This window comes from Cajanus cajan, chromosome 3 (genome assembly GCF_000230855.2).
Source record: "Cajanus cajan strain Asha chromosome 3, NIPB_CcT2T_4, whole genome shotgun sequence".
Taxonomy (NCBI): Eukaryota; Viridiplantae; Streptophyta; class Magnoliopsida; order Fabales; family Fabaceae; genus Cajanus; species Cajanus cajan.
This window is the reverse complement of record NC_138519.1, coordinates 14,161,124-14,283,019: the sequence shown is the minus strand read 5'-3', so window position 1 is coordinate 14,283,019 and position 121,896 is coordinate 14,161,124. Positions and strand designations below refer to the sequence as shown.

Here is a 121,896-nt window from a genome sequence, read left to right as displayed (position 1 = left end):
ACCAATAGTTAAGAAAATACATTTGTATTCTTCCTATTAGAAAGAGAGAGGATGTTATAATTCTTTTTTTCCTCAAGATATCACATCTCTTCTATCAATAAAATTTAAATATAAAAATTTATTTAAAAATAGTTATCATAAGTTAAAAATATATATTATAAATATGGATCAAAATAAATAAGAAATTTTAAAAAATTCATATACTCTAATTAAAAAAATGCCTAAAAATCCAATTATAAAAAAAACCTCTAAATATTTTTTCACATAAATAACTATTGGTATTAATTATGTAGGAGTACATATAAATATTTTTTTTTATTATAAATTAATGTCTTGCTCTTACAAAAAAAGAAAATGGGATTTGATACTCAACAACAATATTATTATCACTGTCAAGCAATTTATATATTTTTTTAAGTTTTATTTAGCCACCGAATAGAATTCCGTCACTAATTTTGACTAATATTTAGCGACCGAATAAAATTCTGTCGCTAACTTTAACTAATATTTAGCTACCGAATTCAATTCTGTCGCTAATTTTAACTAATATTGAGTGACTGAATTCAAATTCTGTCACTAATTTTAACTAATATTTAGCAACCGAGTTCAATTTCATCGCTAATTTTGACTGATATTTAGTGAGCGAATTCAATTACGTCGCTAATTTTAACTAATATTTAGCGACCGAGTTCAATCCTGTTGCTAATTTTAACTAATATTTAGCGACAAAATTCAATTTTTTTGTTAACTTTAACTAATATTTAGCGACCGAATTCAATTCCATCGCTAAAAAAAATCGAAATTTCTTATTTAGCGACCGAATTTAATTCGGTCGCAACGTTTTTTACAATTTAGTAGCTAGATGGTCGCTGGTTCTGTCGCAACCTTTGTGTTCATGAAACACAATCAAGCAACAACCGAAAATAGTGACCGATTTTTTAGCGACGACTTATTTTGGTCGCTAAATCAGTCGCCAAATAGTGACTGATAAATTTTGGTCGCTAATTTCGGTCGCTATTTTGATATTTTGTTGTAGTGTTTTTTTGGTAGAGAAACTTGTTAAAAGGATACAAAAAATTTGTATTATAATTATAAATTTATTTTGAAGTATATTGATATATTAATATTAAATTTTACCCCTATAATGCATGGATTACCATATAGTTTAATGTGAGACTCTTTGTTAGGCATATGATTCTAGCTAGGGTACAAGAAAAAATGATTTTTATGATGACAATATTTGTCACTATAACCTTAAAAAATCGTCACTACATATATCTTGTGACGAAATTTTGATTTGTCACCAGTCATCACTAATATGCGAGTCACTATTTCATTAGTGACTATTTTCTAGATGTCACAAATAAAATATTTATTGTGATAAAAATATCGTCACTAGTACTCATACACAATAATGACAAACTCATGTTGTCACAAGTATATGAGACTATATAGAGATAATTCAATCGTCACTACTAAAAATTAATAATGATAATAATAATAATAATAACAAATTATTATTATTGCTATTAAATGTCAATTTTTTGTGACTAATTATTAATTTTAATCGATAGAATTTTATGACTATTTTTTTATAATAATTTATATTGTCTGATTATCACTACTTATTTAATTTAAAAATAATGCACTCGTCACTTTTTTAAATGTTAAATTGAAAATGAATTAAAGTAAATACATGATTAAATAATTCAAATATAACATTAATATATATATATATATATATATATATATATATATATATATATATATATAATGCAGTACATGTACAATAATGAACTAAAACACAAAATTATTTATTAGAATAAATGCATCAGTATTGGACACAAGTTAAAACACTAAATCACTAAATATAAATGAACCATTACATGTTTAATAACAAAAATTGAAACATAATAACAGCAACATTTTAAATCCAAAATATTGTATATTAAACTATTACAACTACTAACATTTCATAAATTTTAAATTAAATAGACTATTCTCCAAGTAAAAAGACAACATCTTCATGAATTTCCAGTCCTGCAAATAAATATAAGAAAACATAATAAATATGTAGAAAAATAAAATAATTGGTGTTTTTTTAAAATTTAATCATATATGTTATTATAAAATATTAATTAATAAAAGATTTAAAAAAAAAAAACTTACATTTTTAACTTAAGCACTTGAGTCAGTAGAGTCTATAGCATCACATTTCTCCCAACAAGTTAGCTATTTGACGCTTCACTTCATTCTCAACATTTTGCTTCATTTGCTCTTGTTGAGCATCAATCAATTCTCTTTGAGATTGCAATTCAATTTGTAGTTGAATATTGGTCTCCTATTGCTTTTTAGTAATATCAGTCAGTTTTTGCACTTCTAAATCTAAATTATTTGCTCGATTTTGAGCATTCTCAAGTTGATTTTGAAGAAATTGTTTTTGTGAAAATTTCTTAGTTATTCCTGAACTGCCAACACCTATAGAGTGATTTGGTTTTCTTCCTAAAACAATGGCAAAGTGTTCCACCAATGGTCAGGGGCCTTTGAAATATTTTCATGATATGTATCACTTACATTCTTCAAATCTTCCTATAAAAAATATAAAAAAAATTATGATGTCATTAAAGTTTCACTATACTAGTTCACAAATAGATATTAAAAAATTGCATAAAAGCATTATTACTAACTATCAACACATAAAGAAAATTGCAACTATATATAATATGTCACATACAACATATATAATTAATGTTTTATATTTAATAACAACATAAATTCTATAAAATATCTTTTTACTTACCATAATTTGTTCTCCATTTGGAATGCACCAAGTCCCATTAGATCTCATACGTGTTGCTTTCCAAACTTCCATAGCGTTTGGCCATTCATCAGCTTTGGATTCTTGTTTCTATTAAAATAAAATAATAAAATAATACAAGTAAATTAATGATTAAATTATCAAAAATAAAATTTAGTGTTGAATGACTTTATAAATTTGCAAACCTTACATTTATTGATATCTTATTCTATATGAAAATAAAAAGGGCAATTGTTTTATATAATGTACAAAGAATTTTACATGAAATATTACCATTTCAAATGCCTTTTGCACAATTGATTTTGTACCGGTAATTGATTTCATCTCTTGCTTGCTTCGATTAACTTTATTTTTTAAGCTCCTTTCCTGCATATGAATAAAAATTATTTATAATCTTATAAATATAAAATTATAACAAATAAATTTAAACTCAAAATATTTAAGCAATTTTACCTGAAATTTTAAATCACTCCACTTATTATTGATTAACCAATTCCAATCATTAGGAGATACATTTTTTGGCCTTCCCTTCTTTTTGAGATATAGTTGATGTAAATGATAAAGCTTATTTTTGTATTGAGATTGGATTTGCTTCATTGCATATTCCTTAACCTCATCAGATAAACTTAATGCATCCTATGTCACATGAATATTATAAGAGAAACAAAAACAAAACATTATCAAATGAAGTTTAAAAATATAAATTATGTTGAATGAAAGTAATAACCATACTAACCTTCATATGTTTCCACATTTCATCTACATCATCTTTAGTTATTTCACTCCAACTATTAACTTGCAAAGGAGCTTTCTGGCGTATACAAACTTGTGCCTCTGACTTAAAATATTTTGCATGTTTTCCACATATCTTATAAAATGGTGGAGGGAATTGAATGTCAATATTTTTTCCTTTTGCCACAAGCCTTTCTTTTTTATTTTTAAATTTTGCATTAATTGTATGTCCACGTCCTTTCCTTATGGTATGATCACCTAAAATAAATAAGATAAATTAATAGTATTTTATAATAATATTATTTTATTTTCTCCTAAAAAAGTGTCATAAAAGTACCTAAATTAGATTCAACTTGTTCTACATTCATAGTTTCTAAGGCATGAGCTGTCCTATTGAGTTGAGACTCATTCACTTGTTTTTCAACGTGTGTAAATGGACCATTAGAGACTCTTTTAGAATTCAATCTCAATGGTCTTATCACCTATCAATTAGAATAATTAATTATAAAAATTAACGGTAAATACAAATTACATTATTAAATAAGTAAAAAAGAATGCCATAATCAAATTGATGAATTGTCTATGCATTTCAAGTATCAATCCAAAATGATAAGATTTGTCTAAAATTGGTGTTCTCTAAGAACTACAAAGTGACTATCCATACAAAGGTTTTTAAAAAATTTTGTATGAGCATATAAGATTATGAGACACCATACTTGGTTGAAAGACTATCATCAATAAACTTGTAAACTATAAATTTTAGGGATTAGTAATATTTGATAGGAAAAGTTTTTCCTAAATGCATATGTTATTGACTTAAATGATTCACAAACTAAATTACTCTAATACAATCTACCATAATTCAATAACAAAATAATTCACATTAGAATTACAATGAAAAAAAATTTCAATGTAACACCCCAATTTCTTTAAAAGGATATTTTATTAGTAATGACATTTCTGTAATTACTGAGGACATTTTCATAATTTTATAAAGGTATTAGGGGTATTTGAGTAACTCGGAACGGGCTGTTTCGAAACTGGAACGGGCCGTTCTGAGCATTAAAAATAAGCTAAAATTTTAGGTTGGGAACGGGCCCAGAACGGGCCGTTCCAACAAGGAGAACGGGCCGTTCCGGAGGGAGAACGGGTCGTTCTGCTGAGATTGAGAACGGACCATTCTAGTTTTAGAACGGGCCGTTCTGCTTTTTGGGAACGGGCCGTTCCGACTTTAGAACGGGCCGTTCCAGTTCAAAAATTTGCACAGATTCAAAGGATCCGGAACGGGCCGTTCCGAATTCAATACGGGCTGTTCCGGGTACTCCAGGTTGCCTATAAATAGGGCCAAGGGGGGTGAAAATTTTATATTCAGTAAGAAGTGAAAATTTTAGAGAGAGAAAGAGAAGAGAGAGAGAGAGAAAGAAAGAAAGAAAGAAAGAGAGAGAGAAAGAAAGAAAGAAAGAGAGGGAAAGAAAGAGGGAATCCAGAAGAGGAGGCTCTGTCCAAGTTTCAACTCCGCTTATCCAGGTAAGGGGGGAGTGAGAAACCTCGCTCAAGGGTGTGGGGATAATTGTTGGATAGTTTGTTTGTCGGATTGGCCCCCAATCTCTTGCCGTTGTGCTGTCTTATTTTCTGTTTGCTCTACTTTATTTCTTGTTAGAAATAATAAATGATTATGTAATCTCAATCCCTTGCTGTTGTTCTATCGGATTTTCTATTTACTCTACTTTGCTCTTTGTTGAAGGTGCCGTTATTCTGTCTGATTTTCTATTTACTCTACTTTGCTCTTTGTTGAAGGTGCCGTTGTTCTGTTTGATTTTCTATTTACTCTACTTTGCTCTTTGTTGAAGGTGTCGTTGTTCTGTTTGATTTTCTATTTACTCTACTTTGTTCTTTGTTGAAAGTAATAAATGAATATGAAATTAATGTTAATAATAAATGAGTTTTAATATGAATAAGAATGTTCTCTGAATCTCTGTGAATACCTATGCGGACCTTATGAGGAATATTTATGACATGACCATGGAAATATGGACAAATGACATGAGACCTAAGAATGGACTATGAGACCTAAGAATGGACTATTGAGACAAACTATGATTATGAGACTATGACAAATGAGGACATGATGTACTAAATGAAATTCTGTAATAAGTTAAATGTTGAGTTAATGAAATAATGAATGTGTGACATGCATCATATGCATATATTACTCCAGGTGTGCCGCTGAGGCCGCATACCAGTGATGTAACTTGCTAACGAGGTGTACCTTAGGGTCACCAGTGATGTAACTTGCTAACAAGGTGTACCTTAGGGTCACCAGTGATGTAACTTGCTAACAAGGTGTACCTTAGGGTCACCAGTGATGTAACCAGGTGTACCTTTGGGTCACCAGTAGGGGTGGGTAGATGGACCCGGGTCCGCGGACCGATCCGTAAGCCCGCGGATTTCGCGGATAACGGACCCATTTTTTTCAAATCCATATGATTATGTCTAATTTTTGAGCCCGACCCGTTAAGTCCGCGGACTTGGCGGATTTAATCCGCGGGCTCGCAGACTTCACATTTAATATTTTTAAATATTATGATTTTAATATTAAGTTGTGTATTTAATTTTTTAAAATTATTATGACATTAAAATTATGTTTAGTTGGTATATATTTGTCATTTGAATGATTTTTATGACATTTTGATGCTTTTATTATTGAAAGTTTGTTACTATTATTTAAGTATTTGTAATTATTTTTATTTTAATATTTTAATATTTAGTATTTTAAACCATTTTAACTATTGATAAATTTTAGTATGATAAAATTTAGCTTATAAATAAAAAATATTTTTTTCTTCTAATTTTATGTATTTTTATTTTTAAAAAATTTATTTTTTTGAACCATTATTTAGGCCCGCGGACCGGTCCGTTATCCGCGGATTTTAGCGGGCCGGATACGGACTTAAAAAATAAGTCCATTTATTTTACGGACCGGACTTATCCGGCCCGTATAAAACGCGAGTTTTACGGACCGGGCCTTAAACGGGCCGGACCGGTCCGTATACCCACCCCTAGTCACCAGTGATGTAACCAGGTGTGCCTTAGGGTCACCAGTGATGATATGTGAAACTTCCTTATAGCGCCACATGCATGCATTTATAAGTCAAGATCATGACATCATTGCATGATAAATGAATATATATGTGATATTGATGATGCATGTGTATTGTTTATAAGTGACTTATATTTGTTGTGTGTGGGTGCTATCTAACCTTTATTTCTGCACCTGAAACTGAGTGAGATGTTTCTCACTCCCTTGTTGTTTTTGTATATGTTTAAATTATGTTGCAGGTGATCAACATCATGAGAATGTTGGTGATGAGGCTTAAGGCTTCAGTTGGGCATGCTCTGATAGGATGTGACATCGGGCATAGCTAGGCTTATTTTAGATGCTATTGTTTTAAAAAGCTGTAATCTTCTCTTCTTTTGTAATTTTAAACGTTCTTGAGAAAAGACCAAAATGTACATCTTTGTCATATTTCTTTTATTACATGATTTGAAAATTATAAATTAGTTCCTAACTAGGAGGCACTGCCACCTTTGCTGGAATTAATATATATTCTCCTTTATATGATTTCTTGAGTTTAATACTTATATTTGACTTTTTATGATTGATGAATTACGAATGTGAATCTTCTACCTTATGAGATTTGAAACAATTGTTTTATGCATGAAAGATGTTATTAAACTACGAAAGATTTTATTTACTCAAAAAGAAAAAGAAATTTTTTTTATTATTACATTTATTGTGTATTAATAATGGGGTAGAGGGTGTCACATTCAACACTTGCCTTTCTTTTTCGTGACCCAAAAGCATTTTCAACAGTAAAATCATTATCGTTGTTATCCTCACTAGAAAAATTTGATCCAAGTTCTTCTTCACCTTCAAGTATGTAGTCTTCATCATCCTTTTCAACTTTCTCTTTATCTCTCTTCTTAGAATTTTGAATCAGACCCTTAAAAATGGAGGAGATTTGGGGCAACCCAAGAGCCTCTAATCTTGCTCTATTTTCTGCAATTTTTTTCATCCTCTGCTCCTCATACTTGAAAGTTTCAAGCTTTGACATTGTTTTTCTCTTCTTCACTACAAACAATAAACCTTTCAATATTAGATATATTAAGTTTATATTAGCATTTAAGAATCCAATTGGAACAGTAAAAAAAAATCAATCTTTGAAATTATTGATTCTTCTTTTTCCAATTGTACATTATTTTTAATCATATATCACAATCTTTGTTTATCATTTTGTGATAGGGTTTAGTTTAGTTTACTGTCCAGAGAAACTTATTACAACAATCAATAGAAGGGAAATTGATGATGACCTAATTACAATAATCAAGAGAATTGAATTGTGAAAGAGAGAATGATGATATAAAGAAAATAAAAATATCATACAATGTTTCTGATTGCAAAAGGCGAACCAAACTTTCTTGACAAGAGGAAAAAGAGAATAAAGTTGGGATGTTACCTTAGATTTTTCCACGCTCTTCGTTTTCTGCAACGTTCTTGATGGGAGAGAAAATAAAAAGAAAAGTGAGAGGTTACCTAAAATCTTTTTCCTTCCCGCTTGTTTATCAGTGTGCAGTGTGCCTCGTGAATTTGTTTTAGGTTAAGTAAAAAGTTAAACAATAAATAAATAAAATAATAAAAAATTTATAAAAAAAGTTAAATTTTAATTCCTTAAAATAAGGATATTAATTATTATTTTTTTATTAAATAATTCAAGATTATGTCATATAAATTAAATTTTCATAAAAAAAAATAAGCTACGCATTTTTTCAAAGACCTAAGATTACAAATTTCAATAATTAATTTTATGTCATTAATATTTTTTGTATTTATTATAAAAGTTGATAGAAAGATTAATAGTAGTTGAAATAAAAAAAAATTATTAGTGTGTCTCAAAAGGTATAAATTTTAAAGTTTTTATAAAATATTTGCAAGTTTGTCATATTGTAAAAGTTAATAATTAATTTTTTAATTCTCAAAGCAATATAATTCAAAGACTAATAATATTATTGTATTACACATATTAAATAACATATTATCTACTAATAATATGAAGAGAATAAATTGTGCAGTAAGTACTTCCCTCCAATATATTTATATATACAAATTTTATAAAATAAAATTAAAATTATATTTTTTATAAAAATTATATAATAGAATAACTTATTAATACTATACTGGTATCATAATACATTAATCATATTAATTTTAAATTATTGTAATTAAGTAATTAAAAATTTATATAAAAATAATTATAATTATATGCTAAAATATAATGAATATTAACGGTAAAAATATCACATTAACATAGTGAACAACTCTTGCAACAATTTTCTCTCCCTAAAATATCATAAATAGTAGTTATAAAAACTATTATTTACTTTTTTAATATAAGAAATGTAATTAAATATAAATTTATATAAAAGTATTAATTATTCCAGTTTTAAATTATTTATATATATATATATATAATATAACATTAGTAAATATACAAGAAATAACTTCTTCTGCAATTATTTTTCTCAAAAATTCATTAGTTACATCAATTTTGAATTATTATAGTTTTTAAAGTAAAAAAAAATTATAAAATTTACATAAAAAATAATTATTAAAAACAATTACGGTTATATGCTAAAACTAATGAATATTAACGAACAAAATAACACACATTCATAAAGTGAACAACTTCGGGAATAACTTTTTCTTTAAAATATCAAAAAAAATAATTATAAAAATTATTATGTATTATGTTAATATAAGGAATATAATCTATTAATTTAACAATATAAAGGAAAGATGTTCTACAACAACTTCCTCAAAAACTCTCAAAAAAAACTTTTTTATATAAATGTTAATTATAAAAATAAAACAAAATAATACAAAAAGTATCATAAAACATTAATTACATTATTTTTAAATTATCGTCATTTTAGTAATTATAAAATTTACATAAGAATAATAATAATTATTATTATTATATGCTAAAAAATAATAAATATATGCAAGAAACAACTTCTGCAACAATTCTTTTTCTTTAAAATATCAAAAGAATAATTATAAAAATTTATATTACTAATATATTACTATTAGGAAAAATATGTTTTAGAAAGAAAAGTCATATCAAGTAGTCAAATTGATGTCAAGATATGTATATACCTAGGTTATCATTATCTCCTTCATATGCTAACATTTCATTCAAATATAGGCTATAATTTCTATAAAAAAAAATGTTCAATAATTTATAACAAGTTAATTTATATTTATTTTTTAATATTAGTTTTTACTTATTCTTAATATAATTATACTTTGCATATATTTTTGTTGTCGATTTTTATTTACAAAATTAATTATATATCATTTTATCTAATTTACTAAAATAAATTGTCCATAGCATGAGGATTAATATAATATATTAAAAAAATTAGAAGGTGCAAAATGATAAGGGCCAAGATTTTCCTTAACTTTCAAGTAGGTCCTTCCTTATACACAACAATAATAAAGTAACACCATGAGGGCAACACATTCAAATGCTCAACCTTAACAAAAAAATCTAGTTGCATATTAAAAGAAAGAATGCATGATTTATAAAAGAAAATAAAACACAAAAAAGGTATGTTTTGTAACAAAAAAGAAAGAGAATGAAAAGTGTGTTTTGTAATAAAATAAAACATGAAAGGTTTGTTTGGTAACTAAAAATATACGGAAGGTATGCAAATTTCTAAAATTTTAATTTAAGAAAATCATTTTAAAATGTAAAATAATTTTAAAAATATTTATTCTAAAATATCCTAAAAATATTCTCATCACTTCCATTCAAGATAATTATTTTAGTTATACAGAGAAAATAAGTTAGTTTAATTTTATTTAATATTTTTTAGAGTTAGGTAATAAACTTTAAAATATTTATTTATTATAATATTTTAATTCATAATATAAATATTATGTGTAATGGACAAACTTAAATGTTATAAAGTAAATAAATGAAAAAGACTATCTAATTAACAACTAAATTAATCTTATTTAAATTATTTAATTTAATTATCATTTAGATAATATTTGTTATATTTTAACATTTTTTATTAATAGAGATAATGTTATTATCTTAATTTGGATAATGTTATCGTCATAGATAATTTGTTAATAACAGTTTTTTTTTCAGGTTTGAATTTTCTATATATAGTCATGTTAAGTACATGAGAATGCACAATATTTTCCTTTACTATAATTTCAAGTCTGAGTCATTGATATGCAGTTGGATTGAGTACTTGAAGAAAGATATATCTATCACAAGAGGAAGATTGTTTTAATTGTGGATTCTACAAAAAAAATATATACAAAGGTTAGTAAATTTTTTATTAAATTTGACATTTTAAATTGATAATATATGTGTTATTTGATCTAGTTTTTTTGCTATATGGTGTGATGCATATTGACATGTTTCTCTTTGTTCATTGTCTTAGATGATTTGGTAATTTAAAAATAAAACAAAAAATCAATTTTCTAAAAGAAGTCTTGTGTCTTGATTTAATTTTGAATTTTATTTTTGAAAATAGGTGATAATAAATAATAAAAATAATTTAAATATATTTCTTTTGGATTTAAATAAATTATTCTAAGAGAATAAAAGTAAAATAACATTATTTTATTTTATTTTAAATTAATTTTGTAAGGATTGGTTAACAAATCTTTTTTTTCATAGAATTTTGAAACAAACTTACAAAATAAAAAATTTGAAAAGATAAAAAAGCTTTTAATCTTCGTAAGAAGAAAATGTTTTGATTCACATCAAACTCTTTACCTTAATAGTTTTAAATTTTGTTGTATAAGATAATAAAATAAAATATTTATAAAAAAAATGTTAGTTTAATTTTTTAGGATCAAGTTAACTAGTACAACATAATGAATGGAAAAGAGTGTTATAGATACCAAAGATTCTAATTGGCTAGTTGTTGTGAAAACAAAGCCTCGAGATTTGTATGACATGCTCGAGGAAGCCATAGATGAGGCTTGTCAAGAAAATGAAGATATGGGCTTGATCCCCTTTACATATAATGCTCTAGATAATGAACAAGGGTTGTCTTTGAGTAGGAATGACTTAGCTCAATCCACATCTAATGGAAAACCAATAGTACCTAGAGAAGTTGTTGACAATATTGATGAAGAAAGTGACGACGAGAATATTCATTTAATAAAAGATGAAAAAAGTACTGATATTGAGGAAGATGATACTGATGATGATTATTATGTTTAGTATTTTTTTAATTACAAATTGTGTTTATTGTATTGCAAATTTTTGCATATATACGAGTCTAGCATTATAACTCAATTATTTTGTTTTGGGTATAGATTAGATTTAAATTTTTATATATAATATTATAAATCTTCTAGAAGTATTTATTTTGAAAAACTTTTAATAAAATTAAAAAATTAAACTATTTAATTTATATTTATAACAATGAATTGATAGAGATGATAAATAAAAAATTTAATTTGATATATAAATATTAAGAGATAAATAGCTGGATATAATTAATATGCTAAATTTATATTTATAACAATGAATTGATAGACATAATAAATCAAATATTTAATTTGATATATAAATATTAGGAGATAAATACCTTGAATATAAATAATATACTAATATATCAAGATAACTATAATTTTAACTATGAATGCAATCATAAAATAGTACTTATAGTATAATGATATTATATAATAACAAAAAATATATTAAGTAAAAAACAATGTTTTAAAATTTAAATAAATATTCTAAGAAATAATATATAATTTAAATTTTACTAATAATTAATATAGAGGAAAATTGATTAGGACTAGAATAAATTATTTGATAAGAATTTAGTTGATAAATTAAGTATTTTAAATTATCTAACTATAATCTTATCAAAAATTTACATATGATCTTAATATTTTTGTATAGTTAATAAGTGATTTTAAATTTGATATGAAAATATTATGATATAATTAGTTAAGATTTTAAATTATTATTTTATGAATATTTGATAATTAGAAAATAAAATAAGGAAAATACAATTTTTTTAAATTTTATACTAATTTTTTTTATAATTTAAAACTTTCACTTAAAAATATAAAATTAACTTTAGTTTAGTGGTTATTTTCTTCTTTTAACTTTATAATAAATTCTATAAATAAATAATATATTTAAATATATAAATTATGTTTAAAATTAATATAAATAAATAATTTTAAATATATCAATTATATTTTAAATTAAGATAAATAAATATATTAAGCTAATTATTAATAATTTATTTAAAATATTAAAATTTAATTTATAAATAAATATGACTAATATTTTATCACGGCTGGGTACACAAGGCAGGGTTCAAACTCCTGACCTTACTTAAGCGTGGATCAACCCCTACCGCTGAACCACACGCTTGGGATTCGATTTTAAGTATTTATATATAAATAAGATTTAATATGTAATAAACAAGCATTTATAATTTTATAAATTATATTATCATTAAAAATTATAAAATAAATATTTTAAAATATATAAATTATTATTTAAAGTTTTAAATTTATTAAAAATAATTTAAATTATGTCATAATATTAATTTTAAATAGAAATCAATAGATTATTAATTATAAAAGTAAGTATATAGACAAATAAATATTCAAAACATAAATCAATGATAATAGTAAGTGAAAAAGGTCATGTTCAAACTATGATTTATAGACGATATATTTTTTTAATATTTATCTATTTGGTCAATTCAATTTGTGTTTCTCTATTTTTATATTAGTTGAGTTAATTTTTGAGGGCTAGAAGGTTAATTGGCCACTAAATGAGTATATTATAGAATTAACTACTTTAATTTGATTTTTATAACTTGCTAATACAATAACAATAAATATTCATAGAAACACTTCATATTTTTTATGATGAATAATTTGTCACTTGTAATTAAAAATAAGTCATAATTTTTATAATAATCACTCATGAATTAAAATATTTGTGACAAAGTTGACTTTTTGTGACAAAAACATTTATATATATAATAAAATTTGTATTAGTGACGATTTTAAGTTAAGAAAACAAAATTTATAGATATTAGTGTCAAATTTTTGTGACAGATATTTTAGTCACTATTAATAATATTATAGTGACAACTTATTTTTTTGTCACTATTGTAAATAACACTAGTGACAAAATAAAATTTAGTCACTAATAATATATTATTAGTGACAAGTTTTACTTTCATCACTATTGTTTGTAACACCCCAGCAACCCGCATGTGGATATTGTCCGCTTTGACCACAGCCCTCACGGTTTTGCTTCTGGCAATGACACTCATGCCACCCCAAAACGCGTCCACACAAGGAAGGTATCCACACCCATATATATGACATGATTCGTTCTCCTTCCTAACCGATGTGGGACTTCACAATCCACCCCCCTCATGGGAGTCCAGCGCCCTCGCTGGCACACCGACTCGGGTCCAGGCTCTGATACCAAATGTAACACCCCAGCAACCCGCATGTGGATATTGTCCGCTTTGGCCGGAGCCCTCACGGTTTTGCTTCTGGCAATGACACGCATGCCACCCCAAAACGCGTCCACACAAGGAAGGAGAACGAAGCATGCCATATATATGGGTGTGGATACCTTCCTTATGTGGATGCATTTTGGGGTGGCATGCGTGCCATTGCCAGAAGCAAAACCGTGAGGGCTGCGGCCAAAGCGGACAATATCCACATGCGGGTTGCTGGGGTGTTACATTTGGTATCAAAGCCGGGACCCGGGCCGGTGTGCCAGCGAGGGCGCTGGACTCCCTTGAGGGGGGTGGATTGTGAAGTCCTATTGGGAAAAACCCAAGTCCCGCCAATCCTAGATCATTAAAAAGGGCCACCTACCATTTATCCACGTACCAAGCCCAATAGTGCTGGACGTGAGGGGGTCTATTGGGAAAAACCCAAGTCCCACATCGACTAGAGATTAGGCAATTGAATAGTATATAAGTGGAAAACAACCCTCACCTTACAAGCCGGTTTTGTAGGGTTGAGTTAGGTTTAATCCACTATTCTAACATGGTATCAGAGCCATTTAGATCCACTTTAAAGATGGGCCACCCACCATTGATGCATGCCTCACAGGCATGAGGGGGTGTATTGGGAAAAACCCAAGTCCCGCCAATCCTAGATCATTAAAAAGGGTCACCTACCATTTATCCACGTACCAAGCCCAATAGTGTTGGACGTGAGGGGGTGTATTGGGAAAAACCCAAGTCCCACATCGACTAGAGATTAGGCAATTGAATAGTATATAAGTGGAAAGCAACCCTCACCTTACAAGCCGGTTTTGTAGGGTTGAGTTAGGCTTAATCCACTATTCTAACAAGTCCCACATCGGTTAGGAAGGAGAACGACCCATGCCATATATATGGGTGTGGATACCTTCCTTGTGTGGACGCGTTTTGGGGTGGCATGCGTGCCATTGCCAGAAGCAAAACCGTGAGGGTTGCGATCAAAGCGGACAATATCCACATGCGGGTTGCTGGGGTGTTACATTGTTAGTCACAAAAAATCACATTTTTTGTAGGTTCACACACACATATCTCCATATTGATATGATATTATCTATTTTGAGCATAAATTCATATAATTTTTCTTTTGATTATCCTCTAAAATTAAGGCCTCAAACCAATGAAGTAGTATGTATTTAAGAAACTTTTATTTCTCTTTTTATTTTAATGATATGAGATTTTGTTTGTATCCCAGCAATCTTGCCTTCAAACAAAAGACCTAATTTTTTATTCAGCGGAATCTATTTTGCATTGCAATATCATTGTAAAAAACATAAATTTAATTTTTTTAATGTATTTTTATTAGTTAGGCTAATTTGATCCAATGGTCTAACATGGGTTAGATTGGATCATAAAATGTCCGTTAAAAAAATATATAGATCAAGTCAACTTAATCTAAAATAATACTTGACCCATATAAATTAGACTAAATTGAGTGAATGTGATTTGTTTGGGACCTTTACTTAGTATGTAGTCTTTTTCAATTAAATTGACACAAGATATATAGCTAGCTAGCTCCATTTTATTATTTTACCATCCAGCTAAAACAAACCCTTAAACCAGAAATGTGTATGTAGTTTTATTTAGTTGACATCCTTAAATCAGAAATGTGTATGTAGTTTTATAAGATTATTTTAATAAAAAAATGTCTTGTAAATTTTAAAAGATTTTATAAAAAATATAATAATTTTTAAGATTTTTTAAAAAATGTAAAAATAATTTTTTTTAAAAACTTTATAATCAAAATTTTTTAATATAGATTTTAATGAACTTATATCATAAGAATTTATAAAATTTGAACAGGTTTTATAAAATACACAAGATAGATGAACAAAAAAGGAAGAGAAGATGAAATAGAGAGAGGAGAGAAAATGAGATAGGAAGAGAAAAGAGAGAAGGAAAAATAAAGTCATCTAAAATCTAAAAAAATTTAGTGAAATTGTTGTATAGTCAATTATATATAAATTTTACTAAAAAGACACAAAATTCGTCCTTCGGAATAATTCATTAAAATTTATATGTTCTTGAAAATTAACAAACCTTTTTTAAATTAAAAAATCTTAATTGAATATCATTATATTTTGACGTATTCTTAAAAAAAATTAATTGTCTTGATTGAATATTATATCACTTTTTTTATAATAAAAACATCTTTTAATAAGTGTTTCCCTAAAACAACAATTGTATTTAATATAATTTTATTAATAATTGAATATACTGAATTTTGATTCAACTATGATAGTCCTAATTCCTAAACAACTATAAAGATATGTCTCCAATAAAAAATCCTTGTATTCTAATTCTATGTAAAAGAAAATTACGATAATACCACTTCCTTCCATTCATCCAAGATAATCCTGATTTAGAAAAGAAGGAAAAGAATACCTTGATATTTAGTATTTCTTCTCTATAGTTGGTAATGATATAGTATGATTTAAATTTGTAAATATTCCCCATTCTCCTCATAAAGTAGGAATTGTATTTCCTGCTGAGACCATTCTCGAGAAGAACATGGAGATTCATATCAAGAGAAATGAAAAAGAAATCAAATGTTAGAGACAGTACAAACAATCATTTGCCACTACATTGCTCATTTATTATACAGAATCTTTAAACATTGATAATTCAAAAAATATGATAGAGAAATGAGCATAACATTGATAACCTTGTTTCTGCTAACATATATATTTGTTGAGTTACAATGGTACATTAGCTATCCACCTTGTGAACATGGCAAAACCTTCCTCAGGCGTGTACTCAGAAACTGTATGTCCTGAACCCTACAATTAATTACAATAATATAAATTTAGACAAGCTTACAAGATACAAATATTTCACTACATTATGTACTTTTCTTAAGAAAGGATAAATAGCACCAATTATTAAAAATTGAATGTTCGTACCTTCACTGTTGCAAAAGTCATTTGATTAGAGTAAGTCCTTGTGTATCTGCATGAAATGAAAATTATTCACAAAGATTTGAACACATGTTTGTTGTCTTAGGGTTTATTGGGAGAAAAAACAAAATATAAAAATGAAACAAAGGTAAAATAGGATTGAAAGAATAGTGTGCATCTCCTTTTTCTATCTTTAAAATTTTGCCGTATGTTATATTTCAATCTGGAATCTGCCATTATTTCTAGAGATAATAAAATAAAATCAAATTTTTTTATTTCAAATATTTTCAATAATATATATATATATATATATATATATATATATATATACATGGATAAACGATAAATATCTAAAAAAATGATAAGATATTAATTAAAATTATTTGAATAATTGGATCACAATATTTAAACTAATTACCCAAAACATGCCTCAGCAAGACGGTGGAAGAGACAACACCAATCTTGGACATTAAACATTTATGTCGTGTAGCACCAAGGGGTTTGATGAATAGGTATGCAAGTAATTGATAGCTAGACAGAATATGAGACACTATGAGTTCCTTCTTGGTAATTAAGTTACATTCAATAAAAATATGCTTTATACAAGAATGGAACATCGAGTTGGCACAAAGAAATGTTACTTTAATATTGTCAGAATAGATGAGTGACTCACCAACAATAGGAAGTTGAAGTTCCTAGAACAACTCCTTAATCTAGAGAATTTGAACTGTAATTGATCCAATGGTACAATATTGTCTCTACCTTTGTGGATGATTTAACAATTGTTTTGTGCTTTTTACAAGACCAATAGGTAACATTAGGACCAAGGTAGATGATGGAGGTTGTAGTTGATTTCATGTTAGATAAGTTGTCTCCATCCTAGAAAGTGACCTAACCACTATTGTAAATGAATAATGACTTGTCAGACTTTGAATTTTTGAAGTCAACACTCAACAAAAATTGTTTTAGTGCACGAAACCAAGCCTGTGGGGCTTGCTTGAGGCCATAGAGCATTTGCAAGGCTTGTAGACATGATCAGGGAATTGAGGGTAGACGAAACCAGGAGGTTGACACATTTATATGTTCTCCTTAATGGTAACTTGGGGAAAACGTTGTTGACATCCATTTGGCTCAAGTGCCAGTGTTTTGCGAAAGCCACACAAAAGACCAACTTTATTGTTTGCAGCTTGATGATTGAGCTAAATGTGTCATCCATGTTACGCTTGATACAATATACCCATTTGTTGCCAATGTTGTTGAAGTGATGTTGTTTTGGTTTAAAGATTCCATTTTTAGAGCATGTGACAACGAGGTGGGTGGATTGTGGTTATGGTTCTTCAACAAGGAAATGAGTGTTGGAAGAGGAAATGTTCAAGTTGCAATCTTGAGACTCTTTGAAAATATGTGGCAATTGGAGTGAAGAATTTGAATTGGATGTTTAGTTTGTATAGTTGGGGATGATGGTATTTGATTTGAATTCAAAGGATTGGTTTGAGGATTAGTTGATGGTGGGATTTGATTATTTAATGGTGGAGGGATTATTGGAATATGTGGGATTTGATGATTTAAAGGTGGAGGGATTATTGGGATAGGTGGGATTTGATTATTTATTGGTGGAGAGCTTACTAGGATAGGTGGGATTTGATTATTTATTAGCAGAGGGATTATTGCGATAAGTGTGATTTAATTATGTGATGGTGGAAGGGTTATATAGATAGGTGAGATTTGATGGTTCAATGGAAGATTAGGTGACGATGATTGGTGTAGATTTCGGGTATCAAGAGTAATAGAATTTGAATTTGATATAGGAAAATTTGAGTTGACAGGGACATTTTCAGTGCAGTAAAGAAGCATGTTTTCTACAAATTGAACATGACGGGATGTATAGGTCTTTTGTAAGGGTGGATAAAAACAAAGATAGACACTTTGTGTATTGATATATCCAATAAAGATACAAGGTTGATATTTTGATTGAAGTTTATTATTAGTACAAGGGACAAGCCATGGAAAACAAAGACAACTAAAAACACATAATTTTATATAATTTGGAATACGGTTAAAATAAAATTTCAAAGGGAGATTGCATTTTGAGGATAGCTGTGGGCATTCGGTTTATTAAGTAAGTGGCAGTGTGTAAAACATAGGATCAAAAAGTTAACGGTAATAATGCATGGTGAAGGAGTGTACAAGTAGTTTCAACAAGGTGACAATATTTGCGTTTGGATAAGCCGTTATGTTGGGGAGTGTATGGTGGGATGGTAAAGTAATAAATGTCATGTTTTTGAAGGAAAGGTTTTAGTTTAATGAATTCTCCTCATTATATAGTGTTTTGATTTTTCTTTCAAATTGTTTTTTAACAAGGGATTTAAAGGTAGAAAAAATTAATGAAATATTATATTTTAACTTTATTGGATATAGCCATACATATTCAGAGAAATGATCAATAAAGAGAACGTAATAAAAAGATAAAGAGAACGTAATAAAAAGCTCCATTTATTGATTCAATTGAGAAAAGACCCCATACATCAAGGAAAATAATTTCAAGAGGTTTATTATTGGATAAGGTGGACTTGAAAAAAGGAAGTTAATGACTTTTATTGGATAAACAGTCTAGACATTTGAGAGACATTGAGGCACAGTTGGAAGGAAGAATATGCTTGAGGACTTAAAGGTGAGGATGACCAAGATGGTAGTGCCACATCTTTATTGAGGGACATGGACATTGTAAAGTGTAGGAAATGATTGCAACTTGTATGCTTGATCTTTAGTTTTTCCTTGGAGAAGAATCACTCCCATTTTCAGGATTTTTACCTCAAAATGTCAAGGGAAAAATTCAACAGATACAAAGTTAGTTTTGCATAATTGAGAAACTAAAATTAGATTTTTGGTGACAAAAGGAACATGTAAGGTATTAGAAAGATGAAGGGGAATGGCAGGGGTGGGGTAGATCATTTGAGTTGTGATGTGTAATGGAAATACCTTAACCATTGGCAATATGAAGTTGATCTAGTTAGTGCAATCATTGGAGATGGAGAGATGACTTATGTCATTGGTCACATGGTGAGATGCTCCATAGTCCAGAAGCTAAGAGGTGTTAGAATGGGCCTCATATTGACTAAGATTGGCCTGATAGCGACGATGATCAATCACTAGTGGAAAAAAGGCTTTTAAAATCGGTTATTTTGGACTTTTAAAATCGGTTATGGAACCGATCTTAAAAGAGCCGATTTTGAAAAGGTAGACTTTTAAGATCGGTTATCAACCGATTTTAAAAGTAGACTTTTAAGATCGGTTGATTTATAACCGATCTTAAAAGTCTTGACTTTTAAAATCGGTTGTTATATAACCGATTTTAAAAGTCTTGACTTTTAAGATCGGTTATGATTTTAACCGATCTTAAAAGTCAAGACTTTTAAAATCGGTTATGTAACAACCGATTTTAAAAGTCAATTGAAATAAAAAAAAAAAATTTAATATTATCTATCACAAATTAAATTTGTATGCAAGCAACTGAGTTCATAAATCTATCACAAATTAAATTTGTATGCAAGCAACTGAGTTTAAACACTGATATATTATTATCATATACACTCTAAATCAATAGTTCATCATTAACATGAATATCTTATCTGAAATCCTTCTAGATTTTAAACCCAAAAAAGAGTGAAATTAAGAAACCTTAAGTCAAATCTCAAAATACTCAAAGCAAGCACAATAAAAACCAAAAGTTTCACAAATCATAGAAGAAACAATCAATGTGACAGCAATACTATCGGAAATTCAATGGCATAAATTAGAATTCTAAAATACATAATCAGAGCTGACAGTTAGGTAAAATGAAATTCATCTTGCATTAATCACTTGCAATAGAATTATAAGTGTTGGCAAAATACAGGATATGTAATATATAACAATCATAATAAAAAAAACCAAGATTACATCAATCAACGCAACTCCCAGCCTAAACTTGTGTAAGCCTTTTCTGCCAATTCCCAGGACCCTTTTGCACAATATAAAATTCAAGAAATGCATAGGTTCAAGCAAACACAAGTATAACCTGATGCACAATCAACGCCAAATACAACAACTATTTTCCCTGTGTGAGCCTCTTGAATGTCCTGCAGATTGCGAGAGAAAACCCAATTAGAAGTATGTTATAAAATGAAAGAGAATAACTGAATATATTAAAATTCTTCAGAATGTATTTAGCCATAGAACAAAACCTTACCAGTTTTCTATTCAACAAAAATAATAACACAACCTACCCAAGTACCTTATTATACCTCTTACTCCCTTCAAAAAATAAAAAATAAAATTAAAATAACACTAATTGGAAATTTTTTATATAGAAAAGGGAAGTTTCACCAGATACAGCTCAATACTTTTATTCAAAATTTGGTGTTTATTTCTTGATCCCAACATATACACTATCTTTCAATTAATAAAAGAAAAACACAATTTTTCCCATCCCTTAGACCCTTACCCACAAATAGGTAAGATACAATTTTCATTTGCATTAAGAACAATTATGAAGTCAGTAATAGGGGATTACGTGAATGGGGGATGTAAACCATCAATTTTGCACATAATAGAAGTATTTAAACCAGCCGAACAAGATCATGTATAAACAAAATAAGATATTAAAATAATGGTAATGTTAATCACCTGTTTAGTGGCACCGTCACGAATTTAATTCTGCATGGCATAATATTGAGGAGCCAGCTCGGTTAACCATAGGCAATCAACTCTGGTTAAATTTCGGACATACTTGTTATTAGTTTGGACCAATTCATTATATATCACGCACTCTGGTTTTTGCCGGAATAATACAGAAGAAGGGTGGATCTACACCACCTGACCACTTGCCAAAGCCCTGTCATGTAACTAAGAAATAAGAGTCTCTTTTTATAGCAAAGCATTATATGATAAAATTATATATGCAGGTAAGGATTCCAATTAGTGAGTCAAAATACCAATAAAGAAATTCAAAACTAATAGTGGAATTTGAGCTTATAACAGAGGGAAAAGAAAGCAAGCTATAGAGACGGATCAACACAAGAATTTCTAGGTTGAATTAGATACTTGTATGTCCCCTCTGGTTGCTTTACAACTGCATTAAGGAAAAAGGAAGCAACAAGGCATCTGCGAAATTGAAGCATATCATCTCCACAAGATGAAAGATTCAGATCCATTTGTTGAACATGTCCCTGAATCTGCCTGCAAATAGTATTTTAGAAATGAGAAAGCATAAATGTCTGGACTAGAGTACATTATAAATAATATTTTAATATTTAACTTAAAAATAATAAAATTACCTGTGAATGAATATTTAGCCCAGTAGTAGTAAAATGAAACAAAAATGAAAACCAGAAATTTAATGATGCATGATCAACTTAAAAATTTTAACAATTAATGAATGAATATTTAACAAAAAGATCAAAATTATGAATCTTATAAAATTAAGAAATTAAAATTGCAGAATTAAAATTTGGAAAACCAAAATTGCAAATTGAATATCATGCGAAACTAAAGCATAATTTAATATAATTTTATAATATAAGTAGTATTAAATCACAATTGAATCCTATCAAATTTTAACATCCTTTATAAAAAAAACCTTGACCGTGCTGATGAAATACCACAAAATAAAACTTATTTATATTATTTAAAGGTTTTTCTTAAATACTACTTGACTTTATTATGAATATAGTTATCTTTTAAAATCTTAATAATACACCCTAAAACAGTACAACTCATTTTGGATAGAAACTCACATATTTTTTTATATCTTATCCTGCAATGAAGTCATGCGCAATCCTAACAAAGTTAACCCTTATTAATTATTACCTTAATCCTTACTAATGAAGATACATCATAGATGCATGTTTTCAATTGTTGCAAGTCAGAAGCCAACGAATAGGACAAAGAATTGTCATTGTCCACTACATATATTTTTAAAGAGAAAACAGTAAAACACTCTTAACCCCCGAATTCAGCCAGAAAATCAAAGGCATCCAGCTTCCTAAAACCACACAAGAACCAAACAGTAAAACACTAACAATTCTAACCAAGAGCTTACCTATCAATTTGTGTCATGTATGTGGTCTAACAAACTACTGAGAACGAACGCAAGTGGGTATGTCAAAAGAATTTGTTGTGAACATTTCAATAATAAAAATGAATGGGCCCCATGAATCACAATTTGTCGCCCTCCTTGTTTAGAACCTGCATCAAACAGTTAGTGGGCAAAACCAATCATACTGAAAAAATAAAATGTCATGATAAACACCAGTATCTCGTGGGCAGTTAGCAAAATAAACAGAAAACGACTGAAGAAATGCATATTTAATATACGTATTACTTAGGTTAAACTCCAATTCAGATGGGAGAACAACATCAACAACATCTTTGATACTTCATGCAAGTTTTATCCTTTCTAAAACCTCATGAAAGCCACCTAAAGAACTGCATCTAAATTCCATCCTAATTAAATTCCCACAGATTTAAAACCAGAATCGAACCTGCAGCAAGAAAAAGACGCCCATTGTCGCCATGTGCTCCCCGGACTGCACATGCTGGAACCCCACAAACCTAATCTGCATAGCCAACAACATCCCCAACACATACATGCAGTTATATGCCACATAGAGCCTCAACGAGTACCTCCCCGTGACCAGCAGCTCCAACACATAAAGCGGCACCATGTAGAAATAAGCGATGAGTGCGGCGGCGACGAGGCTGGCGCAGGAGTCCCAAACCTCCTTGGCGAAGAAGTAAGCGACGAGGGTGGTGTTGGAGGCGAAGAAGGGGGCGGTGAGGACGCAGACCTTGCGAATGTGGACGGCGAGGCGGAGGAGGCGGAGGGGGGAGTGAATGGCGGCGGCAGTGAGCATGAGGCCGGGGTAGAGGGTGCCGCCGACGATGCGGCCGAGGGGTTCCAGGACTCGGAGTCGAACCAGTTCCAGAACTCGGAGAAGCCATGGCGCGTGAAAAAAGAAGCGTGGTGCAGTAGTTGATGTAGGGGTCGAACTCGTGGATCATGGACTCGTAGCGGAGGACGCTGAAGAGGCGCGTGACGAAGGCAAGGAGGTAGATGAGGGAGAGCGTGGCGACGCGGATTAGGAGCTCTTGCTGCTTGGTTTTGAGCTTCAGGGTTTTGGGGAGGGAGAAGGAGTTGAGGAGATCTTGCGCCATTGGAGAGACTACCATTGTTGAGATTGATTGCTTTAGGGTTTCACAATTTGCAAGGTTTTAGTGAAAGCCATCGTGAATGGGTAGAAACCCTAAGCACGAATGAAGGAAAGGGAACATAGGATATTTAAGATCGGTTATCCTGTAACCGATTTTGTATGTTGGATACAAAATCGGTTCCTTTATAACCGATCTTAAAAGTAGTAAAAAAGACATGATTTAAAATCAGTTAAAATGTAACTGATTTTAAAAATATTTTTTAAAATCGGTTATATTTGAACCGATTTTAAATGTATACCTTTTAAGATCGGTCATAAAATAACCGATCTTAAAAGTACTTTTAAGATCGGTTAAATTTGAACCGATCTTAAAAGTGTTCATATTATTTACAAAATTGCCACCGCGTCACTTTTAAGATCGGTTACCTTGTAACCGATCTTAAAACTCCGATTTTAAATCCAATTTTTGCACTAGTGAATTAATTGGAAAACCATGTAATCGATATCATGTTTTCGTCGTATAGCCTTTGTGATCACAATATTAATAGATAGAAATTTGGCATTTAGAGCCTTGACTATTATCTCTAGAAGAGGAGTGATGAGTCATTATTTTTCCATATTTTCTTACCTTTCTATACTTATTTTAATTTCTGATTTGTGCTTAATTGTTGATATTCTGCACTGTTTTCTATTTGGGCTTTAATTGGACCGGTAATTCATATTTTAACTAATTTGAATTTTCTGAATCTAATTATTCCAAATTTTATTTTCAGGGCAGTTTAATAATTAGTTGGGCTTGGAATTAATTTTTGGACTTCAAGAGGAGCTGCCACGTCATCTTCCATGTCACCGCTGCACCATTTTCCACCTCAGCATTTATTTTCAGTTTTTAATCTATTTTATTGTAGTTTGGGTCAGACTTGTATTGTTGGGGGCCCATTAGTCATTCTAGGTCAGACTTAACCTAGGGATTGCTGCCATGCAAGGGGGCAGCCTCCATTTTAATTTCGTTTTGTGTTTCAGCCAGTTTTTCCTTGGTTTTTCTTCTTCTTCCTTGTGAGACAGAATCAGACTAAGTAAACCCTATTCATTTATACAGTTTCGTTTCATCTTCATTGCTCTATTTTAATTTATGTTCTTGTTGTTGTTGTGCATGTTTGTTTTTCTGTTATGAGTTGATTACCATTCGTATTCATTTTCTGTTCTCCATTTTTTGTTTTGATGTTTAGCATTATGTCTCTGTTGCTGCGTTTTGATTTTATGGAAGGCTAGAACCCCAGGGTTGGGCCCTTGGGCAGATTGCAACCCTCTAATGGAGGTTCTCTATGTGTTGCATTTATGCTCCGCTTGATATTCTTCCTTGTGAGGTCTCTGTTCTGAGGCGTTCAACATCTGAGTCATGCTGCTTAATGATTTTGGGTTGTTTGCGTTCAGTATCTCAGGTTGCTTAATCTTGAGGAAGGAGGTCTGACAAGGTTCACGTTTGCTTAATTCGTGTAGTGAGGTCTCAGGTTAATCTTCGCTTAGTTGGTTAATCTGGACTGAACAGGATTAAGTTTGGACAAATTATCTGTTGTGAACCGAGGATATCAGAGGTGCATTATGCTCAAGGGTCTGACCTATTTTAATTACTGCAATTAATTCACATCTGCTCTGTGTTTTATTTAATTTTGATAATCTGCTCAAACCCCCCCCACTGCGTGTTTGATCCTTTGACAGAAAGAAGTGGTCCTTGGGAGACGACTTAGGAGTCACTTCCTAGTACTGCATTTTAATTATTTTATTTGACTGGATACGGCTTCGATCAAGGAGCTAATACAATTTGATGAAAAATATTGTTTGCTACAATTTGACCGTTGAGAGATATTTGTGTAATTGGCATTGATAGGAAAAGATTGTAGTTGACGTTCATCCTGTTGCATGAAAATTTTAAAATCTACTAATTTGTCAAAAAGTTCATCAAACAATAAAGGAATGTGTCTAGTGCAAATTAAGGCTATGAATTCGCAAAAAGATGGTCCAAGACCGTTGAGAGCGGTAATGACAAGATCAAGGTCATCAACAGGATGACCAATAAAAGCAAATTCATCCTCTATCAATAGTATTGAACGCAAATAATTATTGACACGGGAGGTGCCTTTGGTGACAAATGAAAAGCATTCTTTTAGAGACATTACACGAGTACAAGACCTATTCACATAGTGTTTGTTTAACCTCACCCATGCAGCGATAGAAGAAGTGATCAAGGTCATGAAAAGTTGTGCATCAAGGCCATAGGAGTGAGAAACACATAGTGAACTTGATGTTTCCAATGGTGTAGGCAGGGTTGACAATGACCGCATCTCCTCACCAATAGTTGGATTGGGACAGGGTCTGTTGCTAATGATGTACTATAAAGATCATGGGCTTGTAAAAAATGAGTTATTTGAGTATGTCAAGTGCGATGATCGTTAGAACTGAGTTTAATGATGTATGTAGTGGTGAATTCTACAAGCACAGTAGTAATTAGGGAAACCATGGGTGAATCGAGAAGTGACCGTAAAGATATAGGCTAATCTAATATCATATAGAGAATAAAATAAAATAAAATCAGATTTTCTTATTTCAAATATTTTCGGTACAATAGATATATACATAAATAAAGTATAAATATTCACAAAATACAAATAAATGTCTAAAAGATATGATAAGATATTAATTACAATTATTTAAATAATTGGATCACAATATCTTAATTAATTAACCCAACAATTTCGTCTTCTATTATATGGGTTGGGCTGACAATTAGGAATAATATAGAAATTTTATATAATTAGGTAAAATGGGATTGACGAAGGTGCATCTCCTTTTCTAGCATTAATGATGTCCCGTACACTATATACCAATATAAGATCATTCGGTATTTTCTCAATGCAGATAAATTTTGGGTCAAACTCATGGTCCCATATGCTTCAGGGGACCCACGATTTTCCCACTTGGACCAACACATGCAAGTGTACGAGTAAAGGTCTGATTCTGATGCATGATCTTCTATAAGCCATGGCCTCCAATCTTCCACAATGGAGTAGTTTAGAGCCCTAATCCACGCTTGGGTCGATATGAAAGGAACAACTGCATCATGATCTCCGCTGTCAACAACAAAATACCGTTTGCCTTGTGAAATCAGCTGGCTCCTGATAGCCACGAGATAGCTAAAAGAAAAAAAACAACAGTTTTCAGAAAACTAAAATTTAACTTAAGATGTGAAAATCGTCACCTGTATATTAATGAACGGTATCCTTTTGCACTAAGATTTACATGAATGTCGAAGCTACTAGAGATCTGAAACTTAAAATCAGTTTTGTAACAGCGTTCCCATTTGCCTATAGTTCCCTGCAATATATATTAAGGTATGTACATTAATATGTGTATGATACCCATTAACTCTTAAGGCTACTTTGATCAATGTCTGACTCAAATTTCAACCCATTTAGAACTGAACATAGAATTAAGTATTTGTTGCTAATTGTGGTGTTGCATTACCAATCCGCTAAGCATAATGAAGTATATATTATACCAAACCTCTCGAGTATGCAGCGACTTGCGAACACTCTCATCATTGGCCCATTGAGCGGAAATGAAGTCACTAAAAATCTACAATAACGTAAAATGGAGAAAATCAAATTTGGAACATTGTGGACAAAATATGTGTGAAAGATTCTATACAAGATATGCAAAAGTTACATTGCAGCATAAGTTTGGCTCTCTCGTATAATAAGAATTAAGAGAGGCCTCAAACTTTTGATACAGATATCTCCTCCACGGAGCTTCATGTTTCTTAGGCAAATCAACTTTGCAGCAGTGTCCCAAAATGTACCACATATCAATTTCTGAAAGGCACTGAAGATAAGAAATAACAGTTTACTAATATGCTCAATAAACCGAACTGATCTGAATAGAAAGGGTAGAAAGGATTATCATAAGAAAAAAGGGATGTTCATTACTTGCCTCTTCAAAGTAGTTCATATCTCTTAAACACAATTCGTTTCTGGAATCAATATCGATATACTCTCCTTTACAATTTCTCTGCAGTGACTGTCCAAAGACAGTAGATGACTAAGAATCATTGGCATTTCATTTTAACATTCTTTTAGTGAACAAGGATACTCAAATATTTTCATGCAAAATTTAAATGCAAACATATAAGCAGTCTTTACCAACTTTAGTAGAAAATACAAAATAAATAGCTTTATTAAACTGGAAAAAAGTACTACTTTTACCGCATAGAGTTCATCAGAAATAAGTCCCATTCCATGAGCAAATGAGATTTGATGATTATTTTCTTTTCCTGTTGTTTTTGGGTTCCCTAACAGATATCCCTGGAAATAACGTTAGATCAATGTAGGCTTCATTGTTCATAAGAGGAATTGATTACATTACAACCTTGAAAAGGTAAATTTTGAAAAGCTTGGTTGAATGTTTTGGCGTTTTAAAAATTGGATTCCAGTATCAAACCTACTATCCAAAATTATATTTTGTGTGTAGTAAAAGCATAGACAGGTAAATTAATTGCAAACCTGGAGATTTATCTGTGGTTGCAGACCTATTTCATTTCCTGTTAATCAAGGAAATTCAAGAATAACGGTTAGGTTTATCTGGTGCATGTTAAGCAAAATATAGCTATGCATGCGCACAGGGACGGATCCATTTGTACGAGAGTTTTTACTTTTTTCTATTTTTTTATATATTATTATTATTATTATTATTATTATAATATATATATATATATATAAATTATATTTTAATTTATTAAAAAAAAATTAAGTAATAACACACATCTTATAGAGATATAATACTTGCCACTAAAAACTATCTTTACAAATATTATAGATATAATATATGTTGATATATTGTTAAAAAAATGTAAATCTATACTAATGACATTTTTTGTATGTAACTATATGTAATATTTCTTATAATCATTTTTTTTTTTATATTTTATATGTTAAAATATATTAATATTTCATTTATATTTTATTCTATTGTGTAATTTCTTTCACTTTATGATAAAATTATCATAATTTTTTTTATTATAATATAATTTATTTTTTGTCTGAAAGATTTACTACTTCTTTATTCATTAAAGATGTCATAATTTAGTTTACAAATATAGTTTTTTTTCAATTTTTATTTTATTTTTTAACCATTAATTTTGGTATTGTATATGTACATTGTGTGTTGGTAGGAGATGATCCAAATTAAGAGGAATAAGAGTAATTGTCACACAAAGTTTTATTTTTTTTTTACTTAAACATATTTAATAAAAAATAATTTTACTCTTATAAAAAAATATGTTCTCATAAAATATTTTTGTTTTAAATGAATATAGAAATTTAGATCAGAGATACAAAAGAAAATAAATAGTAATTATATTATCTTTATCTTAATAATTTATACTATTTTGTCGTCTAATATTAAATAAATCACTAAAAATTAAAAAGTGTGATAAATATAATATCAGACACAAAAAATAAATTATTCCTCTATTTATGAGAAAATTTTAATTTATAAAAAAATAGGTGTATTAAATTTTTTATCACAAAAATATATTTATCTAAAACATTATTATATTTTTAATCAAAAAGTATTATTATAGACACTCAATTTCGTCTAGGAACATACAAACAAGGAAATGAACTTCTATTATCAAAGAAAAGGAACTCCCAAGTATAGAAACAACAGGACATGACATCAGAAGGGCTAAAGCCCAAACAAACTGGTTTTAGTAGCTCAGAATGGGCTGTTCCAAAACCGGAACAACCCGTTCCCAATATGGAACGGGCCGTTCCTAAATTAGAATGGGTCATTCCAAGTTCCTAAAAAGGCTTAAAACCCTAGTTTGGAACGGATCGTTCCAACACAGTTTGTCACGAGTGAAATTCCAATCTAGAATGGGTCGTTTCGAATTCGGAACGGGCTGTTCTGGCCATTTTTTATGTTTATAAATAGTAGACTCAGACATTGTATTCATGGCTTAAAAATTTCGTATAAGACTCCTTTGAGCTCAAAATTTCTCTCTCTTTCTCTCTCTTTTTTTGTATTTCTTAAGATCTGCGAGGCATTTGTGTAGTGTGAAAGGTTGTCACAAAGCACGTAAAACTTCCATATTTGATGATCTAACAAAGCTTGCTACGAGGTATTTCAATCAATCTTCTTCTCTCTCTTTTATTTCTCATCTTTAATAGACATTGTTATAATAAAAGCAATCATGTAGACATTTTAGGGTCAATTGTATAATTTAAATTTCAAGCATGTAAATAACCATTAATAAAGGGGATCAAATATTTAACTCATTAATTCTTCTTATGTTAACTTCATCATAGGGTACCGATTAAGGGCATTGTAGGGGTGTTTAATACTTTCCCTACACGTAACAGACCCCCGAACCCAATTCTGGTTATCAAGGTCATTATTGGACTTTTCAAAATCATTAATTAAAGATTAGTCTCATCTCCGAGCATTCCTTAATTAATGAGATTTTTCAAAAGGATGTCTAGACTATAGGTTGCAAGATCAGAAATTTTCAGGTTGCGACAATTATAAAATATTATATTACCCCTACTTAAGAAATTTTCTAGATCCTTTGGTGCATGTGTATGTTTTTCTCATGTACAACAAGTAATCAGTGTAATTTTACCTATATTGTACTCATGAATTATTTTTTAAAAGATTCAAATTTTGCAATGCTAGGTGGTATGAACTAGAGTGTAAAATATTTTTTATTTATTTCATTTTTCTTTATAGCGAGTTTCAAAAGTGACAGAACAAGTCAGAAACGAATATAAGGGACTAATTAAATAATTCATTTGAGTATAGTGAGTAAAAAAATTAAATTAACACGTCCTCTCTTGACTTGGAATTTCTGTTTTGCTAACTTCCACACACCGAACAAGCTTCCACATACCGAACAAGAATCCAAATAATTAGTGTATTCGTGTGAGAATATTAGTTAAAAAATGATTATGAAACATTTTCTGGTACATTGTTATAATGAGTTGTAAAGACATAAGCTATTAATTGAATAACCGATTCATATTATCAATTAAGCCTTTTAAAATATCTTACCATTTGAAATTTCTTGAACAATACCAGGGACAGGTATGCCAGAATATGAATCACCTCCCATGTAAAATTCATTTAAAAGAAATTCCGGGTGATCAATCAGCCACTACAGAGATTATCATATAAAAATTAAAGCTTACTAATAAAATGATCAAAATTATATAGCTTGTTTTCAGAATGGTTAGAAGATTGATTCTCCTAAAGTAAGCTATAAACAAAGGAGAAAAAGAACGACTATGCACGAAATATGAGGACAATGACTGTACCCTCCTAAGAAATTGATGGGTATGGTGAACTAATTTCCAGTCACTCCGTTGAGCAGTGAGATTTTTTGCATACGAGAAGCCACTTCCAAAAGGCAAATCTACAAAAATAATGCTACATACCTTACAAAACAAAACGTTTACATTAGTGGCACCACATCATCCTCCAGAAACAAAATATTAAACAAAATCATGTAACAATTACAAGTATTACTCTGTATACAGTTGTCTCAACACATTACAATCCCGTGCTTAATAATTATTTATATAAATTTTTGTGTTCACTTTAACAAACAAAATCAATGTCAACTTCATGAGGATGCATTCTGTAACCTATACCTTAGTCCAGGACTGTGGCCTCAAGATCAAATTTGGCAAGCTCCCATCATATGACTCAGTGTCGAGTGCAAGTGGACCTATTTACACTCAATTGATGACAAAAGTCATTCAGTCTGGGAAAGTTATTAACTGAATCACTTTTTGTAGGATCAACTCAATTGTAGTGAAAAAGTAAACCCAACATGGAAAAATAGTGAAAACACAACAGTGGTGTCAATATTTTGCAGCAGAATGATTTCTGTCTGATGAAAATCTATATGCCAAACTGGCTATATTATGGTATTTCAATTAGATAAAAAAATAATAATAAATTGACTTAAAATACAGATACTGCCACATCTATAATTAAAAATAATAAATTTGTAGCCTGAATTCACATATGCCAAAGTTATCAGCAGCGAAAAATGTGACTCCTATGTACCAACTCGATACATAATAGTATGGTAGATAGAGCTGAACCAATTGAATGGCTCTAGAGTTAAACAATTCTTTGAGTATCAAAATTGTTGAGTGGCCACAGGCCACTGACCAGGATGTTCCTATCACTTGTACACAACTGATTAACCACATTTTAGAAAATAGATGGAGCTAAGGTTCTCAATTCTCATGGGAAATACTTGTGCTGACAAAGCCATCATGTTAGGTGTTGTGTGTATCATAAGAAGCTCTCAGACTGTTTATTTATTAATCTTATGTTATATGTCGGCGAGTTTGTGTTAAAAGATTTTGGTGTAGGACAAATGTTATAACGTATTGGAAATCATCAGAAACAGAATTGTTGGGGCAATATCTCAATACTAGAGAAAATATGTTGACAAGTTGCTCGAGAATTTTAGAATAAATCAGTTTAAACCAGTTTGTACTCCTTTATCTGAACAATTTAATTTTTAAACTTGTTGTTGGGTCCATCACTGATTATGACTTGGTATATGACAAGGGTCGGAGTAGGAGCATATTTGGTTCAGCTTCTTTTGAACAATACAACCACTGTACCTTTTTATTTATTTATTTCTGTAAAAAAAATTGTTCAAAAGTTCAAATGATTACTATATTTAGTTATGCCTTTATCTCTATCCAATTTTTAAATATTTTCCATTTCATAAGACAGAGAAATGATAACGGAGGTCATACTAGGAAATTAAATTATTTAACATAAACAAAGATATTGTTTTCAACATAAACAAAGATATTAATTACTTTTCTCAATTAATGTGTTTTTTTTCTTTGTCTAAAGGAATTACAAAACTTCAAATTTCAGAATCTGTGTAAAGTACTCTAACTCTGAACACTAAACCAATTGTTTATTAATGTGCTGTCTTTAGAAGCGAAACAGTTAGTCAAATGGAAGGATAATAAAAAAAAAATTCATGAAATATTTCAAAGTTGAAAACCAAAATGGCAATAAAAACCAAATGTATTGCTTGTTATTACAGGAATTAAACAAAGTTTAAATCTCAAGTTACCTATTTGAAAGAGAAGACCCGTTAATGAAGAGCAACCAGGACCCCCTGACAACCAAAGCATAAGAGGGTCTTTCTGAGGATCGCTCTCTGACTTAATAAAGTAATAAAAGACTTGCATGTCATCATCTTTTCCTCCCAATCCCACATAACTGTCAAAAAATGCACACAACACAACCAGAGTGTCCAAAGTGTGAAGAGTAACAGCCCTTTAAGTTGACTAAATTAAAATTCAAAATCTTGAAACTAAAACAGGGGAGTGGTGTTGCTTACCCAGTTTCCAGTTCGAAAGGAAGAGGTCCTTCAAAGCCGGGAAGCACTTCCACCTTGGAGCGAGAAGTTCCGACCCGAACGAAAATTGCAAGACCAAGTAGAAGAATAATGAGAAAATGGCAACACAGGTTAGAAATCATGCTGAAGTTTCTTCTCGTGCAGTTTTAGAAGTGGCAAATGCGACCTTGTACAAAATCATGTGTGATTGGTTTTGAGAGAGAAATATGGATCCCTTTAACTATTGACAAAGCAATAATGGAGGGAAACAAGGACGGGGCCACACTATAAATTTCAACCTCCGAGTATAATATTATCCATTAAAAGAAAGAACAAAGACTTCAAACAAAAATCGATTGCTATCATGGGTCGTTGCATCGCATGGTTTATTGGATATCGAGTAGAAATAAGGTTTTTAAAGACTATATAACCAAAGAACAATTATTATCTTACAAAATTGAGTCAAATCTATTATCCTGAATGCGACTTTGTACAAAAAAATGTGTGTGATTGGTTTTGAGAAAGAAATATGAATCAATTCAGCTACTGGCAAAGCAATAATGGAGGGAAACAAGGACGGGATCACACTATAAATTTCAATCACCTAGTACGTAGACAAAAGATATTAGATAAAATAACAATCAAATTCTGATGTCCCATATTATCATTGATTCAAATATTTAAATTATTGTTGTTATTATCATTCTATTTTTATTCAGTTATACCAAACCCTTTTATATATAGGATTGCTTCTCATTCAATAAAACACATCAACATTATTTATTCCAAACCCTTATATGGTAAGAGAGTTATTTTAGATTATTAAAAAAAAAAAACTATTTATCTTAAATCATTAAAAAAGGGGTTATCCATCATTTATTCATGTACCAAATCTAATAGTGCTGGGGTGAGGGAGTGTATTGAGAAAAATTCAAGTCTCATATCAACTAGAGATAAGGACATTAAAGAATATATAAGTGGAGGTAATCCTAACCTTACAAGTTAGTTTTGTAGAGTTGAATTGAGCTCAAATTTACTATTCTAAGATGAAAAATTGATCAACTATGTCTTCATCCAACAACACCATTCCAATATTAGATTCCCAATCTGTTGTAGTTCTCAATAACCATGCAACTGCCAAGCTTAATGGCAAATAACCATGAAACTGCCAAGCTTAATGGCATGAACTATCCTGCATGGAAAGTACAACTCATTGCCCTTCTTGTAGGGTATGATCTTATTGGCTTCGTTGATGGCCAACTTACGTGTCCAACATCCAATCATCGTGATTTCACATACTAGAGGCATTAGGATCAATTGATTCTTCATGCAATCATCTCCTTAGTTGATCAGAATGTGATCACATTGCTTAGAACCGTGAAGACATCCAAACAGGCATGGGATATCCTTAACAAGAGATATGCCAACAAGAAACATGCTCGAATCATGCACTTGAAGGAACGTTTAACTCAGTACACAAAGGGCTCTTGGTCCATGATAGTATCTTCATGGAATTAAATCCTTGGATGATGAATTAGCCATCATCAACTATCCTTTGGATGATGTTGATCTTGTTAGCCATACCATCAATGGTTTGGGTGATGAATATAAAGAGGTTTCTATTGCCATTCGCACAAGGGAAAATCCTATTAGATTTGAGGAACTGCATGATCTTCTCTTTGATGTTGAAAGTTATCACAAAAGGGATGACAATACTAATGATTTATACAACTGATGGCCACTGCACATGCTACACAAAAGGGCAAGCATATCTATAACAAAAAGTTGTCTCCTCGGAAACATGGCTCATCTTTCAACAACTATCAATCCACTTCACCTGACTCTTCTTGCAAGATTTTTTGTCAATATATACTATGAAAAACCTGGTCACACAGCTAAGGTATGTTATAAGTTATATGGCTATCCAAAACACAATAATATGAACCTGTTGCACATCATGCTCGCACCGTGCTGCAAAACGTACCAAATAATTGTATCCTAGATTCTGGTGTGATGCATCACATCACTAACGACCTAGAAAACCATACATCTCACCAATTCTTACCTTGGAAAAGATCAAGTCATTGTTGGTGACGGTAATTCTCTTCCTATAACCCACACTGGCACCACTATTTTACACACCACCTCACACCCACTTCAATTACAAACAATTTTACATGTTCTCTTCATTGCACAAAAATTGTTATCTGTTTCATCCCTGTGCAAAACTAATCATGTCTTGGTTGATTTTTTTTTTTGACCATGTTTTGGTGAAGGATCAAAAGATAAGGGTGCCTCTCCTCAAAGGACTTCATAATTATGGACTCTATCACATACCATCATCCACCATCAAACCAACAACCCTCTTCTCTACCTCTTCATCTCATTCTCCATGGCACACATCCTTGGTCATCCATCTGAACACATTTTCTATCATTTGATCCCTCTGCATAAAATAAAAGCACGACCTACTATCTCGTGTGTCTCATGTAGCATATCCAAAAGCTACAAGATTTTGTTCTTGAGTTCGAGTTTGCACAGTGTAGGCACCTAATTTCGTCCGGGGCAAACAAACAAGGAAATGACTTTCATTATTAAAGAAAAGGAGATCCCAAGCATGGAAACAACAGGACATGACATCAGAAGGCCTAAAGCCCAACAAAAGACTAATTTAGTAGCCCAGAACGGGCTATTCCTAATCTGGAACGGCCCGTTCCCAAACTGGCACGGGTTGTTCACAAGATGGAACGACCCGTTCCCAAAGTGAAACAGGTCGTTCTTAAACTGGAACGGGCCATTCCAAACTCCCAAAAAGGCTTAAAACTCTAGTTTGGAACAGACCATTCCAAAATGGAAGTTATGAGTTAAAGCTCAACTCTAGAACGGGTCATTCTGGTTTAAGAACGGATCATTCTAGATGCCAAATTGACGCATAACGAAGGGGTCCAAAACGGGTCATTCTGGCCATTTTTTATGTCTATAAATAGCAGACTCAAACAGTGTTCTCGAGGCTAGGAAAAATTCATTGAGAACTCCATATAGCTCAAAAATTCACTTTTTATCCTCCCTCTTGTATTTCTTGAGATTTTTGTGAGGCATATTTTAGTGTGAAAGATTGCCAAAAAGATCCTAATAGATCCCCATATTTGAAGATTCAGTAAAGATCGTTTAAGAGGTATTTCAGTCAATTTTCTTCTATTTTCTCTATTCCCTCATTTTAAATATCTTTATAATAAAAGCAACCATGTAGATATTTTAGGATCAATCGTGTAATTTAAATTTCAAGCATGTAAATAACCATTAATAAAGGAGATTAAATATTTAACTTATTAATTCTTATTATGCTAACTTCACCATAAGGGTACTGATTAAGGGCGTTGTAGGGGTGCTTAATACCTTCCTTACACGTAACCAACCCCTGAACCAAGTTCTGGTTATCAAGGCCATTATTGGACTTTGAAAAACCTTTTCTTTTTCCAATGTTTTGAGTAAAACATTGGTGGAGACTCCATAAACCTACTTTCAAAATCATTAATTAGGGATTAGTCTGGTCTCCAGACATTTCTTAGTTGATGAGATTTTCAAACGGATGTCTAATTCATAGGTCGCAAAATCAGAAATTTTCGGGTTGCGACACATAACAAGAAACCATTGGATCTTGTCTACACTGATGTTTGGGGTCTAGCTCCTATTAGGTCTTTAGATGGTTTTTATACTATCTTATTTTTGTTAATCATTTTTATAAATATATTTGGTTATTTCCCTTAAAAAATAAGTCAGATGTTTCAATAATATTTCCTCAATTCAAAATTTGGTTGAAAAATATTTCAATACATCGCTTGTATCTACTTATTCTGATAAGAGAGGTGAATTTCTCAAACTTAAACATTACTTAAGTCAACATGGCATCTCACGTTTCACCACCCCACCTCACACCCTAGAACTTAATGCAACAGCTGAACAACGTCACCTACATATTGTTGAAACAGGATGTGCTTTATTACACCATGCAAAATTGCCACCATAATACTGGTCATATGCCTTCACCACTACCACCTACCTCATAAATAGACTACCAACCCCAATTCTCCAAATGAAATCCCCACATCAAACATTGCACCAAACAAAGACCAATCCACTACATTTCCACTCTTTTAGTTGTTTATGCTTTCCTTGGCTACGTCCGTATACAACAAACAAACTCCAACCTCAATCTAAGTTGTGCCTATTTGTTGGCTATTCACCCTCTTAATATTCTTACTATACTGTCTTGACCCAACCACCAATCGTCTATATGTATCTTGTCATGCTTCCTTTCATGACAATCATTTTCCATACTCTACCCTCACTAGCACTCTTCAACCCAATGACACCCAATAAACAATCACACCTATACCAGTCCTTAAAATTCAGCATACACCTGAACATAGACCAACCTATGGCCCTGCAACCACTACACATTCTAATCAACCGTGTCAAGAGACACTAATGGCTTCTGCTCCTCCACTAGGTAATCCTTCTCTACCCTCTCTTCCTTCAAATATTTATTCACCTCCTATTGACAATCAATCTAAGTATTCTACTTCTTAAAATTAATATCATATGGTCACTCGCTCAAAGAACAACATTCACAAACCAAAAAAAGCCTTCAGTGTCTCAAAACACCCACTCCATGAGAATCTTGAACAATCTAATGTAAGAGAGGCTATGAAATATGATCATTGGAGGCAAGCCATTTCCGCTGAATTTGATGCACTCATACGCAATGGCACATGGTCGTTAGTACCACCACCAAAAAATCATAATATAGTAGGCTGCAAATGGATTTTTCGTATAAAACAAAATTCTGATGGCCCCATAGACAAATATAAGGCACGTCTTGTTGTAAAGGGGTTCACTCAATGTGCCAGTGTGGACTTCCATGAGACTTTTGCACCAATGGTGCGTCCATAAACAATCAAAGTGATCCTCACATTAGCTTTGACCAACAAATGGTAGATGCATCAATTGGATGTTGGCAATGCCTTTCTACACGACAATCTCTTTGAAGAGGCTTTTATGACTTAACCACCAGATCTTAAAGATAGTCAACATCCGAACTATGTTTGCAAACTTCATAAGGCCATTTATGGGCTTCGCCGAGTGCCACATGCATGGCACGATGCCTTGAAGTCGTTCATTACTTCACATGGGTTTATCATAAGCAAGAGTGACCCTTCCCTATTTATCTTTGCAACTGGCAGCATAAAAGCTTACTTTCTTGTGTATGTGGATGATTTTTTGCTAATTGGAAATAATAATGATTTTCTCCATGGTTTTATTAGTGTTCTCTCTTACAGGTGTGCACTATAATATCTAGAAGCTCCACATTATTTTCATAGGGTCAAATTCGTACCCACCAAATCTGGTATGTTCCTCTCTCAACACAAGTACATTCGTGACCTCTTGGAGAAATTTGACATGGAAGGGGCAAAACCAGCACCAACTTCTTTTTCCCCTTCAACTACCTTGCAACTACATGATGGAACTGCCACTATTAAAGCCATATAATTTCGCAAAATAATTGGTGCAGTTTAATATCTTACTCTAACTCGTCCAGATTTGTCATTTCCATCAACAAACTCTCACAGTTCATGCATAAGCCTACCACTCTTCATCTCCAACATCTCAAGTGCTTACTTAGATATATCAAACACACTATCAACTATGGAATTTCCCTTCAACCATCTTCCTCCTTCCACTTGTTGGCATACACCGATGCAGATTGGGGTGGGACCTTTGATAGAACCTCTACATCTGCTTAGATCATCTTCTTTGGTGGCAACCCTATCTCATGATTGTCAAAGAAATAACAAACAGTTGCAAGATATTCTACAGAAGAAAAGTACTGAGCAGTAGGTACTGCCACAACTAAGCTCATGTGGTTAACAAATCTACTCACATAATTGAATGTCTCAATACAACGTCCACCTCTCCTACTTTGTGACAATGTTGGTGCCACGTACCTATGGTCAAACCCAGTACTACACTCAAGAATAAAACATATTTCACTTGACTATCATTTTGCTCATGAACAAGTTCAAGTTGGAAAGATGTTTGTCTCTCATGTGTCAACTAAGAATCAACTGGGAGATCTGTTAACCAAACTATTAGCAACTACACGTTTTCAACAATTAACAGCCAAGATAAAAGTCACAAATGGTGATTTTATCTTGAGGGGGCATATTAGATAAAATAACAAACAAATTTTGTTGCCCCATTTTATCATTGATTCAAATGTTTAAATTATTGTTATTATTATCTTTCTATTTTCATTCAATTGTACCAAACCCTTTTATATATAGGGTTGCTTCTCATTCAATAAAACACATCAGAATTATTTATTCCAAACCCTTATAAAAGAGACGTGTGTTGTGGTCTTTCAACATATATTTAACGAATTATTTTACCATATATGGAAAAGATAGATTATTTATAACGGTAAAGAACTATACATATTTGATGACCAACACCTCAAAGAAAGATCCAATCATTAAGTTTGAATGAAGACGAACACTTGAAGCCCTACGAAGGATTCAATGGAAACGAGTAGATATATTATATGAGTATTTTATGTAATTTTGTTTAAAACTTTTGTTATTATGTAAGACCGAATATAATCTATTAAAAGGAATACAACAATTCTTCACTTAAGTAATTTTTTTAAAATAAAATATATATTTGATGTATAGTTCATAAAATTAAAAATATATAATATATGGTTGATAAAAATGAGAGATATAATTGATAAAAGTAAGAGAATAATTTATGAAAGTGAAAGACATAATTTGATCTATAAGACATGCGCTAGCAACACATCTAACGTACTCTTTTAAATATATATTTTTTTTGTATAGGTTCCGGTCCTAAGCCCGGAGAAAAGGTGAAGGTTGTGTTAGGCTATTCGACAAGCCAGCGTAAAAAACCCCAGTCGAATCTCTATGATATGGATCAACGATGTTATTTGGATAATGCTAGGTCGTTGCCCGGAAGCAACGCGCTGTATGGCTCGAGTACAGTGTCAAATGTGCAAGGGCCGTTGCATCGCCGCCCGGATGCAGTGTTAAATAGGCAAGGGTTCCCGCATTCTAGTGAACGGGTGCGGGTAAAGAAGCTAGTTCACGAGACCAAGATTCGAATAGGAACATGGAACGTAGGCACGCTTACCGGTAAGGCTATGGAAATAGTAGACACGATGATTAGGAGAAGGATCAACTTTATGTGCCTACAAGAAACCAAATGGATAGGGGAAAAGGCAAAGGAATTGGATTCTTCGGGTTTTAAGCTCTGGTACACCGGGAAGGTAAGAGCGAGGAATGGGGTTGGCATCATAGTGGACAGGGAGTGGAGGAAGGACGTGGTGGAGGTGAAGAGAGTCGGAGATAGGATCTTAACCCTTAAACTAGTCGCACGGAAGGATACCATCAATGTCATTAGTGCGTACGCGCCTCAAATTGGGTCGGAGGAGCACCACAAGGTGCAATTTTGGGAGGATCTAGAAGGGGTTATCCAAGGAATACCTATGGGAGAAAAGATTTTCTTAGGGGGGGATCTTAACGGACATGTCGGGGGCGATTCTAGGGGATACGAAGGTTTCCATGGAGGACATGGCTTAGGAGTAGCAAATAGAGAAGGCAAAACCATACTAGATTTCTCCTTGGCTTTCGATCTTACAATAGTCAATACGTGCTTTAAAAAGCGGGAGGAACACCTTATCACGTACAAGAGCGGGATGGTATGCTCTCAGATCGATTTCTTTCTTGTAAGAAAATCAGACAGAAAATTTTGCATGGATTGCAAAATCATTCCTGGCGAGAGCCTGACTACCCAGCATCGAGTGTTGGTTATGGATGTTAGAGTTAAGAGAAGGTTGGAAAGAAAAGGCCAGGACAAGGTGCCGAGAATCAGGTGGTGGAAATTAAAGGGGGATGATCAAGGACGCTTCCTACGAAAGGCCTTAGAGGAAGGAAGCTGGGATAAGCAGGGTAATGCAAATGAAATGTGGGAGTGTGTGGCCAAAGTGATCAGGAGGATTGCAAAGGAGACCCTGGGGGAATCGAGAGGGTTTGGACCCAGGGGCAAGGAATCATGGTGGTGGGAGGCAAATGTTCAAGAGAAAGTTAAGGTGAAAAGGACTTGCTACAAAATTTGGTCCACAGGTAAGAACGCAGAGAGTTGGGAAAATTATAAGGCGGCTAAGCGTGAGGCTAAGAAAGCGGTAAGCGAGGCAAGGGCTAGAGCATATGATGGATTATACACTTCGTTAGGCACAAAAGAAGGGGAACAGAGCATCTATAGGCTTGCTAAAAGTAGGGATAGGAAGACAAGAGACCTAGAACAGGTGAAGTGCGTTAAGGATGGAGAGGGAAGAGTACTGGTGTTGGATATGGATATCAAGGAAAGATGGAGGAGTTACTTTCACTCGCTTTTTAATGAGGGTCAGGACCGTTTGCAATCTTATAGGGTAGATCGCCGGGAAGAAAGCTTAAACTATACCTACTGTCGTCGAATTAGAGAGGTTGAGGTAAGGGAGGCGTTGAAAAGGTTGGAAAATGGTAAGGCTGTGGGACCGGATAATATCCCGATCGAGGTTTGGAAAACCTTAGGAGCGAAGGGCATAAGTTGGCTCACCAAGTTGTTTAATGAGATCATGAGATCAAACAAGATGCCGGAAGAATGGCGTAGGAGTACCTTAATACCTATTTATAAGAACAAGGGGGATATTCAAGAGTGTGCAAACTATAGAGGGATTAAGCTTATGAGCCATACTATGAAACTTTGGGAGAGGGTGATTGAGCGAAGGTTAAGACAAGAGACACAAGTTACGGAGAACCAATTTGGTTTTATGCCAGGGAGATCGACTATGGAGGCAATATATTTACTACGACGATTGATGGAGCAATATCGGACACAACAAAAGGATTTACACATGGTGTTCATAGACCTGGAGAAGGCCTATGATAGAGTACCTCGACAAGTATTGTGGGAGGCACTAGAGAAGAAAGGGGTGCGTATTGCTTATATCAGGGCAATTAAAGACATGTATGAAGGGGCCAAAACTAGCATAAGAACACAGAGTGGGGTGTCGGAGGATTTTCCTATTACCATAGGACCTCATCAAGGGTCTACTTTAAGTCCTTACCTTTTTACACTGGTTATGGATGCGCTTACTGAGCATGTCCAAGAGCCAGTTCCCCGATGCATGCTTTTTGCCGATGATATTGTTCTTACGGGAGACTCTAGGGAAGAGATAAATGAGAAGATCGAAAGATGGAGACAAGCCCTGGAAGAACATGGCTTGCGGATAAGCCGAAGTAAGACAGAATATATGGAGTGTAAGTTTAGCATGCGAAACACAAGGGCAACTCAGGAGGTGAAGATTGGAGAGCAAGCAATAACAAAAGTCCCAAGGTTTAAGTACTTGGGATCTATTGTTCAGCAAGATGCAGAGTTGGAAGGCGATGTACATCATAGGATCCAAGCGGGTTGGATGAAATGGCGGAGGGCGTCCGGGGTGCTATGTGATAAAAAGGTGCCTCTTAAGCTTAAAGGAAAGTTCTATCGTACTGCTGTTAGGCCGGCTATATTATATGGGACCGAGTGTTGGGCCGCTAAGGGGCAACAAGAGAATAAACTTCATGTAGCCGAGATGAGGATGTTACGGTGGATGTGCGGACACACGATAAAAGATCGGATTAGAAATGAATGCATCCGAGAAAGTGTGGGGGTTGCACTTATTGTGGAGAAGTTGGTTGAGTCCCGTCTTAGATGGTTTGGGCATGTGTGGAGGAGACCGGCTGACGCACCGGTGAGGAGGGTCGATGAGATGGAGGCTACTGTTGGAGCTAGAAGGAGAGGAAGGCCTCGAAAAACTATAGGGGAAACAGTGCTAAAGGACATGGAGATCAATGCCTTATCAAGAGAGATGATTTATGATAGATCCTTATGGCGTCGTTTGATCCATATAGCCGACCCCACCTAGTGGGATAAAGGCTTGGTTGTTGTTGTTGTTGTTGTGGTTGATTTTTGGCGGGATGATCCACACTTTATTTAATGACTCTCTTTTTTAATTTTATAGTTTTAATAAATTATAATCAATAAAAATGTGTATGTTAAAAGGAGTATGTTGTAGCATTCTTCTTTAATATATTTAAGGAACAATTCTATCTTTTGGATACTTTAATTTGTGTGAAATTAATTTTACTTTTAAATATGTCTCTCTCTATATATAATGGTCCTTCTACGAACAAAAAGTGAATAAATAATAATAATAAGTGAATTTAGAGAGAGAATTATTGAGAAGGGATTTATTCACCTAAGCTAATTTAAAAAGGATTTAGAGTCAAACACCGAGCTTCATTTTTGTTTATTCTCTACTTTCTAGGATAACTTTTGCTTTGACTTTCTTGTTTGAGGAGATCTAAGAATGATTCCCCTTGGTGGTTTTGGGTGTTAATGGTCACTTAGGTTCACATTAAATGTTTTATTGTGATGCCCAGGGGTAAGAAGTTAAACGAGAACAAGAACCAAATAAGTGAATCACACTCTAGACATTATGATTTCTATTTGTGGTGAGAGCACTACTAGAAAAGGACTCATCAACTTTGTCAATTCTATATTGATTGTACTAAAAATGATGTAGAAACAAAATATAGTGACATTTTTCTAATTATTTGAAAAATATAAAACATGTTTATATCGATTTAAAGGACAAATGACATAAATATTAAGTATTCTACCTCGAATTATTAAGAACCAATGTAGTATTAAAAATACAGTGACAATTTTGTAAATAAAAGTAAATTCGTAAATATATCTACATCAATTTTATGACGTCGTCGTATTGAATAACTTTGGCCTACCCACGTGTGCCATCTCCAAAGAAAGCCTCCATCCTCTCCGAAGAAAGCCCTCTCCAAAAGAAAACATCCCACCATTCTCCAAAGAAAGCCCAAGTACGTACTTTTGATTTTACGAGAACCTTAATCGTAAGCACCCAAACTCTTCTCGGACCGTGAAAATCATCATCATCAAAAACCCTAATTATAAACACCCAAACTCTTCTATTCCGCTTTCAAACTTTTGATTCTCTGAGAGCTTTTGAAACATTGTTATTTACTTTTGGATTCTTACTCTATGTTTTGAACTTTTGAAAATCTTGTACATCGGTCATGAGCGAACGAATTGGAGTCCAAGCACGAAGAGATTGACACCTCAAATTTGTTTGCATTTTTTGCTTCTTGAATCTTCGATTTACTGAGGAATCCATTGAGGTTCGTTTCACTTCACCATCATCACAACATTCCAGTGAAGCCAAGGAATTAACTTTTGGTTAGGGTTTAATTGGGTAAAAATCTGTATGAAATTTTTTTTTGTACCCATGCTATCTGATTTAGGAAATATAGTCAATGCGGCCATTAATTCTTACTTTTCTAATGAAACTTTCAATATGTTCAGGAGAAAGAGGTATTGATCCAAATACTAGAAAATCACTACACTATAAGGGTTCTTTCTTCCATCAAATTGTAAAAGGTTCCATTGTGTGGGTATGTTGTTCTATTTCTACTTATATTTTGATTGGTATATGGTAGTTCCAGTTGTGTGTATGTGTTGTAACACCCCAATTTTCATAATTTATATTAGAGTGATTTAGTAGCCTAGAACAGGTCGTTCCCAAATTGGAATAGACCGTTACAAACTACTAAAGTAAGGGTGATTTAGTAGCCCAAAGCGAGCCGTTCCCAAATTGGAACGGGCCATTCTAAGCTACTAAAAAGGCCTATAACCCTATTCTGGTTTAAGAACGGGTCACTCCAAACATGGCCGTTATGAGTTAAACTCAACTCCAAAATAGGCCGTTCTATTTTAAGAATGGGTTGTTCTAGATGTGAATTTAACACATGATGAAAGGATCCAGAACGAGTTGTTACGGATTCGAAACGGGTCGTTCTGACCACTTCTAACATCTATAAATAGCAGACTCTAGCACTGCTTCTAGACACACTCTCTGAAAATAAGGAGAATCAAGAGAAGGCGATCAATCAAATTCTGCTCTAACTTCATCTTCTACTTATCCAGGTAGGGGGAGTGAGAAACCTCGCTCGGGGGTGTGAGAATAATTGTTGGATAGTATGATTGGCCCCCAATCCCTTGCCTAATGCATGCTTCTAGAAACAGCCAAAATATGAATGTTTTCTGTTTTGCATTCTGATTGTTCTATTATGTTCATTGTTGGATGTGATGTATGAATATGTGATTAGTTTAGAAAGTAAACAAGTTTTGATATGAATTAGAGTGTTCTATGGGTTTCTAAGAGAACCCTATGAAAAATAGGCAAAATATGAATGTTTTCCATTTTTCTTCTTGAGTTCTGTTGCGTTCCTTGTGTGATGTAGAGTGTAAATATGTATTCGATTTCAAAATTAAATAAATTTTGATATGAATTAGAGTATTCTATGGGTTTCTATGCGAAACCCTATAAGGAACAATTATGAATATGACTATACGAAATATGAACAAATGACATGAGATATGATGTGAATGAGAATGTGCTAATGTGAACACTCACTACTAGAAAAATTAAAATTAGAGAGGGAACAAATCCGTCACTAATTTTGATAAAATCCGTCACAAATCAATTAGTGACGGAATTTGTGACGGAAATGATTCCGTCACAAAATTTGGCGTCACAAAATATTTAGTGACAGATTATTTTCTCCGTCACAATTAGTGACGGAATTAAGGCATCACAAACAGTATAATTTCCGTCACTAAATTCTAATAATAAATGTTTAGAAATTAATAAAAATCCGTCGCAATTTGTGAGGGATTAAATCCCTCGCAATTTGTAAGGGATTAAATCTGTCACAAACTGTGATGACTTTAATTAAGTAGAATCCGTCATAATTTGCGACGCTAGAATTCCGTCACAATTTGCGACGGATTTTATCCGTCACTAACTGGGATGAATCCCTCACTAACTGTTGATGTCTAAATTTGAGGAAACCATTGTTTTTAAGAGTCTGATAATCGATTACCTATACATGTAATCGATTACTAGACAATGAAAATCATATGTTCGAAATTTACTTATTAAAAGGTTCTCTGGTAATCGATTACCCATTTCTTGTAATCGATTACCAGAAGATGAAAATTTCAAATTTGAATTTAAACTTTACAACTTGAAACTAAACCGTTGTAATCGATTACCAAGTCTTGTAATCGATTACCAGAGCCTATTATTCTGGACTAAACAATAACATTTGTCTTCTGAAATTTAATAACAAGTAACTAAGTGTGCTATATAATCCTATCAGATGCAAACAATCATTGAAAAATGCGTTTATAGTATGTTAATGGAACAATTATTGATTCAAGATCTTGCGTATTTAATTTGTACAATTAATCAACTGTATATAATAACTCATTACTATTGTCCAACATATTATATTCATATGTTCTCATATAGTAAAAAACTCTAACAGTAATAATTATAAAAATTGAATGATAAAAAGGTTATAAATACCTTCAGTAAATCAGAAACCTTCTCAGTAATATATCTTTGTTCAATATTGACTCCCTCCTATGTTACTTATGAACATGAATGCACAGTATAACTTCATCAACACATTACACCTAAAAGTAAAACTTAATAAATTCTAGGAATAATATATATAAATTATTGCAACCAAAATTACATGCCTGGGTGGGTTCAAAACTATATACGGAATAAATAATACAAAAACACAATAACAAAACTCCAGCAACTTAGGTACTCACCAATTCCAGTTTCTGAATTATCAAGATTCCCCTACTTTTGATCTAGAGACAAGCCAGATCCTACTTTTTCCTGAAACAGTTTTTAATAGGCAAACTGAAGTCAAGTCAAGGCAATACAACCAATAACTTAAAAAACCAAATCAAATAGCACACCACTAACTGCAGACAATAACTTAAATAATAAATTGTGTTGCACAATTAAAGTGTTACCAAACATACAAACCAGGTGTCATCTAAAATAAAACATTCAGATGAACTTGGGGTTCCCGACAATAAAACATTGCACCCAATTGAAAATCTCACAAAAGAGTTTGATGATTAAAGCAGCTCCTTACCTCCTCAACGTGTTGGGCATCACCAAGCATGCTCCCGACAAGAACATTAAAAATCATTTCATATTCTAAATATAAAAGACCAAAAAGCACAGAATCATAAAATAAATTTCAAATTAAGTTTCCACATTCATACTTAACACCATTGAAAGTCAAAATTCTTGAGCACAAATTAAGTTTTCAAGTATAATTATCAAATGATCTTTTGTGCAACAAACCTTTCTCTAACAGCTTCACCAGATAATACACCTCCATAGGCCCGGTTTACTGTCCTGCGATTCCTAGGCAATCTGGACCTCTTGTATTCAGCAGGTCTCAAGTGTGGGATCTGCAGATTATGTAAGGATTATAAAATCATGATAGGAGAAAATGAAACAGTATGTTATACTATTGGTATTATCACTGTATGTTATACTATTGAATCAGTAGCTAGATTACAAAATGAAACACAAGGCTGTGTCAAATTTAGAAAGAAAATTTGATAAAATTACTAGTCTAATGAAACGTACTAATTGGAAAACACATCTACTAGCAGGATAACAAGTATAATTTTCATACTAAACCAGTTCAACAGGAGTAGCACTAAGCTTGTAGAATTGAGAATGCAAGACTCATACAAGAGTTAACGCACCTAAATGATAGATATTTTGGTTCATTAGGTAACATCAACTGATGATTATCATTATTCAAAAGCCAAGACAGGGGTTGGGATTCTTGCAGATTTGCCATCATAAGGGTAATGTCATCCCTTCCTGCAACTGTGAAGCAACATTATCCAAAATAAGATTTATTCCAAAGAAAAGAACAAAAGATAATGACAGAGAGAGGGAGAGAGAGCAACATTTGCTACCTGGTTAGCACATTCAAGTGACATCAGTTGGTGCTTTCCTAAATTTTCCTGCCAATGAAATCACCAAGTAATTTAGGAAAACATGTAGACATGTTAAAATACAAATCTGATATTTTAGTAGTTATTTAATGGACTGATATATTAGGCATTTGAAGATGACAGAAGGATATGGCTAGTCTACATGAAACAAAAACCTTACCTTCTAGAGGCACACTCGATTGGTTGATTCCCGTAGTGAGTCTTCCATTTGCCTAAGATGTTCCAAGTGATTGATCTTCTCTAGATTATTCCAATAGCTAAAAAAAATGCAAATGTAAAACAATATTAATCTATGATGGGTACTTAAACTTTCATGACCATGCATGTCAACATTGATTGTATATTTGTGCTATGAATTTATGATCATGTTAATGCTGTCAGAGGAAAAAGCTGGTTGAAGTTTGATGAAATTTAATCCATATGAACTATTCAAATTTATAAAACAGGCCCAGATCCAACTGCTAGTAATGATATCAAGGATGATAAGGACTTTGATTTGTGAAATTATGCATCAGGAACACCTAACTGAACCTATAGTAAAAAAAGTACACTTAACCCTCAAATTTAAGGGTAACACAAACTCAGTACACCAACCTCAAGATTAACTGCATAGTATTAGACTATTAGTACTTGCAATCAACAAAACATATTTGGATTAGTATGGTCCATATCTATGCTATATAGTCCAAAACAATTTAGCAATTATACGCTAAAATTCAAATTGAAAGTCATAGAAGCCTTAAGTTAATTCTATGTTCTCTCTGATCTCCAGCCAAAATAAAAAAACTAAAAAAAAACATTGAAAGACCTTCTGATCCTTACCTTTCCATCTCCATCACTATCGAAGTAGCAAATCATATCAACCAACTCCTTGTCTGTCCATAAAAAATCATGAGCTGTAGTAGCGCTTTGTAAATCCCTCACATTTACAGTACCTTTACCTGCTTCTGCATGCCACAACTTCCCCTGTCAATCACAACAATCTTTGCACGCATTAGAAGCAGCAAAGGAAAAGGGAAAAATATTCTTTGTTCACCTATATATTAAACCAAACCTTAATCTAGATAAAATACCTATATGTTGATAGAATTATTGAATCTGCAGGCTTCTCATTTTTAGTTTGAGCTTAAGCAGCATCTTCTCTCATGTATTTTTGTTTTGGTTTAGAGAGGGAGGGCAAAAGAGATTATTTGGTGTAAGGGCAAGAACATGGCTTCTCAGACCATAATGCTTTTTATGTACATAGAAATATGTTATAGAAACTTATTTTCTGAATGTTCTAAGAAGTTGAAAGTGACCATAGGTCATTGTTTCCCATTTAAAATTATAGAATCAAAACGGTAGGCTTACATATAACTCTAATAACCACCTACAACTACAAGTGCAATATTTATATGGGTATTCCTTGTCCTTCACAAACAAAAAGTAGCATACATATAATTATAATTATATATAACATATTATATATTGTACAACGCAGTCTATACATGCACAACACATCAGAATACTCAACACAGCAGCCCTCCCACAAATCACAGCAGCATAGACCAAAAGGAGGGACAAGGGTACATAATAAGGTTATGTTTCTTTTAACATGAAGGCAGATCAAAAGGTTTGACACATTCACAAAACAGATGATAAGGGTGATATGATACAAAACCAATAAATACAGAACATACCTTAGCAGCCACTTCCAATGATTTGTGGTAAAGTTCATTTGAAGGGTCCTACATAAAACAAACTACTCCATTACACATTATTTCTACGAGCAAAATTCCACCTACAACACATTCCCGAGACCATCATTGACACTAAACCACAAAATGTACCTCATCAACGGCTTGCTGAAAGTATTTCCCAGGCACCAAAGAGTGTCATGCTTCTTGGGATTCACAGTAAGTGCCTCCTCCAGCTTTGAAATGGCCTCTGCAAATCAACAAAACACAGACGAAAATTCAAAATCATAAGCTCGGGAATACTCATCGCATCATTACATTCTCCATTCAAAAACCATTAAAACGATAAATAATACCCCCTAATTTAATAATTTCAAGTTCAAACAAACAATTTAGGGCCCATTTGTTACATATGAAAAGAGAAAAGTGATTCTGATGTAAGATAATCCAGTGATTATTTTTTTACAGATTTAGAAAGGAAAAAAAAAGTGAATTATGTTTGTTTACAATTATAAAAATCACTTTTATTTAAAAAAGGAAGAAGGAAGAAGCTGATTTTATAAGAAACTGATCAAAATAGCTTTTGATTTTAATCAAATTATAGATTTCTCCTAACTTCTGATAAGTTGAAAAGCTTAATTAAACGCATGAAAGACTTTTAAGTGATTTCTTTAAAGAAAAAAAAACTGTAACAAGCTAGCCCTTAAATATCCAAAACAAAAATAAAATTTCTAGGGCATAGAGAATTAGCATCACCTTGGGTCATTTTCTTCGACTCGGGAAAACTCTGAAACTGAGACAACTCCAATAGAGCTCCTCCCCATCTTGTTAAGTTCTGCAGAGATTAGAAAACAAAAGGAATAATTTTTCCAAAAAATATTTCAAAAAAAAAAATTCCACTTCCCAATCCAATAACCAACAGGCAACCGCCATTTCATAAGAAAATTAAAAATAAATAATAAAAAAAACGAAAATAACATTAATATCAACGAAAAACTAAATAAGCAATCATGAACCGATCCTTCGAGAGAAACATTTCGGAGTTCGAAGGAAACGACGAATCTGGGAAAAAAATAAAAAAAAAAAATGGGGGGAACTAATACGAACGTCGGCGTCGAGAGGGTTCTTGGTGTAATCGGCTTCTACGATCTTACGAGCGTGCTCGAAGAACAAGAGGCGATCGAACTCGTTCGGCTGCAAATCCATGGTGGTTTCAGAGCGAGAGATATTTTGGGGGTTTCTTTCGCTTTTTAGGGTTTTGGGTTTTTGATTTCGATGCAATAGTTCCTCTTATGAGACACTGTGACCAGTACTAACCTACGTGTAAGAACGTGGTCGAAAAAAGAATACTAGAAACTGCCCCCTCTTTTTTTTTTAATAGATAAGAATTGAAATTTGAAACGCATTGCCTTATGGGATTTGAATTTTCATGAAAATGGGGAAAATTGAACAGCGGGATAGTTTCCCGCTTAAGATATTTCTATTTATCAAATTCATTTTTTTATATAAAATAACATAAATATAAATTGTTATTTCAATAATTTCTAAATTCATTTTTAAAAATTTAAATATATAATCATATTTTATTATAAATTTAATTTTAAAATTAGCCTAATTTTGAATTTTGAAATTTATATAATTTTTATGGGTTTTTTAATTACAAAAATTTAAATAACTAAATTTATGTTATTTTTAATATTTTATTTGGAAATTCAATTTCATTTGAGTTTTTTCCAAAAAAAAATTATAAAAAAAAATCTACAATAAATTATTATGTTTAGTCTTTTTTTTAATCTAAATCATGTTTACTCATTTGAAAAAAAAAATCAATTTAAATTTATTTATAACTTAACTAAAGATAAAAGAAATACAAAGGTTTTGATCTCCACTTTATTAAAAAATAACCTCCATGTAGTAGTTTTGTTGGTTATCCAATTTTAGAGTTTTGTTGGTTTTTATAATAAAAATAAGACATAATTTAAAATAGATAAATTATTGACGGTTGAAAGAGGATGGAGCAAAACAATTCTTGCATTTCAAAATTAAAGTGTTTAGGGTTTATTGAATATGCATTCCAATTCATCACAGTAGTAGTACTTTCCATTTTCATTCGATATAAGGTTCCCAACCTCTCCATGTTCTTGTTAATCGAATTCATAATGACCATGTGTTACTGTCAAAGCCATGGTTGAGCCAAGTACTATGGTATTGATAAAACTTGATTCACTAGAGTGTGGGATTGTTTCTCATAATTTGTTAGATATGACTCAATGAAGGGTTTCAAGATTTCTTGTTTTCTTACTTCTTTTCCTTCATTTAGAAACAATTAAAGTTAAAAAAATAATTAAAAACTTGTAAATTATCCTTGTCACTTTTAAATCTAAATTACATTAATTTATAAGTTTGTTTTTAAACATAAAAATAAAGAAATTAAAAGATATTATTTTATTAACATAAAATAAGAAACTTTTAATTTTTTAACTAAAAATTTACACTTTAAAATTATAAAATTATGAAATTAGAAAGATATTTTTCAATAAACAACTAAACTAAAAAAATAAGAAATCAATAACTTAGAAAAATAAATTGACACTTCTAATTTCTTTACTTTAATTTATAATATTATTCATAAATTAATATCAATAATATTATTAGTATATTTATACATAAACTAATAATTTGATAAATATAACTTATTATATATTAATATACTTTTACAAAAATATAAATATACATATCTTATCTACTATATTTATATTTTTGTAAAAGTATATTAATATATACTAAGTTATATTTATCAAATTATCAATTTATCTATAAATATACTAAAAATATTGTTGATATTAATTTATTAGCAATATTAAATTATTAATAATATATAAATTTTGTTTATTTAGTAATAATAAATATATATCATTTGTTACATTAATAAAAATTATAGTATATGTTAACTTAAATAAGCAAATAATTGTATAATTTTAAATTATTATATATATATATATATATATATTAAAATTTTAAAATTATTAAATTTTTAATGGAAGAGATTCAAATTGCACAATTATGATTTTTGAGGGACTATAATTGTTCAATTAAAAATTAAACGACTAAAATTGCACAATTACAATCCTTTAGGGACTAAAATTATCCAATTAAAATCTTAGGGATCAAAATTGCACAATTACAATACTTGAGGGATCAAAAATGTAATTAAGCCAAAATTAAATTAATATTCTTTTTTTTTTAATTTCACAAGTTTTTTTTAAAATATTTTTAATGAATGTCTTAGTTTCTTATGTTCAAAATTGACAATTTTTTATTTAATTAAATGAATTTCATAATTTTTTCAGTCCTTTAATGAAATAAATTTTTTTTTAATTTTATTATTTTTTTTAAAAAAATTTAACATATTTTCTTTAATTATGCATAATTCTTAAATATAAAAGTTTCATAAATAAAATTTAATATTTTGAGAGGGAACAATTTGTCACAAAATATTTTAACCTATTTGTGATGGAATTTTGAGAGGGAACAATCCGTCACTAAATTTTTTCATTTTAGTGACGAAATTTGTGACGGATTTTTTTAAAGACGAAGTTCATTCTGTCACAAAATCCGTCACAAACATTTTTTTTTATTTAGCGATGAAATTTGTGACGGATTTTTAGAGACGAAAATTTTTCCGTCACAAATTTTTTTTTTGATTCAGTGACGAAATTTGTGACGGATTTTTAGAGACGGAATATATTCCGTCACAAAATCCGTCACAAAAGTCAATAAATTCTAGTCTGTCACAAAACTTAAAATTCCCTCACAAAATGCGTCACTATTAGCGATGCTATTTTTTCCGTCACAAAATTCGTCACAAATATTAATTTTTCTAGTAGTGACTATGACTATGAGAATATGAAACATGATGAAATGAGATAAGCCATGACTATGAGAATGTGAAATGTGATAAGCTATGACTATGAGAATGTGAAATGTGATGAAATGAGATAAGACATGAAATTCCATGACAAGTGAAATGTTGAGTCAATGAAATATATAGTGAATGTGTGACATGCATCATGTGCATATATGATCTATTCCAGGTGTGCTGCTTAGGCCGCATACCAATGATGTAACAAAGTGTATCTTAGGCTCACTAATGATGTAACAAGCTAACAAGGTGTACCTTAGGGTCACCAATGATGTAACAAGCTATTCTAGTTGTACCTTTGGTCACCAGTGATGTATTTATGAATGAACGTGCCCCCAAGTATGTTGTTGTAGTAGCATACCAGTGATGAGAAATGTGAAACTTCAGTATGGCACCACATGCGTGCATTTATGAGTCGACTCCATAACATCATTGTATGATAAATGAGTGTACATGTGATACTGATTATGTATATGTATTGTTTATGTGATTGGTGCTTGTGACTTGTAATATGTTTGTTGTGTGTGTTATCTAACCTTTATTTCTGCACCTGAACCTGAGTGAGACGTTTCTCACTCCCTTGTTATTCTTTGTATTTAAATTGTGTTGCAGGTGATCATCAACATAAGAATGTTGGTGATGAGGCTTAGGCTTCAGTTGGACATGTTTTGATAGGATATGTGACATTGGGGCATAGTTAGGCTTTTGATGCTATTTCCATTAAACTATTTGAAAATTCAATTTTATTTCTTTGTAATTTCACTGACATGTTATTTGGATTAAATTTATGAATGTGAACTCTTTACCCTTATGTGGTTGGAGATTTGGTTTTTAATGATGAAGAATTTTATTTTTATAATTATTGTATATGTATGTTGGGGTAGAGGGTGTCACGTGTTGTTGTGGTTGAACATGCCTTAGTTCAAACTCTATTTATACTTGTCGTTAAGATGGTTGATTCTTCAACAATATTAATGACATGAGCCAAATAAGAAAAGAAAACATAAGCATGGTACACGCAAGACTCGACATGTTTAATATTTGTTTGATGGCAACATTTACTCAATTTTAAAGACCATAAAGTGATTGTTAGTATGAAATGTTTGATTGTTTGACAATATACAGTGCTATATTTGTATAAACAGGATTTGAGTTCGATGCCAGCTAAGGTTATCTAGTTAATTAATTAATTGCTAAAACATTTGATTGGAGTGATGTGTAGATTTGTTATTACTTGTTAGAATGATCTTTTCATTAATTTAATAGGTTTTTGGATTGAAGGGCACATTATAGATGTCCCTTAACTCTGTTCAAAAGCTTTGCCAAAGGTTTTGTTTCCCCGTCAAAAACAAATGCAAAAAAAGTGTATGATTCATGACGTCGCTGTAGAAAAATTGTATAAACTCCATTGTTGCTTATTTGTATGTAGCTCAAATAAATCAGCACCGTTGTGGTGGTCCTTTTTTACAATTCTGTTACCAGCTTTTTGTTTTTTGATCTGTCAACTTCTATCCTTATTTCAAGTAAGATTTTGAAATATTGTATGCTAGAGACTTAAGAATATAACAAATTAAATGATCACTATATGACAATTCACAATAGTTGGTAGATAGATTGGCTAACCAAAGAAAGGTATATTTTTTATGCACCTAGAAATTGGTTGCATCCGAATCCATATTAATAATTGCAGCAGCTTCAGCATATTCTGCTGAAACAGAATCAGCCATAGCAGTAGAATGCAAGTCAGTATCCATGTGTTTTAAACCAACATCATTTGCATCCAAAACTGTACTAGATTTATCTATATCATTAGCAGCAGGCTATTATTGTGATGTTACTAAAATTGGCACAAGATTATGAATGTTTTTAGACACAGAATCATGAGGATGTATTAAGCATCCAAAATCTAATCATGCACCTGCTTGGCTGATGAAAACCAGGCTCAGCAGCTGTTTCCATTCGCGTACCAGAACCAACTGTAATAGGAGCTGCACGAAATGCCAAATTTTCTTGCACATCCACACAAACAGAACTAAACATTAGAATTAGATCCAAAATTGGTGGAACACCGGTAATTGGGCTGGCAGCACCATCGGCTTTATTTCCCAAGTCCGGTGTATCCCCCACATTAGGACCAACATCACCAAGAGAGGCATCCAGACCCTGACTTGCAACATGATCAACAACTAGATGAAAACCCAGATCAGATTCACCAGCAACAACCTGAGTTACCTAGAATTAGTATACACATAGTACATGGTTTATGAGTGCTTATACTTGAGTAAGTAGGGACTATGAGTGCTTGGTTCATGTACATGAGTGCCTTCATCAAGTGCACATGATACGAGTAATTAGTCAATAGAGGATAATAATAGAATAATTAATTAACCATCCATGTGCAGTTGAAACAATAATTATTTCTTTGAAGTAAAACCCTCATTGCGTATATGCATATATATAGCATATTATCATGCAGTTATTGGTTTATTAGAGACTCATCCTCATTGTTGTTGGCACTATCTCTACTGCTCCACCAGGGTCAGATGTTGCAGTAATGGCTGCTGCTGTCCATGGCTTCAATGTTTGTCCTGGTGCTGCTGGTATGAATACAGTCCATCTGCCAATTGTTCCAAATTTCGGTCCAAGTTCAAATGATCCACAATGTGGTGCTGCAATTGTATTTGGTGTTGTTGATACCATTATCCAAAATGTGCTAAATATGCTAAAGAAAAATTTAGATTAGCATTTTAAAGCTTAAGCTTATTAAGCCTGCTGTTAAAGGAAATAAGCTCACAAGTCAAAATAGAATGTTGGGCTTCACCCAAATTTATGTTTTCACAATCATTAATACTTTACTATTTTAGTTGTAGATTCAAATTTTGATTGTAATCATCAAATAATGCTGAGATGTGTGGGATATTTGCTTTTAAAATTGGAAACAGGGAAAGTTCTAAATTAATTAATGAGTGTGTATGAGCGCTGGCTTATTGAGCAATGTTTTCTAGGATATAAGTATTTGTATTAGGGAATGTTTTGAGGTATAGAGAGTGATGAAATTGTGATTAATGTAGCAGGGCAGGGAGGGTCTGCTACTTTTTCCTGCAGAAGTTGTAATATATAGCAAAATAAAAGGGTCTACAACTTCATTTTTTTCACGAGTGTGAAAGAGGGTATGCAGCTTTTCTTTTAAAAAATCGTGTTGCCCCTCTCAAATAAAGAGCTTAGATTATTCACACTACAGAATACCAAAACCTGAACCCTAAAGAGGATTGAGAGTCAAACATCTTCATTTTTTATCATTCTCTACTTTCTAGGATAACTTTTGCTTTGACTTTCTTGTTTTGTGGAGATCTAAGAGTGATTTCTATTAAATAGTGGTTTCCTAGTACTTTTTTTTATTGATATGAGGCAATGAATATATACACAATTCTGTTTATAATCTCTCCATGATTATAGGAGATAAGATCAAAACAGAATCAAAAGATACAAATAAAAGGATAAGAAAAGATTTGGATCAGTTATAATTTGAATTAAATTACAACTAATCTCTAAAAAAGAACTAATCAATTCCAACATCCCCTCTCAAGTTGGTGCATGGATATCACACATACCCAACTTGTCAAGAGAACTAATAAGAACATTGGATGCTACTGCCTTGGTAAGCATATCAGCAAGTTGTTGTTCTGATTTTACAAAAGGAAAGGCAATAATACCTCCTTCAATCTTCTCTTTGATGAAATGCCTATCAATTTCCACATATTTTGTACGATCATGTTGGACTGGATTGTTAGCAATTTGTATGGCTGATTTATTATCACAGTACAGCTTCATTTCATCTTTTTGTTCATATCCAATATCCTTCAAAAGATTTTTAATCCATAATAATTCACATATTCCTACTGCCATCCCTCTGAATTCTGCTTCTGCACTTGATCTAGCAACTACTTCTTGTTTCTTACTTCTCCAAGTTACAAGATTTCCTCCCACAAAAGTGAGGTAGCTTGTAGTAGACCTTCTATCATTTATTGAACCAGCCCAATCAGCATCAGTGTAGCCTTCAACTTTGAGGTGCCCATGGTTTGAGAACAACAAACCTTTTCTAGGTGCATATTTTAAGTACCTCAATATTCGTTCAACTGCATCCATATGAGGTTTTCTTGGGTCATGCATAAATTGACTCACCACATTGACCGCATATGCTATGTCTGGCATTGTATGAGATAAGTAGATCAACTTCCCAACCAGCCTTTGATATCTTTCTTTATCTGTACTAGCTGTACCAACACAATGAAAATTCTTGTGATTTTTCTCTATAAGAGTATCAATAGGTTTACATCCAAGCATTCCTGTTTCAGTTAACAAGTCTAAAACATATTTTCTTTGGCAAATAAAGATACCATGTTTTGACCTTGCTACTTCGATCCCTAAAAAATATTTGAGATCTCCAAGTTGTTTCATGTCAAATTCAGAAGCTAAAGATTTCTGAAGACTTGAAATTTCATCAGGATCATTTCCAGTCACAATCATATCATCAACATATATTATTAATGCAGTGATTTTACCTTGATTATTCTTGAGAAACAAGGTGTGATCATAATTACTTTGTGTGTAGCCAAAAGACTTCATAGATTTTGTAAATCTTCCAAACCAAGCTCTTGGTGATTGTTTCAATCCATATAAGGCTTTTTTAAGCTTGCGCACCATAGGAATACTTGAGTACTTTGGTATACCCGGAGGGAGATCCATATATACTTCTTCCATTAAATCCCCATGTAAAAAGGCATTTTTTACATCAAATTGGAGAAGTGGCCAATCTTGATTTGCTGCTAATAGAGATAATAATACTCTTACTGTATTGAGTTTTGCAACTGGTGCAAAGGTTTCTTGATAATCAACTCCATAGGATTGAGTGTAGCCCTTTGCAACTAGCCTTGCTTTATACCTTTCAACACTTCCATCAGCTTTATGTTTGATGGTAAACACCCATCTACAACCTACAGTGCTCTTTCCAATTGGTAAAGGTACGAGTTCCCAAGTAAAATTTTTCTCCAGTGCTTCCATTTTTGTCGCCATTGCTTGGACCCACTTAGGATCTGCTAGAGCTTCCTGCAAATTACTAGGTGTAGAGACAATGGATAATTGAGATGCAAAATTGGCATATGACGTAGACAATTTTTCTATTGACACATTTATTTATGGGGTATTTGACCTTACAATTAAGATTAGGTTCATACCTGGTTGGGGGTTGTCCTCTATTACTACAAGTTAGAAGAGTGTAAGGACTCGCTATAGGGTTAGAATTTAATTGACTAGAGGTAGAGACACTACTTTGTATATTACTAGAAACATGGTTTTGTGCATCAGCAATAGAATGAATAGAAGCAATAGATTCAGGTGATATCTCTATAGAATTATCCGAGGATTGGATTGGCAGTGGTTTTGAGGTTGGAGAAGAGATTATACTATCATCTTCAGTCATATTCTCATTTCCATTATTTTGAATTTCATCATCCATTATTGTTGGAACTACATCAAATAACCTGATATCTTGGTTAAACATAACATGATTTTGCATCTCTACCTCACACCCGCTTTGAGGTGAAGAATGAAAAAACATTTCATGTTCATGAAATGTAACATCCATGGATACAAAAATTTTTTTTGAAGATGGATGATAAGCCTTATATCCCTTTTGAGTGGTGTTGTACCCTACAAAGACACATTTCATTGCTCTAGATTCTAATTTTTGTTCTTTGATGAGGATGCAGATGCATGTATACAACACAACCAAAAATATGAGGTGGTAAATTATTAACAAAATTAAGTGTGCAATAATTTGAAAAAACATCAAGCGGTCTCCTAAAATTTAACACACTAGAAGGAACTCTGTTAATAAGATAAATGGCAGAGCTTAAAGCTTCACCCCACAAGTAAGAAGGAACATTACTACCAATCAAGAGTGATCTAGTAACCTCCAAAAGATGTCTATTTTTTCTCTCAGCAACTCCATTTTGTTGAGGGGAATTAGGACAAGATGCTTGATGAAGGATGCCAACAAATTTCATAAAATTTGATAATTTGGTATTGTAGTATTCCCCTCCATTGTCTGATCTAATTATCTTTATTTGAGTATCAAATTGTGTAGTTATCATTTTGTGAAATACTTGAAAAACATCGCACACATCACTTTTATGTTTAAGAAGATATAACCAAGTCATTCTTGTACAATCGTCTACAAAAGTCACAAACCATCGCATTCCATTATGTGTAGGGATAGGGGCTGGTCCCCAAACATCAGAGTGAACAATTGAAAATGGAGCATTAGCTCTACTGTTATTAATAGGAAAAATAACGCGATGACTTTTTGCCATTACACAAGTTTCACATTTAAAATCGGAGATATTACAACAAGTAAACAATGAGAGAAACAACCTTTTAACATAACTAAAAGATGGATTCCCTAACCGCTTATGCCATTGCCAAATCTCTTCTTTATTTTTTTGTTTTTAATTCATCCCTCATGAAGTGAGCCAAAGCTTTTCCTTTGGAATGTTGAGAACCACTTTCAAGATAGTATAATCCTTCACGTCTTTTACCACTGCCAATCTTCTCCTGTGTATGTATATTCTGCAAAGTGCAATATGTGGGAAAGAACGAGAAGGCACAATTATGGGACTTGGTTAGTTGACTAACAAAAAGAAGATTCCAATTGAGAGAAGGAACAAAAAACACATTTGAAATGGTTAGTGAGGGTGAAATGGATACTGCACCAATACCCAAAACAGGAGATGAAATACCATTGGCATTTATGATAACAGATACAGGACTATTAGGGGATAAATGTGTAAACATATTTTTATCATAAGTCATATGAATTGTTGCACTGGTATCAATTATCCATTCAGTAAACTTACCAGTAACAAAAAAGACACAAGAAAATTGAGGTGTAAATACGTTGCGCATTCAATTTCACTACAAGAAAAATCAGCATTATCTATGGAAAAAATCCGTAGATAATGATGAAAATCCGTAGATAACTGATAATTATCTACGGCGAAAAAAAATCCGTAGATAATAAGGTCATAGATAACGTTATCTACGGAAAATTTTCTGTAGATAACGTTATCTACGGATTTTATCTACGGATATAGAATTATCTACGGATGAGTTTATCTACGGAAATTTCCATAGATAAGTTACCTATGGAAATTTCCGTAGGTAACTTACCTACGGAAATTTCCGTAGGTAACTTATCTACGAAAATTTCTGTAGATAAGTTATCTACGGAAATTTCTGTAGGTAACTTATCTATGGAAATTTTCGTAGATAAGTTACCTACGAAAATTTCCGTAGATAAGTTACCTACGGAAATTTTCGTAGATAAGTTACCTACGGAAATTTCTGTAGATAACTTGTCTATAGAAATTTCCGTAGTTAAGTTACCTACGGAAATTTCCGTAGGTAACTTATCTACGAAAATTTTCGTAGGTAAGTTACTTATATTATAGCTTTTGAATTGCCTCAGCTACATCCTTGTTCTGTGGAAAAAAGATAAGCGATTAGAAAATGAGTAATTGTTAAAAATAAGGTCATCTATGTATATGATTATTTCCAGCTTATTTTAAATTAGGCAACAGGAAAAGGAAGAAATCAATATAACAAAATCATCGCAGTAAAGTTTTCCTCTCCGAAAAGGTTTAATAAATTCTATTGTATTCAATCCCACATGAAAAATGATAAAACAACAATAAAAAACAATGGTTTGATAAGATATATGTTCCTCTTTTCTACCTACAGAATTGATAAATAATTAATATGGTACCATGTCACCTATACTAGACAAGTGTACGAACTATATAAATCAGTACAACCATGAAACTAGTTTCAGCCAATTGGTATCGGCAACAGGGAAAAGAGGAAACCAATGTGGTATAGTGATCACCTCGGCAAAGTTGCCTATATTATAGCTTTAACATATGCTACATATATTTTAGTTTAAATATACACTGGTAAAGCTATCAAGAGTTGCAAGGGATTACAGAAGTGATAAGTAATAAGTAATGGTTTTAATATGGTACTGTGTTGGCTATACTAGACAAGTGTACTGACTATATAAATCAATACAACCACGAAACTAACTTCAACCAATTATTTTATATCGATAACAGGGAAAAGAGGGAACCAATGTAGTACTGATCACCTCGACAAAGTTGCCTATATTATAGCTTTAAAATATGCTATATATATTAGAGTCTAGATACGCACTGCTATAGCTATCAAGAGTTGGAAGTATTACAGACATATTAAGGTAACTTAATACTTTAATATATAACCTCCAAAAAAGCCACAACAATGGGATCTCACGAGTATGACAGTCACAACTATTACACATTAAATGAGACCACCTTGATTGCACGTATTTCTCACCTAGGAGACCACTATCTATTATGCAAATGGGGGCCCCTTGTTAGATTTGTATAAACAAGGATGAAGGATTCTCTTTCAATGTAACTATGACAGAAATAGGCATCATTGGAGTTTATCCATAGCCTATGATATATTTCATCATATAGAGCCAATTCATCATATTCACAATATAAACAAACATAGGGTAGATCTTAATAAGTTTTTTTGTAATATTTCAAACATAATAACCAAGTGTTCAATGACAGTGCATAATAGCATTTGTGATGTAGGTTAAACAACTGAACAGTTCTCCGTCATTGTAACTATGACAGAAAAAGGCTTCATTGGAGTATGTCCTTAGCCTATAATGTCTTCATTATACAGAGATCAGCTGATTAAATTTGCAATATACTATAAACCAAATCAAGATAATTTTAGAAGAAAGTGGAACACTGGATAGAAACATGAGATATCCAGCCAAAAAATTATTGAAACAATTTCAATCAAAACAAAAATATCAAGTCTTTTTTATGAAAATGCATGATATCATTTAAAATGAAGATAAAAGAACAATACAGACATCAAGAGGAGTTCCTAAGATTAATGATGTGCTTAATCGGCAAGACAACACATGAAAAATAATGAATGACCTCTATCAGTGTAACTATGACAATAAAGCTTCATTGGAGTATATCCATAGCCATGATACTTTTCATCATTTAGAGATCAAAATCCACAAGGCACACATTTAGGCAAAGAAACCCCTTCAAACAATACACATGAAGCAACCTAATTTTACTAAGCTGGATTGCTTATATAGTGATGACCTTATACCTATCTACCAAACATACAATTAATAGAGGCAACATGTTGAAAATTCCAAATCAAATCATACAAAAATTGAAATACAGGTGAAAAAATTCTTAAAATTGATTACCTTTTTTCCCGGCCCAACAAGCCTCAAGGCCACCTCAGCAGTAGTATTTGCAGCAGCAATAACATCAGTTGCCCTTCCTTTGACAGGACCTTCCTGAAGAACATGAGTGTGAGCCACAACCACGATGAAACCATCTATATGACAAGCCAAATCACTACAAACAACCAAAGAAACTACCATCAGCTTCCCAGTAATAGCAAAAAACACAAATTTCATTCCCCCATCACTCATAACCAAATTCCTACTGAGAAAAAAAAAACCATGCTCAAAAATCTTACATTTTCAATATATCACCTTCTTCCAACACTGTCTCATCACTGGCTAGTGGAGAGAAATGGCAGACCACATTGTTTATAGATAAGCAAGTTGGGAAAGCAACACCTCTCTCAATCTTCCTCTTCACGTTCTTGTACACATTTCCAGTTTGTCTGTACACACACATAAAACAAACTCTATAAGCTATAATCCAAAAATATTAAAAATAAATAAATAAACAAAACAACAATTTCGTATGCATATATGAACATGTATGTTAAAAAAGTATCACAATTCACAAATAATGCTCCTTCATATATAAATAATAAACCTTACTCTCTAATATATGAATCCCCTTTCTCACAAATGTCCACAGCTTGGCCTTAGGTTTACATTCTGAAATAACTAACTTCAAGGCCTCTGCAAAATCATAAACAGACAAACAATAAAAGGTGAAAAAAAATGAAATCATCAATAAAACCAAAAATGCAAATAAAAAAAAGGTGAACTTCATCAAGATTCCAGAAAAAAAAAATCATCCAAGATACGAAATTAAAAAAAAATCTTGAGAAAATAAAGACATTAAGAGGGTGAGAAACACACTGTTATCGATCTCAGCCGCAGTCTTGTATTTGGTGACAACTTCATGAGAAGAGAGATCCAACTCCTTCTCCTCCCTTTCATCGTCTGACATGGTGGCAACTCCTGAAAATCTGTGACTTCTGAAACCCTAAATAAAATGGGTCGATAATTGAAGAAAACAATAACAAAAAATCAAATCTTTATCCAATTGGGTGTCTTGAAAGAGAACAAAAAACGAAGGAAAACAAAGAAGACCCATGTAAAAAGTTAGAAATTTGATGAATTCTGAGTGATGAATGAGATAGAAAAAGGGGAAGTGTTGTAGAGCCAAGAGGTGGCTCAGAGCAACTAGGGTTACAACCACAGAGGAAGCTTTGGCTTATATAGGAGTTTTCCTTTTCATTGCACCAATACAAATGTAAGAGTAGGGTTTTTAGTTTTTACACTCCATTTCTTCCCCTTATTTATTTATTTATTTGTTTTACATTGTACATTACCCTTCTAGTACTGTAATAATTTTGATTGTTTAGGGCTAATACGTGGAAATAATTTTTCTTCCAGTAAAAAACTAAACATATGACTCTCTCTAAGTTATACCACTAAATTACAAATATATATTTTTATTATAAAGAAAGTTGAAAAATGTTAATGTTTCTAACATACTCTTTATTATTAAGCAGAATATGAATAAATTTTATTAAATATTAAATAAAAATGATTATCAAAAAAATTACATTAATTCCATTAAAAAAAGGTTGTTTTAATGTTTAAAATTATATTAGAATAATGTGTTTTATAATGTTTATTTTTTAAAATTAAAATTTTAAAATATATTTATTTTTCAGAATTGTGTGTCATTTTAGTCTGTGTTATATGGAATTTTAAATTAATAAGTAAATTTTTTTTAATTGGTTATCTAATTAATGAAAATTTTTAATTTCATTCATTATTTTAATAAATACTAATTAAATAAAAATATCATTTCAATTTTAAACATATTTTATTAATGATGTTATGCAAATTTATAAATTATAATTAAAATAATATTGTATGAATAAAATTATTTTAAATTAAAACCATTTTTTTATATATTTGAATCTATATCATGTTAGGGATGAAAATAAGTTAATCCATACTTGGAATATACATATCTGATTTATTATTTATTATGAATTTTTTATAGGTCTAACCTTTTTAAAAATTTAGTCTATCCTAATAAAAGTCTATTATATATTAATGATATTAATAGATTTAACTTTTTAAAAAAATTAACAAATTTATTTTCAAATATATTACTACGAGTATTTTTTAATTTACGTGATAAAAATATGTTTTTCCTCGTTATCATTAAACAGGTTTCCCGTAAACATGATCAAAACATTCTTATTTTGTCTCTTTCTCATAAACAGGTTTCCCGTAGGAACCCATAGAGCACTTTAATACATATCAAAACATGATCATTCTCAAAATCAATCACATATCTACACATCACATCCAATAAGAAGCCCAACAGAATAATCAGAAGGCAAAACAAAAAACGTTCATATATTATCTGTTCCTAGAAGCATACATTAGGCAAGGAATTGGGGGTCAATCCTACTATCCAACAATTATTCCCACACCCCGAGCGAGGTTTCTCACTCCCCCCTTACCTGGATAAGCAGAAGGCGAAGCTAGAGCGGAACGTTTCAAATCCGGAACGGCCCGTCATGGACTCATTTGTCATGCGTAAATTTCACATTCAGAACGGCCTGTTCCAAAACTAGAACGACCCGTTTTAAAATCACATTTTACCTGCAACGGCCATATTTGGAATGGCTTGTTCCCAAATCGAAACGGCCCATTTTGGCTTCGCATTTTACTCATATAATCATGTGTTGGAACGACCCATTCCAATCTAATCTTTATAAGCCATTTTAGTAGTCTGGAATGGCCCGTTCCAGTTTGAGATTGGCCCGTTCTTGGCTACTAAAAATCAAAATATTATCCAAAAAGTATTATAATAAATATAATGAAATTAAATAAATTAAATCTTATAATGGTTATTTTTTTCATAATGCTAAATTAAATATTCTAATTATTTTATAATAAATTAAAATGAAAATATAATAAAATATGTTAACTGATATTTTAAATAAAATATATTAAAATATTATAATGAAAAGAAATTTAATATTAAATCAAAATATTATATAAATCATAACCAAAACTATAATAAATATTCTGATATTAAATTTATTATATATTAAAATTAATTACATATTTGTATCAAAGAAATTGCTCTAGATTTTAGATTTTATTTATTATGTTTTATAATAAATAAAATCCAATATTAAATCAAAAGATTATAACAATCATAACTCAAATCCAGATAAATATCTTTCATAATCAAAAGAAATCCAATATTAAATCAAAAGATAATAAAAATTATAACTAAAATATTTATAAATTTTTTAATATTAAATTTAGTATATATTAAAATTAATTAATTAAATATTTGTATTTAAAAAATTGTTACAGATTTTAGATATATATTTTAAATTTTTTATTTTATTAAATTAATTAAAAATTAATTATATTTTATCACTTTTTAATCAAGTGAGTGAATGATAATGAATTAACTAAAATTCTAAAATATATTTTAATTAAAAATAATTTTTTGGTAAATACGGTAACTAAAAAGTATTATAATAAATAATTAAATTAAAAAAGAGTAAATTTTATAATGATTATTTTTTTAATGATGTTAAATTAAATATTCTAATTATTTTATAATAAATAAAAATGAAAAGATAATAAAAATATATTTTACCTACGGAATTTATCTACGGAATTATCCGTAGATAAGTTATCTACGGAAATTTCTGTAGATAACTTATCTACGGAAATTTCCGTAAATAACTTATCTACGAAAATTTCCGTAGATAACTGGACATTATCTATGGAAAAAATTCCGTAGATAATATTCCGTAGAAAATTAAATATTAACTACGAAAAAAATTCCGTAGATAATATTCCGTAGATAATTAAACGTTATCTACGGAAACATTTCCGTAGATAATATTTCGTAGATAATTAAATGTTATCTATGGAAAAATTTCCGTAGATAATATTTCGTAGATAATTAAATGTTATCTATGGAAAAATTTCCGTAGATAATAACAGTTTTTCTTGTAGTGTTTGTTGGCATATGTCTCAACATCTTTGGAGCACTCCATTGTACATTTTTCAATTTCATCAATTTCCTCACAATAAAGTTGATATGCTTTCGAAGCATCTTGACTGACTGAGTAAGTTTCTTTTATAGAATCCCAGATCTTCTTGGCTGTAGGTAAACGGATGAAAAGTGACCTAACATCTTTGGTCATTGCATCCAAGAGCCAAGATTTGACCAAACAATTCTCATCTTCCCAGTTGTCATATTCCTTGGAGGTTTTTTTCGTGGGTGCAACTATCTTCCTGGAGATATAACCCCAACGCTTACGACCTCTTATCTTGTTCTCTGCATTTAGGGCCCATTCGGTATAATTCGTGCCATCAAGATGCTCAGGTGTAAGAATTGAGGACAGGTCCTGCACATATGGAATAGAACCTGATTTTTCTTACTTATCCTCCATTTTCTAACTCAGAACCTAGCTCTGATACCATATTAAATAATGGTTTCCTAGTACTTTTTTATTGATATGAGGCAATGAATATATACACAATTCTATTTATAATCTCTACATGATTATAGGTGATAAGATCAAAACAGAATCAAAAGATACAAATAAAAAGATAAGAAAAGATTTGGATCAGTTATAATTTGAATTAAATTACAACTAATCTCTAAAAAAGAACTAATCAATTCCAACAATTTCCCTATCTGGTTCTGAGTGTTAATGGTCACTTAGGCTTGCATTAAAAGTTTCATTGTGGAGCCTTAAGGAAGGAGTAGAAAGGTGAGAAACATATTTGGTTTGGTTGTCAAGGTGGGTTCCTTAAGTGTAAAAAGTTTGTTGTACAATAAAATTTAATTTGATACTTGTATCATTTATCTGCTTTGATTCTTATTAAGCTTTGATACGTTTAATTAAACTTGTTAGTCAAGTAGCCTCGTATAACTTAAGGGGGAGGGGGGGTGAATTAAGTTATATAATTTTTCTTCTCTTTATAAGTTTTTCTAACTTCTTTCTTATAAATTCAATATCATAAACAAATTGTATGTAATGATGCAAAAACCTCACAACAAAAATTAAAAGTACAGGGAAAGAGAATTGCAAACTTGATTTTATACTGGTTCGGCCAACCTTGCCTACATCCAGTCCTCAAGTCTCCCACTTGAGATTTTCACTATGCTTGTAACTTTTACAAGACTCAAATTCTCCAACACCTAGGAATTCCCTTTCCTCATGTTGAGAATCACAGACCAACAAGGAGAACAACACTTTCTCCTTTAAAAATCAATAGATGAATTTGAATGAAGTAGAACAACTCTCTTTTGAAGAGTGGATTTTACAATTTGTTGATCTAGTAGAACTCTTTTGATAATATTTGCAAAATGATTTTGGCCAAGTGATTTGTAAAGATGATTTTCACAATAGAGTTCATAACCTTTCTCTGAAAAATTATTGGTATTTATAGAGAATTGTTTCTTAGGTTATGACTTTTCATGAAGAGTTGTGACTTTCTAAAATTTTCTAGAAAATAGGCTCTGGTAATCAATTACAAGACTTGGTAATCGATTACAACGATTTAATTTCAAAATGTTTGGAACGTTGTATAATTTAAATTCAAATTTTGAAATATTATCTTCTAGTAATCGATTACAGGAATGGGTAATCGATTACCAGAGCACTTTTTAATAAGTAAATTTTGAATATATGAGTTTCATCCCCTGGTAATCGATTACATGTACTGGTAATCGATTACCAGACTCTTAAAACTATAATTAGCTTATTAAAACTTAAGATATTGAAAACTTCTATTTTCAAAACCTTATTTATTTAAAAAAGATTATATTTGGGTTTTTAAATGGCCAAGAATCTTATGCAATATTTCTAAAGATTTCTTTTTACATATAAAGCTAGGTTGACAAGACTTATCTAACCAAATACTTTGAGATTTTTGTTTCTTGATCACCTTGCTTTAACTTGACCTCTTGTTTTCTACAATTTCTTTGGCATCATCAAAATCTTCTACATACGTTCTTCCATATTCTCCCCCTTTTTGATGATGACAACATACTGTAAATGGAAAGAGACATAAAATAGTGTATATCGATCACTCCCTCTTAGTCTCCCCCTTAATAAATCATTGTTTGATGTTAATTTTATTTTATAAAAAGATTTGTATTTAAATAGACAGTTGCAGTGATCAAAATTGTTCAAATCAAAATATCCAATTTTTTTATCAGGAATAAATTATCCCTTTTTCTTCTTTCCTTTCCTCTCCCCCTTTGGCAACATCAAAAGGAATGAGACAATATAACAAAAAAATATATAATGAGAGAAACAAACACCATTCAGAACAGAAGTGAAAAACAAATATGTCCCAATAGCAAAATAGTCAGAGTCAAACGTGCAGAATTATCCTAGAACAGACTAATCAAAAAGTTCAGAAATTGATTAAAAATTTCCCAAAACATAAGATAAACTAAAAGAAAAACTATCAGAATCACAGTCAACTAGTTACTCGAAAGGGTGTCTAAGAGATTTTACTTCCTCCTCAAGACGAGTCATGCGAGTGTCAAGAGAATCAAAACGTTCACCAACATAAAAATGGAGATCTCTAATTTCATTGAGAACATCCGAGAGAAGTGCTGATGAAGGATCTTGAGGAGGTGGTGACGGAGTTCTATCATCAGTGTCAACTGCTTGAAAATCCTGCTTCCTGACCCAGGTGTTTTCTAGTGTTTTCTTGTACCCAAAAGAAGCAATTGCAGATGCCCCAATCTCAAAGAACCTCTTAATTGGAACCCATGTTTCATCTTCCAGAGGAACATTAAAATGTTCCAAAATAGTAGTTACAAAATGTGGGTATGGAAGAGAAACATTAACCCGCAAAGCCTTTTTCATACGACTCCTAATCAGATGAGCCCAGCTAATTACTCCCTGCCAGTGATTAGAGCCCATATCAAGATTAAGTCTTCCTTTGAAGCCTGCGCAACGTTAGTCGTGCGGGGAAGCAGTACCCGAACAATTATGTAATGCATGATGCGATAATCAAATTTTATTGATCCAGCCAATAATCGTCCAGTCATGTCAGCATCATCCACACAAATCATACTTCAGGCATTGGGATGGGAATATTCTGGTTTCCATGTATCCGGAATTGTTCCCTCAAACAGTGTACCCTGATCTTTTAATTTTGATAAATCACAGAACAGAGATTGATTTATCACTATTGGAATTTTTTTAACCTCGCTGTGAAGAACCCCATTCCTGATTTCCAAATTACTGTAAAAGACCCTGACTAATTCTAGATAAACAGGGTTCTTCATAGACATAAAATCAACCAACCCAGAATTTTTAAAAATCGTATAACACTCAAATGATTCACCCTAAAAAAAATCAATACTGATATACTTGGGATCAACAATATTTCGCTCAGAAAATAACTGGTAGTACCTATCTCGTTGTTCGTCTGTGGAGAACAGAGCGAGAGCATGTCCAGAGTAAGGATTGGGATTCGTAGGAGCAGGGGCGTCGTCGGAGGGAGGTTGTTGTCGGCGGCCGGCGGTGGTTGAACGTGAAGAACCCTTATGAAGTTTTGATGATTCTGCCATTTGAGTGATTGTTTTGAAAAATAGAATCGGTAGAATTGAAGAGAATCGAAAATGATGAAGAATGAAACAAACGGGAATCGATTTCGTTAAGAATTGAGGAAGATATGGAGATTTGAAGTGGTTAGGGTACGGAGGTTTTTGGGAGGTTTTCGTGAGGAAGAAGACAAAACTACACGAATATAAATGCAGATGCGTGGTGTAATCGATTACATGCATATGGTAATCGATTACACCTTTTCAGATTTGTGCATTTTTGCTACTGGTAATCGATTACATTCCATGGTAATCGATTACACTTTACCCAGATAAGTGAAACACGCTCTAGTAATCGATTACACTACTTTGTAATTGATTATATGTGTGCCAGAACAAACAAATACGCTCTGGTAATCGATTACATGACCCTGTAATCGATTACGATTGTTCAAATTTTCAAAATTTTTATTCATTCCTTCTGGTAATCGATTACGTGTCCCTGTAATCAATTACTACCTTAAGATTTTGTCTTTTTACTATATAGAGTCAAAAAGTAACGTGAGAAGAGTCTAGAATCCCCAATTCTTATCTAATTGAAAAGAAGTTTTCTTTTGGTAAGGGCTTTGTGAATATATCAGCTAATTGATTCTTTGTTTTAACAAATTCTAGAACACAATCTCCTTTTTGAACATGATCCCTAAGAAAATGATGTCTTATCTCAATATGCTTTGTTCTAGAATGAAGAACTGGATTTTTAGAGAGATTGATAGCACTAGTATTGTCACACTTAATTGGAATATGATTTAATGATAAACCAAAATCAGATAGTTGTTGTTTCATCCATAGAATTTGTGCACAACAGCTTCCAGCAGCAATATATTCTGCTTCAACAGTAGATAAAGAAACACTATTTTGCTTTTTTACTATGCCATGATACTAAAGCGGATCCAATAAAATGGCATGTTCCACTAGTACTCTTTCTATCAGTTTTACACCCAGCAAAATCAGAATCTGAGTAGCCTACTAGATTGAAAGGCATGTTTTTAGGATACCATAGACCTAGATTTATGGCTCCTAACAGATATCTAATAATTCTTTTAACAGCACTCAAATGAGATTCTTTAGGGTTAGATTGGTATCTTGCACATAAACAAACACTGAACATAATATTAGGTCTACTTGCAGATAAATATAAGAGAGATCCAATCATACCTCTATATTTCTTTACGTCTATGGATTTTCCCACTTCATCCTTGTCAAGGTAGCAAGTAGTGCTCATTGGTGTTGCCATTGATTTAGCATTCTCCATTCCAAACCTTTTGAGCAATTCTTTACAGTATTTGCTTTGATTAATAAAAATTCCATTTTTGGTTTGCCTTATTTGTAGTCCAAGGAAAAAATTTAGTTCTCCCATCATGGACATTTCAAATTCACTTTGCATATCATTTGAAAATTCCTTGCACAAGTAGTCATTAGTAGCTCCAAAAATAATATCATCAACATAGATTTGGACTAAAAGGATGTCATTCATTTTTCTTTTGATAAAGAGAGTAGTATCAACTTTTCCCCTTGTAAATTCTTTTTCTAAAAGAAATTTACTAAGTCTTTCATACCATGCCCTAGGAGCTTGTTTTAATCCATAAAGAGCCTTTTTCAATTTAAAGACTTGGTTTGGAAATTTTGAGTTCTCAAAACCGGGGGGTTGTTCTACATAAACTTCTTCTTGAATAAAACCATTTAGAAAAGCACTTTTAACATCCATTTGGTATAATTTGAAGTCCATTATTGATGCATAGGCAAGTAACATCCTAATGGCTTCTAGTTTTGCTACTGGTGCATATGTTTCTTCATAATCTATACCTTCTTCTTGATTATAACCTTTAGCAATCTAGCTTTATTTCTTATGACTAAACCATGTTCATCAAGTTTGTTTCTAAAAATCCATTTTGTTCCTATAATGGGATGATTAGTGGGTCTATTTACCAAATCCCATACTTGATTTCTCTCAAATTGATTTAATTCTTCTTGCATAGCATTAATCCAATGTTCATCATTTAAAGCTTCATCAATATTTTTAACTTCTATTTCAGAAACAAAAGACATATTGTTGCATGCTTCTTTTAGAGAGTTTCTAGTAATTACCCCTTTTGTTATGTATCCAATAATATTTTCAAGAGGATGATTTCTTGAGATTCTCCACTCTCTTTGAGAATTGATGTTTGTTTGACCTTCTTGGATTGTTGAATCCTCTTTTTCTTTATCTTTGTCATCCTTGTGAGTTTGCTCATTAATATGAGTATCTTCAAAGCTTTCTACAATTTCATCAATAACATCTCTTCTTGGACAAACAAGGTTAGTTTCATCAAATACAACACGTATTGATTCCTCAATAGTCATAGTTCTTTTGTTGTATATTCTAAATGATTTGCTATTTAGAGAGTATCCAAGAAATATCCCCTCATTAGATTTAGCATCAAATTTTCCTAAGTTATCTTTTCCATTATTAAGTACAAAACATTTGCATCCAAAAATATGAAGATGTGAAATATTAGGTTTTCTTCCATTGAATAACTCATAAGGAGTTTTCTTAAGAATAGGTCTAATCAAGGCTCTATTCATAGTATAACATGCAGTGTTGACAGCTTCTGCCCAAAAATATTTGGGGAGTTTTGAATCATTAAGCATTGTTCTTGCTAATTCTTCTAATGATCTATTCTTCCTTTCTACTATTCCATTTTGTTGTGGAGTTCTAGGTGCAAAAAATTTATGTTCAATTCCATTTTCTTCACAAAATAAATCAAAATTTTTATTTTCAAACTCTTTTACATGATCACTTCTAATGGAGACAATCTTAAGGTTTTTCTTATTTTGAATTAGTTTAGCAAATTTTCTAAAGACACCAAATGTATCACTTTTATTAGCAAGAAATAAGGTCCAAGTGTACCTAGAGAAATCATCCACTAAGACAAGACCATAGTAACTTCCACCAAAGCTCATAGTTCTAGAAGGTCCAAACAAGTCCATATGCAAGAGTTTTAAGGGTCTTCTGGTTGTAACTATATTCTTTGGTTTGAAAGATACTTTTACTTGTTTTCCTTTTTGGCAAGCATCACATAATTTATTTTTCTCAAATTTAATTTTTGGTAATGCTATTACTAAATCTTTTGAGATTAATTTATTTAAGTGTTCCATGTTTATGTGAGCAATTCTTTTATTCCATAACCAAGATTCATCATTTTTACTCATGAGGCATTGAGAATGTTTAGGATTATTCTCTATTTTTATTTTATATACATTGTTAATTCTAAATCCCACTATTTTAACTTTTTTATCATTTTTGTGTTCAATTAGACATTTTTGTGAATCAAAGGATACTGAAAAACCTTTATCACAAAGTTGGCTAACACTTAATAGGCTATGTTTAAGACAATCTATAAGTAAAACATTTTCTATGGAGGTTGAGAAATTTGTACCAATTTTTCCAATGCCAAGTATTTTTCCTCTGTTGTTGTCTCCATAGGTTACATGTCCACTTCTCCTTAGGAGTGAGGTCAATAAATTTTGAAGCATCTCCTGTCATGTGCTTGGAACATCCACTATCAATGTACCAAGTTTGGTTGCTGGAATCCTTCAAGACAAAGAAAGGGTTGATTTAGGTACCCAAGTTTTCTTTGGGTCCTTAATATTAGTATTAACAGAAGAACCTTTTGGAATCCACACCATATTCTTGAGATTGTTAAAATTCTTTCTAATATAGCATGTTGAGGAATTATGACCTTTCTTTCCACAATAAAAACATGTTATTAAAGGAAAACTAGTAACTTGAGTGGGAACAAAGAAATTTTTGTACTTCTTCTGTTGTTTTTGAGAATAATATCCTAATACTGTCTTATCAAACACACATTTTTGCTTTCCTAATATTATATCTAAATTATTTCTTCCATTCGTAAATTTTGCAAGAGTGTTTCTTAAATTACTAATTTCTTTCTTAAATTTATTGCAGGTTGAACATGGATGATTTGCTTTATTAGTATCTAACTTAGTTTTAATTTCATTTTTAGAATTAATCATCTTAATTTCAGTTTTGAGATTATCTAATTCATTATTTAATTTTGAAATCTCATTTTCTAGTTTTGAAATTGTTTTCTTATATGATGATACTAATTTTGCAAGTTTAAATTATTCTTTATGTAAATCATTGAATGCATCTTGAAGTTCATCAAATGAGATTGAGATATCATTGTTAGAAGATGTTACCTCTTCTTTTTTTCATAGTCTTTGGCCATAAGTCCCAAATTAACAACTTCATTTTCAGAGTCACTTGTAGAATCTGTGTCATTTTCTTCCCAAGTGATATAGGCTTTCTTCCCTTTCTTTTCTTTGAAACTTTTCTTATTAGACTTTTCCATCTTTCTTTTATAGATTGGACATTCTAATCTCAAATGTCCTGGTTGATTACACTCATAGCATTTTGGGGTTGAAGAATAGTCTTCTTCTTTTCTTTTATTGTTGAAGTTGAATCTTTTTCTGTTTCCTTTATTTCTAAGGAATTTGTTGAATCTCTTTATAAAGAGGCTGAAATCCTCATCATCCTCTAAATAATCTTCCTCAATATTTTCTTCTTTCTCATCTTCTTGTTGAATAGATGGTGATGTTTTGAGTGTTATCCCTTTCTTTCTTTTATCACTTTCTTCATTCTGATTTAGTCTCATTAATTCCATTTCATGTTCTTGAAGTTTTCCGAACAATGAGGCAAGAGACATGGTTGTCAAATCTTTTGATTCAGCAATTGCAGTCACTTTCGGTTACCATTCCTTACTCAAACATCTCAAAACTTTGTTAATAAGATCTTCATTAGGAAACACTTTTCCTAGAGATGCAAGATGATTAACTATATGTGTAAATCTCTTTTGCATGTCTTGTATGCTTTCATTTTGATTCATTCTAAACAATTCATATTCATGAGTGAGAGTGTTTATCCTAGATCTTTTCACATCATTAGTACCTTCATGTGTTACTTCAAGTGTATCCCACATTTCTTTAGCACTTTTACAATTTGAAATTCTAAAATATTCATCAATTTCTAAAGCAGAAGTGATTATATTTTTGGCTTTTAAGTTATATTGAACCTTTCTTCTATCATCTTGACTCCATTGATCTTTGGGCAAATTTATTATTTCATGACCTACTACAATAGTGGGAATGAAAGGACCATTTTCAATAGCATCCCATATGTTTAAGTCTATGGCTTCTATAAAAATTTGCATCCTAGATTTCCAATAATGATACCCATCCCCATTGAATATAGGAGGTCTATTAATAGAGTTTCCTTCAGGAAATAACAAATTTGATGAGGCCATTTCAATTCTTGAAGCTTTTAAGCCTTATACAAGAAACCTGCTCTTGATACCACTTGTTAGTCAAGTAGCCTCGTATAACTTAAGAGGGGGGGTGAATTAAGTTATGTAATTTTTCTTCTCTTTATAAGTTTTTCTAACTTCTTTCTTATAAATTCAATATCATAAACAAATTGTATGTAATGATGCAAAAACTTCACAACAAAAATTAAAAGTATAGGGAAAGAGAATTGCAAACTTGATTTTATACTGGTTCGGCCAACCTTGCCTACATCCAGTCCTCAAGTCTCCCACTTGAGATTTTCACTATGCTTGTAACTTTTACAAGACTCAAATTCTCCAACACCTAGGAATTCCCTTTCCTCGTGTTGAGAATCACAGACCAACAAGGAGAACAACACTTTCTCCTTTACAGATTAATAGATGAATTTGAATGAAGTAGAACAACTCTCTTTTGAAGAGTGGATTTTACAATTTGTTGATCTAGTAGAACTCTTTTGATAATATTTGCAAAATGATTTTGGCCAAGTGATTTGTAAAGATGATTTTCACAATAGAGTTCGTAACTTTTCTCTGAAAAATTATTGGTATTTATAGATGATTGTTTCTTAAGTTATGACTTTTCATGAAGAGTTGTGACTTTCTAAAATTGTCCAGAAAATAGGCTCTGGTAATCGATTACAAGACTTGGTAATCGATTACAATGGTTTAATTTCAAAATATTTGGAACGTTGTATAATTTAAATTCAAATTTTGAAATTTTATCTTCTGGTAATCGATTAATTATAGGAATGGGTAATCGATTACCATAGCACTTTTTAATAAGTAAATTTTGAATATATGAGTTTCATCCTCTAGTAATCGATTACATGTACAGGTAATCGATTACCAAACTCTTAAAACTATAATTAGCTTATTAAAACTTAAGATATTGAAAACTTTTATTTTCAAAACCTTATTTATTTAAAAAAACATATATTTGGGTTTTTAAATGGCCAAGAATCTTATGCAATATTTCTAAAGATTTCTTTTTACATATAAAGCTAGGTTGACAAGACTTATCTAACCAAATACTTGGAGAATTTTGTTTCTTAATCACATTGCTTTAACTTGACCTCTTGTTTTCTACAATTTTTTTGGCATCATCAAAATCTTTTACATACGTTCTTCCACAAAACTAATAATATTATACTCTAATGATGTATGTATGAGCCATTAAGTTAGATGATCCCACTCTTAATCACTTCATTTTAATCAACATTAAAAGGAAGCGTCTAAATTTTAGTACTTTGTTTTCTTTTAAAGTTGAACCTTCCTTTACTATGAGCATGGTAAATCACTGTCTTTTTTTTTTTTTTCATAAAAAGGTTTTTCAAAAGACTCAATCCTTACCTAGATAAAGCTCTAATCTTTAAAAGTCTTTCTATAAAGGCTCTTCGATAACTTAAAGTTAAATTTAAAATTTTAATGTTTGTCATCTACAGATTGTTGGAACTAAAGATCACTAGTGCAAAAAGACGCTTTTACGTCACCTAAATGACGTCGGAACAAGGCACCACTAACGTAAATTAGCCCGTTAACGTCGGAGCTCTCACTATCCGACGTAAATTTATGTCAGACCCCCCCTAGTCCGACGTAAATTTACGTCGCACCACCCTAACTCGACGTAAATATGCCCCTAAAATCATGCACCTTTCATTTTTCATTCCCGCGCTCCCTGTTTACGGAAACTAATAATCCTTTTTCTCTCATTCTCTAAGTCTCCCAGTGCGTTTGTTTCTACATTGGACGTTTATAACTCTCTAAGTGTCTGCACATTACACGTTTGAGGTTAGTTTCTTGTCTACGCAAATTTTTGGTTTATTTTTTGCTATTTGTTCATCTGGTACGGGCCGTTCTGCCGTTTTGTTTAAATTTTTTGTATTGTAAATTGTTGATCTGGAACGGCCCGTTCTGATTTTAGTATGGGCTGTTCCAGATGCATTAAAGATTGAATTTTTTAGGCATTGAGCTTTAGTTTACCATCGTATTAATAGAAATATTTATGGATTTTATCCAAAATTACTATCAATTTTTTAGGTTTGTAGTTTAGGTTAGAAAAATTATGAATAACTGAGTCAATAGTTAATTTGTGTTAATATATAGATAATGAATCGAAGTTGGATGAATGCAAGTCGCATTAGTCAAGAGTACAGAAATGGAGTTGAAGAGTTCTTGGAATTTGCAAGACAAAATGGGAAACCCATCAAAGGGGCATATTATTGTCCATGTGTTCGTTGTTTGAATCAGATACGTCAAGAAGTTGGAGAAATACGTGATCACCTGTTTATATATGGTATTGTGAAGAGTTATACAGTATGGACATGGCACGGAGAAATATTAGACATTCCAACAGTGTCAACAACTGAAAATTTTGAAGGGATGGACGATAACTTAGAAGAGATGATATGTGATGTTGGTGAAGAAAATTTTGAAAGAGCACATGTGTATGATACTTTAAAGTCTGATTTTGAGCAACCATTGTACCCAGGATGCAGTATGTTTACAAGATTATCCGCAACTTTAAGATTGTTTAGTTTAAAAGCAAGAAATGGCTGGACTGATAAAAGCTTCACAGAATTGTTGGAGTTATTGAAGGAGATGCTTCCAGAAGATAAAACGTTACCTAATCGCAACTATGATGCAAAAAAGATACTATGTCCAATGGGTTTGAAGTATAAGAAGATACACGCGTGCCCTAATGATTGCATATTGTATACAAATGATTTTGCTACACTGAAAGTGTGTCCCACATGTGGATTGTCGCGGTTCAAAAAGAAAACTAATGGAAGTAGTGGTGAGGAAGAAATAGAGGGTCCCCCTGCTAAGTTCTTATGGTATTTTCCAATAATACCTAGGTTTAAAAGATTGTTTGCCATTAAAGAGGATGCAAAAAACCTCACATGGCATGAAAATGGTAGAAAATGTGACAATTTTCTTCGACATCCAGCTGATTCTCCACAATGGAAGAGGATTGATGAAACATTTCGAGAATTTGGTGCAGAGTCAAGAAACTTGAGAATTGGTCTAGCTACAGATGGCATGAATCCTTATGGGAACATAAGTAGTAAACACAGTTCATGGCCAGTTTTGTTGGTCATTTACAATTTGCCTCCTTGGCTATGCATGGCTATGCATGAAGAGAAAATATATTATGTTGTCTATGATGATATCACGTCCTCGACAACCAGAAAATGACATAGATGTGTATCTTAGTCCATTGATTGATGACTTGAAAATGTTGTGGGACACAGGAGTGCAGGTCTTTGATGCATATCGTGAAGAAAAATTTACCATGCGTGCAATGTTATTTTGCACAATAAATGATTTTCCAGCATATGGTAACTTGAGTGGGTATAGTGTGAAGGGTCATTATGCATGTCCTATATGTGAAGAAAACACAAGTTATACCCAATTGAAACATGGGCAAAAGACTGCGTACACTAGGCATCGTAAGTTTCTTGTTCGTAGTCATCCATACCGTAGATTGAAGAAAGCATTCAATGGATGTCAGGAGGATGAAATTGCCTCGACACCGCGCAATGGTGAAGAAGTATATCAACGGGTGAATAACATTAACATTGTGTTCAGAAAGACGCAAAAGAAGTTAACTGAGAGAAATATCTGGAAGAAATGATCAATATTCTTTAATCTTCCTTACTGGTGCAAGCTAGATGTTAGACACTGCATAGATGTGATGCATGTGGAGAAAAATGTTTGTGATAGTGTAATTGGGACATTGCTAAACATCAAAGGAAAGACTAAAGATGGAGTGAAAGCACGACAAGATTTGGTGGACATGGGTATATGTTCTGAGTTACATCCTTTGTCTATTGGAAGACGCACTTACTTGCCTCCAGCTTGTCATACTCTATCAAAGAAAGAAAAAAAAAGCTTTTGTGAGTGCTTAAGCAGTGTGAAAGTTCCACAAGGGTACTCCTCAAATGTTAAGAGTCTAGTGTCTATGCAAGATTTGAAGTTGATTGGTTTAAAGTCTCACGATTGTCATGTGTTAATGCAACAACTTTTGCCTGTGGCTATTCGTAACATTTTACCATCTTCTGTTAGAGTTGCTATTACTCGATTGTGTTTATTCTTCAATGCCATTTTCAACAAAGTAATTGACCCTGTAAAGTTAGATGAGTTAGAAAATGAAGCAATCACAATCTTGTGTCAATTGGAAATGTATTTTCCACCTTCATTTTTTGATATCATGGTGCATTTGATAGTTCATTTGGTTAGGGAGATTCGATTATGTGGCCCGGTTTATCTTAGATGGATGTATCCTGTTGAGAGGTACATGAAGATCTTAAAAGGATATGTCAAGAATCAATACCGCCCAAAAGCCTCTATTGTGGAGAGGTACATTGCAGAAGAAGCCATTGAGTTTTGTTCAGGGTACATGTCAAAATCAGAACCAATAGGAATTCCCAAGACTCGACATGATGGGAAACAATTTGGTAAGGGTACTCGAAGTTTAAAGATTAGAATTGTGAGTCGAACAGAAGTTGACCAAGCACATTTGTACATATTGAACAACACTGATGAAGTAATTCCTTACATATCTGAACACATAGATGAAATCAAGATAGCACACCCCCGGATGAATGAGAAATGGGTATTGAATGAACATAACAAGAGTTTCTTAGCTTGGTTTAAGAAAAAGGTTTATGGTGAGGTTAATGCTTCTGATACACTTTTGAGACTCGCGCGTGGGCCTAACAACGATGTCATTACATTTGGTGGGTATGACATTAACAAATATTGTTTCTATACAAAGACAGAAGATGACAAAAGTAGAGTACAAAATAGTGGGGTTACAATTTAGGCTGAGGCTGTGCACTTTGCTAGTTCAAAAGATAAAAATCCCATTACAGCATCCATGAGTTATTTCGGAGTCATAGAAGACATATGGGAAATTGATTATGTTACGTTTAGAGTGCCTGTGCTCAAGTGTAAATGGGTTGATTGCAATACGGGTGTGCGGACAGATGATTTAGGATTTACTTTGGTTGATTTGAATAAGGTCGGCTATAAGGATGAACCTTTTATTATGGCATATCAAGCAAGACAAGTTTTTTATGTCAGGGATCCATGTAATGAGAAATGGTCAGTGGTCCTCGAAGGAAGAACCATGCATGGAACTCACAAAGATGAGTCTCTAGATATGCATGAGACACCGTCTTTCTCAAGCAGATCATTTGGTCCTATTGCGGACCATGAAGTCGACGAAATACATGTTATTCGAAGTGATCATGATGAAGGAATATGGGAAAACATTCCAACCTAATAGGTTTCTGTTTGTGTATTATTTGTTTTTTTATTAGTTATTATGTTGCTATATTGTTATTATGTTTTTTACTTTATTTGTCTATTCAGTTAATTCATTTTTTTAATAATGAGAGTTTAATTTTTTCAGGATTATGGAGGATTCTGGGTCTGGCAGTGGAAGGAGGGAAGGTAGATCTGTCACCCGATTGTCTGGTTTGATAGCTGGGCGCATTGCTAAGGAGAGGACACCGGTTAAGGTGGATCCTCGTTCTGGCAAGGCATTAGGCCCAAATGCTGCCAAGTTTAAGAGCTATTTGGGAGTCCTAACTCGACGACATGTTTCTATTATCATTCCATCATGGGATGACGTTCAGGAGGTTGACAAGAACCTCATGTGGCAGGATATTCAGATATATACTTTCACATCCCTTGAATATTATATAACTTAAATACATTATTTATTAATTGTTGTTATTTTCATAGCAAAATTTTGACATTCCCAACACTGAGGTCTTGAGGAGGAAGATGTTATCTGCCCTGGCCACCAGGTGGAGAGACTTCAAGACTTTCTTGACACGGGAGTATGTATTTGGAGAGCGACAAAATGAGACTCCCTGTCTAAAGTATCAGATCACTGATGAGGAGTGGATGCAATTTCGTGCCACTCGATTGGACCCTTTGTGGCAGGTTAGTTATTGATAAATCTTACATTGACACAAATACTTAAGGTATATTTTAATTAATCTCATTTTCTTTTTTGTATTATTGCAGGCTAAAAGAATAGCTGCCCAAGAACGAAAGGCCAAGAATGATGCACCCCATCTATTGTCAAGAGGGGGATATCAAAGAAAAAAAAAGGAAATGAAGAAGGCTAGGGCAGAGGTAGCAGAGGTTGAGTCTGCTGATCGTGTGGAGTCACCTCCCCGCCATGAGATGTGGATAGCAGCCCGGACAAAATCAGATGGGCAAATGACTTCTGAGTCTGCAAGGGTCGTTGCTGATAAAATAGTAAGTAAAAATATACAAACTAAGACTCTTCATTTCAACTCATTTAATTCATAAGTGTAGTTTAGGGTATACTTATTGTTAATATGTTGTAGGAGGGTTTAGTTGAGCAGAGCACCCAGGGCTCATTTGTTTCCGATGGTCGGAATGATATCCTCACAACGGCCATAGGAAGGCCAAAGCACGAAGGCCATGTGCGTGGTGTTGGTGGTTCTTGGAGCCACCGAGATTTCTTTGGTGCCCGATCATCGAGGAGCACTGTTGACTCTTGCAGTCAAGGGGTTATGCAGATAATAATGGAGCAGAGATTGGAGATGCAGTTTGAAGAGAAATTGAAGAATATTCAAAAAGAGTTTGAACAGAAGTTTGAACTTTTGGCTCGTTCTCAGCAACAGACTGCAGTTGCTCATGATGGTGTTCGAGTAAGCACTAAAGGGAGTTGTGCTACTCCAAATCCCTCACCGGATCAGACTCACACTGATGTACCAAACCAGTGTGAGTTATATGTTGAGGATGACCCCCCACGGTTAGTGGCTATTGGCCGAGTATTTGAGGGTGGCTCAACCATCCATGGTGTCCCTCTACAGCCAGACTGGACACGGGTTGTGGTTGACCAAGTTCAAGATGCTGCTGCTCCAGTGCCTTTGCCCAATACAGAGGTTCAACTAGTGGGGCAGGCAACCGGCACATTCTTAGCTTGGCCAAAATGTTTGGTCATGCCGCTTTCAGCATGGGCAAAGGTAATTATATTATTGCTCTTTTATATTCTTATAATTCTATTATTGTTTAACTAATTTTGATTATTTCTTTAGGATTTTATCAATCGTGGTAAGGAGGTCATGAGAGAACCTCATGTTGATGATGCTAATATCGCAGAAGCTGAGGGTGATCCCATATCTAAGCTTCTAATCATATTACCACGATTAAAGAAGAAGTCAATTCAATTGCAGTGGGACATTAGAGTTTTTGGAGTTGATAGCTCTGATGTTCCACTATACATATCTCTGCCTGATGCATTAGAGATTGTTGGGGAAAACTCCATGTTAAATATATCTATCATACAGCTGTGGGCCATGTAAGTCATATTTTCTTTTATGAGTCTAAATTTACAATAATTACATTTAACTTATAATAATTATTTGTGTTAGGTACATGGACAAATTGAGTGTGGAGCAAGCACAAGCAGAAGTATATGGATTTATTGAGCCTCAATCAATCCAAAAATCAGGAAACACTTAGGTCCAGATCCAGCAATATATGCAAACATGGATAAGTGACTCAAGAAGAGATATATGCATGGCTCCATACATTGACGGGTTAGTTTTTTAATTGGTTTTTTAATCATGGTAATTTTATAACTAATTTGTTTGTCATACAATGTAGGTCCCATTGGCAGTTAATGGTAATCATTCCTAAGGAATACACCGTGGTGTGGTTTTGTTCACTACATTGAAAACCAAGCCACGAAATTAAATGTCAATTACAAGGGTAACTAAATTTTTTCATTATGTTTTAAAACTGTAATTATATATATTGGCTAACATTTGTTTTTATTTCAATTAATTAGAATCGTGTATGGAGCTAATATTTTAAGTGGAAGAGCCAGATCATCAAAGTCATTACATTTCATATACCCTAAGGTTAGCAAATTAATTCATACAGTCAATAATATTTAAATTTATTGACTTTGGAAGTTATTTGTTTCTCATTTTAGTGTAATAAGCAACAAGACTCGTTTGAATGTGGCTATTACATCATGTATTGGATGAGAGCCATAGTTTATGCGGGTATTATTGATTCTTGGGCGCAGGTAATTCACATCAAAATTTATTTAACTATATTTACCTTTAGGATAATTATCATTGCATATTAATGACACTTAAATTAATGTTTCAGGTCTTTCAAGATCCATCTCCATTGCCCGAAGATGAGATGCTCAAGATAAGAGAACAATGGGCAACCTTTTTTCTAAGTTTAGTTAGTTAGACATTATGTTTATAGTTTGATAGTTAGTTAGTTTAGTTAGTTATATAGCATTGACAAACATATGTTTTATAGCTTTTTTAGGATAATAGGATTTACATTGTCATAATTTATGTTTTTTAAGATTTATATATTATTTTCTTTTTGTCATTCAATTTTGAAATATAATTTGAATTTCTATTCTAGACTGCCTGGTTTAGATTTGGTATTCTGGACTATATTTATATGCAAGTGTTGTGTATATCAAAAATTTATAAACGTTTTAAAAACAAAACCCACAATTTACGTCGGGCATGGCCTTGTCCGACGTAAATTTACGTCGGGCCTTGCAATGGCCAACGTAAATTTACGTCGGGCAAGGCCATGTCCGACGTAAAATTGTGGCATGTTTTTGTCCCTTTTTACGTCGGTCTGGGAGAATCTCCGACATAAATTTACGTCGTCTTTCAGAGACGACGTAAATTTACGTCTCCCGTATTAACGTCAGAATCTTTTTCGATGTAAAAGGCTCAAAATACGCGACGTAAAAGACCGTTTGTGTACTAGTGGATACATTAAAAATTTGTTATAAGATTTTCTCAAAGTACTTTTAACATAAAAAGTTTGTTTGAACTGAGCCGCATTCAATAGTCTTTTACAAAAGACCATCCAATCACTCGTTTTGAACTAAAATCCAATAATTTAATAACTTAAGTAAAATAACTTTTGCTATATATCATAACAAATCCTCCGAGTTTTCTAAGAACTTTTGGTTTTATTTATATCAAATGAACCTTAGATTGCCACATATCATGCCTCTTTATGCTATAACAATGCGTTTCTGTTAGAAAACTTGTGTATGCCTTTGTATTTTTAGGATGGATGAATAAAAAATATCTTAAGTGACATGTTAATGGAAGGCATGAAAAAGGAACTTTTGTTTGCCTAATCAAAGGTGACAGAAGATACTTCTTGAATCTGTTGTGACAATTGTAGTAGTGCATTTTCTTTCTCCTTAGCTCTATAAGACAAAAGACTTATTGTACTTCTCACTAAGCGTTATCCTGATTTTCCTAATAATAATAATAATAATAATAATAATAATAATAATAATGTTTATTTATTATTTATTTTATTGGCTTAATCAATTTAGTTAATCAAACTCATAAGATAAATAGATGGTGTTTTTTTAAAAAATAAAATTAACGTTGGGCAAGGTGTGTGTTGGTTTGGTAGGTTAAGAGGAGGGTCTGCACCCTATAAGCTTAGTCTAATAGCTCAACCAAGTCAAAATAGATGTGAGAGTTTTAGAGGTTACAGTTCAAGTTTTTAGTTTTGTGTTTTCTTGACGCTTGAGAGAAAACTACTAAAGAGCTCTTAGTTAAGGAGTACGGGAACGATAACCAAATAAGTGAATCACACTCTAGACGTAGTGATTGCCGTTTGAGGTAAGAGGAGGAGAGAAATTTTCTCTTCATGTAACATGTATAAGGATTATATGGGTGAAATTTTCTCTTCATGTAACATGTATAAGGATTATATGGGTATTGATACGATCTTTAAGCCTCTTTAATATTTTTGTTAGATTTGTAATGTATGGCTAGAGGGGTTCTGGATACCTCGAAGTGAGTATTGGAAACATGTATTGTGTATGATTGGTATGTATAGAATGAATTGTTGATTTGATTCATGTGAATTGTATTTCTAGCATGTATATACGAGCAATCTACTTCATAATATATGCCCACCTTCTATGAACCCTCAGATTGATCACTCTCTATGGCTTCGTCTTTAGCCTCAAGGTCATCATCCTCCAGTCCTCCACATGACTCAGAATGTCCGGTTGCAAATCCAAGTACCTATACAAGAAGATATATATAGAATTGCCAAAGTACGTACTAGGTGATTATAGTGGTATAGGAAAACTGAGAAATATTAATACACCATAGATGGTAACACTACATCAACCATAGCATCATCATAAGGGGGTGAAGACGATGGGGGTATCCACACATAGGCATAAGTAGGATGAGAAATCAATATCACATATAAATTTACAAGGGAAGGTGGAACCATACTAGTAGGGTCAACGGGAATAAAGAAAATAGTAACTACTCACGTGAAAGTATCTACACTAGAGTCAACATAATGGGTCCAGAATCCGCCATTACTGTAATCAATATTATAAGCTTAATTAATTAATTAAGTTTGTAATATAAATAATATTTTATTAATAAATAAAACAATAGGAGTGATAAATTAGAGAGTATTGGGCTAGACTCTATACTCAACCCGAAGGCTGATTAAAAAAAAGTAAAATAGAGGAAATTGAGTTTATTACACATCTTTTAAAAACTTGGAGCACTAGAAGGGAAATTATAGGAGACTACAAATGAACGTACGAAATAGCGGTTAGAATCATTACAAAATAAATTACTATTATCTATGGAATATTATCTATGAAATTTTTTTTGTAGATAATGTTTACTTATTTACAGAATATTACGTACGAAATTTTTTCTGTAGATAATGTTTAGTTATCTACGGAATATTATCTACAGAATTTTTTCAGTAGATAATGTTTAGTTATCTACAGAATATTACCTATGATATTTTTTCTATAGATAATTTTTAGTTATCTATGAAAATTTTCAATAAATAACATATGGTGGGTGGGTAATAAAAAAATTTAGATTACCTACGAATTTTTCATAGTGAACCTTAGCGGGATGCAGGACCAATTTTTTTATTTTTATTTTTTATGCTCTAAGTGATATAAAGAATATTTGGTAAAAAATAAATATTATTAAAATTTGTCATTTAAATTTTTTATTTTTATAAATTAAAGATAATAAAAAATAATATAGTAATTTTTTATAATAATATCAAAATATGTAATAACATTTAATTTAAAAATAAGTACAATATTTAAAATAAATAATAATAAGTACAATATTTTATTTTATGATATGTTACTTTAAATATTAAAATACTAAAATATTCTTAATAAATATTATAATTAAAATTATAATACATATTCACCCAAACGTACTATAACCTTCATTCTCTCTCACGCACTAAGTGTCATTCTCTTACCCAAATCCAAACGGAACCCATTAAATATATTTATCAAGATGAAGATAATTTGAGGGGTGATAAGCATAAGTACGAGCATGTATATAATTATAAATAATAGAAGCAATGAGTATAAAAATTATTATTACTTACATAATACTACATTATTGTATAACTATAATTAATATTTAAATTAGTTTAAATAGTTTAATTACCTGGAAAAAAAAACCTAATTAGGTTAGATAAAAAAAATATCAATAAATTATTATTTAAGTAAGAAAGTAATGTAAAAGTATAATTGATATTTTTGGCTTTTTCGCCCAAATAAATAAAAAATAAATAAAATACACGAAATAAATTAAAAAAAAAAATAATTACCGAAGTAGGTGATTTTGGATACACGTTGCATAGAAAACGCAGGGGGTTAAGGCGAGTTTTAGATGGCGCCCTCCCCCCACGCGCATTTATTGAATGACGTGGCGTTTAAACATAAAGTGCAGGGGGTGAGACGTTTTGCAAATGGCGCCTCACCCCCAGGCGCCTTCTTCACATGCCAACATATGGCGCCTCCTACCCAATTCAACCAACAAAAGATGGCGCCTCCTGGTCTAGGCGCCATCAATTTGATTCCTCTTTGGCGCTATCAATTTCATTCCACGCTACACGCTCCCAATACTTAAATGTGCAACATGTTATTGCATTGTACAAAATTTCACTTCACTTTATTCCGGTGGTCCAGGGGTAGTGCAAGTGAGTATTATATTTTATTTATTGTAATTTTTATATTTAATTTTTAGAATATAGTGTATTATGATTCAAAGATAAAATAGGATGTTGTAATAATTTATAATTTTTTTATAAAAAATAGAAATGGTCTAATACCTAGGTTGTTTGTATGTGGAACGGCCCGTTCTGAAATTGAGAATGGGCGTTCCGGATGGTAAAGTCAGAAAATATTGGTGCAATAAGAACGACCTGTTGTGGAAGCAGAACGGCCCATTCTTATTGTACTCATGATATGTTACTTTTGGCATAAGAACGACCCGTTCTAAAACCAGAACGGGCCGTTTCGGATCCAAAATTAACAAGTAATGAGTGCAATGAGAACAGGTCGTTCTTAAAGCAGAACGGCCCGTTCTAGAACCTAAGTTAACACATCACAGGTGCAATGAGAACAGCCCGTTCTAGTTTCAGAACAGGCCATTCTAGATGTGTCATAAAACTTTTATTGAAAAACTTATATAATTTGATTTTTATAATTGAATATATGTATTTATTGCAATGTTAAAAATTATGATATTATACTGAATATTATAAATTTGAGAATTTGAAACAATACTAATGGAATATTTATTTTGTTTTAATTTTATCAGAAATGTCTCGTAGAGGAGTAGATTATGTGCCTGATAGTGACAACGAGGAAAACATTGTTCGATCGGAGGAAAAATTGACAAATGAGCGATTGTTGTCAATAATGAGAAGGTCTATGGCAACTCAACAAGCTGCTGAAGCTAGAGAACAGAAGCCATTGTCTCCGTTGTCACCTCCTACACCGAAACTTGGGGATGACAATGACGAGGAGACATTTAGGTCACGTGACATTGACCCTCTTATTCTTGGACCTGCTGGTTTGGTCCAAGCTGCCATGAGGAACAGGCAATCTGAAAATCCCTTACCAACACAACAGTTCTTGCCTAATCTTAACGGAGTTGCGATGATGGTGTTCAACACTAACCCGTGGCGTTATGCAGTTCATTATGTGAAATCTAGAGGTTTGTTTACCATATTAAGTTTCATGTGTGTAAAATTAATCATGCAAATAATGTTAAATATTTTTTTTTATTAACAATAAAGCTACCAAAAGTGACGACATTGATTAATATAAACCACAATTTAGAAAGAGTTCCAATAGTTGTTGCTTTTGTGGAGTCTATGAGCCCAACTGGAAGAGGGAATTATACTATTAATTTAAAGGTATGGTTAGTGAATTTTTTATACATTAAAAGAAATTGTTTTGTAATTAATTTAAAATATTTATTTCAGGACTCAACTGCAACGATTGGTGCAAGCTTACATTACAAAGTTAAGCAACACCAACAATATGGGGAAGACATTGTTGTGGGGTGTATATTAGTTTTGAAACAGGTAATATTTGTTGTATAATATTAAATTATATGTTATTTATGTGTTGAATTTAATTTGTTTTTTTTTTCTTCAGGTTGTCGTGTTTGCCCCGAACCGTAACTGTGGTCCTTACTTCTTGAACATAACCAAAAATAATGTACAACGGGTGAGTAGTGTTAGTCAAATATAATTTATTGTGTAACTAATATTGTTTATGAAGCAATTATTATTGTTTAACAAATGTATGTTATTTTTTTCAGGATATTTGATTTAATGAGAAAATAATATTTGTATTTCAGTTTTAGGTTTATTTCTAATTAGGATGGTTGTAATTTAATGTTTTATGTGGATTGTAAAATTAAAATTTGGAAAATATTATTATTAAATATTGGTAAAATTATGCACTTCAGTTAATAATATGTAGTAGTTGTTGTTGTTTTCTAATTGTGTAATGAATAATAAAAATGGTAATAAATCGATGTTAAAAATTTAATGAATATATGGTCCTTGTAGTTAATTTTTAAGAATTGATAAAGGTCAATGTGTAAACCATAAACTTCATATTATTTTATTATTTTAGTTAGGTTTCATCTGCCTATAAATATAAGTGTGTGTGTGTGTGTGTTTTATGTTCAGACAGTTGAGAAAGAATAGCCTTTGAAGTTTCTCTTCAACTTAAGATACAAATATTGTAGCAGTGATTTCGAAGAATGGTTTCAACAACAGTGTTTGCTCTTGTGTTTCAAGATGTTCAGATATTTGAAACTCAGTACAGTCTTGATTATGTCATACAAATGCTATCTAGTGGAAGACTTATCAAACTTAATGAAGACATGACACTTGTTGATTTATTGAATGAGGTACATAGGAGGTTGATCAAAGGGGATAGTAAACACATAAGTCAACTTCATTATCGTTGTCCAGTTAAATACGAGGAATGAGGAAAGCAATATAGTCCATATCCTTTAACCTGTGATGAAGATGTGGCATTCATGTTTCATAGATTTGCAGAAGACACGAATGAATTACTACTTAATTTGTTTGTTACTTTTGAAAGATCTGGAGCCTCAACAATTCCAGATGTGGAACATGGTCAATTCATTTGAAAGACAACTAAACTTCATGTAGCTTACCCTATACGTTAACAGTCAATGTTTACTTTTGTTAAGTTATAATGTTTAGTTTTGTAGAGGATTGTGTTGTTTTTTTCGTTAACAGCTAGTGTTTACTTAGTTAAGTTCATGTTGTTGTTAAACAATACTTAAGTGTTTGTTAAAGTTTAAAAGTGTTGTCTTAATTTGAATGTAGTACTAAAGTGTTGAAGTACGAATAATATTTAAGTGTGTGATTAAGAAATCAACGGTGTACATCATCTCGATTTTGTAAGGTTCATTATCATGGGTCAGAAGTTTTGTGTACTACTAACAGGGGAAAAGAATGGCCTTGATCGCTGTAGACACCCAATTTCATCCAGGGGCATACAAACAACAGGATAGGACATCAGAGGGCCCAAAAGCCAAATACACTATTTTTAGTGGCCTGGAACGGGTCGTTCTTGAATTGGAACGGGCCGTTCCGAGGCTCCTAAAAGGCCTAAAAATTGTAGGTTGGAACGGGCCGTTCTAGACCAAAATGGGTCGTTCCAAACCAATCAAAGGGCCTAAAAAACTTGACTTAGAACGGGTCGTTCCTAGAACAGAACGGGCCGTTCCAAAAGGTTAAAAAGGCCTAACAAACCAAGGTTGGAATGGGCCGTTCTGGAAGGGGGAATTTAGTATTAATTTGTACCCCAGAACGGACTGTTCTGGTTTTCTAGAACGGGCCGTTCTGATTTCAGAACGGGCTGTTCTAGGGTTCAAAATTAATACATAACGTTCAGATCCAGAACAGGCCGTTCCAAATCTAGAATGGACCGTTCCGGCCCACATCTGATGCCTATAAATAAGAAATCTCGAGCACAATTCAAAGGACCTCAAAAATTTCGTCTAAAACACCCTGAAGCTCGAAATTTCTCTCTCTTTCTCTCCTATTGTATTTCTTGAGTTTTGTGAGGCATATTGTAGTGTGAAAGGTTGCCACAAAGCACCTAAAACCTCTACAGTTGAAGATCCAATAAAGCTTGTTACGAGGTATTACTCATCAACCTCTTGTTCTATCTTTCTCTACTTTTATTTTACATATTACTATAATAAATGCAATTATGTAGATATCTTAGGGGTTCACCGTGTAATTTAATTTTCATGTAAATAATCATTAATAAAGGGGATTAAATATTTAAACTATTAATTCTTATTACGTTATCTTCATCATAGGGTACCGATTTAGGGCGTTGTAGGGGTGCTTAATACCTTCCTTACACGTAACCGACCCCCAAACCTAATTCTGGTTATTGAGGCCATTATTGGACTTTTAAAAATCTTTTCTTTTTCCAAGGTTTTGAGTAAAACATTGGTGGCGTCTCCATAAACTTATTTTCAAAACCATTGATTAAGGATTAGTCTGGCGTTCGGGCATTCCTTAATTGATGAGATTTTCAAAAGGATATCTAAACCATAGGTTGCAAGATCAGAAATTTTCGGGTTGCGACAGATGGCGACTCCACTAGGGACGTTTTAAGAGGGTCAGGCCCATTTAATTGATGAATAATTAAATAAAAATAATAATTTAAATATTTTTCCCCTTTACTTTGTTTGCTTTATTTGTTTGGCTTTAATATCTATTTGCTTGTTTAAATTCTGCACTTTTTGAGATAAAAATTGTACACAACCCTTTGCACAAAACAGTTCCCCCTACACCCGGGGGCATGAGGGTAATAAACATAGGGAGTGGTTGACGTACGACCGGCCCAAGTTTGGCCTTGGAGCCTGCGAGCCTTGTTGGAAATCACACTCAAGGTGATAACCAGTTACTCTAGCCCGAAATACTGCGACAGACTTTAGAGTTTGCCAGGTGACGGCGACAGAGATACTAGGTCCCTATAATGGGGGCACCTTGGGGGCCTTAAGCCCAATGAGATTAGAACTGTCCTATACAATGCACTTTTCTTGTAGGGACCACAGACCAAGGATTTAAACGTGACTATTCGCTGGTGTACATTTGTTTGAGAATATGTGTGTTGCATTTGTGGTGTTCTCTTTTTGTTCATTTCAAATATAAAGGAATTATAAACAAATAGATATTAATAATAAAAAAATGATAAAAAATTTAAGTCCCTTCTATATACCCTAACTCTAAAGCATCATATAGGGTAGTCTATTTCAAAATTAAAAAAAAACAAAAAAAAACAAAAAAAAATATAGCAAAAAAAATCATGCATCATAACCCTTAGTCAAGAACATGACACTAGTACAAAAGACCCCTTTTACGTTGGGTATTGAAGCTTTTTACGTCGAAAAAGCATCAGACGTTAATACGGGAGACGTAAAATTTACGTCGGGGGTCAAAAACCGACGTAAATTTACGTCGGACATGCCAAGGTCCGACGTAAAAAAGTCATAAAAATTAAATAAAAAAAAACGAGTGCAAGCAGAACGGGCCGTTCTCCAAGCCGAACGGCTCGTTCTGCTTGATAGACCCAGGCAGCGGTCACTTCCTTCTACAGTTTCACAAACACGAAATGCAACACAAACATTATTACGAAAAAAACAGAGAAAAACAGAATGCAAAGAAGATGCTACCTCGTAGAAAAACAGATGGATGTATGGTTAAGCCATTTCCACCAACACGCGAAGAAGAAACCAACGCAACTCCGAAGAAGAAAAACATAAGAACGTGAAGATGAGGAAGATAGCCACGATTTGAGGAGGAGGCGGAGGGATGAGGAACAAAAATCCACAACGCGCGGGAGAACGTGAAGTTGAGGAAGAATGCCACGATTTGAAATCTATAGTGCGCGCCCTTCATTTAAGGAGTTATTTACGTCGGCCAAAGATGGGTCCGACGTAAATAACTCCTCTTATTTACGGAACTTCCACCGCGTTTTTACAACGTCAGGTGTGCTAGTTTCCGACGTAAATGAAGAGACGTAGTAGCTCCTTTTTCCACTAGTGTGATAAATATTAGGTAAAAAATAAATATCATGCATCTCCTAGGATAGTGCATTAGCATACATTCATTAAAAATGGAAGGCACATATAATAGTATGCAAAGAATGTTCTCTAAATAAAAATCAATGAGAATGATATCCGTTAAATTTCTCATGTGTTTTTGCATCCTATTTTACGTTTCATATAGATAACACGCCTTCCTTATAAATAATAAATAAGAAAAAAAAGGGAAATCTAATTTATGCATGTTAGCCAGATAATGGAAATTACTGTAATCAAATGCGAACCTTGACACATTAAATCGGGAAACACTTATCAGTAATTGGGGGCATCACACGCCCAAATCGATGATTCAAACGCGAAGACTTTCCCATGCAGAAACGAAAATTGTCGGGATAGGAGGAATGATCAATAATGGACGAATCCTTGCTTCTAGGGAATTACAAGACAAAGCCAATTAAAGAATAAAGGCATTGCATGACAAAAACTCGCTAGGATGAAAACCCGTAAAGGACGTCTTAGGCAAAAAATAGGGTGAAGAAAAAAGAATCAAAATCCCGATAGGATACGTCCTATGCAAAAGTTAGGGACATATAAAAATAAGAAATGTCTATCTGAGTTGGAATTAAAAGGTGGCTCGAGTATTCCCTTTAGAGAGCAAGAATTCATAAAGGTTCCACTCCGAAGTCGAAACACCCACATTCAAGCAAGTGGGAATGCGTTCTTAACATAGTTCAACCAATCGTCAACCATGCCTCTCTAGGGGGCAACCTCGGTTAATCTCTCTGTGTATGAATCACGAACTCGGGGCATGCCCGGGCCTTCGAGCTTTGTTAAAGGGGCACGTGTAAATTGAAAATTCTTTTTAATGTCATACACTTTTCTACTTCATTTCTCTTCTCCCTTTTATCTACTCTAAGCCTTGTCAACAAACCTTAAATGAACAAGTACATTTGAAATAAGGACGTCATCAGAAACAATGCTTAATACACAATAAAAAACACATAAAGATCAATCAAATTGGGCATGACTTGTGGATAAAAGTCCAAATGAAATCAGCGCAAGGGGCATCCCCCTTTAATGAGAGAATGAAAGATGATCACAAATGCTACAAAGACAAAAGCCTGGCAAGAAACCCACTAAGGGAGCTGCGCAAAAATTAGGGCAAGGTTCGATGGGAGACTCACAAACAAAAAGAGTAGCCTAGGCAAAAGGGAGGATCAAAAGAAAATGTCCGCTAGGGAACACATCTCAAGTAACCTAGGCAAAAGTTAGGACAAAGCAACATCACGAGCTGAAAACTAAAAGGCAGCTCGGGAAGATCATTTAATCAATATGAAATCCAAAGTCATCGCTTAACTTTGAAGGAAATAATAAGCCAACGTGGAAAATGATTTCCTCACTTTGAATGTGCTTGTTCATCAGCCTAAACCACTAGCCTACCTCGACCAGCCATTCTTCTAAAATCATTTTTGAAAATAAATCCTTTCTAACAAAACTTCTGCAAAAAAATATATGTATATATCCTCTTCCTCTCTTTCCTCTTGACTTATATGGCATTAAGATAAATTTGAAAGATACACGGAAAATGCACAGTGAAAACTCACAGAGGGAAGGCCGAGATGTCCTCAAATAGAGGTTAGAGACGTTTGACCACACATTGACTGGATAGTCAAGGAGCCACTAAAGCTTGGGCTCAAAAGAACATATCCCGACAGTAATCAAGATTGGCATGGATAGAAAGAAATCGTCAACATTAACCTTAACACATACATGTTAATTTCCTGACAAAAAAAATGAATTGTATATTTAGGAACAAACACATGAGCATAAACTACATTGCATGCATATGAGGTATGGGCATATGGAAGGGCGTTACACAAAAAAAATGGAATAAATAAAAGAATCATTCCTGTCTTGCATTTTCATTGCATCCATGCATCGATACATTCTACTTGTTATGGGTCAGAAGGACTCATCAGGACAAAGCACTCGTAAAAGCTCAATAGCCAAGCATGAGTTGAAGCGGTTTCAAATGGCAACCCCAAGTAATTCTATGTGCCCACTAAGCAAAGACATATCAATAGTGGAATAGAATGGAATTAACCAAATAAGCAAACCCATAAGCATGAAGAGGCCATCGCGCCCTACTCCTCAACTGAATGATGGAAGATTCATGAAAATGCCAAGACCAGGAATGTTTTCCTACCAAAGCCAGGAGTGGCTTCCAAAATAATACTCATCAATAAAGATTCAGCAGATAACATCATCCCTCCACCAATGATGGCAATAAAGAGCAAAAGCAATGACATGAGAAAAAGGCAAGTTTCGTAAATTTTGAAAAAGCCGAAGCATTTAGAAAAATAGCAAAAAAGGCAAGCTTCAAATATTAAAAAGACGAAGCTAAACAAAGAAATAAAATTAAAAAAAACCTACCACAAGAAGACGCCTGGAGAGGCATTACAATACTCACCTTGACAAGAACAACACCAAACTCTTACCAAGCTACCACAAACAGCGTCTGGAGAGGCATCACAATACACACGTGGCAGGGGCAACACTGGAACCCTGCCAGCCATCCACTTCTCTGCCCACCAACACAGGGGCACAACAAACATCTCCTGCCCATCCAGCTAGGGGCAGTCTTTCATTCCACAAAAATCAATCATCAATGAATTGAAAAGACTTACGCTTGGAGAGGCATCACAATACTCATATGGCAAGGGCAACACTAGAATCCCTGTCACCCATCAACTCCTTTGCCCACCATCATAAGGGCACCACCTACTAGTAATCCTCGTCTTCATCAGACATCCTCCCATAGAAAATGGGCAATCACATCATCATCATCATCAGGTAGCCTGGAGAGGCTAGGCATAATAATACTCAGCATTTACTCCTTTGCCCACCATCACAAGGGCACCACCTACCAGCAATCCTCGTCTTCATCAGACGTCCTCCCACAGAAAAGAGGCAATCACATCATCAACATCAGCAGGCGGCCTGGAGAGGCCGGCATAATAATACACACCATCAGCAGGCAGCTTGGAGAGGCTGGCACAATAATACTCACAATATCAGCAGGCATCTTGAAGAGGCCGGCACAATAATACTCACAATATCAGCAGGCAGCCTAGAGAGGCCGGCACAACAATACTCACAACATCAGCAGGCAACCTGGAGAGGCCGGCACAATAATACTGACAATATCAGTAGATGGCTTGAAGAGGCCGACACAATAATATTCACAATATCAGCAGGCGGCCTGAAGAGGCCGGCACAATAATACTCACAATATCAGCAGGTGGCATGGATAGGCCGGCACAACAATACTCACAACATCAGTAGGTGGCCTAGAGAGGCCGGCACAACAATACTCACAATATCAGCAGGCGGCCTAGAGAGGCTAGCACAACAATACTCACAATATCAGCAGGCAACCTGGAGAGGTCGGCATAAAAAAAATACTCACGATATCAGTAAGCAGCTTGGAGAGGCCGACACAACAATACTCACAACATTAGCAGGCGACCTGAAGAGGCCGACACAATAATACTCAACATCAGTAGGTTGAAGAACCGGATCTCCACCTCACTATCGCAAGAGAAGCAATTAATAGCCGAAACAATGGAGCATCTACTTGAAGACCGAAGGTCAGGTGTACAGTTCGTCAGCCTTGTCACCCAATAAAGTACGCAATCAATGCTCAACTGCTCTAAAGGGTGAGGATATGAGCAAATACACCTATCCAAGGAAAACAACGCAGAAGCACCAAAGAGATGAACAGAAGACCCGGACGAAATGTCTACATCTTTACTTGCCTTTGGAAAAGCAACACATTACTATTCCAAAGGACAAGTAAAAAGGGGCAGTTGTAGACACCCAATTTTGTCCGGAGGCATACAAACAACAGGATAGCACATCAGAGGGCTCAAAAACCAAATACACTATTTTTAGTGGCCCGGAACGGGCCGTTCCAAAATTGGAACGGCCCGTTCCCAAGTCTGGAACGGGCCATTCTTGAATTGGAACGGGCTGTTCTGAGGCTCCTAAAAGGCCTAAAAATTGTAGGTTGGAACGGGCCGTTCTAGACCAGAACGGGCCGTTCCAAACCAATCAAAGGGCCTAAAAAACTTGACTTGGAACGGCCCGTTCCTAGACCAGAACGGGCCGTTCCAAAAGGTTAAAAAGGCCTAACAAACTAAGGTTGGAACAGTCCATTCTGGAAGGGGGAATTTAGTATTAATTTGTACCCAGAACGGGCCGTTCTGATTTTCTGGAACTGGCCGTTCTAATTTCAGAATGGGTCGTTCTAGGGTTCAAAATTAATACATAACGTTCGGATCCGGAACGGGCCGTTCCGAATCTAGAATGGACCGTTCCGGCCCACATCTGATGCCTATAAATAAGAAATCTCGGGCACAATTCAAAGGACCTAAAAAATTTCGTCTAAAACTCCCTAAATCTCGAAATTTCTCTCTCTCTCTCCTATTGTATTTCTTGAGTTTTGTGAGGCATATTGTAGTGTGAAAGGTTTCCACAAAGCACCTAAAACCTCTATAGTTGTAGATCCAATAAAGCTTGTTACGAGGTATTACTCATCAATCTCTTGTTCTATCTTTCTTTTCTTTTATTTTACATATTACTATAATAAACGCAATTATGTAGATATCTTAGGGGTTCTCCGTGTAATTTAATTTTCATGTAAATAATCATTAATAAAAGGGATTAAATATTTAAACTATTAATTCTTATTACGTTATCTTCATTATAGGGTACCGATTTAGGGCGTTGTAGGGGTGCTTAATACCTTCCCTACACGTAACCGACCCCCGAACCCAATTCTGGTTATCAAGGCCATTATTGGACTTTTAAAAATCTTTTCTTTTTCCAATGTTTTAAGTAAAACATTGGTGGCGTCTCCATGAACTTATTTTCAAAACCATTGATTAAGGATTAGTCTAGCGTCTGGGCATTCCTTAATTGATGAGATTTTCAAAAGAATGTCTAAACCATAGGTTACAAGATAAGAAATTTTCGGGTTGCGACAATGGCACCAACAAAATCAACGGTTTAGATGATCTCGAATTTGTAAGGAAAACTGTTCATGGGTTAGATGTTTTGTCTACTAGTAACAGGGGTAAAGAACGTCCTTGATCACACTGACAAAATTAACGGTGTAGATCATCTCGATTTTGTAAGGAACACTGTTCATGGGTTAGAAGTTTTGTCTCCTAGTAACAGGGGAAAAGAACAGCCTTGATCGCACCGACAAAATCAACGGTGTAGATCATCTCGATTTTGTGAGGAACACTGTTCATGGGTAAAAAGTTTTGTCTCCTAGTAACAGGGGAAAAGAATGGCCTTGATCGCACCGACAATATCAACGGTGTAGATCATCTCGATTTTGTGAGGAACACTGTTCATGGGTCAGAAGTTTTGGCTCCTAGTAACAAGGAAAAATAACGGCCTTTATCCCACCGACAAAATGAACGATGTAGATCATCACGAATTTGCAACGAACATTGTTCATGGGTCAGATGTTTTGTCTACTAGTAACAAGGGTAAAGAACGGCCTTGATCGCACCGACAAAGTCAACGGTGTAGATCATCTCGAATTTGCAACAAATAATGTTCATGGGTCAGATGTTTTGTCTACTAGTAACAGGGGTAAAGAACGACCTTGATCACACCGACAAAATCAACAATTTAGATGATCTTGAATATGTAAGGAACATTGTTCATGGGTCAGATGTTTTGTCTCCTAGTAATAGGGGAAATGAACGGCCTTGATCGCACCGACAAAATGAACGGTGTAGATCATCTCGAATTTGTAAGGAACACTGTTCATGGGTCTATAAATATATCAATGCCATTAAAAATATTTCATTATCCTATTTATTTGTGTTTTGTTTATTTTGTTATGTGATTTGTTGCATAGCTGATGTGTTTGTTATTTAGTGTCTGTCAAATTTCGTTTAAATAATGTCTTTCATTTGTGTTGTGTATTACAACGGTACAGTTGTCGCAACCCAAAAAATTTTGATCTCGCGACTAATGGTTTAGACATCCTTTTAAAGATCTCATCAATTAAGGAATGCCCATACACCAGACTAATCCTTAATTAATGGTTTTGAAAATAGGTTCTTGGAGTCGCCACCAATGTTTTACTCAAAACATTGGAAAAAAAAAGTTTTTAAAAATTCAATAATGGCCTTGATAACCAAAATTAGGTTCGGGGTCGGTTACGTGCAAAGAAGGTATTAAGCACCCCTACAACGCCCTCAATCGGTACCCTATGATGAAGTTAATATAATAAGAAATAATAAGTTAAATATTAGATCCCCTTTATGAATTACTATTTACATGCTTGAAATTTAAATTACACGGTTGACCCTAAACCATCTACATGATTGCTTTTGTTATAACAAAAAAAATAAGAAATAAAGGAAAGAGAAGAAGATTAAATGAAATACCTCGTGGAAAGCTTTGTTAGATCTTCAAATACGGAAAATCTAGGTGCTTTGTGGCAACCTTTCACACTACAATTTCCTTACAATACTCAAGAAATACAATAGGAGAGAGAGAGAGAGAAGTTTCGAGCTCTAAGGAGTCCTGGACGAAATTTTTAGGCCTTGTGAACTGTGCCCAAGCTGTCTATTTATAGGCATCAGAAGGGTTTCCAGAACGGCCCATTCCAAAACCGGAACGGCCCGTTCTGGATCCGAACGTTGTCTGTTAATCTTGTGATTGGAACGACCCTTCTAAAACTAGAACGACCCGTTCTAGAGGTGAGGTTAACACATAATTGCCTAGACTGGAACGGCCGTTCCAAACATAAGTTTGTAGGTCATTTTAATAACTTGGAACGGCCCATTCCAATTTAGGAACGACCCTTTCCAATTTAGGAATGACCCGTTCCAGTTAACGTTTTAGCCCTTTTTTTGAGGAGTTTGGAACGGGCCGTTTCAATTTAGGAACAGCCCGTTCCAAACTAGAGTTTTAGGCCTTTTTAGGAACTTGGAACGACCCATTCCAAATTGGGAACAATCCGTTCTAGTTTTGCAACAGTCCGTTCCAAGCTACTAAAACCAGCTTGTTTGGGCTTTTGGGCCTTCTAATGTCCTATACTGTTGTCTGCATGCTTCGGGAGCTCCTTCCCTTCATAACAAAGGTCCATTTCCTTATTTGTATGCCCCCAAAAAAAATTAGGTGTCTATAGTTGTCCCTCTTTACTTGTCCTTTGGAATCGTAATGTGTGGCTTTTTCAAAGGCAAGTAAAGACGTAGACATTTCATTCAGGTCTTCTCTTTGTCTCTTTGGTGTTAGCGCTTTTGCGTTGTTTCCCTTAGATAGGTGTATTTGCTCGTATCCTCACCTTTTTGAGCAGTCACATACTCTATTTGGCAATAAGGCTGACAAACTGTACACCTGATCTTTAGTCTTCGAGTAGAAGTTCCATTGTTTCTCTTGTGATAATGTGTTCCTTTATTTGTAGCTTGTTGAAGAGGGAGTATATTTTGAGCTAAGCCTCTCCAAGCTGGACTGACATTTAGGGCTTCAGCTGGCCCACTGATGGGAGCTCGACAGCGGTCCTAATTTTGACTTTGAGGAACTCGGCGGTACCCTCGCTGTCATTCACTGATTTGAGAGGCTCGATGGCGGCTCTCAATCAAGCTGGACTGATTTTAAGGCTTCAGCTGACCTATGGTGGGAGCTCGACGACAATCCTAATTTTGACTTTGAAGAACTCGGCAGTACCCTCGTTGTCATTCACTGATTTGAGAGGCTCGATAGCGGCTCTCGATCAAGCTGGACTGATTTTAAGGCTTCAGCCGACCTATGGTGGGAGCTCGATGATAATCCTGATTTTGACTTCGAAGAACTCGGCGGTACCCTCGTTGTAATTCACTGATTTGAGAGGCTCGATGGCGGCTCTCGATCAAGCTAGACTGATTTTAAGGCTTTAGCTGGCCTATGGTGGGAGCTCGACGGAAATCCCTATTTTTTACTTCAAGGAACTCGGCGGTATCCTCGTTGTTGATTAATAATTTAAGAGGCTCGACGGCAGCTCTCGATCAAGCTGTGCTGATTTTTAAGGCTTCAACGGACCTATGGTGGGAGCTCGACGGTAGTCCCAATTTTGACTTCGAGGAACTCGGCGGTACCCTCTTTGTCATTCACTGATTTGAGCAGCTCGATGGCGGCTCTCAATCAAGCTTGGCTGATTTTAAAGCTTCAATCGACCTACGGTGGGAGCTCAGCGGCAGTCCCAGTTTTGACTTCGAGGAACTCGGCGGTACCCTCGTTGTCATTCATTGATTTGAGCGGCTCGATGGCGACTCTCAACTTGGATGGTTGTTGATATCCTTTGAAGGAGGAACTTTGAAATCTTAGGTCGATACTTGATGGTGATTCTTTTTCGATTTGAGGTACTCGACGGTACCCTCGTTGTTGACTTGTGATGGAAAATGCCCCAAGGAGGATGGGCAAGATGTACTTGATGTACCCCTGTGTTGATGGGTGATAGGGATTTTGGTGTTTCCCCTACCATGTGAGTATTGTGATGCCTCTCCAGGCGTTGTTTGTGGTACGATTTTTTCTAAATTTCATTTTTATTTAGCTTCGGCTCTTTCATCTTTGAAGCTTTCCTTTTTCTGCTATCATTTTTTTGAATGCTTCGGCTTTTTTTTTCCAACATTTTCGAAGCTTGCCTTTTTCTCATGTTGCTTTTGCTTTTTATTGTCATCATTGGTGGAGGGATTTATTCCCATGATGTTATTTTCTAAATCTTTATTAATGAGTATTATTTTGGAAGCCACTCCTAGCTTTGGTTAGGAAGTCATTCCTGGTCTTGGCATTCTCTTATATCATCCTTCATTCGGTTGAGGAGTAGGCCGCAATGGCCTTTTCATGCTTATAGAATTGCTTATTCTTCCTCTTTTCGTCCTATCCCATCTTGCTATTGACGTGTCTTTCTTCTCTGGGTGGCTATATGAAACCACTTGTATAGATTGCCCTTGTTGGGGCTAGGCTTCTTAACATGATCTTGGCTCTTAAGGCACTGTTTAGCTGTTGATCTTTCTGTACGAGTGCTTCAGCCTCTTGATTCCTCCAACAAGTGATGGATAGACACACACAAAGAATGCAAGAATGCAAAAGAAAATGCAAAGCAGAAATGCATTGAATTTTAAAAAAAAAAAAATTTTGTGAACTTATACCCTTTTGTGCACACTTGTGCCATATGCATGTTATGAACCTGAGGTTTGTGTAGTTCGGCTCTCTCACTTGTATCAAATATGATATGTTAGCCCTTAGATCAGGTGTACCTACACTCTGTTCTACGACACCTCCATCTTCTCCTTGTGAGTGTTCACTGTGCATACTCCGTGTATCTCTCAAATTTATCTTAATGCCATATAGGTCAGGAGGAAAGAGAGGAAGAGGATATATACATATATTTTATTGCAGAAGTTTTGTTAGAAAGGCTTTTTTCAAAAATGATTTTAGAAGAATGGCTGGTCGAGGTAGGCAAGTGGTTTAGGCTGATGAACAAGCACATTCAAAGTAAGGAAACCATTTTCTACGTTGGCTTATTATTTCCTTCAAAGCTAAGCGATGACTTAGGATTGCGTATCGATTAAATGATCTTCCCGAGCCGCCTAGCTCAGGATGCTGCTTTGTCCTAACTTTTGCCTAGGTTACTTGAGATGTGTTCCCTAGCAGACCTTGCCCTAATCTTTGTGTTGCCCTCTTAATGAGTTTCTTGCGGGGCTTTTATCTTTGCAACATTTGTGATCATCTTTCATTCCTTCAATAAAGGGGGGGTTCCCCTTGCACTGATTTCGCTTGGACTTTTATCCACAAGTCATGCCAAATTTGATTGATCTTTAGGTGTTCCTTATTGCGTATTAAGCCATTTTTTCTAATGACGTCCTTATTTCAAATGTACTTGTTCATTTAAGGTTTGTTAATGAGGCTTAGAGTAGATAAGAGGGATGTAGACACCCAATTTCGTCCGGGGGGCATACAAACAAGATAGGACATCAAAGGGCCCAAAAACCCAAATTAACTTTTTTTTAGTGGCCCGGAACGGGCCGTTCCAAAATCGGAACGGGCCGTTCCAAAATCGGAACGGGCCGTTCCCAAGTCCAGAACGGGCTGTTCTCGAATTGGAACGGGCCGTTCCAAGGCTTCTCAATGGCCTAAAAATTGTTAGCTGGAACAGGCCGTTCTAGACCAGAACGGGTCGTTCCAAACTAAACAAATGGCCTAAAATCTGTACCCCGGAACGGGCCGTTCTGATTTCAGAACGGGCCGTTCTAGGGTACAAATATACAACATAACGTTCGGATCCGGAACGGGCCGTTCCGGCCAACATCTGATGCCTATAAATAGAAAATCTCGGCCAACAGTAAGGGGACCTCCAAAATTTCGTCCAAAGCTCCATAGACCTAAAACCTCCATAGTTGAAGATCCAATAAAGCTTGTTACGAGGTATTACTCATCAAACTCTTGTTTCATCTTTCTCTTCTTTTATTTTACACTGTTATAATAAAAATAATCATGTAGATATTTTAGAGTCAATTGTTTAATTTAAATTTCAAGCATGTAAATAGTCATCAATAAAAGGGGATTTAATATTTACATTATTATTATTTATAATGTTAACTTCGTCATAGGGTACCGATTAAGGGCGTTGTAGGGGTGCTTAATACCTTCCCTACATGTAACCGACCCCCGAACCCAATTCTGGTTATCAAGGCCATTATTGGATTTTTAAAAACCTTTTCTTTTTCCAATGTTTTGAGTAAAATATTGGTGGCGACTCCATGAACCTATTTTCAAAACCATTAATTAAGGATTAGTCTGGTGTCCGAGCATTCCTTAATTGATGAGACTTTTCAAAGGATGTCTGAACCATACGTCGCGAGATCAGAAATTTTCGGGTTGCGACAGATGGCGACTCCACTGGGGAAGTTTAAAGAGGGTCAGGCCCATTTAATTGATGAAGTTAATAACATAAAAATAATAATTTAAATATTTTTCCCCTTTACTTTATTTGCTTTATTTGTTTAGCTTTAATATCTGTTTGCTTATTTAAATTGCGCACTTGTTTGAAATAAAATTGTACACAAACCTTTGCACACAACAGTTCTTCCTACACCCGGGAGTGGTTGACGTACGACCGGCCCAAGTTTGGCCTTAGAGCCTGCGAGCCTTGTCGGAAATCACACTCAAGGTGATTACCGGTTACTCTAGCCCGAAATACTGCGACAGACCTTAGAGTTTGCCAGGTGACGGCGACAGAGATACTGGGTCCCTATAATGGGGGCACCTTGGGGGCCTTAAAAACCAGTGAGATTAGAACCGTCCTATACAACACACTTTTCTTGACAGGGTTTAGGGTTTAGGGTTTAGGGTTTAGGGTTTAGAGTTTAGGGTTTAGGGTTTAGGGTTTAGGGTTTAGGGTTTTAAGAGTGGATTGGAATTTTAAAATAAGCCAACAGATAATAATAAAATAATAAAAATAATAATAATAAAAATTTTATACCCCTTAGTACATTCTTAGGCCAGCATTCCATTAACATCATATAGATAATTTCCTTTATGTAAAAAAAAATCAATAAAAGAAGTCTCTTATTTACCATGCATCATTCCCTTTTAGATAATAGAAACATGATAAAGATTAGGCAAAAAAAAAAGATGACATGCATTCTAGATTAGCTCATTCATTTCATTCATTTTATTTTATTAGCTAAGGAGGATTAGGTTGCAGTATGTATAGAAAGTTAAGAGAAGTGAATGCTCTAATATACGACAGTACCTGAGCTCTAAAGAAAAGCCCAAATCGATTTTAAAAAATACTATGGTGTGGCACTTGCTTTGATATGTTTTTTAAAGTAAGTCTTCTTAGAATCTAATATAGACTCTCGCTTAATACTGTCAAAATCTATTTGAGCATTCACATATAAATAAATCAATGAGACTGACATTTATTATTCTCAACTTTTTATACATTCTGCATTACATTCATTTAGAGCATATCCCTCATTGTAAAAGAATAAATATGAATAAAAAGGGAAATTAACCTATGTGCGTTAATCGAAAGTAATGGAAACAAGCCATGCATAAAGAGTTGAGGGTAAAGAACTCCACAATCATTAAGACGCCAACTCTTACCCTAAGAGGATAAAGTCGTCTCGTGCAACCGTGAAATCCAAAGGGAATGGATGGATCCACACTCTTAACGAGTTGCAAGCTAATAAAGAGAACCTAAGGATGACGAATCTCTCAAACATTAAGGCAAAACGATTAGAGCTTTCTCAAAAGGTGATTTCAACAAGAGAGAAGCATTGCTTGTTAAGAAGCTGCTAGAATGAAAACCCGCAAAGGGAATTCTAGGCAAAAAAAAAAAAAAAAGTAATGTTTGTTCGAGCTGAAAATCGAGAGACAGCTTGAATGTTTCTCTTCAGATTTCATAGAAAGCTCTATCATCGCTTCTACCCATTCCTACATCTCAGGATAGATACGGGTTGAGAAAACCTTCATGAGAGAAGAAGCCAAAGGCCCTCCCTCTACACGAAATCTTCTGAAGCGCCACATCCAAGCAAGTGGAGGACTAGCTCTACAGTTAGATGACCTAAGCCTCTCTAAGCGGAAACCTTCTTCTTTTTCTTTGTGTACGAATCACGAACTTGGGGCATGCCAGGGCCCTCAAGCTACATTAAATGGGCACGTGTAAATTGACAATTCTATTTTAATGCCATACACTTTTCTACTTCATTTCTCTTCTCCCTTTTATCTACTCTAAGCCTCGTCAACAAACCTTAAATGAACAAGTACATTTGAAATAAGGACGTCATCAGAAATAATGGCTTAATACGCAATAAAAAACACATAAAGATCAATCAAATTAGGCATGACTCGTGGATAAAAGTCCAAATGAAATCAGTGTAAGGGGCATCCCCCTTTAATGAAGGAATGAAAAATGATCATAAATGCTGCAAAGACAAAAACCCCACAAGAAACTCATAGAGGGGCAGCGCAAAAATTAGGGCAAGGTCCGCTAGGAGACCCACAAACAAAAGGGTAGCCTAGGCAAAAGTGAGGATCAAAAATAAAATGTCCACTAGGGAACACACCTCAAGTAACCTAGGCAAAAGTTAGGACAAAGCAGCATCCCGAGCTGAAAATCGAAAGGCGGCTCGAGAAGATCATTTAATCAATATGCAATCCCAAGTCATTGCTAATTTTGAAGGAAATAATGAGCTATTGCAGAAAATGATTTCCTCACTTTGAACGTGCTTGTTCATCAGCCTAAACCACTAGCCTACCTCGGTCAGCCATTCTTCTAAAAACCATTTTTGCAAAATCCTTTCTAACAAAACTTCTGCAAAAAAAAAAATGTATATATCTTCTTCCTCTCTTTCCTCTTGACCTATATGGCATTAAGATAAATTTGAGAGATACACGGAGTATGCACAGTGAACACTCACAAGGAAAAGATGGAGGTGTCCTAGAACAGAGTCTAGGTACACCTGATCCAAGGGCTAACATATCATATCCAGTACAAGCGAGAGGGCTGAACTAAACAAACCTCAAGTTTAGGAAGCAACACTTGGAATGAATTCGACACTGCTAAAGGCTAACAATCCATGTCATTGATTAATGCGCATAGATTAATTTCTTGAAAGTAAAATCAATCTGCATTTAAGCATTAGTATAGAGGCATCATTGCATAGCATGCATATGGCACAAGTGTGCACAAAAGGGTATAAGTTAAAAAAAAATTTTTTGAAAAAAATCCAATCCATTCCTGCTTTGCATTTTCTTTTGCATTCTTGCATTCTTTGTGTGTGTCTATCCATCACTTGCTGGAGGAATCAAGAGGCTGAAGCATTCGTAAAAAAAGGATCGAAAACTATACAGTGCCTTAAGATCTGAGATAATGTCAAAAAGCATAGCCCCAACAAGGGCATTCCATACAAGTGGTTTCATATAGCCACCAAGAAAGACACATCAACAGCAAGACGGGATAGAACCAGAGTCGACCGAATAAGCAAGCCCATAAGCATGAAGAGGCCATCGCGCCCTACTCCTCAACCGAATGAAGGATGATCTAAGAGAATGCCAAGACCAGGAATGACTTCCTAACCAAAGCCAGGAGTGGCTTCCAAAATAACACTCATCAATAAAGATTCAACAAATAACATCATCATGTGATCCCTCCACCAATGATGACAACAAAAGATAAAAAAAATAGAAAAAAGGCAAGCTTCATACATGTTGAAAAAAAGCCGAAGCATTTAGAAAAATAGCAGAAAAAGGCAAGCTTCAAACATGAAAGAGCAGAAGCTAAACAAAGGGGAAACACTGGAATCCCTGCCAGCCATCCACTTCTCTGCCCACCAACACAGGGGCACAACAAACATCTCCTACCCATCCACCTAGGGGCAGTCTTTTATTCCACAACCATCCATCAATAATCAAACAATCGATCATCAAAAGGACTTAACATGGTGCCTGGAAAGGCATCATAATACTCACACGATAGGGGCAACACTAGAATCCCTGTCACGCATCAACTTCTTTGCCCACAATCACAAGGGCACCACCTACCAGCAATCCTCGTCTTCATCAGACGTCCTCCCATAGAAAAGGGACAATCACATCATCACCACCAACAGGCAGCCTGGAGAGGTCGGCATAATAATACTCACCATCAACAGGCAGCCTGGAGAGGCCAGCACAATAATACTCACAACATCAGCAGACGACTTGGAGAGGTCGGCACAATAATACTCACCATCAGCAGGCAGCCTGGAAAGGCTGGCACAATAATACTCACCATCAGCAAGCGGCCTGGAGAGGTCGGCATAATAATACTCACAATATCAGTAGGCGGCCTGGAGAGGCTGGCACAATAATACTCACAACATCAGCAGGCGGCCTGCAGAAGCCGGCATAATAATACTCACAATATCAGCAGGCGGCCTGGAGAGGCCAGCATAATAATACTCACAATATCAGCAGGTGGCCTGGAGAGGCCGGCATAATAATACTCAAAATATCAGCAGGCAGCCTGGAGAGGCCGGCACAATAATACTCATAATATCAGCAGGCGGCCTGGAGAGGCTGGCATAATAATACTCACAACATTAGCAGGCAGCCTGGAGAGGCCGGCATAATAATACTCACAACATCAGCAGACGACCTGGAGAGGCCGACACAATAATACTCACAACATTAGCAGGCGGCCTGGAGAGGCCAGCACAATAATACTCACAATATCAGCAGGCGGCCTGGAGAGGCTGGCATAAAAATACTCACAATATCAGCAGGCAGCCTGGAGAGGCCGGCACAGCAATACTCAACATTAGCAGGTTGAAGAACCGGATCTCCACCTCACTATCACAAGAGAAACAATGGAGCTTCTACTCGAAGACTGAAGATCAGGTGTACAGTTTGTCAACCTTGTTACCCAATAGAGTATGCAATCAATGCTCAACTTCTCTAAAGGGTGAGGATACAAGAAAATACATTTGTCCAAGGGAAGCAACGTAGAAGCATCAACACAGAGACGAGAAGAAGACCCGGACGAAATGTCTACGTCTTTACTTGCCTTTGGAAAAGCAACACAGCTATTCCAAAGGACAAGTAAAGAGGGGCAGCTGTAGACACCCAATTTCGTCCGGGGGCATACAAACAAGATAGGACATCAGAAGGCCCAAAAACCCAAATTAACTTTTTTAGTGGCCCGGAACGGGCCGTTACAAAATCAAAACGGGTCGTTTCCAAGTCCGGAACGGGCTGTTCTCGAATTGGAACGGGCCGTTCTAGACTAGAACGGGCCGTTCCAAACTAAACAAATGGCCTAAAATCTGTACCCCGGAACGAGCCGTTCTGAAATCAGAATGGGCCGTTCTGGTTCACCAGAACGGGCCGTTCTGATTTCAGAACGGGCCGTTCTAGGGTACAAATATACAGCATAATATTCGGATCCAGAACGGGCAGTTCTGGCCCACATCTGATGCCTATAAATAGAAAATCTCGGCCAATAGTAAGGGGACCTCCAAAATTTCGTCCAAAGCTCCATAGAGCTCGAAATTTCTCCCTTTTTTTTCTCTCTCTCTCTCCTATTGTACTTCTTGAGTTTTGTGAGGCTCATTGTAGTGTGAAAGGTTGCCACAAAGCACCTAAAACCTCCATAGTTGAAGATCCAATAAAGCTTGTTACGAGGTATTTCTCATCAATCTCTTGTTTTATCTTTCTCTTCTTTTATTTTACATTGTTATAATAAAAATAATCATGTAGATATTTTAGAGTCAATTGTTTAATTTAAATTTCAAGCATGTAAATAGTCATCAATAAAAGGGGATTTAATATTTACATTATTATTATTTATAATGTTAACTTCGTCATAGGGTACCGATTAAGGGCGTTATAGGGGTGCTTAATACCTTCCCTACACGTAACCGACCCCCGAACCCAATTCTGGTTATCAAGGCCATTATTGGATTTTTGAAAACCTTTTCTTTTTCCAATGTTTTGAGTAAAATATTGGTGGCGACTCCATGAACCTATTTTCAAAACCATTAATTAAGGATTAGTCTGGTGTCCGGGTGTCGCCACCCGCCGAAACGGACCTTGGCATTCGCGACGATGGTTGGACTCTTTTTAAGTTTTGAAAGATGATGGTTTGTTAGAACGACTTATTCTCAAACTGAGACCTCATCGAGCTAACAATTTTATTTAAATGACTCTCACCAATCCATGTTAATCCCAAGCCGGACCCTCCATGGATTAGTGGTTTTCGTAAAAAGAAGGGTTCTTGGAGTCGCCACCAATATTTTACTCAAAACATTGGAAAAAGATATAAGGCAATTGATTTTCATAAATCAACCTTGGCCATTACAACCAGAGTCGGGTAAGGGAGTCGATTACGTGCGAGGAAGGTGTTAGCACCCCACAACGCCCCTTTCGGGTTCCCTATGACGGATTATTTCATAAATAACAATGTAAAATTACTAAATTACCCCTATTTATTAGAAACGATTATAGATTAAATATTTACATGATGAAAGCTCTAAACATGCAATGCGACAATCAAAAATCAATAAAAGCGGTAAAAGAAAGGATTTGGAAAGAAACCTCCGAAGCGGGCTTTTATATATATCAGAACAACGTTAGGAGGCTTTTTGGCGCTCCTTCCCACTACACGTCCCGTCGCTCCTTTCCCCTAAAGACAAATTTTTACTATGGAAATCAAAGATATTTCCCTTCGACTTGTTCGAATCTCAAGCTAATGGCTCATGACTCAAGAACTTTGTCGGATCGGCTCCCGGAGAGATATCTAGGGCAGAGAATAGCTCAAAAACCCAAGAATACTCAGCAGGAGGGTTGAGGAATGTGTAAAAAGTGTGGAAGGACGTGCCAATGACGTCCTATTTATAGGATTGAGGCGCAATACGGCCTGGGAGGTCAATACGGCCCGTACTGGGTTTTTGAACTACAGTACGGCCGTATTGAATTTGGTACGGCCGTACTGAAGTTTTTTGAACTACAGTACGGCCGTACTGAAGTTCAAAAACTTCAGTACGGCCGTATTGAGTTCATTACGGTCGTATTGCAGTTCAAATGGCTCAGTACGACCGTACTGAACCTCTAGGAGGGCGTATTGAGCTCCAATCCTCGCACACCCTTATTCTAAGCTACTCTAAGACTCCTAGACTTACAAAGAATCATCCTGGGGTCTTCCAGGAGTCCTTCCGGCTGACTTTCCTTCGGTCTTCGAGAGTCTTTGAGTCTTATTTCCGACCCGGACAATTTTAGGGGTCTACAGCTGCCCCCCCTTTACTTAGTCAAACGACATTTTGGTGTACCGGTTGATAAGTAAAGGAGTTGACCCAATTGTCCGGGGAACAGGCCACCCTTCTGACTTGTAGTGTCTTCAGGTGGGAAAATTGTTGAGTAGCCTCTCCAGGTTGAGTATTGGTCGTCGCCTCTCCAGGCTCGTTGCATACCTCAGTGTTTCTGACAACCTCGGTAGCGTGAGTTTGCCCTCTCCAGGGTCTGCATGCCTCCATGTTATTGACGATGTCGGTAGCTGAGTATTAGTCGTCGCCTCTCCAGGCTCGTTGCATACCTTGGTGTTTCTGACAACCTCAGTAGCGTGAGTTTGCCCTCTCCAGGGTGTGCATGCCTCCATGTTTCTGACGATGTTGGCAGCCGCGTACCTCCGTGTTTCTGACGACGGGGTAGCTGAGTATTAGTCATCGCCTCTCCAGGCTCGTTGCATACCTCGGTGTTTCTGACAACCTCGGTAGCGTGAGTTTGCCCTCTCCAGGGTCTGCATGCCTCCATGTTTTTGACGATGTTGGCAGCTGCATACCTCCGTGTTTTTGACGACGGGGTAGCTGAGTATTAGTCGTCGCCTCTCTAGGCTCGTGCATACTTTGGTGTTTCTGACAACCTCGGTAGCGTGAGTTTTCCCTCTCCAGGCTGTGCATGCCTCCATGTTTCTGACGATGTTGGCAGCCGCGTACCTCCGTGTTTCTGACGACGGGGTAGCTGAGTATTAGTCGTCGCCTCTCCAGGCTCGTGCATACCTTGGTGTTTCTGACAACCTCGGTAGCGTGAGTTTGCCCTCTCCAGGGTGTGCATGCCTCCATGTTTCTGACGATGTTGGCAGCTGCGTACCTCCGTGTTTCTGACGACGGGGTAGTTGAGTATTAGTCGTCGCCTCTCCAGGCTCGTGCATACCTTGGTGTTTCTGACAACCTCGGCAGCTGCATACCTCCGTGTTTCTGACGACGGGGTAGCTGAGTATTAGTTGTTGCCTCTCCAGGCTCGTGCATACCTTGGTGTTTCTGACAACCTCGGTAGCGTGAGTTTGCCCTCTCCAGGGTGTGCATGCCTCCATGTTTCTGACGATGTTGGCAGCTGCGTACCTCCGTGTTTCTGACAACGGGGTAGCTAAGTATTAGTCGTCGCCTCTCCAGGCTCGTGCATACCTTGGTGTTTCTGACAACCTCGGTAGCGTGAGTTTGCCCTCTCCAAGGTCTGCATGCCTCCATGATTATGACGATGTTGGAAGCTGCATACCTTCGTGTTTCTGACGACGGGGTAGCTGAGTATTAGTCGTCGCCTCTCCAGGCTCGTGCATACCTTGGTGTTTCTGACAACCTCGGTAGCTGCATACCTCCGTGTTTCTGACGACGGGGTAGCTGAGTATTAGTCGTCGCCTCTCCAGGCTCGTGCATACCTTGGTGTTTCTGACAACCTCGGTAGCGTGAGTTTGCCCTCTCCAGGGTGTGCATGCCTCCATGTTTCTGACGATGTTGGCAGCTGCGTACCTCCGTGTTTCTGACGACGGGGTAGTTGAGTATTAGTCGTCGCCTCTCCAGGCTCGTGCATACCTTGGTGTTTCTGACAACCTCGGTAGCTGCATACCTCCGTGTTTCTGACGACGGGGTAGCTGAGTATTAGTCGTCGCCTCTCCAGGCTCGTTGCATACCTCAGTGTTTCTGATCACTTTGGCAGCTTGAGTTTTCCCTCTTCAGGGTCTGCGGTTTGCCCTCCCCAGGGTTGCATACCTCCGTGCTTCTGGTCACTTTGGTAGCGTGAGTTTGCCCTCTCCAGGGATTTGAGATGATTTTGTCTCCACAGTCCACGATGCTGTTTCGACGGTTGTTTCCGATTTGGGTGCCGCTGAGGGCTGGATAACGCAGGGATCCGTCTAGGGGATGTGCAGTTACTCATGGGTTCTTGTGTCCCAACTTTCCATTGCGTAGTTGGTGCCCACTGGGGAAATTCTGATTCCTTGGGGATGTAGACACAAAGATGCTCTTTCTGACGTGAGCGATGCCTTATGATTGGCTGACGTCCTTTCGACGTTGGTGGAGTATCCCGGTTATCCTTATTCGGGTGACTCTTTTTTTGATTTTTTCTGATTTTGTTGCCTCTGCGTAGGCTGTTATCCGCTGGGGGATTCTGTCATTTTGATCTTTTCTGATTTTTTTTTTTTTTTTTTGAAGGAGTGCCTCTGAGTAGGCGAATGGGGATTGAGGATCTTGTGTATCCCAGAGTATTATTTAGAAAGCCTCTACAGGCTTAGCTTCACTCGTCGCTTGAGTTGGAAAGCCATCTTCCACTGAGGAAGTCTGAGTCTTTTGACTCGGATGCTCTGTTTGGATGATCACGCTTCCGTTGAGGAATCTTGCTGATCCTGCTCTGATAGCTTTCACTGGGAATTCGGCCCAAGAGTGCAAGCTGAGATATCTCTGGGGAGTATTATTTCGGCAAGCCTCTCCAGGCTCAGTTATTCTGTATTTTCTGAATTTTGCCTTTTCTCTTTTTTTGTCGATTTTGGCTTTTTTTTTTTTTTTTTTTTTCGGCATCGGAGGGATCTCAAACACACTCACAGATAAAGTATGCAGAGGAATGAAGATGTTGTTGATGTACAAAAGAATGGGCCAATACGGGCCGTATTGAATTCAATACGCCCGTATTGGTGTGGACGTTAAGGCCAATGCTGCCGTATTCATTTCAGTACGCCCGTATTGAGTTGAAAATTTGTTCATAACCCTAATTTTAGTACGGGCGTACTGAACATGGTACGGGCGCATTATTTTTTCTGAAGTTTATTTTTTTGTTTTTTTGTTTTTTTGTTTTTTTGTTTTTTGTTTGTTTTTTCAATAAAGAATAAGTGATCTTCCAGTACACCTATCATCTGTATGCATGTATGCGGTATGATGCACCTAATTCTATTTGATTTATTTTTCAAAAGAATTAACCGATGCGTTTCTTTGCTTGGATTTTTGCCATTCCTCTAGACGGGCTGTGCGCTGCCGATTTCTGTAACCGAGGAATGATGCGTGTTATATTGAGATTGGCATCATCAACCCAGTGATCCTTCCCTTCCCTTAGAAGACGTGTCAACCCTCCTATTGACCACTATATCTCCATGTTTCCACTAGATTATTCTAAAATCGTTTGGGACAAGAGAAAAGAAGGGAAAGGTATTTTTTGTTCAAAAGCTTGTGTTTTAGAGGGGATTATTTTTTCGAAAATGGTTTTTGTAAGAATGGCTGGCCAAGGTAGGCTTATGTGTTTAGGCTTGTTTGATTAAACACTTATGAAGTTAAGGAAGTCTTGTTATTGACGTTGTGATTTGACAACTTAGATAGTTTCCTTGAACCTTTCTTTTCGAATTCAGCTCATGGTACCATCATGGATTTATTTTCGCTTTTTGATTGTCCTTATTTTTGCCTAAAACACCCTTTTGTGGCGTCTTAGCGGACCTTTGTTTTTGTTTATTTTTGTAACCCTAACTTTTGCCTAGGTCACCCTTTTGTGGGATTCCTAGCGGGTCTTTTGCTCTTATTTTTGCGCAGCCCCCTTTTTGGGTTTCCTGCCGAGCCTTTTTTGTTTTTATGATTTTTGTTCTTTAAAGGATTCCTTTTTTATCCATGATGGCGCTTGTCGAGGCCAAGGAATGGTGCTCCAAGTTATCACACCCACTTTCGCATAAAAATGATGCGGGTTTATTGTTATTAAGACAATTTCAACTTCATTCATGCTTATTCAAACAGGGTTAAAAATAACGTGGTCTAGAAATTTATTGTAAGCAAGAAGAGAAGCAGTAAGAATTAATAAAGAATGATTTTATTATAATTCTAACGGAAACATGTGCCCTATCGAGGCTCGGGGGTCGGGCTGTCCCCGAGGAGTGATCTCTAATAGTCATCAGGTCTATACATCCCTATCGGAAAAAGAAGAACACTTGATGACGACGACCGGCTTTGACGCTTGTGAACCGGCCCTCCTAAAGATCTGGCTTAAAGAACGTCGTGAAGGATCTTTGTTCCTCTTCGTCCTTTGATCTTTATTAGGGTTGTATCCTAACCCTTGTTTCCCCGGATCATCCTTAATAATGGGTAGCTCGTGAACTCCTTAGGAAACCTTGTTTTCCTCGGTTTTCTCTTTTCCTTTTTCTTTATTCTTGGGAGCCTTATCATGAAGATCTTTGGGAGTGTAGATCCTGCCACTTCTAGTCATGCCCCCAAGTCCAGCGATGTTAGAGATATCGCTGTCGGCAGAAGAATGGATGTCGTATATCCATGGCACAACCTTATTCGATTTGTAGGGAAAAGGTCTTGGAGCAGTGATCTTCAATGGTATCGGACCTTCCCCTTTATTCGTCTTGATTACCAACAATGGAGTTGATGTGCGTTCGCTTGGCGCGGTTGTTGGCTTACATTTGTTAACGAACGGCGTGCGATCCATTCTGAACATACGCATCGATTAATCCTTTCTTTTTATTAATGTTATTAATAAATTACTAGGAGGGATGTATGCGAATGAATGACTATGAAATGCAAAGGCAATTGAAAGATTCCATAGATCTCAAAAATTCAATTTATTAATCAAGGAAAGTGTACAACTTGTTATACAATGCTTTGAAGCAATTTTTTACAAAATGAGAAGAGCCGATAGAAACCCACAGGCGGGTTCATGTTTCTTCTCCATTCATCTTCGGCTTCCTCTACATGACGGGCCATTGCCTCAACTTGCGTATGGACTGCTTGGCTCATATCATCACTAATCTTCTGAGCGTCCTTCGCCTTTTGAATGTGGTAGTTGATCATGGCTTGCAACTCATTAAGCTCGTCTTTGGCTCGATCCTTCTCCTCTTGGAGCTTAGCCATATGTGCTAGTCCTTCCTTTTCCTTCTTGCGAAAATCGGAAAGGCTTGCGGTTTGTTGTTGAGCAACTTCCCGCCATTGCTGCGCATCGGATCGAGTCAAGAGTAAGTCATCCTGCATGTACTTGATCAACTGTGCCTGCCTTGCGTACTCGGCTTCAAGGTGTGCTATCTTTGCGTCAACATCTCGGAGTTGACTACTCGGTTCGACTGTTGGCATTTTGGATGCCCGAGTAGCCTTCTCATTAAGGTTAGCACACTCGTCCTTGAGCCGCTCTATCTCATGGTCTTTTTTCTTGCACTGCCTTTGTAGACCGTCAATGGCGAAACTGGATTCTTCGTTTTTCTCTTCAAGAACTCTCATCTGAGCTCCCATGATTTCCAGATTCTTGGTCAAGGCATCGACTTGTTCTTGTAGCACCCTCCTTGTGACTGCGGTTGCGCAAGAGGTGGATGGTTGGGGCACCCCTCTCTCGCTCCTCCAAATCTCGTAGTCGGTGGAGACGGATACCCGAGGCTTTCCAAGCTCTCGATCTTCCTCGTAGATTGGTCTCTCCCACGCTCTAATGACAGCGTGCATGTCCCTCTGATGCTCGGAATCAAAGGAGAAACACAATCCTCCAAGCTCCTCTTTGGTAGGAACAATCTGAGTCCTCATAAGTTGTCTCATAGCCAATCTAGGTGAATAAGCTATGCAACCTCTAAGGCCCATCAAGGGTATGCTTGGGTAACTGCCGCATCTCATCAATACATTGCTCGGACGGAACCAAGGACAAACCCATGTGAAGTGCTCAATGCTCCACTGTTCCATCTCTTCCTTCCATTCGGAAGCATAACGGCGGCATACGGGGATCTTTGAAAAACTCCTTAACGGATCGGGCAAAGTCCCCATGTGACTAAAGGCATAGAAGTGTGTGATGCTCTACTCTACACATATAATAAGGAGGTGCAACATCGGATAATCTTCCCTTGCTTCTGCTGAGACATGTTGACAGAAAGCAAGGTGTCGGCAAGAATGGCAGGCATGGGACTCTTCATGTGCATGTCCCATGCGAAGAAAGCATCCATAGCGGCATGGTCCACTGTGTTAGCGTGAAAGGGGAATAGGATTGTCCCAAACACAGCTAACGCTAGAGTCTTGTTGAAAGCTGACCAATCTCCCTCACCAGCTAAGGAAGAAAGGTGATCCTCGATCATAGCGAGCTTCCAACCTTTGATACTGCCGTTCCCCACTAAGACAGATGATCGTGATGGTAGTTTGACTTGAGTAGCGACCCTCTCCACGGCCACATAATTACCATGAAAGACATAGACCCCTGCTGATTTGGGCCATCGTAGCATGAGCTCGTACTCCTCGAGAGTAGGAACTAAGTCAAACTGGGGGAACTCGAAGCAATGCAGATCGGGACTCCAAAAGTGAACCAATGCTCTCAGAAAGGCCGGATCCACACATATCTTCATCAAATCGAGGACTCGTCCATATGATTTCTCGAACTCAACACGAGCCTCACGTGGCATCAAAGAACAGAGGTGATCCAACCTCTCAGCACGGTATAATAAGAAGTCCACTTTCTTCAACTGCCCTTGCACTCCCCTAGATCCCTCCATGATCTACGATAAGAATGCATGATATGAGATGATGGCGTTGAATATGCATGCATTGTATTTTTTCAACTAAGCATTATCATGTTTTCAGGATGTTCCTAAGATGATGCATGATATTGCTTGGTTTGGATAAATAATTTTTTTGTTTGGGTATTTTGTTTTTTGTATTTTTTGGGTGAAAGGGGAAACTACCTATATGAATGTGATGAAGGTAGATGTTAACACCATGTAATGGAAGATTCTTATTCCTATTTATTCTTATTTTAAAAGGGAATGTTGTATGTTTAAAGAATGCGATGTATGCTCAAACAATGTCACATAAACAACGCACAAACAATTCACTCATCCACGAACAGTCACGAGCGAATCACGAGGTAGGGGTATCCTGCAGAAAAGTGCATATTCAAGGAGGTTCTAACTGTTCTCACTGGTCTAAGGCCCCAAAGGTGCCCCCATTATAGGGACCCAATTCCTCTCGTCGTAAGTCGATGGAAAGCTCCAACGCACTGTCGGACTTGAGTTCATGGTTATCACCTTGAGTGATGCTTTCCGACAACGGTCTACGGGCAGCTATAGACCCATTCGACAACCGGCCGTACTAACATCCACTCCCTATGGCTTTCCACTCATGCCCCCGGGTATAGAGGGAACTGTTGTGTGCAAAGGTTCGTGTGCAGTTTGTATTTCAAACAATTGCGTAGATTTAAACATCCAACATTTATTAAAGCCAACTATGTAAAACATGTTATCATACAAGTGAGGGGTAATAAAGTAATTTTAAACTATTATTTTAGAAACAATCCATCACTAAATGGGACTGACTCTCGAGGCTTCCCCAGTGGAGTCGCCATCTGTCGCCACCCTCCGAAACGGACCTTGGCATTCGCGACGATGGTTGGACTCTTTTTAAGTTTTGAAAGATGATGGTTTGTTAGAACGACTTATTCTCAAACTGAGACCTCATCGAGCTAACAATTTTATTTAAATGACTCTCACCAATCCATGTTAATCCCAAGCGGAACCCTCCATGGATTAGTGGTTTTCGTAAAAAGAAGGGTTCTTGGAGTCGCCACCAATATTTTACTCAAAACATTGGAAAAAGATATAAGGCAATTGATTTTCATAAATCAACCTTGGCCATTACAACCAGAGTCGGGTAAGGGAGTCGATTACGTGCGAGGAAGGTGTTAGCACCCCACAACGCCCCTTTCGGGTTCCCTATGACGGATTATTTCATAAATAACAATGTAAAATTACTAAATTACCCTTATTTATTAGAAACGATTATAGATTAAATATTTACATGATTGTCGCCACCGGCCCGAAACGGGCTTTCGGCATTCGCGAAGGATGGTTGGACTCTTTAATTTGTTTAAAAATATGGATTGCTAGAATGACTTATTCTCAAACTGAGACCTCATCGAGCTAACAATTTTATTTAAATGACTCTCACCAATCCATGTTAATCCCAAGCGGGACCCTCCATGGATTAGTGGTTTTCATAAAAAGAAGGGTTCTTGGAGTCGCCACCAATATTTTACTCAAAACATTGGAAAAAGATATAAGGCAATTGATTTTCATAAATCAACCTTGGCCATTACAACCAGAGTCGGGTAAGGGAGTCGATTACGTGCGAGGAAGGTGTTAGCACCCCACAACGCCCCTTTCGGGTTCCCTATGACGGATTATTTCATAAATAACAATGTAAAATTACTAAATTACCCCTATTTATTAGAAACGATTATAGATTAAATATTTACATGATTGTCGCCACCGGCCCGAAACGGGCTTTCGGCATTCGCGAAGGATGGTTGGACTCTTTAATTTGTTTAAAAATATGGATTGCTAGAATGACTTATTCTCAAACTGAGACCTCGTCAAACGAGCAATTTTATTAAAAGGCTCACCAATCCATGTTAATCCCAAGCGGGACCCTCCATGGATTAGCGGTTTTCATAAAAAGGAAGGGTTCATGGAGTCGCCACCAATGTTTTATTCAAAACATTGGAAAAAGAGGTTTAAGGCAATCGATTCAAAAATCGACTTCGGCCATTACAACCAGAGTCGGGTAAGGGAGTCGGTTACGCGTGGGGAAGGTGTTAGCACCCCACAGCGCCCCTTTCGGGTTCCCTATGACAGATTATTTAAAAAATAATAGTGCGAAATTACTAAATTACCCCTATTTATTCTAAGCAATTATAAATTAACTATCTACATGATGACAGTTTAAATATGTACACACAGAAAGCGGTAAAAGAAGGGACTTTAAAGAGATAAACCTTTGAAGCGTGCTTTCTTATATATCTTGACAGAAATTGGGAAGCGTTTTGGCGTTCCCTCCCTCTACAAGACCGCTCGCTCCCTCCTATAAAATTTTAACTATGGAAATCCGGAGGATTTCCCTTCGACTAGGTTCGAGACTCAAGCAAATGGCTCGTGACTCAAGAACTTCGTCGGATCAACTCTCCGAGTGATTTCTAGGCAGAGCACTGCTCAAAAAAACCCAGAATACTCAAGAAGAGGGTTAAAACTCAGTGTGAAAGTCCGGAATGACGTCCAATTGACGTCATATTTATAGGGATAAGGCGCAATACGGCCTCTGGGGGTCAATACGGTCCGTATTGAAGTTTTGAACTACAATACGGCCGTATTGAATTCAGTACGGCCGTATTGAAGTTCAAAAAACCTCAATACGGCCGTATTGAGTTCAGTGCAGCCGTATTGAAGTTCAGTGCAGCCGTATTGAGTTCAATGCAGCCGTATTGAAGTTCAGAAACTTCAATACGGCCGTATTGAGTTCAGTGCGGCCGTATTGTAGTTTAAAATGTTCAATACGGCCGTACTGAACTTTTGGGAGGCCGTATTGGGCTTCATTCCCTCCACTTTCTTATTTTTTGCTACTCTAAGACCTCTAAACCTACAGATTGTCATCCTAGGGTCTTCCAGGGTCTTCCAGGAGTCCTTCCGGCTGACTTTCCTTTGGTCTTCAAGAGTCTTCAAGCTTTATTTCCGACCCGGACAATTTTAGGGGTCTACAGCTGCCCCCCCTTTACTTAGTCGGACGACCTTTTGGTGTACCGGCTGACAAGTAAAGGAGTTGACCCAATTGTCCGGGTGATGTGCCAACCTTTTGACTTGTAGCGTCTTCCGGTGGAAAATTGTTGAGTAGCCTCTCCAGGTTGGTGCATACCTCCGCGCTTCTAGTCACTTTGGTAGCATGAGTCTTGCCCTCTCCAGGGTGAGTTTGCCCTCTCCAGGGTGGCTGAGTTTGCCCTCTCCAGGGTGGCTGAGTTTGCCCTCTCCAGGGTGAGTTTGCCCTCTCCAGGGTGGCTGAGTTTGCCCTCTCCAGGGTGGCTGAGTTTGCCCTCTCCAGGGTGAGTTTGCCCTCTCCAGGGTGACTGAGTTTGCCCTCTCCAGGGTGAGTTTGCCCTCTCCAGGGTGGCTGA

General features: G+C 34.5%; 3 protein-coding genes and 2 long non-coding RNA genes across 7 annotated transcripts; all 5 read right to left on the bottom strand.

Annotated features, from left to right (window-relative positions):
* Positions 1 to 2,023: 2,023 nt before the first annotated feature.
* LOC145955579 (uncharacterized) lies at positions 2,024 to 3,710 on the bottom strand. Its single transcript, XM_083070503.1, has 6 exons — positions 3,555 to 3,710; positions 3,272 to 3,454; positions 3,092 to 3,184; positions 2,801 to 2,908; positions 2,170 to 2,589; positions 2,024 to 2,040 (listed from the first exon to the last, which is right to left on the bottom strand). The coding sequence occupies exons 1-5, from the start codon at positions 3,570 to 3,572 to the stop codon at positions 2,503 to 2,505; spliced, it is 489 nt and encodes a 162-aa protein (XP_082926629.1). The 5' UTR covers positions 3,573 to 3,710; the 3' UTR covers positions 2,024 to 2,040; positions 2,170 to 2,502.
* A 181-nt stretch (positions 3,711 to 3,891) lies between these two features.
* LOC109789292 (uncharacterized) lies at positions 3,892 to 8,208 on the bottom strand. The gene is made up of 3 exons (XR_014432233.1): positions 8,068 to 8,208; positions 7,390 to 7,682; positions 3,892 to 4,032 (listed from the first exon to the last, which is right to left on the bottom strand). It is a non-coding gene; the product is annotated as an uncharacterized LOC109789292 (long non-coding RNA).
* An 18,637-nt stretch (positions 8,209 to 26,845) lies between these two features.
* On the bottom strand, positions 26,846 to 34,579 carry LOC109792682 (serine carboxypeptidase-like 11). Of its 3 annotated transcripts, none has more exons than XM_083070500.1 (12): positions 33,703 to 34,575; positions 33,433 to 33,581; positions 31,970 to 32,046; positions 31,634 to 31,753; positions 31,371 to 31,473; positions 28,823 to 28,860; positions 28,520 to 28,624; positions 28,254 to 28,340; positions 27,990 to 28,145; positions 27,828 to 27,899; positions 27,523 to 27,638; positions 26,846 to 27,394 (listed from the first exon to the last, which is right to left on the bottom strand). In XM_083070500.1, exons 1-12 carry the CDS (start codon positions 33,840 to 33,842, stop codon positions 27,079 to 27,081), a joined length of 1,479 nt encoding a protein of 492 aa, XP_082926626.1. In that variant the 5' UTR covers positions 33,843 to 34,575; the 3' UTR covers positions 26,846 to 27,078. The 3 variants fall into 3 exon arrangements, 2 of the variants coding, with proteins under 2 accessions (XP_082926626.1, XP_082926627.1); XM_083070501.1 differs by having other exon boundaries at positions 28,526 to 28,624; positions 33,703 to 34,573; XR_014432225.1 differs by having other exon boundaries at positions 27,361 to 27,394; positions 27,823 to 27,899; positions 33,703 to 34,579.
* Positions 34,580 to 46,790: 12,211 nt separating this feature from the next.
* Positions 46,791 to 48,905, bottom strand: LOC145956513 (uncharacterized). The gene is made up of 3 exons (XR_014432773.1): positions 48,700 to 48,905; positions 47,518 to 48,607; positions 46,791 to 47,373 (listed from the first exon to the last, which is right to left on the bottom strand). It is a non-coding gene; the product is annotated as an uncharacterized LOC145956513 (long non-coding RNA).
* Positions 48,906 to 50,226: 1,321 nt separating this feature from the next.
* Positions 50,227 to 52,217, bottom strand: LOC145956512 (mitochondrial import receptor subunit TOM20-like). Its single transcript, XM_083072112.1, has 3 exons — positions 51,522 to 52,217; positions 51,171 to 51,249; positions 50,227 to 50,664 (listed from the first exon to the last, which is right to left on the bottom strand). Exons 1-3 carry the CDS (start codon positions 51,618 to 51,620, stop codon positions 50,519 to 50,521), a joined length of 324 nt encoding a protein of 107 aa, XP_082928238.1. The 5' UTR covers positions 51,621 to 52,217; the 3' UTR covers positions 50,227 to 50,518.
* Between the last annotated feature and the right edge of the window lie 69,679 nt (positions 52,218 to 121,896).

Coding starts and splice junctions, on each gene's coding strand:
- LOC109792682 (XM_083070500.1), bottom strand. CDS start 33,842: ATGATTTCTAACCTGTGTTGCCATTTTCTCATTATTCTTCTACTTGGT. Junction 33,582..33,702: donor CCTTTCGAACTGGAAACTGG/GTAAGCAACACC, acceptor ATTTTTTGACAG/TTATGTGGGATTGGGAGGAA. Junction 28,146..28,253: donor ATATGAACTACTTTGAAGAG/GCAAGTAATGAA, acceptor TCTTATCTTCAG/TGCCTTTCAGAAATTGATAT.
- LOC145955579 (XM_083070503.1), bottom strand. Junction 2,909..3,091: donor TGCAAAAGGCATTTGAAATG/GTAATATTTCAT, acceptor TTATTTTAATAG/AAACAAGAATCCAAAGCTGA. Junction 2,590..2,800: donor CAAATGGAGAACAAATTATG/GTAAGTAAAAAG, acceptor TATTTTTTATAG/GAAGATTTGAAGAATGTAAG.
- LOC145956512 (XM_083072112.1), bottom strand. CDS start 51,620: ATGGATTTGCAGCCGAACGAGTTCGATCGCCTCTTGTTCTTCGAGCAC. Junction 51,250..51,521: donor AGAACCCTCTCGACGCCGAC/GTTCGTATTAGT, acceptor TAATCTCTGCAG/AACTTAACAAGATGGGGAGG. Junction 50,665..51,170: donor GTCGAAGAAAATGACCCAAG/GTGATGCTAATT, acceptor GTTGATTTGCAG/AGGCCATTTCAAAGCTGGAG.